Source organism: Heteronotia binoei, chromosome 8 (assembly GCF_032191835.1).
Source record: "Heteronotia binoei isolate CCM8104 ecotype False Entrance Well chromosome 8, APGP_CSIRO_Hbin_v1, whole genome shotgun sequence".
NCBI lineage: Eukaryota > Metazoa > Chordata > Lepidosauria > Squamata > Gekkonidae > Heteronotia > Heteronotia binoei.
Window position 1 is genome coordinate 129,394,662 of NC_083230.1, and position 141,440 is coordinate 129,536,101.

General features: G+C 49.4%; 5 protein-coding genes and 1 non-coding gene across 6 annotated transcripts in view; 2 read left to right on the forward strand and 4 right to left on the reverse strand.

Moving 5' to 3' along the window:
• Positions 1 to 25,892: 25,892 nt before the first annotated feature.
• LOC132575792 (chemerin-like receptor 1) lies at positions 25,893 to 26,942 on the reverse strand. Its single transcript, XM_060244481.1, has one exon. The coding sequence runs from the start codon at positions 26,940 to 26,942 to the stop codon at positions 25,893 to 25,895; it is 1,050 nt and encodes a 349-aa protein (XP_060100464.1).
• A 25,612-nt stretch (positions 26,943 to 52,554) lies between these two features.
• On the forward strand, positions 52,555 to 99,472 carry LOC132575793 (thymidine phosphorylase-like). Its single transcript, XM_060244482.1, has 9 exons — positions 52,555 to 52,711; positions 62,075 to 62,277; positions 65,257 to 65,355; positions 69,071 to 69,200; positions 81,010 to 81,128; positions 83,159 to 83,321; positions 88,707 to 88,937; positions 94,269 to 94,409; positions 99,245 to 99,472. Exons 1-9 carry the CDS (start codon positions 52,555 to 52,557, stop codon positions 99,466 to 99,468), a joined length of 1,467 nt encoding a protein of 488 aa, XP_060100465.1. The 3' UTR covers positions 99,469 to 99,472.
• A 3,987-nt stretch (positions 99,473 to 103,459) lies between these two features.
• Positions 103,460 to 113,181, reverse strand: LOC132575949 (C-type lectin-like). Its single transcript, XM_060244637.1, has 5 exons — positions 113,137 to 113,181; positions 110,892 to 111,142; positions 109,966 to 110,097; positions 105,928 to 106,048; positions 103,460 to 103,781 (listed from the first exon to the last, which is right to left on the reverse strand). The coding sequence occupies exons 2-5, from the start codon at positions 111,123 to 111,125 to the stop codon at positions 103,708 to 103,710; spliced, it is 561 nt and encodes a 186-aa protein (XP_060100620.1). The 5' UTR covers positions 111,126 to 111,142; positions 113,137 to 113,181; the 3' UTR covers positions 103,460 to 103,707.
• Positions 111,869 to 111,935, reverse strand: TRNAS-GCU (transfer RNA serine (anticodon GCU)). Its single transcript has one exon. It is a non-coding gene; the product is annotated as a tRNA-Ser (tRNA).
• Positions 113,182 to 124,726: 11,545 nt separating the features above from the next.
• On the forward strand, positions 124,727 to 132,683 carry LOC132576673 (C-type lectin-like). Its single transcript, XM_060246044.1, has 4 exons — positions 124,727 to 124,973; positions 125,767 to 125,898; positions 126,885 to 127,005; positions 132,362 to 132,683. The coding sequence occupies exons 1-4, from the start codon at positions 124,740 to 124,742 to the stop codon at positions 132,433 to 132,435; spliced, it is 561 nt and encodes a 186-aa protein (XP_060102027.1). The 5' UTR covers positions 124,727 to 124,739; the 3' UTR covers positions 132,436 to 132,683.
• Positions 132,684 to 139,133: 6,450 nt separating this feature from the next.
• The window catches only part of CIMAP1B (ciliary microtubule associated protein 1B), a 69,831-nt gene continuing 67,524 nt past the window's right edge, over positions 139,134 to 141,440 (reverse strand). The window contains exons 7-8 of the mRNA XM_060244638.1: positions 141,401 to 141,440; positions 139,134 to 139,231 (exon numbers count right to left, since the gene is read on the reverse strand). The exon at positions 141,401 to 141,440 is cut by the window's right edge and continues 101 nt beyond it. Of these exons, the coding sequence (XP_060100621.1) occupies positions 139,151 to 139,231; positions 141,401 to 141,440 (121 nt within the window). The 3' untranslated portion in view covers positions 139,134 to 139,150. The remainder of the gene's footprint in view (positions 139,232 to 141,400) is intronic.

The following is a 141,440-nucleotide window of genomic DNA, read 5'->3' on the forward strand; positions in this document are numbered from 1 at the left end:
GGAAACGTGAACTTCAGCCGGCTACAGGAACGCTGAAAAGTGAAACTGATCCCCACTCCACTGAAACGTATTGCAGCACAGAACAAAGTTGCAGGGAAAACGTGAAATGGATTTTCCATGAAGATCTCTGGGCCCTACCTATCTGGGCACAGACCTCTAAATGGAAAATCCGTTCCACGTTTTCCTTGCATCTTTGCTTCCTGCTGCAGCCAGCAAAGACAAGGCAGAAAGAGCAGGGAACTTTGTCAGTCTCCGCGCTTCAAAGCGTGAGGACAGGAGGGGTGGGGGGAGGAAAGAGCCCCGCAGGCCTGATTAAAGCCCTGGGCAGACTGGTTGTGGCTCGTGGGCTGGACATTTGACATCCCTGATTTGCACAGCGCAGACATTGTCTCCAGATTTTGATGCAATAATTCAGAGCAAAAGGCGTCAGCCATCAGAGACTGCTGCGTAAACAGGGTGGTCCAGTGGGGGTGGAGGAGATCCCTCTGCCGACTCTTGACGGGGTGCCACTAATACCGGCCCCTAAGGTCAAGCGCTTGGGTGTGCTCCTGGAGCCCTCTCTTACAATGGAGGCCCAGGTAGCAGCCACTACCAGATCCGCCTTTTTTCATCTTCGGAGGGTGCAGCAGTTGGCCCCTTTCCTGGAGCATGACGACTTAGCTCTATGCTACGGTCACCTCGAGAATAGATCACTGTAATGCTCTCCACATGGGGCTACCCTTGACACTGACTCGGAAGCTACAGCTAGTGCAGAACGCTGCGGCATAGCTGTTAATGGGGCTCCCTCGATGGGAGCACATTCGGCCAGTGCTGAGAGAGCTGCACTGGCTACCTACTGTGTTCCGAGTCCGTTCCAAGGTGTTGGTATTGACCTTTAAAGCCCTTTATGGTCAGGGGCCTGTCTATCTGCGGGACCGCCTTTCTCCACATGTTCCCCAGAGAGCACTGCGTTCAGGGACACAAAATCTACTGTCCATCCCTGGACCAAAAGAGGCTAGGTTGCATTCGACACGGGCTAGGGCCTTCTCGGTGGCAGCACCAAAAATGTGGAATGCTCTCCCAGAGCCCATAAGGGCCCTGCGGGATCTCTCTACTTTCCTCAGGGCCTGCAAACTGAACGGTTCCAAGAGGCCTTTACTATCTAACCGGGAGAAGATTGCCGCCCCACATCATAACAGAGCTACGATACTATGTGATCACTATCAGAAAAGAAGAACTCGCTTACAATGATGTGGCACAGCACCACCGAATGGTTTTAAATTGTAATTGTAGTTTACTGGTTTTTAAATTGTAAATATAAATGTTGTTAGCTGCCCTGAGTCCGCTCGCGGAGACGGCAGGATAGCAATTTAAAATAAATAAATAAAACTTGAGGGGAGGGGAGTGATGGTGCAAGGTGCCAGGTTCGATCCCCGGCATCTCCAACTCAAAAGGGGTCCAGGCAAATAGGCGTGAAAAACCTCAGCTTGAGACCCTGGAGAGCCATGAAGTGGGCTATAGCTCAGTGGTAGAGCATCTCCTTGGTAAGCAAAAGGTCCCAGGTTCAATCCCCGGCATCACCAACTAAAAAAGGGTCCAGGCAAGTAGGCGTGAAAATACTCAGCTTGAGACCCTGGAGAGCCATGAAGTGGGCTATAGCTCAGTGGTAGAGCCTCTGCTCGGTAAGCAGAAGGTCCCAGGTTCAATCCCCGGCATCTCCAACTCAAAAGGATCCAGGCAAGGAGGTGTGAAAAACTTCCACTGGAGAGCCATGAAGCAGGCTATAGCTCAGCGGTAGAGCCTCTGCTCGGTAAGCAGAAGGTCCCAGGTTCAATCCCCGGCATCACCAACTAAAAAAGGGTCCAGGCAAGTAGGCGTGAAAAACCTCAGCTTGAGACCCTGGAGAGCTGCTGCCAGTCTGAGTGGACAAGACTGACTTGGATGGACCAAGGGGGGGGGGGTCTGATTCAGTACAAGGCAGCTTCATACGTTCTGTTATTAGGGGAGGGATGGTGGCTCAGGGGTAGAGCATCTGCTTGGTAAGCAGAAGGTCCCAGGTTCAATCCCCAGCATCTCCAAGTCAAAAGGGTCCAGGCAAGTAGGCGTGAAAAACCTCAGCTCCAGACCCTGGAGAGCTGCTGCCAGTATGAGTAGACAAGACTGACTTGGATGGACCAAGGGGGGGGGTCTGATTCAGTACAAGGTAGCTTCATGGGGAGGGACGGTGGCTCAGTGGTAGAGCCTCTGCTTGGTAAGCAGAAGGTCCAAGGTTCTATCCCCGGCATCTCCAACTAAAAGGGTCCAGGCAAATAGTCATGAAAAACCTCAGCTTGAGACCCTGGAGAGCCATGAATGGGGCTGTGGCTCAGTGGTAGAGCATCTGCTTGGTAAGCAGAAGGTCCCAGGTTCAATCCCCGGCATCTCCAACTCAAAAGGGTCCAGGCAAGTAGGCATGAAAAACCTCAGCTTGAGACCCTGGAGAGCCGCTGCCAGTCTGAGTAGACAATACTGACTTTGATGGACTCAGGGGGGTCTGAGTCAGTAGAAGGCAGCTTCATAGGTTCATATATGTCCACTTCAAGCCCAGAGAGCGTAGCAAGGCCTCCTGCCGCACGGTCCGCTCTCTTAGCCACGAAAGCGTTCCTCACCAAGTGACTCTTGTTTGTTTCAGACGTCATGAAAACCAAGAGAAACGATGGCTTCCTGTTCGAACTGGGGGGCCAGCAGCGGAGGCTCAAAGAGGCCGTGATAAGTCTTGCTAGTGGACATCGTGAGTGCCCAAACAGCTAACCCTCCTTGTGCTCCCTTCCGACCCCTGGGACAGCCATCGGCGGGCAGGTGAGGTCTCGTCACCTCACAGGTAGCGCCCTAGACAGCCACCTACCCCTGGCCTACTCCCACGGCCTCGTCCCGTCTGCAAGGTGGCTTCGTGCGATCAGACAGGAAGGTGCCTCAGAAACCAGGCTGCTCTTTTTAACTCCCCTGAGGAGTCAAGCACTCATGTGCTCTGAGCAGTTCTTAAGAAAAAAAAAACCGGAGGTGGCTTGGGGCGGCTTGTTGGGATCACACTAGAGATGCAAAATTTCCGGAAATTTTGAAGCTCAGGAAAAAACCTGGAATTTTTCGGAAAAATTGAAAAAAAATAAATGCTACATTAGCACTTCTTTTTTCTTTTCCAGATTGAGAGTCATTCTGTTACTCTAGGAACATAAAATATGACTATGGACAATTTTACTTTTTACAGATAAATGAAAACTCTTACCTTTTTAAACACTTTCAGGTCCTTGCATTTTCTTCCTTTGAGGGCTAGTGCACCCCTCACGTGCAAACCGAAACCGAAACCTTTTCCTTCTCTTGTGACAATACCGCCTCCCAAAGGAAGAAACGCATCTTGTTCTTGCATTGGAGAGTTCCGTTTGTAACCTAGGACTTGCTCGCCCTCAGTGCACAGAAATCGGAAGGCACCGACGCCATCCATATTTTTTAGAAATGATTTGGACAATATCGGAACGCCTCGTCTTAAAATATTTTATTCATCACGTTCAAATAAAACGTTCCGTAATCCATTTCTTTTTTTTTTCCAATTGTTCCGCTGTGTTTACTCAAAAGCCTGAGGGAACACCCCTGCCTCAGAGGCCTTGCGGAATTGCGTAAGATCTTCCGACAGGTCGGGGCCAGGATCGAAAAAGTCCTGACCTTTATCAAGGACAGCTGGACCCAGGGCCCGCTCGCCCACTAGACAAGTTAGGCATCTGCCTAGGGCGCTGGGAGGGGGTGCACCGAATTGGGCTCCCCCCCCCGTACCCAAGACAAATGTCTAATCACCCCCCTGCCGCCACCGCAGTCACTGTTTGTCCACCTTCCACACCCCTGCCAGTCCAAGGGTGCGCTCAGAGGAGCACAGCTAGCCTCGGCCCTACCCTCTTCAAGGCGGGCATTTCAGCATTCTCTCTTAAGAGAGCGCTGGATGAACATATGAACATATGAAGCTGCCTTATACTGAATCAGACCCTGGGTCCATCAAAGTCAGTATTGTCTTCTCAGACTGGCAGCAGCTCTCCAGGGTCTCAAGCTGAGGTTTTTCACACCAATTTGCCTGGACCCTTTTTGGAGATGCCGGGGATTGAACCTGGGACCTTCTGCTTCCCAAGCAGATGCTCTACCACTGAGCCACAGTTCCTCCCCTGCTCTCCAGGGTCTCAAGCTGAGGTTTTTCACACCAATTTGCCTGGACCCTTTTTGGAAATGCCAGGGATTGAACCTGGGACCTTCTGCTTCCCAAGCAGATGCTCTGCCACTGAGCCACTGTCCCTCCCTTGACCGGCAGTGGCTCTCCAGGAGTCTCAAGCTGAGGTTTTTCACACCTATTTTACCTGGACCCTTTTGAGTTGGAGATGCCGGGGATCGAACCTGGGACCTTCTGCTTACCAAGGAGATGCTCTACCACTGAGCTATAGCCCACTTCATGGCTCTCCAGGGTCTCAAGCTGAGGTTTTTCACACCAATTTGCCTGGACCCTTTTTGGAAATGCCGGGGATTGAACCTGGGACCTTCTGCTTCCCAAGCAGGTGCTCTACCACTGAGCCACAGTTCCTCCCCTGCTCTCCAGGGTCTCAAGCTGAGGTTTTTCACACCTATTTGCCTGGACCCTTTTTTGGAGATGCCGGGGATTGAACCTGGGACCTTCTGCTTCCCAAGCAGATGCTCTACCACTGAGCCACCGTCCCTCCCCGATGAGGCTTCATTCCTCCTCACTTCCAGTTCCGGAAAGGAGGAAGAGCAGAGCTTCATCCAGCACTCTCTTAAGAGAGAATGCTGAAATGCCCATGTCGAAGCAGGCTGAGGCTAACAATGCTCCTCTGAGAGCACTGGGGGGAGGCCGTGGAGCGTGGTGCCATGTTGTGGCACTGCAGAAAAGAAGGGGAGGGGAGGGGGCAAGCGGGTGGTGGCCCATGGCCCGGGGTGTGTGTGCGTGGAGGTGCCTAGGGCCCCCACGGACTTGGGCAGGGAAGGGAGGAGGGGAGGTGGTGGGTAGCTGCCCGGCCTGGCGTGTGTGCACATGTGCATTTAGGGCCCCAAGGGGCTCGGGGCAGCGGGGAATGAGTCTGCCAGGGGTGCCACGTGCCCTAGGGCCAGCCCTGGCCGGACCTCTTTATCACCCTGGTACATCTCTGTCTGGGTGGGCGGTCCAGGATCCGCAGGAAAGGCAGTCTATCCCGTTGTCCTCTCTGCTTACAGGCATGACTTGCGCCCCCTGTCAGAGGAACTGGATGCAAATGGCAGATACCTGCTACCTGTTCTCCAATGAAAGGATGGCCTGGGAGAACTGCATCCACCACTGCAGTGCGCAGAACGCCAGCCTTTATATCGGGTACACGGAAGCAGAAATGGTAAAGGAGCTCAGGGTCTGGTCTTTGGTACGGCGGGAGCGTTTCGTGCGGAGTTAAATTTCACCCTAAACGAGATTAGCGGGGTTTTGTTTTGTTTTTGAAGTCTGATACTCTTTTGATATTTATTCGCAAAAGGGATTTCAAATTGTTTACAAAAGCAATATTCGATCGAGATTGGATTAGATTTCAGTTAGATTTATATCCCACCCTCCCCGCCGAAGGAAGCTCGCGGCGGCTGCCTCGTGGCGCAGAGTGGTAAAGCTACAGTCCTGCCATCCAAGCTCTCTGCTCACGAGCTGAGTTCGATCCTGGCGGAAGCTGGGTTCAGGTAGCCGGCTCAAGGTTGACTGAGCCTTCTATCCTTCTGTCATAATGCTCCTGTATAAATGGATGGCGCAGTCTCAATTGGAATACTGTGTACAATTCTGGTCACTGAACCTCAAAAAGGATATTATAGCATTGGAAAAAGTCCAGAAAAGGGCAACTAGAATGATTAAAGGTTTGGAACACTTCCCCTAGGAAGAAAGGTTAAAACGCTTGGGGCTCTTTAGCTTGGAGAAACGTCGATTGCGGGGTGACATGATAGAGGTTTACAAGATTATGCATGGGGTGGAGAAAGTAGAGAAAGAAGTACTTTTCTCCCTTTCTCACAGTACAAGAACTCATGGACATTCAATGAAATTGCTAAGCAGTCAGGTTAAAACAGATAAAAGGAAGTACCCAAAGGGTGATTAACATGTGGAACTCACTGTCACAAGAAGTGGTGGCGGCTACAAGCATGGCCAGCTTTAAGAGGGGATTGGATAAAAATATGGAGCAGAGGTCCATCAGTGGCTATTAGCCATAGTGTATATATATTTTGGGCACTGTGTGACACAGAGTGTTGGACTGGAGGGGCCATTGGCCTGATCCAACAGTGCTTCTCTTATGTTCTTATGTGACACAGAGTGTTGGACCGGATGGGCCATTGGCCTGATCCAAGATGGCTTCTCTTATGTGACACAGAGTGTTGGACTGGATGGGCCATTGGCCTGATCCAACATGGCTTCTCTTCTGTTCTTATGTGACACAGAGTGTTGGACCGGATGGGCCATTGGCCTGATCCAAGATGGCTTCTCTTATGTGACACAGAGTGTTGGACTGGATGGGCCATTGGCTTGATCCAACATGGCTTCTCTTATGTGACACAGAGTGTTGGACTGGAGGGGCCATTGGCCTGATCCAACAGGGCTTCTCTTATGTGACACAGAGTGTTGGACTGGATGGGCCAGTGGCCTGATCCAACAGGGCTTCTCTTATGTTCTTATGTGACACAGAGTGTTGGACTGGAGGGGTCATTGGCCTGATCCAACAGGGCTTCTCTTATGTTCTTATGTGACAGAGAGTGTTGGACTGGATGGGCCATTGGCCTGATCCAACTTGGCTTCTCTTAAGCTCTTCTGTGACACAGAGTGTTGGACTGGATGGGCCATTGGCCTGATCCAACATGGCTTCTCTTATGTTCTTATGTCACGACTCAGGGGGGTCTTACCAATTGCTGCCACCACTCTGGGTTAAGGGTCTCCCTTGAGAAGGCTCAGAGTCTCCTCCCAAGCCCTTCAGGCCTCCCTTAGCTTAGGCCAAATAATGGGCGTGAGGACCAGGCAGAGTGAACAACAACCCCAAAGGTTTATTTCAGTGCAATATAAATTAAGAAGGTGCATAATACAGTAAAAGGGTGAAGGGAAAATAAACAAATGCCCTAATGCATCTATTTCTGCAATCCCTAAACTAATACTAACACTCACCGCCCCCACCCCCCTTGGGTAAGGGCCTTACCCCTGCTTCCAGCTCTCCAGGCGACAGCCTGACTCCAGCTCTGCCTTCCAGGGAAAAAACACCCACTTCCTGGGCTTGGCCTTTATATTCTCTTCCCAGGCGCCACCCCTCTCTGGGCCTGTTTCCCTCCAAACCCCTTGCTACCCAATCAGAGGCAATCCTGGGAGATGTAGGCTTTGTCCAGTAACTCCTAAGCAGGCTTCCCTGGGGCCTGCAGGCCTCACTAGGCCCAGGATCATGACACATTCCAAGTTCGGTAAAATGAGTAGCCAGCTTGTGTAGGGGACTGGGGTAGGCAAGGGCAAACCACCCCGTAAAAAGTCTGCTGTGAAAACGTCGTGAAAGCAACGTCACCCCCAGAGTCGGAAACGACTGGTGCTTGCACAGGGGACTACCTAGGCTTCCCAATCCCCAGGTCCCAGAGGGGGATCCCCCGGTTTTACAGGCTTCCCCCCTCCCCCAGTCAGCTGGCCGGCAGGGGAAGCCCCGCCCCCACAGCTATCATGAACCTCCATGAACGATTCCCATAGGGAATGATGGGGAATTGATCCGTGGGTATCGGGGACTCTGGGGGGCTGTTTTTTGAGATAGGCACCAAATTTTCAGTATAGCATCTAGTGCCTCTCTGCAAAATACCCCCCCAAGTTTCAAAAAGATTGGACCAAGGGGTCCAATTCTATGAGCCCCAAAAGAAGGTGCCCATAGCCTTCATTATTTCCTATGGAAGGAAGGCATTTAAAAAGGTGTGCCGTCCCTTTAAATGTGATGGCCAGAACTCCCTTTGGAGTTCAATGATGCTTGTCACACCCTTGTTCCTGGCTCCACCCCCAAAGTCTCCTGGCTCCACCCCCAAAGTCCCCAGATATTTCATGAATTGGACTTGGCAACCCTAGGACTACCTTAGGGTTGAAAAGTCCAATTCAAGAAATATCTGGGGACTTTGGGGGTGGAGCCAGGAGACTTTGGGGGTGGAGCCAGGAACAAGAGTGTGACAAGCATAATTGAACTCCAAAGGGAGTTCTGGCCATCACATTGAAAGGGACCATACACCTTTTTAAATGCCTTTCTTCCATAGGAAATAATGAAGGATAGGGGCACCATCTTTTGGGGCTCATAGAATTGGACCCCCTGGTCCAATCGTTTTGAAACTTGGGGGATATTTTGAGGAGAGGCACTTGATGCTATACTAAAAATTTGGTGCCTCTACCTCAAAACATAGCCCCTCAGAGCCCCCAATACCCGTGGATCAATTCCCCATTATTCCCTATGGGAATAATAGAGTGCCCAGTAGACATTTCCCTCCCCTCCATGCTTTCTAAAGCAGGGGGAGGGCCTCCAAACCAGGGAATCCCCTGCCCCATCCCTCTCTCTCGCACACAAATATTTACTGGGTTTTGATCCTGCAGAACTTTACTTGATCTGAAAACGAAAGCAAAACAAAGGGAGGGGCTGTTCTCTGACGAAACTGTTACCGACCCTTCCCCGTGAAGCGCTTCCTGTTTCCTGCTCAGCCGTAAAGGCACATATTTTAAAAACGGACCTGCAGGAGCTCTAAAACTACATGGTGATTGTGGGGGGGGGGTGCTTCCCCCGCCAGCCAGCTGGGTGGGGGCGGGGAGAAGCCTGTGAAAATGGGAGATCCCCCGCTGGGACCTGGGGATTGGGAAGCCTAGACTACCTTTACCTTTTTACTGCAATTACAATACAGGAAATCACTTCTCTAAGACACAGGCCTCATGTTGGGTAGGAGTTCACATGAGCAGAGCTCTGAAACCTCTAAAATTGGATATAAATCCAATATTTTCATCTACCTCACAGGGTGTCTGTTGTGGGGGAGGAAGGGGAAGGAGATTGTGAGCCGCTCTGAGACTCTTCAGAGTGGAGGGTGGGATATAAATCCAATATCTTCATCTACCTCACAGGGTGTCTGTTGTGGGGGAGGAAGGGAAAGGAGATTGTGAGCCGCTCTGAGACTCTTCAGAGTGGAGGGTGGGATATAAATCCAATATTTTCATCTACCTCACAGGGTGTCTGTTGTGGGGGAGGAAGCGGAAGGAGATTGTGAGCCGCTCTGAGACTCTTCAGAGTGGAGGGTGGGATATAAATCCAATATTTTCATCTACCTCACAGGGTGTCTGTTGTGGAGGAGGAAGGTAGAGATTGTGAGCCGCTCTGAGACTCTTCAGAGTGGAGGGCAGGATATAAATCCAATATCTTCATCTACCTCACAGGGTGTCTGTTGTGGGGCTGGAAGGTAAAGGAGATTGTGAGCCGCTCTGAGACTCTTCGGAGTGGAGGGCGGGATATAAATCCAATATCTTCATCTACCTCACAGGGTGTCTGTTGTGGGGGAGGAAGGTAAAGGAGATTGTGAGCCGCTCTGAGACTCTTCAGAGTGGAGGGCGGGATATAATTCCAATATCTTCATCTACCTCACAGGGTGTCTGTTGTGAGGGAGGAAGGGAAAGGAGATTGTTAGCCGCTCTGGGACTCTTCAGAGTGGAGGGTGGGATATAAATCCAATATCTTCATCTACCTCACAGGGTGTCTGTTGTGGGGGGGGGGGGAGGTAAAGGAGATTGTGAGCCGCTCTGAGACTCTTCAGAGTGGAGGGCGGGATATAAATCCAATATCTTCATCTACCTCACAGGGTGTCTGTTGTGGGGCTGGAAGGTAAAGGAGATTGTGAGCCGCTCTGAGACTCTTCGGAGTGGAGGGCGGGATATAAATCCAATATCTTCATCTACCTCACAGGGTGTCTGTTGTGGGGGAGGAAGGTAAAGGAGATTGTGAGCCGCTCTGAGACTCTTCAGAGTGGAGGGCGGGATATAATTCCAATATCTTCATCTACCTCACAGGGTGTCTGTTGTGAGGGAGGAAGGGAAAGGAGATTGTTAGCCGCTCTGGGACTCTTCAGAGTGGAGGGTGGGATATAAATCCAATATCTTCATCTACCTCACAGGGTGTCTGTTGTGGGGGGGGGGAGGTAAAGGAGATTGTGAGCCGCTCTGAGACTCTTCAGAGTGGAGGGCGGGATATAAATCCAATATCTTCATCTACCTCACAGGGTGTCTGTTGTGGGGCTGGAAGGTAAAGGAGATTGTGAGCCGCTCTGAGACTCTTCGGAGTGGAGGGCGGGATATAAATCCAATATCTTCATCTACCTCACAGGGTGTCTGTTGTGGGGGAGGAAGGGGAAGGAGATTGTGAGCCGCTCTGAGATGTTAGCCAAAATGCCCTCAAAACGAGGTTGGGGAATTAGTTAGGTGGGCACCTGGCTCACTAGGAATCTTTTTACCAATATATACCAGGCTCAACCATCCAGAGGGTGATGCTCAATAAAAGGACTCTAATTTTAATAAAACCAATTGTAATTTATTATGAAAAATGTAGTTCTTTCATACAAGATAAAAAAACCCCCAATCACATATTCACACAGGCCTAAGAAAATACAGATAGATTGATAGGGGAACATATAAGGGTAGACAGACAGGGCGATACTACCTCTCGCAGTCTTCAAGGAAGGCTCCGGTGGCGACAGTTGAGGGAATGGGGGAGGACCCGAAACTGATCAGGAATCGGGGATGGATCTATGCAGCGGAAGGTGGGTTGCTGATAGAAGCACACCTGTGGGTAGCTAGTCCACAGGTTATAAGGCCTCACCTGAGCCCTTAGGGGATGGGAGGCAACAGGGAGGAGGAAGGGGAGGCTCTGCGATGACCATGAAGGCTGGACATTAGCAGAGCCAATGGTGAGTTCCTTGGTGGCTCCTAATTGGGTGCCAGCTTTGACCAATGAACTTCACCTTAGTCCTTTGAACCTGGAAATTTCCAAGTTGCAATATGGCCTAAGGCGGCTCCAAGGTATTAGACTGGGGTAAGAATGGGAATGGCTGGATACTTAAGGTTAAATGGGATTATCTGGGAAGGTGACAATAGGGAATCAAATACTAGCCTAGGTATCACCCGGGTTAGACAAAAGACTTGGTTGAGACAGGAGATGTTCTTCCTCTTTTCCCATCATCTTCTGGGCAGGGGCCTTTGTCTTGGGTTTCGTTAGACAAAAGGCTTGAGAGGTCTGGCAGGGTATGCTTGGATAAGCTTGATTGCCTTTGCAAAAGCTGAAGCAGATGCTGGAGATGGAATCAGGAAAGCAAGATGGATTCTGGTGGTGTTAGCCTTTGGTTCATGGAGACAGGCTGGAAACATGGCGGCCTGGCTTCTTCCAGTGCAGCAGCCAAGACTGGGCACACAAGGAGCAGAGTTCTGGCTAACACGCATCCAGAGGTGTAGAATGCAAAGCTGCCACATAAGCCTTAGAAGCTGTGGGCAAAGTCCACTTCTTAGAGCAGATGTGTGAGAGTCAAATCTCCAGGCACCCTAGCAACCATACTGGTGATCACGATGTCCATATGTATGAAAAGCAGGGGGCTTTCCTTATGGAGACTCTTCGGAGTGGAGGGCGGGATATAAATCCAATATCTTCATCTACCTCACAGGGTGTCTGTTGTGGGGGAGGAAGGGGAAGGAGATTGTGAGCCGCTCTGAGACTCTTCGGAGTGGAGGGCGGGATATTAATCCCATATCTTCTCCTTCTTCCCGGAGCCTCTGGCCATGTAAGAAAAATGCCAATGCCACCTTCATCACATGCCTTGCCCTTCTCCCCCCCTCCCCTGCCTCGGTCCAGATTTCCATCTTGCTGGAAACCCGCAAGCGGGTCATTGCCGAAAACAGGAGGCTGCTGCCCATGCGCTATTGGATCGGCTTGATGTACAACCATACGGCGGAGACCTGGCTTTGGGCGGACGGATCGCATCTGCACATCAGAATGTGAGTCTCTCCTCTCCTCTCTCCTGAGCTGCGGCCTGGCCCTGCAACGCCGCAATAGGAGGCCACGGGCTTAGGGGAGCAGATTCCAGCCGGACTCCTGTTTCCATCTGCGGGGTCCTCCGCACGCAGCTGACTGTTCTGCCGGAGTCGCTCTACAGCCAGAGCAGGTGCCAGTTTCGGGAGGCCCCAGACGTGGAGTTCGCGGGTCCCCCTCCCCTCCTCTGCCCTGCTCGTACCACCATCCCACCCCACCCATCCTCATTCCTACCACCTCTCCAATGTCCTGGCTTGGAGACCTTCCCCCCACCAAACTCCTAACCATCTGCACTGCTGACCATCCTTGGTGGCCCTGTGAAGTGCATGCAGCCGGAAGCAGGGCCAGGGCGTGGGAGTAGGCTGTGGGTAGGTGGTTGCCTAGGGCGCTACCCCGTCCGGGAGCCCCACAAGGCTTTACTCTGCTCTGGTCAGACCTCACCTGGAGTATTATGTTCCGTTTTGGGCATCACATTTTAAGAAGGATATAGACAAGCTGGAAGGGGTCCAAAGCAGGGCGACGAAGATGGGGAGAGGTCTGGAGACCAAGTCCTATAAGGAAAGGTTGAAAGAGCTGGGGATGTTTAGCCTGGAGAGGAGGCGGCTGAGAGGTGAGAGGATCACCGTCTTCAAGTACTTGAAAGGCTGTCCTATAGAGGATGGTGTGGAATTGTTTTCTGTAGCCCCAGAAGGTAGGACCAGAACCAATGGGTTGAAATTAAACCAGAAGACTTTATGGCTCAACATTAGGAAGAACTTCCTGACCGTTAGAGCGGTTACTCAGTACAACAGGCTTCCTCCTTGGGAGGTGGTGAGCTCTCCTTCCTTGGAGGTTTTTCAACAGATGCTAGGTGGGCATCTGACAGCAATGAGGATCCTGTGAATTTAGGGGGAGGGGTTTGTGAGTTTAGAGCGGTTCCTCAGTAGAACAGGCTTCCTCCTTGGGAGGTGGTGGGCTCTCCTTCCTTGGAGGTTTTTCAACAGAGGCTAGATGGCCATCTGACAGCAATGGAGATCCTGTGAATTTAGGGGGAGGGGTTTGTGAGTTTAGAGCGGTTCCTCAGTGGAACAGGCTTCCTCCTTGGGAGGTGGTGGGCTCTCCTTCCTTGGAGGTTTTTCAACAGAGGCTAGATGGCCATCTGACAGCAATGGAGATCCTGTGAATTTAGGGGGAGGGGTTTGTGAGTTTAGAGCGGTTCCTCAGTGGAACAGGCTTCCTCCTTGGGAGGTGGTGGGCTCTCCTTCCTTGGAGGTTTTTCAACAGATGCTAGGTGGCCATGATCTGACAGCAATGAAGATCTTGTGAATTTAGGGGGAGATGTTTGTGAGTTTCCTGCATTGTGCAGGGGGTTGGACTAGATGACCCTGGACGTCCCTTCCAACTCTATGATGCTAGGATTCTAAGGCACCCCCTTACTGCCCTACACTCTTCGGAGGCCTCCTTGGAAGCCTCTGAAGAGTGTGGCGTTTTAGTGGCGCCCCGCCGCTTTCGAGTTGAACGTGGCTGAGCAGCACCCTTACGGAAAGGCAACGCTTGGCCGCTTTCATCCCGAAAGCGGCCGGGTGCAGTTAAAATGCCTCTGGAAGAAGAAAGCCTCTGAAGAGCCAGGTCGCCCTGCACAATGACGCCACTTTGTGACGTCTTTGTGCTGTGCGCGCGCAACAACCAGAGTGTGTATGTGGGGTGAGGGGAAGGCGCGGCGCAGGAGTCTGCCTGGAGTGGCTGAACCCATACCCCGGGCCTGGCTGGGAGCACACATGGCAAAGCACCAGCCCTGTAACTAAGAGTCACTAGGCGAGGAGGCCGCAGGGAGCCGTTGGAGGGGGGCACGGGGTTGAAAGCAAGAAGCTGGAGAGTCTGGGGGCCACCCCTCTCCCTCCCCCCTCCAGTGCGATTTAAATTGCATGCCAGCTCCAATTCCCCTTCTATATTTCCCGGAACTCAGCCTGCAACGATCGACTTCCAGTTCCGAAGTTCGAAAGAACATAAGAGAAGCCCAGTTGGATCAGGCCAATGGCCCATCCAGTCCAACATTCTGTGTCACATAAGAACATAAGAGAAGCCCAGTTGAATCAGGCCAGTGGCCCCTCCATTTCAACACTCTGTGTCACATAAGAACAGAAGAGAAGCCATGTTGTATCAGGCCAGTGCCCCCTCCAGTCCAACACTCTGTGTCACATAAGAACAGAAGAGAAGCCCAGTTGGATCAGGCCAATGGCCCATCCATTTCAACACTCTGTCACATAAGAACAGAAGAGAAGCCATGTTGGATCAGTCCAATGGCCCATCCAGTCCAACACTCTGTGTCACATAAGAACATAAGAGAAGCCATGTTGGATCAGGCCAATGGCCCATCCAGTCCAACACTCTGTGTCACATAAGAACATAAGAGAAGCCATGTTGGATCAGGCCAATGGCCCATTCAGTTCACCATTCTGTGTCACATAAGAGAAGCCATGTTTGATCAGGCCAGTGGCCCATCCAGTTCAACACTCTGTGTCACATAAGAACATAAGAGAAGCCATGTTTGATCAGGCCAGTGTCCCATCCAGTTCAACACTCTGTGTCACATAAGAACATAAGAGAAGCCATGTTGGATCAGGCCAGTGGCCCATCCAGTCCAACAATATGTGTCACACAAGAACATAAGAGAAGCCATGTTGGATCTGGCCAATGGCCCATCCAGTCCAACACTCTGTGTCACAAAGGAGAAGCCATGTTGGATCAGGCCAGTGGCCCATCCAGTCCAACACTCTGTGTCACATAAGAACAGAAGAGAAACCATGCTGGATCAGGCCAGTGGGCCATACATTTCAACACTCTGTGTCACATAAGAACTGAGGAGAAGCCATGTTGGATCAGGCCAATGGCCCATCCAGTCCAACACTCTGTGTCACATAAGAACATAAGAGAAGCCATGTTGGATCAGGCCAATGGCCCATCCAGTCCAACATTCTGTGTCACATACGAGAAGCCATGTTGGATCAGTCCAGTGGCCCATCCAGTTCAACACTCTGTGTCACATAAGAACATAAGAGAAGCCATGTTGGATCAGGCCAGTGGCCCATCCAGTCCAACAATCTGTGTCACACAAGAACATAAGAGAAGCCATGTTGGATCTGGCCAATGACCCTTCCAGTCCAACACTCTGTGTCACATAAGAGAAGCCATGTTGGATCAGGCCAGCGGCCCATACAGTCCAACACTCTGTGTCACACAGTGGCCCCACAGTGGTATTTGTGAGTTTCCTGCGTTGTGCAGGGGGTTGGACTAGATGACCCTAGAGGTCCCTTCCAACTCTTCTGTGATTCGAACAGGCTTCCTCCTTGGGAGGCGGTGGGCTCTCCTTCCTTGGAGGTTTTCCAACAGAGGCTAGATGGCCATCTGACAGCGATTAATATCCTGTGAATTTAGGGGGAGGCGTTTGTGGGTTTCCTTCATTGTGCAGGGGGTTGGACCCTGGAGGTCCCTTCCAACTCTATGATTCTATGATTGGTCCTGAGAGCGCTTTACACATCCATATATGTTCTCATTCAGGTCCTTCCTCTCCTAGGTTGGCAACTGAAACATCTCACCCCAAAGATGACATTTGTGTCACGTTCTACTATGGTCGTCAGATCCTCAAGCCGTGCAACTTTCCGAATCATTGTCTGTGTAAGAGACCGACCCCTCCGCCCAGACATCTCCCTACGCCCAGTCATCCCTAGACAGACTTCATCCGAGACACCTTCTTCTTCCTTCCGGCTTCTTCCGTTCCCTCCCTTCTTTTTCTCTGTGACTCTTCTGACGCCTCAGGGAAACATCACTGAATTTTTCTGGGAAAAGAATGGAATAAAACCAACTTCTCACCCTATGCGGGTGCCTACTAGCGCGCTGTGCGCTTGTGTGTTTTGCGCATCTTTGTTTCGTTTGGCACGGCTGCGTGCCCTGCTACAGTTTAAGCCGTCGGCCTGGGTTCTGCCTACCCAGCGCACAGTTTGCGATGGGATTATCTATTCATGCATCTCAGAAGTCCAGGAAGTCGCCCTCCACGAGATCAATCCTGTTGATATCGTGTTTTGCGAGCAGAAAGCTGGCGCCCCCCGTGCGGATGTTCTCCGGTTGTCGATTGGTGGAGGTGGCCTGCCTGCTCCCTGCTATGAAGCCGTCCTGCTAATTTGGGCTAACTAGCCCTCAGCAATTGTGGCCGTCGCGGGACCGGTGGCAGCCTCCGGAAGACGGGGTGCCTGAGACAGCAAGGCGCAAGGGTAACGCGAAAGATAGACAGGATTAAAATGACCCTAAGCGGAATAAAGTTGTTGCTTCAGTTGTTTCTTGTGCTCTTCAGTTCTTGTGCCGATCCCACCCCCACCCCTCCATTAAGTCTACGCTTCACAGACATTGGCATTCCCTGGAAGTTCAGTGTTCCCTACGGTAGGTTGGAAGAAGTGGAGAAGTTTTGTTAAACCGATTGCCCTAAAAATAGGATTTGGGGGAATTTAGAGCGGAGGGCGATCTGCCTTTCAGCGAGATCTAAAACTTATTTATACAGAAGGCGTCTGCTTTGGAAGTTACCCAATAACGAGGCAATATGATATAATAATTGAACATATGAAGCTGCCTTATACTGAATCAGACCCTTGGTCCATCAAAGTCAGTATTGTCTTCTCAGACTGGCAGCGGCTCTCCAGGGTCTCAAGCTGAGGTTTTTCACACCTATTTGCCTGGACCCTTTTTTTGGAGATGCCGGGGATTGAACCTGGGACCTTCTGCTTCCCAAGCAGATGCTCTACCACTGAGCCACCATCCCTCCCCCAAATTAAGGGGTTTTATTATAGAATAAAGGCAAACATACAAGGGTATAAAGTCACACAACACATACACAGTCCTAATAAAGACAGGGTTGAAATAGACAGGGGCAAACACAAGGATTGAGAAACAGGGTAATAATTACCTATCGTAGTCTTCAAGGAAAGCTCCAATGGGGACGAAAAAGGAGATGGGGGATGGGCCCTCAACTGATCAGGTATCGGGGGGCGTCTCTAACAGCGGAGTATGCGGTACTGTCAGATGCCCACGTGTGGGATGTAGGGTCAGAGCTTATAAGGTCTTCCTTAAACCCTTAGGGGGTAGGAGGGCAAAAGGATTATGACGCTGGGTGAGATGGGGCATGATTCGGTGTCACATGGTGTATTACCTCAAGAAAAGGAGAGGCTCCAGAATGACAGTTAGGGCAGGGCATGGGCGTAGGTATGGGTGGAGGGGATTAAACAAGCTACCCAAACTTATCTAAAGGTGACAATAGAGGGCCAAACTGGTACCTAAGGTGACACCCGATTTATACAAAGAACTCTGGCTCTGGGTGAAGCTGGTCTCGCTCTTCTGGCTAGCACCGTCCATTGTCGAAAGTTCCGTTTGTCAAGGACTTGGGCGGTCTGGCAGGACCCACGCCTAAGCTGAGCTCGATTGCCTTATGCAGATGTAACAGCTGTTGAGTCCGTGAGCCTCTCGCTTCTCTGTCATGGAGTCTGGCACTGCAGGAAGATGGTCGCTGATGATGTTAGCCTACCAACATGGCTTTCATGGTCAAGGCTGGAAACCGCTTGCCCGGACAGTTCCTGGCGGCGCAACTTCTTCCACTGCAACGGCCGAGATGGTGCACGCACGGAGCAGCTGGAAACCCATCTGTACTTCATAGAATCATAGAGTTCGAAGGGACCTCTAGGGTCACTTCTGGCTAGCACTCTTCCAAAGATATAGAGTGCTGTTGTAACGCTGAGGCTGTCAGTATTCACATAAGTCTCTTATAAAATGGTAGATAAAACCCACGTTTCACAGCAGATGTGTGTGAGCTGATTCTCCCGGCACCCTGGCAACCAAACGGGTGATTACGATGTCCATATATAACTGAAATGAGGGATATCTTGCTCAGAGTTTGTAGGACACTTTGGTCTGTTCAGACATTTGGAGACAGAAAGAGAGGTCCCAGCTCCTGGCTGAACATTTTAAAAGCGGGAAATGTCTAGTTTGTTCCAAAACCACGGGATTTAAGGAACTTACCATCAATAACTTCACATGGAAATTAACCCAGTTTAGTTCTTTTGTCTGGAATTTGTGAATTAAGAATGCCTCTTTTTGTGAATTTGTGAATAAAGAATGCCTCTTTTTGTAACAATATTTTAGAGAACTCCGTGTTGAAACGGTGTGCAGAAGATCTCACCCCCCATTAAATTTATACTTCACCGACATTGGCATGTTATAACAAATTCCCTTGGACGTTCAGTGTTCTGTTGACTGTTGACTTTGAGAATACATGTTGAATTCAAAAATGGAAGAGGCTGTAATGGTTGTTTGCTGTTGTTGTTTTTAAGAGTTAGAATTTATTGTAGAAATTATAATTTGTGACGCAATGTTTGTTTTGCCAGATTACCATAATTGCTACAAAAAGAGGCATTCCTTATTCACAAATTCCAGACATTAACCCCAATGACTAAATATTTATATGTTTTACGATGTCCTTGCAATAAATATTACATTGGATCAAGTATGTGGGAGTTTCCGGGTTCAGTTCCTGGAGCACAGATCACATATAAAACTTCGATTGGCTTACGTTTTGCAGAGTTCAAGATACAGAATTACTGGGGTGCATTGTTTTTCAAACACCATTTCAATAGGGAGGAGTTCTCGAAACTGTTGTTACAAAAAGAGGCGTTCTTTATTCGCAGATATTAACACCAATGACTAAATTTGATTTAGGGGGGTTTGATTCCCCACTCCTCCACTTGCACCTGCTAGCATGGCCTTGGGTCAGCCATAGCTCTGGCAGAGGTTGTCCTTGAAAGGGCAGCTGCTGTGAGAGCCCTCTCCAGCCCCACCCATCTCACAGGGTGTCTGTTGTGGGGGAGGAAGGTAAAGGAGATTGTGAGCCGCTCTGAGACTCTTCGGAGTGGAGGGCGGGATATGAATCCAATATCTTCATCTACCTCACAGGGTGTCTGTTGTGGGGGAGAAGATAAAGGAGATTGTGAGCCGCTCTGAGACTCTTCGGAGTGGAGGGCGGGATATAAATCCAATATAAATATAAATATAAATCTACCTCACAGGGTGTCTGTTGTGGGAGAGGAAGGGAAAGGAGATTGTGAGCCGCTCTGAGACTCTTTGGAGTGGAGGGCGGGATATAAATCCAATATCTTCATCTACCTCACAGGGTGTCTGTTGTGGGGGGGGGAAGGGAAAGGAGATTGTGAGCCGCTCTTCTATCTTCTTCTTAAACGAGGCTTTGAATTTATCAGTGTTTATTTAAAATATTGTTGTACATAACAATTTTATTTATTTATTTTATTTATTTATTTACTTTCCATTTATATCCCGCCCATTCCAAACTAACTCAGGGCGGCTATATATAGTATAACTAATTGGTTTGTGTGGCTTTAAGCATGCATTTACACTGAAGGCAGATGTTTTGCATTTGCAAACAGGATTCTGCATTCAAAAAGGCATGCTGGATGACTGTAACAAGAGAACCTTGGGGAGCGTTTGAAACGTGACTAGACTGTCGTTTAAGAGCGTTAGCCTGAAGTGTTATATTTGTATGCTGTGTGAACTGTTCCAATAATTGAATCAGATGCAGGTAACTTATGTGCATGTTATATTTTGATTTGTGTTAGTTCCATTATTAAATGTGACCAGAAGAAGATTTCTCGAATAGAAACAGGCTTGTGAGCCCGGGATGTACGTTGTTTATTTATTTATTATAGAAGTAATAATATGTAACCTGGTATCTGTTTTCCCAGTTGCGGGGAGGAGATTCTGGTTTGGAGCCACACACACACCCCGGTCCGCTTCAGCATTATCAGAAAGCATGAGAGGAGGTTTTAATATCCACTGGTCGTTCTGTTATACCCTATGGAGACCAATTCCCCCATAAGGTATAATGGAGAATCGATCTGTGGATATCTGAGGCTCAGGGAGGGCGGGGGGCTGTTTTGTTTTTTGGTAGAGGCACAAAATTTTCAGCACAGCATCTGGTGCTTTTGCTAACGCCCCCCCCCCCAAGTTTCAAAAAGACTGGAGCAGGGGTTCCGAGTCTATGATCCCCCAAAAGAAGGTGCCCCTACCCTTCATTATTTCCAGTGGAGCAAAGGAGTTAAATCGTGTTTGTTGCAACCTTGCTCCTGGCTCCACCCCCAAAACCTCCTGGCTCCACCTCTAAACTCTCTGGGCCCCACCCCCAAAGTCCCCCAGATATTTCCTGTGTTTTAACAATTTATTGATAGCATATGGTTACAAAACTTAATTGTTTCTTAATTATTTCAGTACTAACCCATATAGCATTTCAATCCCCCCTCCCTCCGATGTTGACTTCCCCGAAGTTATACATTCAAGTTCAGTGCTAAAGGTACTACTAACTGATCAAAATTCAATATATATATTTTCTTTTTTTCTCATTAATGCTAAAAAATTGTCCAATGCCTTTTTACATTCCACTCTTTCTCCATATATCCTTTAAATTTCCTCCACTCCTTTTTGAATATCTCCAAATCATAGTCTCTTAGTCTTCTAGTTAGTTTGTCCATTTCACTCCACGATAAAACTTTCATAGCCAAGTCCCATTTCTCCGGTATTTTTTCTTGCTTCCAAAGCTGCGCATACAATGTCCTAGTCCCCCAGATATTTCCTGAGCTGGACCTGGCAGTCCTAAGGGGAACAGAAATCCCTATAATGTGTCACAGCATGGCTGGGCCAGGGCGAGATTCAGGTGTCGGCTTGGCAGGCGCAGAACTGGCAAAGTGAGAAGCATCATGCAGAAAGGTTTTCTGTGCAGAAGGTGCGTGCGTGTGTGTGTGTGTGTGTGTGTGTGTGTGTGGGGGAATCCATCTTCAGCCAGCCCCTCCTCAAGGCAACCCACCTGATGACACAGGTCCATGCCGCAGTGACCTCTAAGCTCGGCTGCGGGGCTGAGCTGGCAAGCAGTCGGGTTAGAACAGATAAAAGGAAGTCCTTCTTCACCCAAAGGGTGATTAACATGTGGAATTCACTGCCACAGGAGGTGGCGGCTACAAACATAGCCAGCTTCAAGAGGGGATTGGATAAACATATGGAGCAGAGGTCCATCAGTGGCTATTAGCCACAGCGTATTGTTGGAACTCTCCATCTGGGGCAAGTGATGCTCTGTATTCTTGGTGCTGGGGGGGGGGGCAAAGTGGGAGGGCTTCTAGCCCCATTTGTGAACCTCCTGATGGCACTTGAGGGTTTTTTTGGCCACTGAGTGTTGGACTGGATGGACCATTGGCCTGATCCAACATGGGTTCTCTTGTGTTCTTATGTGACCCAGAGTGTTGGACTGGAGGGGCCATTGGCCTGATCCAACAGGGCTCCTCTTCTGTTCTTATGTGACACAGAGTGTTGGTATGGATGGGCCACTGGCCTTATCCAACATGGCTTCTCTTATGTTCTTATGTGACACAGAGTGTTGGACTGGATGGGCCACTGGCCTGATCCAACATGGCTTCTCTTATGTTCTTATGTGACACAGAGTGTTGGACTGGATGGGCCATTGGCCTGATCCAACATGGCTTCTCTTATGTTCTTATGTGACCCAGAGTGTTGGACTGGATGGGCCATTGGCCTGATCCAACATGGCTTCTCTTATGTTCTTATGTGACCCAGAGTGTTGGACTGGATGGGCCATTGGCCTGATCCAACATGGCTTCTCTTATGTTCTTATGTGACACAGAGTGTTGGACTGGATGGGCCACTGGCCTGATCCAACATGGCTTCTCTTATGTTCTTATGTGACCCAGAGTGTTGGACTGGATGGGCCATTGGCCTGATCCAACATGGCTTCTCTTATGTTCTTATGTGACCCAGAGTGTTGGACTGGATGGGCCATTGGCCTGATCCAACATGGCTTCTCTTATGTTCTTATGTGACACAGAGTGTTGGACTGGATGGGCCACTGGCCTTATCCAACATGGCTTCTCTTATGTTCTTATGAGACACAGAGTGTTGGACTGGATGGGCCACTGGCCTGATCCAACATGGCTTCTCTTATGTTCTTATGTGACACAGAGTGTTGGACTGGATGGGCCATTGGCCTGATCCAACAGGGCTCCTCTTCTGTTCTTATGTGACACAGAGTGTTGGACTGGATGGGCCATTGGCCTGATCCAACATGGCTTCTCTTATGTTCTTAATCCTAGGAAGTCCCCTCTGTGTATCTGAAAACCTGCTGGGTTTCCAGGAGAAATCCAGGCCCCACCCAAAAGCTGGAAGCCCTGCCCACAAACTGCCCCTTTTCTTCCCGTCCCATCTCTCCTGCCTCTCATATCCCATGCAGTCTGCCCCCCCTTCTTTCCCCAGTTCTCACTTTCCAGGGCTTGTCAACTCCAGCAGAGCAACGGAGCCAAGCCTCTCTTCCTTCTATTGGCTGAGGCTTCTGCCTCTCCTGGTCCCCTAGGGAAGGAAGGAAAGAGCCAGAGCTCCCTTTGAAGCAAGCGCTTCCTCCCCCCACCCTTCATCCTCAAGAGAGGAGCCTCAGCCAATGGAGAAAATAGAGGCTTGGCTCTGTAGCTCTGCTGTGCGATTGAGCAAGCCTGGCAAAGCAATCTGTGATGCAGAAGGAAGCAAGAGAGAGGGAGAAGGAAGCAGACAACACCCCTGCCCTAGAGTCCCCCTTCCAAAGTAGCCATTTTCTCCAGGGAAACTGATCTCCTGTTGCCTGGGCATCCATTCCATGAACAGTTCTACCCCCATGGATTAGGCATCCGATTTGTACCCCCCACCCCCCTGCCCATCATTTCTATTCGTATCACTGATTTCATTACAACTCGCCTCGCATCCACAAATGTGCCGGGGGACGCCAAGGAGGCGACACCCACAAGAGGTGGGAAGTAAATACAGAACAGAGCAAGCGGGGCACAGCGGTCAGAGGGTCAGGCTAGGGTCCGGGGGAACCAGGTTCGAATTCCCATTCTCCCATGCAAGCTTGCTGGGTGACACACTAACATCAGACCTCCAGGGTCATCAAATTGAACACACACACACACACACCCCCGCGCAATGCAGGAAATTCACAAATACCTCCCCCCCCCAACAGTCCACGTGAACCCTGCTCTGTGCCCTGTTCTGTTCTGAACCTACTGTCAGACGTGTAAGTTGCTTGAACTAAAGCACAGATTAGAATAGCTTGACACGACTAACGCCATATTGTAGTCTAGCGTGACCTCTGCTTTACTAACCGTGAGAAATGTAACAAGCATCTTTCCCCAAAGCAATCTGTAACCACAAGGAGAGAAATCTCACACTTGGCCTAGAAACCATCTGTGGCCTTTGACGTTTTACATATCCAAGGTGACTGGGGAAGCTCCTTCCTGAGAAGGAGATAAGAAGGTATGGGAAGCACCGAATGTCCCTGGGAGTGTGAAAAGGCTGTATTGTTTCCCTCTTTTGGAATGTACAAAAGGCTGGCTTCAGCCTTGAAAGGCATCAAACGAAATCTGCCTCTCTGCTAGAATGTTTGTTCTCAAATAAATGGATTAATTTTGCAACATTATGATCCGTCTCTGTTTGAAGTTCCACGTCTTGACATCTACCTCACAGGGTTGCTGTAAGGATAAAATGGGGGGGAGAATGATTCAAGCCTTCCCGCGGTTGCCTCCGCAAGCACCGAGCATCGCTGCCCCAGACATTGTGTTCCCTCTATACCTTGGGGCTAAGAGCCACGGATGGACCTCTGCTCCAGATGTTGATCCAACCCCCTCTTGAAGGTGGCTTTGCTTGCAGCCGCCGCCCCCTCCTGGGGCAGTGAATTCCACGTGTTCATCCCCCCTTTGAGTGAAGGACTTCCTTTTATCCGTTCTAACCCGACTGCTCAGCGATTTCATGGAGTGCCCACGAGCTCTCGCATTGTGAGCAAGTGCTTCTTTCTCCACCTTCTCTATCCCCTGTGTAGCGTCTTGTGCTTAACAAAAGCACCGCGCGGCCATGCAGCAGAGGCGACCAGGGGAAGTCCCTTGGTCGCCCTGCGTAACGCGGGAAAAGACTCCGCCAATCAAGAGCAGTGGCGGGAAGTTTGACTGGCCAGGATTGGACTGGCCAGCTGGAGGGCTGTTCCGGGCCGAATGTATATAAAGCGGGTCCCGGCCCGCATTGCCCTGTTCTGTGATGTGCCTTCTAATAAAGTATGCTGCCTTCTGCACGTCTCGTCACTGAGTACATTACACCCTGCATAATCTTGCAAACCTCGATCGTGTCACCCCGCAGTCGACATCCCTCCAAGCTAAAGAGCCCCAAGTGCTTTAACCCAGGTGTCGAACTCATGTGTTATGAGGGCTGGATTTGACCTAAATGACACCTTGTTGGGCCATGTGTGTACCTATTTTAAGATTAGGGAGCAGAGATATAAACTTTTTTTAAAGGACACAGACAAACATGACTAAAGATTTTTTTTTTTAAACTTAAAACGTGCTTAAAACATTAGAAGAAGAAGATATTGGATTTATATCCCGCTCTCCACTCCGAAGAGTCTCAGAGTGGCTCACAATCTCCTTTACCTTCCTCCCCCACAACAGATTAGCACTTGTTGGTCTTAAAGTGCTTGCTTTGTATTTCTCCCATGGGATCCAAGGAAATGGGCAAAGGAAGCTCTGGCTCTTTCCTTCCTTCCCCAGGGGACCAGGAGGGGGAGGAGCCTCAGCCAATGGAGAAAACAGAGGCTTTGCTCCGTAGCTCTTGTGCGACTGAGGAAGCCTGGCAAAGCAAGCTGCAATGCAGAAGGAAGCAAAAGAGATGGAGAAGGAAGCAGACAAGAGCCAGTCGTTCAGGGGCCTGATAGGAGCCCTCCGGGGGCCTGATTTGGCCCCTGGGCCGCATGTTTGACACCCCTGCTTTAACCTTTCTTCATAGGGAAAGTGTTCCAGCCTTTAAATCTTTCTAGTTGCCCTTTTCTGGACTTTTGCCAATGCTAGGATATCTTTTTTTGAACTGTGGTGACCAGAATTGTACACAGTACTCCAAATGATTACCAGAATTGTACAGAGATCCCAGTAGGCAGCCGTGCTGGTTTGAAGCCATAGAACAAAGCCGTAGACAAGTGCACCTTTAAGACCGACTAAGTTTCATTCAGAATGCAAGCTTTCGTACGCTCTTAAGCAGACTTCATCAGACAAATGGGAATGGAAGCAGCAATTATTAATATAAGTGGGCAGTGTAGAATCCTGGGAATGTTTTTAGCAGATTAAAAGAATCACAAATAGGGCTGTGTTTGTTAGTGTTAGGACAAAACAGGGCTGAAAAAACACTGGAGGGTGATAAAAAGCAGACTGCTGTCGTAGGTGCGAAGTGCCATAAATCCAGGTAACATTCTGGCTTTGTTAGTTTAAACAGAGGGCATGGTTTCTAATGGCTAACTATAATGAATGTTATAATCTCTCGAGAAACCATGCCCTCTATTTAAACTAACAAAGCCAGAACGTTACCTGGATTTATGGCACTTCACACCTACGGCAGCAGTCTGCTTTTTTATCACCCTCCAGTGTTTTTTCAGCCCTGTTTTGTCCTAACACTAACAAACACAGATCACTATTTGTGATTCTTTTAATCTGCTAAAAACATTCCCACGATTCCACACCGCGCACTTATATTAAGAATTGCTGCTTCCATTCCCATTTGTCTGCTTAAGAGCATACGAAAGCTTACCTTCTGAATAAAACTTAGTTGGGTTTAAAGGTGCCACTTGTCTACAGAATTGTACACAGTACTCCAAATGAAGTAAATAAATAAATATTAATAAATGAGGTATGGAAGGATGCATTTAATGACCATGCTCTGAAAAGTGGAGCCTGGGAGGAAGACCAATGGCATTTATAAGTTCTGGGGACTCATCTCTGCTGCAGGTTTGGGCTGGGTTTCGGGGACGGTCCCATTGCTCTCCTCCCCAAAGACATTTTCAAAGGCAGAGAGGAGGGAAGGCCTCGGCCTCTCCTTGAAATTGTACCCCAAGGCTATATAAAGTATGGGATTGACACAGCTGCTGGCGAAAGCCAGACTGGTTGCCAAGGGAATACCCACAATGAGCACCGGCGACGTCTCTAAGTACTCGCTTTCAAAGAAAGAGAAGACGGCATAGGGGAGCCAACACAGATAAAATGTCACTATCATGGTTGTGATCATCTTGAAGGACTTGGCCCACCGCATCGCCACTCCCTGCCTCTGATGGGTTTTCGCAAGGGAAACGATCGTCATGACGATAGGGACGAGAAAGGCACAAACGTACTGGCTGATCAGGATGAGGTGTTGGTTGATCTTGGCCTGCCTGAGGTTTCTGCCATAATTTAAGAAGCAGACGATCACGTCTTCGTCGACGGGGGACCTGCTGGTGTGTCTGATGTGGATTCTTGCTGACGAGAACCCCAGGGCCAGAAGCCAGATCCCACCGGCCACGATCCAAGTGAGTCGAATCTTCCGGGGATGTTGAGCCCAGGTCGAGCTCTTCATGGAAGCCCAACGCTCTAAGCTGAGGACTGCCAGGAAGTAAGCGCTGGCATAGAGATTGAGGAAGACGATGGAGTCGTTGAGTTTGCAGATGGCTCTGCCGAATGGCCAGTTGAGCATCATGGCGTTGTGGGTGATTCTCAGCGGAAGGGAGCAGACGAAGAGGAAGTTGGAGGCGGTCAGGTTGAGGAGCCAGACGATGCGACTCGTCTTCTTCATAACGAAGCCGAGGATGAAAATGACCCAGCCGTTCCCTACAATGCCTAACACAAAGATAATGCTGAAGAGGGCTATGGTGGCATACGCTATCCTTCTCTTTAAGATTTCTTCCCAGAAGTCCTCTTTGGGATAATGGGAAATGGGGATTCTGGGATCAGCGTAGGCAACCCCAAGAGGTGTCGACTCCACCGCGTTCCTCATGTTGTTTGCTCTTTGGCTCGTTGCTGCAGTAAGAACACGAGAAGCTGGATTCTGATTCTACCACTGCTAACTGAAAGTAACTGCTAACTGAAGGAGCTGGGCGTGTAACTGCTAACTGAAAGAGAGGGGATCCCCGGCCCCTGGCTGAAGCTTGGTAGCGCTGGTGAGGTATAACGCAACGGAGTGGTCATTTTCTCCCGAGAAACTGATCTTTATCGCCTGGAGATTGCTTGTATTAGCAGGGTGTCTCCAGCCTCCGCCTGGAGGTTGGCAACACTAGCTGGCAGTTGCCGCACTGCAGGATACAGAATCAGAGAGTTGGACGGGACCTCCAGGGTCATCTAGTCCAACCCCCCTGCACAATGCAGGAAACTCACAAACCCCTCCCCCTAAATTCACAGGATCGTCATTGCTGTCAGATGGCCATAAGACAACATAAGAAAAGTCATGTTGGATCAGGCCAATGGCCCATCCAGTCCAACACTCTGTGTCACACAGTGGCCAATATATGTGTGTGTGTACATATACACACACACACATATACATACATACATGTGGGGTGACATGATAGAGGTTTACAAGATAATGCATGGGATGGAGAAAGTAGAGAAAGAGGTACTTTTCTCCCTTTCTCACAATACAAGAACTCGTGGGCATTCGATGAAATTGCTGAACAGACAGGTTAAAACAGATAAAAGGAAGTACTTTTTCACCCAAAAAGTGATTAACATGTGGAATTCACTGCCACAGGAGGTGGTGGCAGCCACAAGCATAGCCACCTTCAAGAGGGGTTTAGATAAAAATATGGAGCACAGGTCCATCAGTGGCTATTAGCCACAGTGTGTGTGTGTGTGTGTGTGTGTATATAAAAAATTTTGGGCCAGTTTGTGACACAGTGTTGGACTGGATGGGCCATTGGCCTGATCCAACATGGCTTCTCTTATGTTCTTATATACATACACACATATGTGTGTGTGTACATATATACATACTATGGCCAATAGCCACTGATGGACCTCTGCTCCATATTTTTTATCTAATCCCTTCTTAAAGCTGGCTATGCTTGTAGCCGCCACCACCTCCTGTGGCAGTGAATTCCACATGTTAATCACCCTTCGGGTGAAGAAGGACTTCCTTTTATCCGTTTTAACCTGTCTGCTCAGCAATTTCATTGAATGCCCACGAGTTCTTGTATTCTGAGAAAGGGAGAAAAGTACTTCTTTCTCTACTTTCTCCATCCCATGCATCATCTTGTAAACCTCTATCATGTCACCCCGCAGTCGTGTTTCTCAAAACTAAAGAGCCCCAAGCGTTTTAACCTTTCTTCATAGGGAAAGTGTTCCAAACCTTGAATCATTCTAGTTGCCCTTTTCTGGACTTTTTCCAGTGCTATAATATCCTTTTTAAGGTGCAGTGACCAGAATTGCACAAAGTACTCCAAATGAGACCGCACCATCGATTTATACAGGGGCATTATGATACTGGCAGATTTGTTTTCAATTCCCTTCCTAATAATTCCCAGAATGGTGTTGGTTTTTTTATTGCAATCGCACACTGTCTTGACATTTTAGCCTCTGTTGAAAAACCTGCAAGGAAGGAGAGCCCACCACCTTCCGAGGAGGAAGCCTGTTTCACTGAGGAACCGCTCTAAACTCACAAACCCCTCCCCCTAAATTCACAGGATCTTCATTGCTGTCAGATGGCCATCTAGCCTCTGTTGAAAAACCTCCAAGGAAGGAGAGCCCACCACCTCCCCAGGAGGAAGCCTGTTCCACTGAGGAACCACTCTAACAGCCAGGAAGTTCTTCCTAATGCCAATCCCCAGGTGGGGGCAGGGGATCCCCCAGTTTGGAGGCCCTCCCTCTGCGTCAGGGTCATCAGAAAGCTGGGGGGCGGGATCCATGGAGAGCGATTCCCATAGGGTATAATGGAGAATTGATCTGTGGACATCTGGGGCTTTGGGAGGGGCTGTATTTTTGAGGTAGAGGCATGAAAATGTCAGAATAGCATCTGGTGCCTCTCCTCAAAATGTCCCCCCAAGTTTTAAAAAGATTGGACCAGGGGGTCCAATTCTATGAGCCCCCCAAAAAGGTGCCCCTGACCTCCATTATTTCTTATGGAAGGAAGGCATTTTAAAGGAGCTTGTTGTTCAGTCGCACAGTTGAGTCGGACTCTTTGCGACCCCATGGACAAAGTCACGCCAGGCCCTCCTGTCTTCCATCATCCTCTGACGTCTGCTCAGATTCATGTTTGTTACATCAGGAACGCTGTCCAGCCATCTCCTCTTTTGCCGCCCCCTTCTTCTTCTGCTTTCTGTCTTTCCCAGCATCAGGGTCTTCTCCAGGGAGTGCTCCCTTCTCATTGGGTGGCCAAAGTATTTGAGCTTCAGCTTCAGCATCTGACCAGCCAGTGAACAGTCTGCGTTGGTTTCCCTTAGGACTGACTGATTGGATCTTCTTGCAGCCCAAGGGACTCTCAAGAGTCTTCTCCAGCACCACAGCTCGAAAGCATCTATTCTTCTGTGCTCGGCCTTCCTTATGGTGCAGCTCTCACAGCCGTACGTTACTACTGGGAATACCATCGCTTTATAGAGATTTTTGTTGGCAGGGTGATGTCTCTACTCTTTATTATACAGCCCAGGTTCGCACAGTTCCTTTCAATGTGATGGCCGGAATTCCCTTTGGAGTTCAATCGTGCGTGTCCCACCCTTGCTCTTGGCCCCACCCCCTAAGTTTCCTGGCTCCACCCCCAAAGCCCCCTGGCTCCACCCCCAGAGTCCCCAGATATTTCTTGAGCCGGACCTGGCAACCCTTCCCCCCTCCTCCCCGCATCTAAGAGACAGCAGCAGGGGCTGAGTAATCATTAATGGGGTCGATCAATGAGCAGCCGAAATCCCAGCGGAGCCAAGGGAGTGTGGAAGGGACCAGGGAACGGAAGCTGCGGAGAACAGAAGCAAGGTGGAGTCAGCAGAGCCGGCCGAAGAGTGCCTTGCACCCTTTACGTCAGTAACGCTGTCCAGCCATCTCCTCTTTTGCCGTCCCCTTCTTCTTTCGCCTTCTGTCTTTCCCAGCATCACCAGTGCCCTGGTGTTTTCAGGTAAGGCATTCCACGGAGCAGGAGCAATTACTGAAAACTCTCTGGCTCTGGTGGTAGATAGTCGAGCCTCTTTCGGCTCGGGGATCTTGAGATGTTGGGACCCCCAACGAAGTGCTCTCTGGGGCACGTATGGGGAGAGGCTAGGGTTGCCAATCCCCAGGTGGGGGCAGGGGATCCCCCGGTTTGGAGACCCTCCCCCGCTTCAGGGTCATCAGAAAGCGGGGGGAGGGGAGGGAAATGTCTGCTGGGAACTCTGTTATTCCCTATGGAGATTTATTCCCATAGAAAATAATGGAGAATTGATCCCCGGGTATCTGGGGCTCTGGGGGGGGGGCTGTTTTTTTGTGTAGAGGCACCAAATTTTCAGTATAGCATCTAGTGCCTCTCCCCAAAATGCCTCCCCAAGTTTCAAAAAGATTGGACCAGGGGGCCCAATTCTATGAGCCCCAAAAGAAGGTGCCCCTATCCTTCATTATTTCCTGTGGAAGGAAGGAATTGAAAAGGTGTGCCGTCCCTTTAAATGTGATGGCCGGAACTCCCTTGGAGTTCATTTATGCTTGTCACACCCTTGCTCCTGGCTCCGCCCCTAATGTCTCCTGGCTCCACCCCCAAAGTCACCAGATATTTCTTGAATTGGACTTGGCAACCCTAGGAGAGGCGGTCCCGAAGGTAGATGGGTCCCAGGCCATATAGGGCTTTAAATGTTATAACCAGCACCTTGAAGCGATGGGCAGCCAGTGCAATGTTTCCAGCAAAGGTTGAAAGCTGGGTCTCCCTCTTTTCCTCCGGCACGACTGCACTCCTAGGCGGAGGGAAATACCCCCCACATTTATCCCTGCTTCCCACTCTGCCTTGTCGAGTGGCTTCTTTTGCCCTCTTCAGACTCCAGCCCTCCATCACCTGCTACCCGACTCCGGCTTTTCTCTGTCCTGGCTGACCGATCAGCCCTTCAATTAGGGTTGCCAATCCCCAGGTGGGGGCAGGGGATCCCCTGGTTTGGAGGCCCTCCCCCTGCTTCAAGGTCATCAGAATGCTGGGGGGGGGGATGTCTGCTGGGCACTCCATTATTCCCTATGGAGACCGATTCCTATAGGGTATAATGGGGAATTGATCTGCAGGTATCTGGGGCTCTTGGGGAGCTGTTTTTTTTTTTTTTTTTAGCAAGAGGCCCCAGATTTGCAGCATAGCATCTGGTGCCTCTCCTCAAAACACCTTCAAAGTTTCAAAAATATTGGACCAGGGGGTCCAATTCTATGAGCCCCCAAATAAGGTGCCCCTATCCTCCATTATTTCCAAGGGAGAAAAGGTGTGCGGTCCCTTTAAGTGTGATGACCAGAACTCCCTTTGGAGTTCAATCGTGCTTGTCACACCCTTGCTACTGGCTTCACCCCCAAAGTCTCCTGGTTCCACCTTCAATGTCATCAGATATTTGTTGAATTGTACTTGGTAATCCTATGTTCAATCCATTGATTTTATTATTTATTGCATACAAAATTTGTATCCTACCTTTCTGTCCACAAAAGTGCCTTAGAATTTAAAGCCTACATGATACAATGACATATGAAAACCACTCATCATAGAATCAGAGAATCATAGAGCTGGAAGGGACATCCAGGGTCATCTAGTCCAACCTCCACCCCCCCCCCCCCACAATGCAAGAAAGCCACAAATACCTACCCCACAGGATCTTCATTGCTGTCAGATGGCCATCTAGCCTCTGTTGAAAAACCTCCGAGGAAGGAGAGCCCACCACCTCCCGAGGAAGCCTGTTGCACTGAGGAATCGCTCTAACGGTCAGGAAGTTCTTAAACTAAGAACTGCAGAGCAGTTTTTAAATTAAATCTTGGGGGAAAGCCGACAGGAGATGAAATGTCTCTGGTTCAGGAGGACTCATCTCAAAGAGATGAAGGGTTAGCTGTTACTTTTCTACCGGGTAATGGATCAGAGTTGTCCACTGAGATGGTGACAAACAGTATGGACTGTCTGCCAAAGTCTCAAGGGAGAAGGAAGGTTGCGGGCCTAACTTGCCTGGGAAATTATAGATGTTTTTATGCAAATGCTAGAAGTGTTCAAAGTAAAATTGGTGAGTTGGAATGTTAGTGTTGGGAGAAAACATAGACATTGTGGGAATTTCAGAAGCTTGGTGGAATGAGGAGAATCAGTGGGACACGGTGATTCCTGGATATAAGTTATATCGGAAGGATAGGGAGGGAAGGGTTGGAGGTGGGGTGGCTCTGTATGTCAGAGAGGGTATACAGTTCAGTAAGACTGAGGTCAGAGAATTAGACTCATAGAAATGCTTTGGGTCAAAATAGAGGGCCCTAAAGGAAATTTAACTATGGGAGTTTGTTATCGGCCACCAAATCAAAAGATAGAGGACAATTATAATATGATGGAAGGATTAAAGATAGTGGCTAGACATAAAAACTGTGTTGTAATAGGTGATTTTAACTACCCGCAGATTGATTGGGTCAATATGTGTTCAGGTCGAGAGAAAGAGATTGAGTTTCTTGATGCTCTCAATGACTGTACTATGGAGCAGATGGTCACAGAACCTACCAGGGGTGGGGCAATCCTGGATTTGGTCCCAAATAATGCCCAAGACTTGGTGAGAGATGTAAAAGTGATCGCACCACTTGGGAGCAGTGACCATAACGTTATTGATTTCACCATTTGTATAAATAGGGAGTTGTCCTAAAAGACCAGAACAACCATGTTTATCTTTAAAAGGGGCAAATTCTCTGAGATGAGGAGGCATGTGAAGAGGAAACTGAAAGGAAAGGTACATACAGTCAAAACCCTTGGGGAAGCTTGGAGGCTATTTAAAACTACAATCCTAGGAGCTCAGATAAAATATATACCACAAGTTAGGAAAGGTACAAACAGGTATAAGAAAAGGCCTGCATGATTAACAAACAAAGTAATGGAAGCTGTAAAAGGTAAGAAGGACTCCTTTAAGCGATGGAAAGCTCGTCAAAGTGAGATTAATAAAAAGGAACACAGGCTGTGGCAAATCAAATGCAAGACTGTGATCAGGCAGGCAAAAAGGGACTATGAGGAGCATATTGCAAAAAACATAAAAACTAACAATAAAAATTTCTTCAAATATATTAGAAGCAGGAAACCAGCCAGGGAGGCAGTGGGGCCCTTGGATGACCATGGGGTAAAAGGATTACTGAAGGAGGATGGGCAAATGGCTGAGAAGCTGAATGCATTTTTTGCCTCCGTCTTCACTGTGGAAGACGAGAAGTGTTTGCCTGCTCCAGAACCACTAATTTTGGAAGGGGTGTTTATCAACCTTTCCATCTGTTAATATAAACCAGGAAGGGGGGGGGGGAATCAATTCTTTGAACTATTAACCACCAAACCAGACCGAACACCTGTGGAGACTTTTTAACTGTGGAAAGAAATCATGTTCTTTATTATGCAAGAGAGCGGGGAATACAAGCATTTAAAAATTAACCTCGCCATTACTGTAGAAATTAGTGCTCAAATTGTCAAAGTTCCTAGCAATGCACAATCACGTTAGGGTTGCCAATCCCCAGGTGGGGGCAGGGGATCCCCCAGTTTGGAGACCCTCCCCCTGCTTCAGGGTCATCAGAAAGCGGGGAGGGGGGGAAGAGGGAGGGAAGTTTTAAAAGGATTGGAGTTTTAAAAGGATTGGACCAGGGGGTCCAATTCTATGAGCCCAAAAGAAGGTGCCCCTGCCCATTATTTCCAATGAAAGGAAGGCATTTAATAGGTTTGCTGTCTCTTTAAATGTGATGGCCTGAACTCCAAAAGGAGTTCAATTATGTTTGTCAGAACTTTGCTCCTGGTTCCACCCTCAAAGTCTCCTGGCTCCACCCCCAAAGTCCCTAGATATTTCTTGAATTAAACTTGGCAACTCAAAGTCACGTTCTTGTGAGCAGTAGTGCAAAATACAAACCAGGTTTCAGCTTTTTCTCTCACCGCTTTTAAGGATTATATAAAAAACTCAAATGATACACCCAGAAACAGCAATTAATCTTCTCAGACTTCCCTCCAGAACAAAATTGATTTGCTTATCACAGTAGTGCCTATTTACAGACATATATCAGCCTTTTTCTAAAGTTCTTCTAACACAATAAATGTGATTATTGTCTAGATAAGGGATAGTTTTTTGACAAAATATGAGATAAACGCATGCAGATGAGCCAACCAACACGAGTTATTCCTGATACAGCAAGATAAGAGGGCCAACCTCAGCCCTTTAACTCTTCTGTAGCTGTTTCAATTTAACTGTCCAAGGATAAAAGTAACTCTGAGCAAACAGAGTTCACTGACCACGGAGGAGTGCTTGAACTCTCGGTTATTACGCAAAATCAACAGGGGAAAAAATAGTGATGTCACAGCTATCGCTACAGTTGAGTGGGTTTGCAAGCGATGTTGGGCCTAAAACCTTGCAAAACTTTGAAGGTCATGACCAGTGGCTTGAATTGAACCTGGGACAAAATTGAAGCCGGGGTAGGTGGGCAGAGACTGGAGCAATATGGTTCCTGTGAGAAAGCCTCATTTTGGGCAGGAGCTCCAGAATCTCAGGGATGTCAAACATGCGGCCCGGAAGGGGAGGGGGGCAGACAGATTAGGCCCCCAGAGACATCCTATCAGGCCCGCAAGCAAATAAAAAGTAGGTTTGTAACTTACAGATAGACATTTGAACAGCATACTCAGGATTGCTACAGCACAGACATTGTCGCCAGTTTTCAATGCAATAATTCAGAACAAGAGATGTTAAATAAACATCAGAGACTGTTAAATAAACAACATATTTAGTAGAGAAAGATAGTCCGTAGATGATATCAAACCACATTGAACTGGAGAGCCCATATTCCATGAAAGGAAAGGTTCCAACTTGCGGAGAAAAAAAGAATTGGCTCGAGAGGTGTCAGAAACAAGTTTATTGTCTGTTATTTTGTCTAGCAAGAAATATTCCCAGAGCTTAAATAGCTGCTGATCTCACTGATCTCCTCTGCCATTTTATTCCTATTCCGCTCTCTCCTTAACCCCCTCCCCCCTTTTTTCTTTCTTTTCTTATTTTTTTTAAAGTTGAGTTTGTTTGTTTCTTTGTATTTTTATGAGTGCACCCAGCGCTATTTATATGGTCACCAAAATTGATAATATTCATTTTCCCCCAAGATTTTGGAAATGTGTTGTACTTTGTTCTTACATTTACCAATATCTGATATACGAAGAAAGTTATGTATATTTTGGTTTTTACTCTTTTAATAAAGTTTGATTTAATTTTTTTTAAAAATAAACAACGTATTTCAAAAGTGCTTAACATCTTATTTTTTTTTTTAAAAAAAATTAAGAACGTAAGAGAAGCCATGTTGGATCAGGCCAATGGCCCATCCAGTACAACACTCTGTGTCACATAAGAACAGAAGAGAAGCCATGTTGGATCAGGCCAATGGCCCATCCAGTCCAACACTCTGTGTCACATAAGAACATAAGAGAAGCCATGTTGGATCAGGCCAATGGCCCATCCAGTCCAACACTCTGTGTCACATAAGAACATAAGAGAAGCCATGTTGGATCAGGCCAGTGGCCCCTCCAGTCCAACACTCTGTGTCACATAAGAACATAAGAGAAGCCCTGTTGGATCAGGCCAATGGCCCATCCAGTCCAACACTCTGTGTCACATAAGAACAGAAGAGAAGCCATGTTGGATCAGGCCAATGGCCCATCCAGTCCAACACTCTGTGTCACATAAGAACAGAAGAGAAGCCATGTTGGATCAGATCAATGGCCCATCCAGTCCACCAAACTGTGTCACATAAGAACAGAAGAGAAGCCATCTTAGATCAGACCAATGGCCCATCCAGTCCAACACACCGTGTCCCATAAGAACAGAAGAGAAGCCATGTTGGATCAGGCCAATGGCCCATCCAGTCCAACACTCTGTGTCACACAGTGGCCAAAAAATTATGTGTGTGTGTGTGTGTATATATATATATATATATATATATATATATATATATATATATATATATATTTATGTATGTACACACTGTGGCTAATAGCCACTGATGGACCTCTGCTCTATATTTTTATCTAACCCCCTCTTGAAGCTGGCTATGCTTGCAGCTGCCACCACCTCCTGTGGCAGTGAATTCCACATGTGAATCACCCTTTGGGTGAAGAAGGACTTCCTTTTATCCGTTTTAACCTGACTGCTCAGCAATTTCATTGAATGCCCACGAGTTCTTGTATTGTGAGAAAGGGAGAAAAGTACTTCTTTCTGTACTTTCTCCATCCCGTGCATTATCTTGTAAACCTCTATCATGTCACCCCGCAGTTGACGTTTCTCCAAGCTAAAGAGCCCCAAGCGTTTTAACCTTTCTTCATAGGGAAACTGTTCCAATCCTTTAATCATTCTAGTTGCCCTTTTCTGGACTTTTTCCAATGCTATCATAACCTTTTTGAGGTGCGGCGACCAGAACTGCACACAGTATTCCAAATGAGACGGCACCATCGATTTATGCAGGGGCATTATGATACTGGCTGATTTGTTTTCAATTCCCTTCCTAATAATTCCCAGCATGGTGTTGGCCTTTTTTATTGTAATCACACACTGTCTTGACATTTTCAGTGAGTTATCTACCACGACCCCAAGATCTCTCTCTTGGTCTTTAATTCTGTGCGTGCCTGCTCCCTGGCATTACATTTCATGACACACGAACCAGCCTGACAAGGTCTCATTTATGTCAGATCTCATAACGAATGATTTCGACATCTCTGAAATTTTTATTGTGCTCTTTCTTTCTCCCCCACCCCCTCCCCAAGTCTGGTGTAGTGGTTAAGCCAGTTTGGTGTAGTGGTTAAGTGTGCAGACTCTTATCTGGGAGAACCGGGTTTGATTCCCCACTCCTCCACTTGCAACTGCCGGAATGCCCTTGGGTCAGCCATAGCTCTGGCAGAGGTTGTCCTTGAAAGGGCAGCTGCTGGGAGAGCCCTCTCCAGCCCCACCCACCTCACAGGGTGTCTGTTGTGGGGGAGGAAGGTAAAGGAGATTGTGAGCCGCTCTGAGACTCTTCAGAGTGGAGGGCGGGATATAAATCCAATATCTTCTTCTTCTTCTTCTCCAATTGCTTCTGGGCTCCATTGTTCAAACCTCTTCTGAGAGTTTTGCTGAACTCTAAGATCTGACAAACTTTCTAATATTTCCCCCACCACCACCACAAAAAATGCAGAAATAACCGAAAACGTACAAAGCAGAGAGATGGAAATCTTCCTCATGCCACTGTGGCCACATTGAAGAAATTATTTTAAAAAGTTTGATGGGAGTAAGGTTTTATTATGGTAATGGTAATTCAAGAAGCATATTAAGGTATATGCTGGGCTGATAGAATTTAATACACCTTCCGGTAATGTCAGGGGTGTGTGACAGATGCAAATGAGTTGTTGCTAATGAACTCCGGCACCTCTTCTTCTACTAAATGAGCCCGGCTTGTAACCCACTTCTGCCTACGCTCTGGCTGCAACATTCTGTACCCACTGAAACTTCTGTGCCAATACATCTGGGCACCTTTGCCTCCCCTTGCTATGTTCAGCAACCTGTGTTCTTCTCAAATATCACATTATAGTGATAGAACGGTTGCCCACCTCCAGGTGCTTAGTAAATTTTAAAAAAAAAAACCCGCTAAGTGACATCATAAATTTTAAACAACAAAACAGTGTAATGTAAAGATCAGTGGTGTTCTGACAAAGCTTCAGTACCTGGCAATCTTACAGACCTGTTCTGAACCTTGCTGGTCTCCTGTGAATGTATTGTAAAGTTTGGGTTCCAGTGATAAATAAGCCTCCAGACGGAAGAAAGACGGATGAAACGTCCTGAGATCTAGAACAGACGTCTTTGGAAGGGCTTCTTTTAGTTCCATGAACTAAATACTGGAAAATTGTCACTCCTTGGTGATTGGAAAGGCTGCTTTTGAACTGTCTTCCGGGAATGTCTTCTTGCTACATGCTCTTGTCTATTTGAAGTTTTACGTGCAAGCTCTGTTAGAACACCACTGACCTTTACATTACACTGTATTGTGGTTTAAAATTTATGGTGTCTCTTAGTGTGTTCTTTTTTTATTTACACAGCTGTAGTCTAAGATCCTATAGTTTTGCTAACCTCCAGGTGCTGCCTGAAGATCTCTCGCTATGACAAATGAGCTCCAGGTGACCGAAACCGGTTCACTGTAAGGTTTTGCTAGGGTATCACTCATGCATCTTCTCATGCATAGGCAGAAAAAAGTTTACTTGTAGTGAATCAGCAAAGCAAACGTTGTATCGCAGGCCTGCCCCGGTTGACAGGTCTGTAGTCTTGTCTAGACAAAAGCAGACCGAAACTTGCCCGCTTATAGATCTGCGGCTTGGCTGGCACATAATTTCCTGCTCAACCTGTTCCCGCTAGAGCCGTTTGAACTCAGTTCCCAAACTCTGACACTTTCCCTTCAGCCAAGATCATAGACGCACCTGGAGTTCAGCTTGTCTCCGTCTCCTTGGAGACCAGGTTAGATGTTCGGCAGTTACTTTCGCTTTTAGGCAAGATTACACACGGGACTCCGCTAACATTGTGCTATTGCTTTAGAACATTCAGAATGTAAAACAGGCTGTTAAAATATCGTGGTTAGTGCCGAGTGAAATTAGACCGATCATTGAATACGTGAATGCAAAGGGATGGTACATAACAGGCAATGATTAATAATGAAGCTGGTGAGGGGTCTGGAGACCAAGTCCTATGAGGAAAGGTTGAAGGAGCTGGGGATGTTTAGCCTGGAGAGGAGGCGGCTGAGAGGTGATAGGATCACCATCTTCAAGTCCTTGAAGGGCTGTCCTATAGAAGATGGGGTGGTATTATTTTCTGTGGCCCCGGAAGGCAGGACCAGAACCAATGGGTTGAAATTAAATCAAAAGCGTTTCTGGCTCAGCATTAGGAAGAACTTCCTGACCGTTAGAGCGGTTCCTCAGTGGAACAGGCTTCCTCCTTGGGAGGTGGTGGGCTCTCCTTCCTTGGAGGTTTTTCAACAGAAGCTAGGTGGCCATCTGACAGCAATGCGGATCCTGTGAATTTAGGGGGAGGCATTTGTGAATTCACTGCATTATGCAGGGGGTTGGACTAGATTACCCTGGAGGTCCCTTAAAACTCTATGATTCTAGGAGGTGGTGGGGTCTCCTTCCTTGGAGGCCTTTAAACAGAGGCTAGCTGGCCACCTGACAGCAATGAAGATCCTGTGGATTTAGGGGGAGGTATTTGTGAGTTCCCTCCATTGTGCAGAGGGTTGGACTAGGTGACCCTGGAGGTCCCTTCCAACTATGATTCGGTGATTCTACAATACTGTTGAGAAAACCAATATAGTTCAGGATGCAAATACAGTGAGATATGCCATTGTCAGGGTCTTGTACCTGACATTCACTTGAAGAAAATGGCCACTTTGGAATGGGGTATTCATGGCATTATACTCTATGGAAGCCCCTCTTCTCCCCTTCTTCTCCCATCTCTGATGAGCCTGTACTCTTCTTGGTTGGGGGGGGGGGCGAACTGAGGCAAAATAGGCATTAAACCTTTCTAATTTCTCTGGGTGTTTTTACACTGACAGTTTGTGACTCTCTATCACTGCACTGAAAACTCACTTTTTACATTAACTAACATTCTCACAACTGTTTTGCATCGTTGTTGCCCGAAGCACCTACATTTGTTTCGGTGAGATGGGTTCTGGTGCTGCTGCTGCAACGTTTTTGTCAAAACTAGTTTTGATCCGGTCATTTCTCTACAGGCGTTTCAAACTTGTATTGTAGAAGTTTTCATGCATTTTAAAAGACTCCTTCAAAAGCCACAAGACTCAGTAATTTGCATGAGAACTGACAGCACTTGAAATTTTTACATATCATTGCTTGCCTCATCTAGTCATTTAAATCTGTATTGTTTTTGCAGTGTTGACACGATTTCCAAGCAATCGTATACATTTAACTAAGCACTGGTATTTCGGCTGCCCTCTGATCAGAGGCAAAAGGAAAGGACCCCCGAGCAAGCACCAGTCGTTTCCGACTCTGGGGTGACGTTGCTTTCACAACAATTTCACGGCAGGCTTTTTACGGGGTGCTTTGCCATTGCCTTCCCCAGTCATCTACACTTCCCCCCCAGCAAGCTGGGTCCTCATTTTACCAACCTCGGAAGGATGGAAGGCTGAGCCAACCTCGAGCCGGCTACCTGAACCCAGCTTCCACTGGGATCGAACTCAGGTCGTGAACAGAGGGCTCAGACTGCAGTACTGCAGCTTTACCACTCTGCCTCACAGGGCTCTTTCTCTGATCAGAACCCCCCTCCCCCCCCCCCCAAAAAAAAAATTGAAACGCTTTCAGCAGAAAATATAGAAGTTTGGCTACACAAATGTAGTCCATAATATTTGTATTTTTTACATAATAAACAACATAAAAACAATAACACAAATGTTATAACAATGCAAAAAAAAACAATAAATGAAAAATATACATAAATGAACATTTTGGGGGATGAGAACTTTGATACGGTTCTTCTTCTAAGTTCATCTATGGGTTTCATTAAGACTTCTCTTCTATCACCCCTCTCCTTTATTGCTACTATTTCTGCATGTTCAACCAATCATACATGGGCTGCCAAAGCTCTACATTGATGTAGCTTTGTTGCAAACAATTTGGTTGAGAGAAAGTCCATTGCAGCTATTTCCAACACTTTTTGCACAAATTCTTCTTTCTTAGGCATTTGTGATGTCTTCCAGTACCTAGCATATATAATTCTTGCTGCCGTAGTTGCATGAACCAAAAATCTAGCTTGTGTCTTAGAAATGGGATTTCGACATCTGCTCAAAAGATAAAATTTGGATAGGTGGTTTATGCACAAATGTAAAAGGAAAATAATTGAAGCAGAAAGGTGGCAGGCGATTTGATCAAACGGAATGTAAAAACACCCTCTCTGTCCTCTGTCAAAGTGTCTCCATTTTCATCCAACCGTGAGCCCAACGCCTCTTTTCTCCTGCGTCTGCTCATCGCATACCTGAAGAAGGTTTCCTTGTCAAATCACAGGGCCAGAGTCACAAATCTTCCTCCTGCTGCAGAGGAAGAAACAGGCACCAACCTGCCCCGAGTAATTACGGCAACCGATGTACTGAAAATATATGCAAATATACCTCGATAATCTTCATACAATAGCCTTACAACCACGGGAGTTATGCTGCGTCAGCTGATCCAAAAGAGGATGCATGTTAGATCAATTGCACATCGCACAAAATCATTCCAAAGTAGAATCACTAGCAAAACATCACTTGACGGTCCTCAAAAATAGCTAAAAAGTACTTATAAAGTCTAAATTTCTACTGTGTTTCCACCAGAAGAGAAGAAGAGGAAGAAGACTACAGATTTATGCCCCACCCTTCTTACTGAATCGGAGACTCAGAGCGGCACACAATCTCCTATATCTTCTCGCCCCACAACAGACACCCTGTGAGGTGGGTGGGGCTGAGAGGGCTCCCCCAGAAACTCCCCTTTCAAGGATAGAGTCTCAGAGCAGCCCACAATCTCCTTTCTGAGTTTGTTTCCCCACTCCTCCACTTGCAGCTGCTGGAATAGCCTTGGGTTAGCCATGGCTCTCTAAACTGGGAGAACAGGGTTTGATTCCACACTCCTCCACTTGCAGCTACTGGAATGGCCTTGGGTCAGCCATAGCTCTCTTATCTGGGATAACCAGGTTTGATTCCCCACTCCTCCACTTGCACCTGCTGGAATGGCCTTGGGTCAGCCATAGCTCTCTTATCTGGGAGAACCGGGTTTGATTCCCCACTCCTCCACTTGCACCTGCTGGAATGGCCTTGGGTCAGCCAGAGCTCTCTTATCTTGAAGAACCAGGTTTGATCCCCCCTCCTCCACTTGCAGCTGCTAGAATGGCCTTGGGTCAGCCAGAGCTCTCTTATCTGGGAGAACAGGTTTGATTCCCTACTCCTCCACTTGCAGCTGCTGGAATGGCCTTGGGTCAGCCATAGCTCCCGCAGGTCTGTCCTTGAAAGGGTAGCTCTGTCAGAGCCCTCTCATTCCCACCCAACTCACAGGGTGACTGTTGTGGGGGAAGAAGACATAGGAGATTGTAAGCTGCTCTGAGTCTCTGATTCAGAGAGAAGGGCCTGGTATAAATCTGCAATAGATTTCTCAATTTGCTTCCTAATTGCTTAAAAGTGCACAATCTCAAACTACTTTCCCTCATTACTTATTTGGTTCTTGTCTGCGGAAGCCCTCTTGTTTTGCTCTGTATCAATCTGCCCTGAGTTGTTAAGCTAGAAAAACGTCTCCAGGGGCATCTGCTTGGACCTCTCGCTGCCGCCGTGTGGAACGCCAGAGTTGGTACTGGAACACCAGAGGTAACTCAGTTCAATTGTGCAAAGCGTGCCCAGACTCAGGGCAAAGGTGAGGAGAGGGCATGAGCCGGCATCCAGCCAGAAGAGAGGGCAGAGTCCTCTTGGGTTTGCCCTGAATTGGCTTTGCTCTGCTCAGACTAGGTGCATGCCAGGTGAGCAGAAACAGGTGGCTGGGACTAGTTTGGTCAGGTCCAGGTCAAGGAACTTTGGGGGTGGAGCCTGGAGACAGGTTGTGGCAAGCACAACTGAACTCCAAAGGGAGTTCTGGGCATCGCATTTAAAGGGACTGCACACCTTTAAAAAGACTGCTCAAATCCTTTGGCCACCCAATGAGAAGGGAGCACTCCCTGGAGAAGATCCTGATGATAGGAAAGGCAGAAGGCAAAAGAAGAAGGGGGCGGCAAAAGAGGAGATGGCTGGACAGCGTTACTGATGTAACGGACATGAATCTGAGCAGACTTCTTGGACTGCAAGAAGATCAAATCAGTCAGTCCTAAGGGAAATCCACCTTGACTGTTCCCTGGAAGGTCAGATGCTGAAGCTGCAGCTCAAATCCTTTGGCCACCCAATGAGAAGGGAGCACTCCCTGGAGAAGATCCTGATGGTAGGAAAGGCAGAAGGCAAAAGAAGAAGGGGGCGGCAAAAGAGGAGATGGCTGGACAGCGTTACTGATGTAACGAACATGAATCTGAGCAGACTTCTTGGACTACAAGAAGATCAAATCAGTCAGTCCTAAGGGAAATCCACCTTGACTGTTCCCTGGAAGGTCAGATGCTGAAGCTGCAGCTCAAATCCTTTGGCCACCCAATGAGAAGGGAGCACTCCCTGGAGAAGATCCTGATGATAGGAAAGACAGAAGGCCAAAGAAGAAGGGGACGGCAAAAGATGAGATGGCTGGACTGATGTAACAAACACGAATTTGAGCAGACTTCGGAGGTGATATGAGTACTTGAAGGGCTGTCATCTAGAGCAGGGGTGGCCAACAGTAGCTCTCCAGATGTTTTTTGCCTACAACTCCCATCAGCCCCAGCCATTGGCCATGGGAGTTGATGGGAGTTGTAGGAAAGAACATCTGGAGAGCTACCATTGGCCACCCATGATCTAGAGGATGGAATGGAATTGTTTTCTGTGGCCCCAGAAGGTCGGACCAGAACCAACAAGTTGAAATTAAATCAAAAGAGTTTCCAGCCCAACATGAGGAAGAAAGTCCTGATCGTTCCTCAGTGAAACAGGCTTCCTCCTTGGGAGGTGGTGGGCTCTCCTTCCTTGGAGGTTTTTCAACAGAGGCTAGGTGGCCATCTGACAGCAATGAAGATCCTGTGAATTTAGGGGGAGGAATTTGTGACTTTCCTGCATTGTGCAGGGAGTTTGGACTAGATGACCCTGGAGGTCCCTTCCAGTTCTATGATTCTGTGATTCTAATGCAGAACACAATCAGTTGCGGCGTCTGCACAACATCTGGCCACTGGCTTGACCCATGGCTTGTGAACTAGAACTGGGATTTTTTTGAAGAACAGGAGCAATAAAATCCTACCTAAGATCACAGTTAAAAGGAAGTACAATAGGACGTGTCCAACAACTCACTTCTGAAATAACAGCTTTCAGATTTGCGCTCTGTTGTGAGAACTCACCTTCTGTCGTGCTACATTCGAGCTTGTAAGCATTTCAGCTTTAAAAACCATGTAACGTCGTCCGAGCCTTGAAAACCCTTCATTTAGTTCCTTTTTTTAAATGCACAGGATAGGTGTACAATCTGGGTAACAAATGCACAGCGCAAAGTGTGTTCCCGTTGGGCCTTTATCATTGTAGAACTTTGATTTAACCTCTTTGAAATGCTTCTGTTTCTCCCCCTTATCAGTTCTCAAAGCGGCTTATAGCGTTAAGAGCCGCCTGAAATCTCATTTTGCAAAACAAAACAAATCAAATCAGGAGAGGCGAGCCCGCTGTTTTCCCCCACAACCTTAATTCCCCAATGGTTGGGAAAAGTTCCACTTAGATGGCCAAAATCCAGAGTGTGCAATTTCTAGCCTTGTGGGGGTGGAGCCGGGGGTGGGCGGGGCTTGGGGAGGGGCTGGACCTCTGCAGGGTATAATGCAATGCACTCCACCCTCTGAAACAGCCATTTCCTCCAGGGTGACTAATGCTGACTTGTCTCCATAGCAGTAGGTGAGGCCTGTAACATCTCTTCAGTCTCTTCTCCTGACGATGTTCTCCTCCAAAGGCCTCAGAGATCCAGGTAACTCCGCATGAGCTTCAGCAACACCTGGGTGGGATGTCAAGAATACCACTGACTGGACCTTTGGGGCAACAGTACACAAAGGGTCAACAGTGGCAGGGTATTTCTGAGCATGCGCAGAGTGCATCCCCCTTTGAGGAGGGCAAGGCTTCTGAACCTTAACTGGCTGTGGGGCTGTCCTGCGCTTTTGTTGTGGGAACAGCAGACGATTGCTAAAAATTGGAAACCCCCACATACCCCCACAATTGAAAGGTGGTACGATAAGTTATGGGATCAGTATGTAATGGGAAAGAGAATGGATAACCCTTCCTTCGATAATGATACTGATTTGGCTAGAGATTATGATTTGCTTTGGGCCCCGGTTTTGGAATTCTTTGGGAAATTTTATTTTTTGCCTCATAGAATGAATAATAGGCTATTTCTCAATTCTTAATGCCATAGCTATTATGTCTTAGCAGTAGTATGTGCGAAAAGGATCGAGGGGTCTTAGTGGATTATACGCTGAACATGAGTCAACAGTGTGATGCGGTGGCTAAAAAGGCAAATGCAATTTTGGGCTGTATCAACAGAAGTAGTGTCCAGATCACGTGATGTGATGGTATCGCTTTACTCTGCTCTGGTAAGACCTCATCTGGAGTATTGTGCTCAGTTTTGGGAACCACATTTTAAGAAGGATATAGACAAGCTGGAACGGGTCCAGAGGAGGGCGACGAAGATGGGGAGGGGTCTGGAGACCAAGTCCTATGAGGAAAGGTCCTATGAACAGGCTTCCTCAGAAGGTAGTGGGCTCTCCTTCCTTGGAGGTTTTTCAACAGAGGCTAGATGGCCCTCTGACAGCAAGGAAGATCCTGTGAATTTAGGGGGAGGGGTTTGTGAGTTTCCTGCATTGTGCAGGGGGTTGGACTAGATGACCCTGGAGGTCCCTTCCAACTCTATGATTCTATAAGTTAGAGCGGTTCTTCAGTAGAAAAGGCTTCCTCGGAAGGTGGTGGGCTCTCCTTCCTTGGAGGTTGTTCAACAGAGGCTAGATGGCCATCTGGCAGCAAGGAAGATCCTGTGAATTTAGGGGGAGGCGTTTGTGAGTTTCCTGCATTGTGCAGGGGGTTGGACTCGATGACCCTGGAGGTCCCTTCCAACTTTACGATTCTATGATACTAGCATATTATGCACGGTTCTTGTAAATTGTTTGTTATATGCATCCAATGGTCTAAATTGGATCCTCGCAGGTTAAATTCATATTTTTTATTATTTGTTTTCCCTGTGCTCCCTTTGTATTGGATTAGATTCAATAAAATAAAATTTATTTTAAAAAAACCCAAAAAGGAACAGCAGACAGGATTTGGGGGACCTCTGGCTTTAGTTACAAAAACTTAGAGGCCTCCTGCGTCCTTTAGGTTAGGAGAAACTGCAGCGACTGGACTGTGCTGCTGCAGAACGGCCCTAAATAGGGTTGCCAAGACCAATTAAAGAAAAATCTGGGGACTTTGGGGGCGGAGCCAGGAGACTTTGGGGTGGAGCCAGGAGACATTGGGGGTGGAGCCAGGAACAAGGATGTGACAAGCATAATTGAACTCCAAGGGAGTTCTGGCCATCACATTTAAAGGGCTAGCACGCCTTTTTAAATGCCTTTCTTCCATAGGAAATAATTAAGGATAGGGGCACCATCTTTTGGGGCTCATAGAATTGGACCCTCTGGTCCAATATTTTTGAAACTTGGGGGGTATTTTGGGGAGAGGCACTAGCTGCTATACTAAAAATCTGGTGCCTCTACCTCAAAAAATAGCCCCCCCAGAGCCCCCAATACCCATGGATCAATTCCGTATTATTCTCTATGGGAATCATTCTCCATAGGGAATAATAGAGTGCCTAGTAGACATTTCCCTCCCTCCCCACGCTTTCTAAAGGGGGGGGAGGGCCTCCATACCTGGGAATCCCCCCTCCCTGCCCCCTCCCTCTCTTACACACATATTCACACACACAAATACTTACCGTACTTGGTCTTCTTCCAGCAGAATTTGCTCGCTGTGAAAGCGAAAGCAAGGCTGCACAGGAAAAGAAAGGGAGGGGCCGTTCCTCTTTCCTGTTTCCTGTGCAGCCTTAAAGGGACACATTTTAAAAACGGATCCCAAGGTGTAAAACAACATGATGCCTACAGGTATGTTCTCTCTCCCCCCGCCCCCCAGATTTTTTAAGAGCGGGGGAGGAGGCTAAAAATTTGGGGGTCCCCCGCCAGGGCGGGATGGTTGGGAAGCCTAGCCCTGAAGCATGCTGCCGACGTCTGGATTGGGAATGTCCTGGGAATTTGGAGGGTGAGGGTGTGGAGGACGCGACTTGTGGAGGGGCGAGACCTCAGTGCCGCTGAGTCCATCCTCCAAAGCAGCCATTTCCTCCAGGGGAATGCATCTCTGTTGTCTGGAGATCCCAGGAGATTCCCAGGCGCTACCTGGAGACTGGGACTCCTCTCGTTGGCCCAGCCTGGGTTTCTCATACACCCCCAGGATTAAGAAGCCAATTTTCTGGCTCAAACATGAATGGAAGCAGCAGGAGATTTTTGAAGCAAGAACGCAGTTCTGGCTGGCTTGGCACCAGGGGGTGTGGCCTAGCATGCAAATTAGTTCCTGCTGGCTTTTTCTACAAAAAAGCCATGTGCATAACATTGGTGATGGCAGGGGTTGCGGCCTAATATGCAAATGAGTTCCTGATGGGATTTCCTACAAAAAAGCCCTGTGCAGAACAATGGTGATGGCAGGGGTGTGGCCTAACATGCAAATGAGTTCTTGATGGGCTTTTCCTATTAAAAAAAGCACTGAGTGGAAGAGGGCAAGCTCATCGGGATCAGCCGTAGACTATCTGGAACCCCAGGCAAGGTTAACTTCTGCCGCACCGCTCCCCCCCCCACCCCGCACTGATCACCAATTTTTAAAAAACGGGGGGGGGGATCAATAATTTCACGGCTGACCAGATATGAAAGCGGGTTTTACAGGTCCGATCTCTCTTCATTTTTCCTAGACCACGCTGGATGCCGAAGACTTTTGGGATAAATATTTCTGACAAACTAAAATTAGAATTTAAATTTTTTAAAAAAGGGTCCTTTTTTTGCAAAACCAGTAGCCCCGTGGTGCAGAGTGGTAAAGCCGCAGTACTGCAGTCTGAACTCTCTGCTCACGACGTGAGTTTGATCCCTGGTGGAAGCTGGGTTTTCAGGTAGCCGGCTCAAGGTTGACTCAGCCTTCCGTCCTTCCAAGGTCGGTAAAATGAATCTCCAGCTTGCTGGGGGGAAAGTGGAGAGGACTGGGGAAGGCAAGGGCAAACCACCCCATAAAAAAGTCTGCCTTGAAAACTTTGTGAAAGCAACGTCACCCCAGAGTCAGAAATGACTGGTGCTTGCACAGGGGGACCTTCCCTTCCCTTTCCTTTTTTTGCAAAAAGAGTGTAGGAACTCCCAGCAGAGAGGCAGGCAGGCTACCAGAATGAGTTGTGCACCATCCTTTCCTACAAGAGAGGAGAAAGTCAGACTGAATGGTGAGCTTCAAGAGGTGATTGGATAAGCATCTGGAGCAAAGGTCCATCCATAGCTCTTAGCCACAGCATATTGTTGGAACTGTCTGGGGCAGTGATGCTCTGTATTGTTGGTGCTTGGGAGGGGCTGTAGTGGGAGGGTTTCTAGCGTGGACTGGATGGGCCTTTGGCCTGATCCAGCATGGCTTCTCTTACGTTCTTATGTGACACAGTGTTGGACTCGAGGAGCCATTGGCCTGATCCAACATGGCTTCTCTTATGTTCTTATGTGACACAGGCCTTTGGCCTGATCCAACATGGCTTCTCTTACGTTCTTATGAGACACAGAGTGTTGGACTGGATGGGCCTTTGGCCTGATCCAACATGGCTTCTCTTACGTTCTTATGTGACACAGAGTGTTGGACTGGACGGGCCATTGGCTTGATCCAGCATGGCTTCTCTTACGTTCTTATGTGACACAGAGTGTTGGACTGGAGGGGCCATTGGCCTGATCCAACATGGCTTCTCTTATGTTTATATGTGACACAGAGTGTTGGATTAGATGGGCCATTGGCCTGATCCAGCATAGCTTCTTTGATGTTCTTATGTGACACAGAGTGTTGGACTGGATGGGCCATTGGCATGATCCAACATGGCTTCTCTTCTGTTCTTATGTGACACAGAGTGTTGGACTGGATGGGCCATTGGCCTGATCCAACATGGCTTCTCTTATGTTCTTATGTGACACAGAGAGTTGGACTGGAGGGGCTACTTGCCTGATCCAACATGGCTTCTCTTCTGTTCTTATGTGACACAGAGTGTTGGACTGGATGGGCCATTGGCCTGATCCAACATGGCTTCTCTTATGTTCTTATGTGACACAGAGAGTTGGACTGGAAGGGCCACTTGCCTGATCCAACATGGCTTCTCTTATGTTCTTATGTGACACAGAGTGTTGGACTGGAGGGGCCACTGGCCTGATCTAACATGGCTTCTCTTCTGTTCTTATGTGACACAGAGTGTTGGACTGGATGGGCCATTGGCCAGATCCAACATGGCTTCTCTTCTGTTCTTATGTGAAACAGAGTGTTGGACTGGATGGGCCATTGGCCTGATCCAACATGGCTTCTCTTACGTTCTTATGTGACACAGAGTGTTGGACTGGATGGGCCATTGGCCTGATCCAACATGGCTTCTCTTATGTTCTTATGTGACACAGAGAGTTGGACTGGAAGGGCCACTTGCCTGATCCAACATGGCTTCTCTTATGTTCTTATGTGACACAGAGTGTTGGACTGGAGGGGCCACTGGCCTGATCTAACATGGCTTCTCTTCTGTTCTTATGTGACACAGAGTGTTGGACTGGATGGGCCATTGGCCTGATCCAACATGGCTTCTCTTCTGTTCTTATGTGACACAGAGTGTTGGACTGGATGGGCCATTGGCCTGATCCAACATGGCTTCTCTTACGTTCTTATGTGACACAGAGTGTTGGACTGGACGGGCCATTGGCTTGATCCAGCATGGCTTCTCTTACGTTCTTATGTGACACAGAGTGTTGGACTGGATGGGCCGTTGGCCTGATCCAACATGGCTTCTCTGATGTTCTTATGTGACACAGAGTGTTGGACTGGATCGGCCATTGGCCTGATCCAACATGGCTTCTCTGATGTTCTTCTGTGACACAGAGTGTTGGACTGGATGGGCCACTGGCCTGATCCAACAGGGCTTCTCTTATGTTCTTATGTGACACAGAGTGTTGGACTGGATGGGCCACTGGCCTGATCCAACATGGCTTCTCGGATGTTCTTATGTGACACAGAGTGTTGGACTGGATCGGCCATTGGCCTGATCCAACATGGCTTCTCGGATGATCTTATGTGACACAGAGTGTTGGACTGGATAGGCCATTGGCCTGATCCAACATGGCTTCTCGGATGATCTTATGTGACACAGAGTGTTGGACTGGATCGGCCATTGGCCTGATCCAACATGGCTTCTCGGATGATCTTATGTGACACAGAGTGTTTGACTGGATTGGCCATTGGCCTGATCCAACATGGCTTCTCGGATGATCTTATGTGACACAGAGTATTGGACTGGATCGGCCATTGGCCTGATCCAACATGGCTTCTCGGATGATCTTATGTGACACAGAGTGTTGGACTGGATTGGCCATTGGCCTGATCCAACATGGCTTCTCTGATGTTCTTATGTGACACAGAGTGTTGGACTGGATTGGCCATTGGCCTGATCCAACATGGCTTCTCTGATGTTCTTATGTGACAGAGTGTTGGACTGGATGGGCCGTTGGCCTGATCCAACATGGCTTCTCTGATGTTCTTATATTCTTAAACTTGTGTTCTGGCCATTACAATGCTGAACTCAGAGCATCTTTCTTCCTTCCAAGGAGAGCATCCCCTGCTCTTATCAGTTCTAGCTGAAGCAGGTTATTCTCTAAAGGGAAAGTCTCTGGGCCTGAGAAGCAACTGCCCTTCAGTGCCTAGTTGTACCACACATTCCCTGGGCAGAAAGTTACTTATGAAGTGTTACAGACATAGCACAGTAGATTAGCAAGCCAGCAATCCCTCTAAGAAAGTAACAAAGCAAATCAGCATGATTACTGCGGGTTAATCCCCACGTGAGGGCAGGGGATCCCCCAGTTTGAAGGCCCCCTGGTTCAGGGTCATCAGAAAGTGTGTGTGAGGGGGGGAGGGAAATGTCTGCTTGGTGCTCCATTATTCCGTATAGAGACCAATTCTCATAGGTTATAATGGATCCGTGGGTATCTGGGGCTTGGAAGGGGTTTTTTTTTAAGTAGACGCACCTAATTTTCAGCATAGCATCTGGTGCCTCTCCTCAAAACACCCTCCAAGTTTCAAAAAGATTGGACTAGGGGTTCCGATTCTATGAGCCCCCCAAAGAAGATGGCCCTAGCCTTCTTTGTTTCCAAGAGAGAAGGCATTTAAAAGGTGTGAGGTCCCTTTCAATGTGATGGCCAGAACTCCCTTTGGAGTTCAATGATGCTTGTAACACCCTTGCTTCTGGCTCCACCCCAATGTCTCCTGGCTCCACCTCCAAAGTGTCCTGGCTCCACCCTCAATGTCTCCTGGCTCCACCCCCAAAGTGTCCTGGCTCCACCTCCAAAGTGTCCTGGCTCCACCTCCCAAAGTGTCCTGGCTCCATCCCCAAGGTCTCCTGGCTCCACCCCCCAAAATGTCCTGGCTCCACCCTCAATGTCTCCTGGCTCCACCCCCAAAGTGTCCTGGCTCCACCTCCAAAGTGTCCTGGCTCCACCTCCCAAAGTGTCCTGGCTCCATCACCAAGGTCTCCTGGCTCCACCCCCCAAAATGTCCTGGCTCCACCCTCAATGTCTCCTGGCTCCACCTCCAAAGTGTCCTGGCTCCACCTCCAAAGTGTCCTGGCTCCACCTCCCAAAGTGTCCTGGCTCCATCCCCAAGGTCTCCTGGCTCCACCCCCCAAAATGTCCTGGCTCCACCCTCAATGTCTCCTGGCTCCACCTCCAAAGTGTCCTGGCTCCACCCTCAATGTCTCCTGGCTCCACCTCCAAAGTGTCCTGGCTCCACCCTCAATGTCTCCTGGCTCCACCCCCAAAGTGTCCTGGCTCCACCTCCAAAGTGTCCTGGCTCCACCTCCCAAAGTGTCCTGGCTCCACCCCCAAGGTCTCCTGGCTCCACCCCCCAAAATGTCCTGGCTCCACCCTCAATGTCTCCTGGCTCCACCTCCAAAGTGTCCTGGCTCCACCTCCCAAAGTGTCCTGGCTCCATCCCCAAGGTCTCCTGGCTCCACCCCCCAAAATGTCCTGGCTCCACCCTCAATGTCTCCTGGCTCCACCTCCAAAGTGTCCTGGCTCCACCCTCAATGTCTCCTGGCTCCACCTCCAAAGTGTCCTGGCTCCACCCTCAATGTCTCCTGGCTCCATCCCCAAAGTGTCCTGGCTTCACCCCCAATGTCTCCTGGCTCCACCTCCAAAGTGTCCTGGCTCCACCCCCCAAAGTGTCCTGGCTCCACCCCCAATGTCTCCTGGCTCCACCTCCAAAGTGTCCTGGCTCCACCACCAAAGTGTCCTGGCTCCACCCCCAGTGTCTCCTGGCTCCACCCCCAGTGTCTCCTGGCTCCACCCCCAAAGTGTCCTGGCTCCACCCTCAATGTCTGCTGGCTCCACCCCCAGTCCCCAGCTATTTCTTGAACCAGACCTGACACAACCCTAGTATAATTCCATGGTGTGTGTCCTCCCAAACAACTGTCAGGTCTCTGTCGTCTGCCAATCAGTTGTGATTTGGGGAGAACTCCTTGACAGACAGGCCTTGGAAACAGAAGCTTCACAAAGCTGGTGCCCTGCAGCTCAACTCGCCCTTCCCTTGCAGAGATGGGACCTCCTCACACCCCGGCCCAAGATCCAGGCAGCAGCGTCAGCGTCCCAGAAATAATCCGTAAGAAACGGGATGGCGAGAAGCTTCAAGAGGAGGACATCCGGACCTTCATCCACGGCGTGACGAGAGGCACCCTGAAGGATGGGCAGATTGGTGAGGAGTGGGGGATGGGGGGAAGAGGGGCTGGAAGAAGGAGGGGAGAAACGGATGCCGGTCAGGGGCCATCAAATTAGGGTTCCCAATCCCCAGATGGGGGCAGGGATCCCCTGGTTTGGAGGCCCTTCCCCCACTTTAGGGTCAGAAAGCAGGGGGAGCACTCCATTATTCCCTATGGCAGGGATGGGGAACCTTTTTTCTGCCAAGGGCCATTTGGATATTTATAACATCATTTGCGGGCCATACAAAATTATCAGCTTAAAAAACAGTGCTCCGCCGAGGGAGAATGATTCGGGCTGGCAAAATTAATGCAAATAATTGTTTTTCTATTTGAAGTCATGTGGGGAGAGCCTAATTTGGCACCCACGCGACCCACCGCCCTAGGCAAATGCCTAGGTTTGGGGTTGTGGGTTTTTTTGTAGAAAAAGCCCAGCAAGAACTCATTAGCATATTAGACCACATCCTCTAATATCAACAGATTAGGTCACATAATCATTAGCATATTAGGCCACAGCCTCTGGGATAATCACGTGCAAATTGAACTGGGTAATGAAGGAAAATAAAGAAGGGAGTGGGAAGAAGTTAGAATAACAGGAAATAAAGAAATGGGGGGGGGGAAGAAATGGAAAGAAAGGAAAATAAAGGGGAGAAGAAAGGGAAATAAAGAAATGTGGGGAACAAAAGGGAAATAAAGAAGAAGATGATATTGGATTTATATCCCACCCTCCACTCTGAAGAGTCTCAGAGCGGCTCACAATCTCCTTTTCCATACCATACCAAACCTTTAATGGCATAATAGATTCAGATAAAAATACACAGAATATAAAAATTTAAACATTGGAGATAAAATCAAGATAAAACCAAGCTTACAGATGCATTCAAACATGGTCAGAATTAAATTTAAGGATGTCAGCCAGAAATTTTGCCACAGCCTCACTAACCACCCCCTCAGTATCACTCAATAAATAACAACAGGGTGGCAGAATAGACAAATCTGGAGAAAAAGAAAGCTTGCCAAATAAATCTTTACGGAGGTTATGGTATAAAGAACAATCAAGCAATATATGCTGGATTGAGTCAGGGGTATTTGCACCACAGGAGCAAAGTCTGTCGGCTAAAGGGACTCGCTGATATCTCCCTTGTAAAACTTTGGAGGGAAACGCGTTTAGTCTAGCCAACATAAATGCCCTGCGATGACTTGGAGTGGTTAGGTCTGATAGATAATTGGGCATTTTGCCACAAAAAGCATAAAGACCTAAGGAAGCTGGAGAGCAAATATAAGGGTCAGTTGGCTGTAATTTCGTATCCTCCGATTCCCATAGTCTCAGTTTAATACATCTGAAGATATATGACTCATCAGCGGTAGAAAAATCATCTACCTCTAACCCCAATTGATTGAGTTTAGACAGAAGCACTGCTGTCCAGGATGAAATATATGGGTCTCTTTTCATACAATCAAGAAGGCTGTTGGGATCTGTTCTAAAATGAATTTTGAGCCAGAATTTAAACACTGCAATCCAGGCTTTTGTCTCCACCAAAGACTGACCCACTTCAGAGCAGAGAGCAAAGTAGGACACACATTTTGGCAAACCAAGAATTTGTCTAAAGAATGAGGCTTGAATGCCCTCCACTTTCCTGGTAAAAGCTGAGATCCAAATAGGGATACCATAGAGGATTTGGGCAAGCGTTTTGGCTTTGAACACTTTAATAGCTGCTGGAACTAATTGGTTGCCCCTTGCAAAGAAAAACTGTTTAATTTGAGCAGCTGAACATTTAGCCAAGTTGACGGTGTTGTTATGATGTGAAACCCAGCTTAACTTGTGGTTAAAAGTGATCCCCAAGTATTTAAAATTTTTTGTTTGCTCGATTGTTGAATTGCCAATAAACCATCTCTGTGGGCCCCAGCAGTTTGAAAAGACAACTACTTTAGATTTGGTGTAATTGATAGTAAGTGAATTACAATTACAGTAGTCATAAAAGGCATTCAAATACCTTTGCAGGCCCACTCTTGTACAAGAGAGGATGGTAGTGTCATCGGCATAAAGTAATAAGGGGACTGCTCGGCCTGCAAGTTTAGGCGGATGACCGTTGACAGGGTTCAAAAATTAGATTAAAAAGATGCGGGGCCAGCACGCAACCTTGTTTAACCCCCTTTAACACTGGGATTTTACTAGTCAAGTCACCGCTAGAAGAAAATTTCACTTGGCAAAAGGTATTAGAATGAAGTTTCCTCAAGAGAAACAGCAGACGAGGGTCCATTCCCAGGTGACCTAGCTTGATCCATAGTTGGGCTCTATCTATTGAATCAAAAGCGCCCTTCAAATCGATGAAGGCAGCGTATAATTTTTTTGACCCGGTATGCATATATTTTTCAGCAAGGAAGGCCAGAGTGCAGCAGTGATCCATAGCAGATTTGCCTTTGGAGAAGCCAATCTGTTCAGGACCTATGATGTTGCCTAGGCGCATCCAGTCAGTTAATCGGAGTTCTAAATGTTTTGCATACAGTTTGCCCACTATAGATAATAAACTAATGGGGCAGAAATTTTCTGGTAACTCCAACCCCCCCTTTTTGTATATTGGAATTATTATAGAGTCAAGCCAAGGGTCAGGGATGGAGCCATACAGATCGATAAAAGAGAACAATTTTGCAAGGGGCAAGAGCCACCAATCGGCAAACTTTGTGAATACCTCAGCGGGAAGGCCATCAGGGCCAGGTGCTTTACCCGCTTTTAAATCCTTCAATAACTCACTGATTTCCTCTAGAGTTACTGGAGGCCAGATCGGCATATCAGTAACTGAGAGGTTTGCTAAGATAGGAGGGGATACACATGGAGCAGCAAAAATGTTAGAGAAGTAATCAACCCATGTTTGCTCAGAGATATTTGGGTCAGTAACAGAATTGTTTTTTAGATTGCCTGAAATGATTCTCGAGAAAGCCTTATTACCGTTAGATTTTATCGAGTGGTAAAGTTGGTCCCATTTACTCTGAAAGAAAACTTTCTTTTTAGATGTAGTAAGCTCCAGGTAGGCTGTCTTGTAAGCAATGTAGGCCTTAATTTTTGATTGGTCTTTGGATTGACAAGCCTCTTTAAAATGAGCTCTCAGTTCTTGTTTCCAAGCTAAACAATCTGTATCAAACCAGCTGGAGAAACTAGACCTAGACAAGATCACAGGTTTAGCTTTGGCACTACAATAATCAATTAATAATGAAAATCCAGAAAGGATTGAATCGTCTGAATTGGAATTTATGATTGAATCCCTTAATCTGCGTAGCACTTCAGAGCCAAAGAGGGAAGAAAACTCCCTTTCTAGGGCCGGGGACCACTTGATTTTTTTTAGAACATTCTCAGGGGCCTTCACGGATTGGGAAGGTGATACCATATTAACCTCCAGATCCAATCTTAGGGATAGAGTTAGGGGCAGGTGGTCACTTTCTGTGCGCGGATCGATGTAAAAGTTATCGATAGATGACAGAAGGTTGGGTGAACCCACACAAAAATCTATCACACTGCAACCCCTTGTGGAAAAAAAAGTAAAGTCAGTTGCAGCCGGAAATTTGGAGAGACCATTAAATATTATAACATTGTGCGCTATGCAGAATTCAATTAATCTAAGACCCGCCTTGTTGGTTAAAGTATCTTTAGAACAACGGGGTAAACATAATTGAAGTGGAAGGGATTCAACCGCTTCAAAGCCAAAATGAGAGATCCATTTCTGATTGTTACTGCCTATCCGAGCATTAAAATCACCAAAAATCATGAGCTGAGCAGTATGGAATTTCCTAGACAAAGACATCACATAGTCAGAAAATTTCTCCCAGACAGCATCAAACTCCAGCTCACCATTAGAAGGGGCTAAATAAACATTAATCATGATTAGGGTCAGTGCTGGGGAGGACAGCAATAAAGCCTGGGCAATTGGCGGGCAAGGATCCAAGAGGATCACCTTAAATGGTAAGCTGGATTTCACCAAAGCAGCCAGGCCTGCTTTACTGCGACCTTTAGAGCGAGATCTATAAGCGGGGAGATTAAAAACTTTAAAATCCGTCAGTCTAAAACAGTCTTCTGCCCATGTTTCCTGAAGGAAGACACAATCAAAGGATTTCAAAAAGTCCAAAAAATCTGAGTCATTCACTTTACTCTTCCACCCAGCCATGTTCCAGGAGATGATGTGGATCTTCCTTGTGGCTTCCCTAGCTGGTAGTCAATCAATAATGGATATCCTTTCTAACACCCTGGAATCATCAGTGAAAATACAACCGTTATGTTGGGGTGCCGTTGAGCCAGTTAGAGAGAGTTCCATAGACAGATCGATTAAGTCAGCTGATGGAGGAGAAGGGGACAGGGGGTTGCCAGCAGGATCCAGGTTGATTGAAGGAACTGATTTTCCCGGCTCTAAAGACCTTTGCAGCTGCAGCTTAGTACCTTCAAGTCTTACGAGTATCGCCTGTTGATCTTTTGCTGGAAGACTCCCGAATGACTGCAAAAGGTCATCTTCTAATGAAACATTAAGGGGACTATGCGTCACATCCATAGAGGGCTGCACTGATGACTCATTATGCAACTCGGGGTTTGCTTGGGACTGACCAGATCTGGATGCCTTAAGACACATCGCAGCCTTATATTTTGCCGCTGAAGATGATGCGTTCTTCAAGAGATGGGGATTACTTCGCGTACTGACCCCTGCGGACAGGTTAGGCAGCAGAGCATTAGTTTGAGAGTTAATAAAAGACCGTACGGGGAAAACCCCCTTTGACCATAAGTAATTCTTTCACCTCAAAATTAGTGAGGGAATGTTGGGGGATTGAAAGGTAAGCAGAATCCTCTGCATTTGAGACTGATCATTAAGAGATTCAATGGTAATCAAGTCAATTTTGTGATAGTTCAGATGAAGAAGTTCACAGAGATGGGATTTAGCTAAAAGTTTACTTCTCCAGCATGGGGTCTTTCTGCCATAAGGACAAACAGTGATGCATACCTTATTGGGCTGTAGAACCAATTGTTGCACGTTCCTTTTAAGGCCCATGCTGACCTTAGACTCCGTAAAGGAGCTCCGGGGATCAACCTCCTGAGTTGCAGACGGACGTCGCTTTAAAGGGGCTAGAGCTCCAATAGAGGTATCATCCAGCTGGGCTAAGTAGACTTTATCCATGGACACTGATAGTCTCTTTAGTTCCAAAGAAAGGTCAAGTATTTGGTCTTCTAAACCCTTTAACTTTTTAAAGATACAATCCACTGTGCTTGCAGTCAGGGTAATTGGGGCGAGCTCGTCAGAAGACATGGATCTTTCTTCATTATCATGCTGACTCTGCTGCACCTTTAAAGCCCCCACCCCAGACAGGAGTTGAGAGTCAACGCCATCTTCGTGGTCAGACTCATTAGTCAATTCATTAGTCGGTTCCTCCTTTTCAGCAGGCTCTACCTTGTCTTCTAGAGGGGAGAAACGATTCGATGTTTCAATAGCAAATGACGGCAGAGCAGATTCGGACTTATTGTTTAGGGTAAAAAAGTCCTCTATCCTGAACTGTTTGCAAAGTGGCAAAGAAGCAGATTCCTCCTCCACTTCTCTTGGCCGCTTGCCCCATGCCATTAAAAGGGTTCTATTGGGTGGCAATTAGCCCTGTCCTGATAAAAATGAATAAAAAAATACCAAACAACTAATGTCTTAAAACTTACAGATAAAAGCCGCAACATCTGCTAAGAATATCGTAAAATATCTTTAAAAGCCAAATTTGTCAGAGCCAACTCTGTAGCCGACTGCACTCTGCCTTGTTGCTTTGCAGGAGTTGACTTAATTTCAACCTTCAGTTCAGATTAAAAGATTCTAAAAAAACAAAACAAAAAATAAAACCCTGTCTTTGAGAGACAGGCTAAGACTATGTAAAACTTTATAAAACTTCAGCTGTAGGTCGTTAGCTGCAGCAGCTTCTGATTCAGAAAACGAAAGCAGAGGCTTATTGACTAATTAAACGGCCAGAGCTTGGGAAAGACAAAACAGAGGCACCAAATATTAAAAGTGAGGTGATAGGATAAGATTATTTAAAAACAATTCCTTCTATCAAGGCAAGATAAAAGTTAAAAGATTAAAACAACTTAGCGTTAGTAGGAGCGAAGAGACAAGTGGCTGCCTTCCTCCGAGTCTGCCCAAATCACACTACTCAATCTCCTTTTCCTTCCTCTCCCACAACAGACACCCTGTGAGGTGGGTGGGGCTGAGAGGGCTCTGGCAAAAGCTGCGCTTTCAAGGATAGAGTCTCAGAGCGGCTCACAATCTCCTTTATCTTCTTCCCCCACAACAGACACCCTGTGAGGTGGGTGGGGCTGAGAGAGCTCTCACAGCAGCTGCCCTTTCAAGGACAACCTCTGCCAGAGCACTGGCTGACCCAAGGCCATGCTAGCAGCTGCAAGTGGAGGAGTGGGGAATCAAACCCGGTTCTCCCAGATAAGAGAGCTCTGGCTGAACCAAGGCCATGCCAGCAGCTGCAAGTGGAGGAGTGGGGAATCAAACCCGGTTCTCCCAGATAAGAGAGCTCTGGCTGAACCAAGGCCATGCCAGCAGCTGCAAGTGGAGGAGTGGGGAATCAAACCCGGTTCTCCCAGATAAGAGAGCTCTGGCTGACCCAAGGCCATGCCAGCAGCTGCAAGTGGAGGAAGGGGGAATCAGACCTGGTTCTCCCAGATAAGAGAGCTCTGGCTGACCCAAGGCCATTCCAGCAGGTGCAAGTGGAGGAGTGGGGAATCAAACCCGGTTCTCCCAGATAAGAGAGTTCTGGCTGACCCAAGGCCATTCCAGCAGCTGCAAGTGGAGGAGTGGGGAATCAAACCCGGTTCTCTCAGATAAGAGAGCTCTGGCTGACCCAAGGCCATTCCAGCAGCTGCAAGTGGAGGAAGGGGGAATCAGACCTGGTTCTCCCAGATAAGAGAGCTCTGGCTGACCCAAGGCCATTCCGGCAGGTGCAAGTGGAGGAGGGGGGAATCAAACCCGGTTCTCCCAGATAAGAGTCCGCACATTTCACCACTACACCAAACTGGCTCTCCACGAAAAAGAAAGGAAAAGAAAGGGGAGAAGAAAGGGAAATAAAGAAATGTGGGGAACAAAAGGGAAATAAAGGGATGCCAGCTGGCCAGTGGATCCTAGAGAGGCTGCCATGTGGCTAGGCTCAGCGCAGTAATCCCTGAGGGCCAGACTAAGTAGTCTTGAGGGCTGTAAACAGCCCTCGGGATGGACGTTCCCCACCCCTGCCTGTCAAGACGTGGAACTTCAAATAAAGACGGATCATATTGTTGCAAAAATTAATCGCCACTGAGGATGTTCTCCGCAGCTGAGAACGAAATGTCTGGAAGGAAAACTTTCTCCAGTAGAACACGGCACTTGATCCCGAAAGATTCTACAAACCCTAATGATGTTACCAGCCGTGAAAACCTGAAATCTTTGATAAAAATTAATCCATTTATTCGAGAACAAACAGTCAAGCAGAGAGGCAGATTGAGTTTAATACTTTCTCAAGGCTGAAGCCAGCCTTTTCTACATTTCAAAAGCAGGAAACAATACAGCCCTTTTCACACCCCCGGAGACATTTAGGTCTTCCCATGGTCTTATCTCTTTCTCAGGGAAAGGGACCTTGGAGATGTTAACTTCAAAAGCCACAGATGGCTCCTTGGCTGGGTGTGAGATTCTCTCCTTGCGGTTACAGCAGGCTTGGGAAAAGGCACTTGCTACATTTCTCAGGGTTAGTAAAGCAGAGTTCACATCAGAGCACATCATGGCGTTAGTCATGTCAAGCATCTCTATTCTACAATTCAGTTTCAGCAAGTTACACGTCTGACACTGCCCTAAGGAGACCAATTCCCATAGGGTATAATGGGGAATTGATCCATGGGTATCTGGGACTCTGGGGAAGCTGTTTTCTGAGGTAGAGGCACCAAACTTCCAGCATAGCATCCAGTGCCTCTCCTCAAGTTTCAAAAAGATTGGAGTGAGCAGTGAAGTGGCCAAGTTTGCGGATGACACTAAATTGTTCAGGGTGGTGAGAACCAGAGAGGATTGTGAGGCACTCCAAAGGGATCTGTTGAGGCTGGGTGAGTGGGCGTCAACATGGCAGATGCGGTTCAATGTGGCCAAGTGCAAAGTAATGCACATTGGGGCCAAGAATCCCAGCTACAAATACAAATTGATGGGGCGTGAACTGGCAGAGACTGACCAAGAGAGAGATCTTGGGGTCGTGGTAGATAACTCACTGAAAATGTCAAGACAGTGTGCGATTGCAATAAAAAAGGCCAACGCCATGCTGGGAATTATTAGGAAGGGAATTGAAAACAAATCAGCCAGCATCATAATGCCCCTGTATAAATCGATGGTGCGGTCTCATTTGGAGTACTGTGTGCAGTTCTGGTCGCCGCACCTCAAAAAGGATATTATAGCATTGGAGAAAGTCCAGAAAAGGGCAACTAGAATGATTAAAGGGCTGGAACACTTTCCCTATGAAGAAAGGTTGAAACGCTTGGGACTCTTTAGCTTGGAGAAACGTCGACTGCGGGGTGACATGATAGATGTTTACAAGATAATGCATGGGATGGAGAAAGAAGAACTTTTCTCACTTTCTCACAATACAAGAACTCGTGGGCATTCGATGAAATTGCTGAGCAGCCAGGTTAAAACGGATAAAAGGAAGTACTTCTTCACCCAAAGGGTGATTAACATGTGGAATTCACTGCCACAGGAGGTGGTGGCGGCCACAAGCATAGCCAGCTTCAAGAGGGGTTTAGATAAAAATATGGAGCAGAGGTCCATCAGTGGCTATTAGCCACAGTGTGTGTGTACGTATAAAAAATTTTTGCCACTGTGTGACACAGAGTGTTGGACTGGATGGGCCATTGGCCTGATCTAACATGGCTTCTCTTATGTTCTTATGACCCCGCAAAAGGTGGCCCTATCTTTAATTATTTCCAATGGGGGTCCCCTGCCCCGCCTGGGGATTATGTGGTAACCAAACAGAGAAACACAGAACAACGGAGCAGAAGAAATACCTCCGCGAAGAACCAGCCTCAGAAAAGTACAAATTAAGAAACGTTTTATAAGTAAAACAAAAAACATCATTGTGAAGTGAACCTAATCACAATACGAGACACAAAAGCCACATCCACACCCAATTGACGTTGATTTGTCTTCTGTGAGACTTTGGGTGTGGATGTGCTATTTTGTGCTTTATTTATAAAACGTTTATTAGTTTGTACTTTTTTGAGGCTGGTTCTTCGTGGAGATATTTTGCTTTGCTTCTGCCCCGCCTGGGGATTGGCAACCCTAACAGTGGCGGGAAGGGACTTTTTCCTGCTTGAGTTAACCTCGCCCGTTCTCTTCCAGGGGCGATGCTCATGGCCATCCGACTGCAGGGGATGGATGCGGAAGAGACCCTAGCGCTAACCCAGGAGATGGCTGCATCAGGGCAAGTCTTGGAGTGGCCGGAGAAATGGAAGGGGCTCCTGGTGGACAAGCACTCCACAGGCGGGGTGGGCGACAAAGTCAGCCTGCCCCTCGCCCCGGCCTTAGCGGCCTGTGGCTGTAAGGTAAGAGCCACCCCCCCCCCCAAGGTGGCCAGTGTCTGGGCCGAATTCAGGAGGGCCAACACTGTTCCCCAGCCATGCCAACCCACCTGCGATGTGCTCGTTGAATCCTAATTCCTTAGCTGAACCCGAGTGAATCATAGAGTTGAAAGAGTTTCTGTTACAAAAAAAACCTCTGGTTAAGCTTGTGGACTTTTATCTGGGAGAACCGGGTTTGATTCCCCCCTCCTCCTAGGGTTGCCAAGTCCGATTAAAGAAAAATCTGGGGACTTTGGGGGCGGAGCCAGAAGACTTTGGGGGCGGAGCCAGGAGACATTGGGGGTGGAGCCAGGAACAAGGATGTGACAAGCATAATTGAACTCCAAGGGAGTTCTGGCCATCACATTTAAAGGGACAGCTCACCTTTTTAAATGCCTTTCTTCCATAGGAAATCATTAAGGATAGGGGCACCATCTTTTGGGGCTCATAGAATTGGACCCTCTGGTCCAATCGTTTTGAAACTTGGGGGGTATTTTGGGGAGAGGCACTAGATGCTATACTGAAAATTTGGTGCCTCTACCTCAAAAAATAGCTTCCCCAGAGCCCCCAATACCCACGGATCAATTCCCTATTATTCCCCATGGGAATTGTTCTCCATAGGGAATAATAGAGTGCCTAGTAGACACTTCCCCCCCACACACACACGCTTTCTAAAGGAAGGGGGAGGCCTCCATACCAGGGAATCCCCCCTCCCTGCCCCTCCCTCTCTCACACACACAAATACTTACTTGGTCTTCTTCCGGAGAACTCCGCCTGCTGTGAAAACGAAAGCAAAGAAAGGGAGGGGCCGTTCTCCGAAGCCCTTCCTGTTTCCTCCTTCCTGCCCAGCCTTAAAGGGGCAAACATTTTAAAAACTGCTCAGGAGCTCTACACCAACATGAACCCTACAGGTATGTTCTCCCCCCCCTCCCCACCCCCCCGCTTCCCGATTTCTGGAGACCGGGGGATGAAGCTGCGAACCCAGAAGTCTCCCGCCAAAGCAGGGGGTGTGGGGGGGGGGGTGGGAAGCCTACCTCCTCCACTTGTAGCTGCTGGAATGGCCTTGGGTCAGCCAGAGCTGGGAGAACCGGGTTTGATTCCCCAGTCCTGCACTTGCAGCTGCTGGAATGGCCTTGGGTCAGCCAGAGCTCTGTTATCTGGGAGAACCGGATTTGATTCCCCACTTCTCCACTCGCAGCTGCTGGAATGGCCTTGGATCAGCCAGAGCTCTCTTATCTGCGAACCCAGAAGTCTCCCGCCAAAGCGGGGGGGTTGGGAAGCCTACCTCCTCCACTTGTAGCTGCTGGAATGGCCTTGGGTCAGCCAGAGCTGGGAGAACCAGGTTTGATTCCCCAGTCCTGCACTTGCAGCTGCTGGAATGGCCTTGGGTCAGCCATAGCTCCCTTATCTGGGAGAACCGGGTTGGATTCCCCAGTCCTCCACTTGCAGCTGCTGGAATGGCCTTGGGTCAGCCATAGCTCTCTTATCTGGGAGAGCCGGGTTTGATTACCCACTCCTCTACTTGCAGCTGCTGGAATGGCCTTGGGTCAGCCATAGCTCTCTTATCTGGGAGAACCGGGTTGGATTCCCCAGTCCTCCACTTGCAGCTGCTGGAATGGCCTTGGGTCAGCCATAGCTCTCTTATCTGGGAGAACCAGGTTTGATTCCCTACTCCTCCACTTGCAGCTGCTGGAATGGCCTTGGGTCAACCATAGCTCTCTTATCTGGGAGAACCAGGTTTGATTGCCCAGTCCTCCACTTGCAGCTGTTGGAATGGCCTTGGGTCAGCCATAGCTCTCTTATCTGGGAGAACTGGATTGGATTTCCCACTCCTCCACTTGCAGCTGCTGGAATGGCCTTGGGTCAGTCAGAGCTCTCTTACCTGTGAGAACTGGGTTTGATTCCCCACTCCTCCATTTGCAGCTGCTGGTATGGCCTGGGGTCAGCCAGAGCTCTTGCAGAGTTATCCTTGAAAGGGTAGCTTCTGGGAGAGCTCTCTCAGCCCCACCCATCTCCCAGGTTCAGCTCTCAGTCCAGGATAGGGTTGCCCCTTTAGGCTCAAAAATCCCTAGATATTTGAGGCTGGGAACTGGAGAGGGTGGGGTTTGGGTAGCAGAGGACCCTCCGCAGCGTTTAATGCCTTAGAGTCCACCTTCCAAAGCTGCCATCTTTTCCAGGGGACAACACGGAAGGGGTCTGAGCGTTTTAGACTAAGCAGCTGAAAATCCACCATGTTCCAAAATATCATACAAGCACAGATTTTGTTCATAGTACAAATTAGCAACAAGTCTACAATTCTTCAATAAAGGGGCGTACGACAAAGAGCTTCTTCAATCTTCACAAGACACCCATTTCAGATGTTCCAAAACATTTCCATTAATATTTTCTTCAGTTTTCAGGCTGTTAAACAGAATCCGATTTCAGTTTCTTCCTATGCAGACACCAAGTCCATTGGTTTCAGGATGAATCCAGTGGGTTCTCAACGAAATTGTAGACTTCTTGCTAATTTGTATTGCGAATTAAAGGGGGGACAATGATTATGACGAAGTGTTTGTACAACTGGCATAGTGTTACAAAACCTGATGAGTATTGCTTATTGTTTTTTTGAGATAGAGGCACCAAATTTGCAGCATCGCATCCAATGCGTCTCCTCAAAACACCCTCCACGTTTCAAAAGGATTGGACCCGGGGGTCCAATTCTATGAGCCCCCAAAGAAGGTGCCCCTATCCTTCATGATTTCTAGTGGAGGGAAGACATTTAAAAAGTGTGCGGTCCCTTTAAATGTGATGGCTGGAACTCCCTTTGGAGTTCAATGATGCTTGCCACACCCTTGCTCCTGACTCCGCCCCCAATGTCTCCTGGCTCCACCCCATTGTCTCCTGGCTCCACCCCAGATATTTCTTGAATTGGACTTGGCCAGTCTACTCTTTCTTTCCCTCTCCTCCTCCTCCTCCTCTCTGCAGGTGCCCATGATCAGCGGCCGAGGCCTGGGCCACACCGGGGGCACCCTGGACAAGCTGGAGGCTGTGCCTGGCTTCACGGTCTCCCAGAGTCCTGAACAGGTGAGATGCTCCAAGGGGTGCGTTGCCAACTCTGGGCTGGGAAAGACCTGGGGATTCGGGGAGCGGAGCTTGGGGAGGGCAGGATTTTAGGCAGGGGAAAGACCTCAGCGGGGTACGATGCCATACTGTCCACCCTTGGGTCAGTCACAGTTCTCTTTCTCAGAGCTCTCTCAGCCCCACCTGCCTCACAGGGTATCTGTTGTGGGAAGAGGAAGTGAAAGAAGTCTGTGAACTGAAGGGCAGGGTATAAATCCAACCTCTTCTTTTGTAGAGCCAATTTGGCGTAGTGGTTAAGTGCATGGACTCTAATCTGGGAGAACTGGGTTGGATTCCCCCTCCTCCACTTACAGCTGCTGGAATGGCCTTGGGTCAGCCAGAGCTCTCTTATCTGGGAGAACCGGGTTTGATTCTGCACTCCTCCACTTGCAGCTGCTGGAATGGCCTTGGGTCAGCCAGAGCTCTCTTATCTGGGAGAACCGGATTTGATTCCCCCCTCCTCCACTTGCAGCTGCTGGAATGGCCTTGGGTCAGTCAGAGCTCTCTTATCTGGGAGAACCGGGTTTGATTCCCCGCTCCTCCACTTGCAGCTGCTGGAATGGCCTTGGGTCAGCCAGAGCTCTCTTATCTGGGAGAACCGGGTTTGATTCCCCCCTCCTCTACTTGCAGCTGCTGGAATGGCCTTGGGTCAGCCAGAGCTCTCTTATCTGGGAGAACCGGATTTGATTCCCCCCTCTTCCACTTGCAGCTGCTGGAATGCCCTTGGGTCAGCCAGAGCTCTCTTATCTGGGAGAACCGGGTTTCATTCCCCACTCCTCCACTTGCAGCTGCTGGAAAGGCCTTGGGTCATCCAAGCACTTGTAGGAGTTGTACTTGAAAGAGTAGCTTCTGGGAGAGCTCTCAGCCCCATCTACCTCACAGCGTGTCTGATATGGGGAGAGGAAGGGAAAGGAGATTGTGAGCTGCTCTGGGACTCTGAGTGAAGGGCGGGGTATAAATCCAACCTCTTCTTCTTTTGTAGAGCCAGTCTGGTGTAATGGTTAGGTGCGTGGACTCTTATCTGGGAGAACCGGGTTTGATTTCCCACTCATAAGAACATAAGAGAAGTCATGTTGGATCAGGCCAATGGTCCCTCCAGTCCAACACTCTGTGTCAGAAGGAACATAAGAGAAGCCATGTTGGATCAGGCCAATGGCCCCTCCAGTCCAACACTCCGTGTCACATAAGAGAAGCCCTGTTGGATCAGGCCAGTGGCCCCTCCAGTCCAACACCCTGTGTCACATAAGAACATAAGAGAAGCCATGTTGGATCAGGCCAATGGCCCATCCAGTCCAACGCTCTGTGTCACATAAGAACATAAGAGAAGCCATGTTGGATCAGGCCAATGGCCCATCCAGTCCAACGCTCTGTGTCACATAAGAACATAAGAGAAGCCATGTTGGATCAGGCCAGTGGCCCATCCAGGCCAACACTCTGTGTCACATAAGAACATAAGAGAAGCCATGTTGGATCAGGCCAATGGCCCATCCAGTTCAACACTCTGTGTCACACAGTGGCCAAAAAAAAAGGAGGTTCACATGTGGGGCTAGAAGCACCAAATAATACAGAGCATCCCTGCCCCAGACAGTTCCAACAATATGCTATGGCTAATAGCCACTGATGGACCTCTGCTCCATATTTTTATCCAAACCCCTCTTGAAGCTGGCTATGCTTGTGGCCGCCACCACCTCCTGTGGCAGTGAATTCCACATGTTAATCACCCTTTGGGTGAAGAAGTACTTCTTTTATCTGTTCTAACCCAACTGCTCAGCAATGTCATTGAATGCCCACGAGTTCTTGTATTGTGAGAAAGGAAGAACATAAGAGAAGCCATGTTGGATCAGGCTAATGGCCCATCCAGTCCAACACTCTGTGTCACACAGTGGCCAAAAAAATTATACACACACACACACACACATATATATACACCCTGTGGCTAATAGCCACTGAAGGACCTCTGCTCCATATTTTTATCTAACCCCCTCTTGAAGCTGGCTATGCTTGTAAAGGACTTCTTTCTCTACACATTTCAGTCTTCCACATGCACCTGCCTTGGGTCAGCCAGAGCTCTCTCAGAGCTGTTGCGCTCAAGAGCAGTTCTCGGGAGTGCTCTCTCAGCCCCACCTGCCTCACAGGGTGTCTGTTGCGGGAAAGGGAAGGGAAAGGAGATGGTAAGATGCTCTGAGATCCCAAGTGAAGGGTGGGGTATTTATTTATTTATTTTAATATATTTCCATTCCGCCCATTCCCCGTAGGGCTCGGTGGGGGAGTACAACGTATGACAAAACAATAAAATACAATAAAACCATTGCAGAAACAGACAACTCAATAGCACTCAGAAAATTTCCAATCATCACAATATTGCCCAGCCTGCCCATCTCACGCCATGATGAGATGTTATGCCATAAAGATGGCAGATATTCTTCCGTTTTATAGCGCAGGGGACAGTGCCGACAGGGGAGGCCAGCCAGATCAAGTAGAGACGCCCGCAGCCTCAGCTAAAAGCCTGGTGGAACAGCTCCGTTTTACAGGCCCTACGGAAGGCTACTAAGCCAGGTAGGGCCCGGATCTCTGTAGGGAGCTGATTCCACCAGGTCGGGGCCAGGACTGAAAAAGCCCTGGCCCTAGTTGAGGCAAGGAGGGAATATAAATCCAACCTCCTCTTCTTTTTCTCCACATGCAGCCAGCTGGGTGACCGCGGGCCAGTCACAAGTTCTCTCAGAGCTCTCTCACGGGGTGTCTATTTGTGGGGAGAAGAAGGGGAGGCGATTGTAAGCCCCTCTGGGACTCCGAGTGAAGGGCGGGGCATAAATCCAACCTCTTTTTCTCCTTCTGTGGCGGAACCGGCCCGATTCTGCCTTCAGACCCGGTCCCGTCAGCACCCTATTGAGTCGCCAACTCCTGGAGGGAGCTATTTCTCCTCCTGCCCCTTGGGCTCGCTGCCACCACCTGCTCAGTCCCGGGGTTCAGATTGAGAGGAACAGGACTCCCAATCCCCCTCTCCAGCTGTGAGGCCAGGCCTCAAGGTCCTCTGCCACCCTGCACTTGGGTTTCACAGAGACCTCAGCGCTTCTTTGGGGCACCCCTGGAGGATTGGCACCTTATCCAACTGCATGCCTTCCCCCTTCCCCGGGGCCCCCTTCTTAAAAACAGCGTGGTCTAAAGCGGTCTGGGGATCTAGGTGGTACAGAGATTGACTGCCAGCATTTAAACAGTAAAAATATATTTATTTAAAAAGAGAAAAAGATAGGAAAAGAAAACAAAACAAAAACAGTTGTGTTTAAAAGGTTAGCACAGCACAGCACACGCACAGCAAACAGCCTGACAAACAAAATGTGTTATAGACGCGTCCTGCTGGCCCTGATCTAAACTTGCCCTGTCTTGTGAATTACTTACTTAGTCTGCCTGCCTGGGGCCTCCCTGGCAGGAGCCTCCATTGCTCACCACATGCTCGCTCGAGCGCTGGCTTCCAACTGCCCTTCTCTTCCTGCTAACACACATGCCAAGAACAAAAGCACTTCCTGCCTCTCTAGGAGATTTTCCCCCTAGCGTTGTTGGTTTGGCTCTGGAAGGGAGGGGGGGAGTGAGGGGAAGGCTACAAAGCCTGCTGAGGGATTTACTGACCCCTGCCAAATGAAGCACCACCACTGACTAAAATGGCGTTTCTCCACACCTTCAGATGAGAGAGATCCTGGAAACGGTCGGCTGCTGCATCGTGGAGCAGAGCCGAGAGCTGGTTCCGGCAGACAAGGTGCTCTACGCGCTGAGAGACGTCACAGCCACTGTGGACAGCTTGCCGCTCATCACAGGTGAAGAATCCGATCCCGTCAGAGAGCGGCTGGTGGTGACCGGAAGCTCACAACACCCCTGCGGGGTTGGTTAGGCTGAGGGAGACTCAGGGGTTCGACTGGGCCGGGGCGGCTGCTGGTGGCGTCATCGCCAAGTTTGCCTCTCTCTGCCTCTCCCCCGCAGCTTTGTCAGGGGGCTTTAGAGAAGGGGCCTGCAGGCTGCAGGGGGGGGGGGCCCTTGGGCAGTGGAGTGGGTTCTCTGACTCTGAAATTTTGACTGCCTAGGGGCCTCCACAGGGTTTTATCTGGCACTGAAGTTTGAGGACTGGGCTGGGACCAATGTTTCCTCTAAGCCGAGTTAGTGAGCTAGCTCACAGCTTTTTAGCCTCCAACTCACACCTTGCTTCAGCTGGGTTCCTTGCTGTGAGTCTTTTGCCTTCTTTGTAGATCACAATAGTGGCTGGGTAAGCCCATGTAAACAATATCTTGTTCTGAAAGAGTTTATCTGCAAATGGCTTCATTTGTCTTTTTTCTTCCAGTGTTTCACTGCAAAAGTCTTGTCTCACATATACCCTTTTCCCTTTAAATTCCAGCGCCCTCTTCTTCTTCAAAGCCAAAAAGACTTGCTGCTGCACTTTTTCTCTTGTAAATTTGACTATCACTGGTCTCGGAGATCCTCCTGACCTTCTAGACCTAAGCCTATGGACTCTCTCGACCTGGTCAGCATTAATCATAACACCTGTTTGCTGTTCTGAGAGCCAATTTATTATCCCGTCTTCCAAGTGTCGTGAGTCAATGTCTTCTGAAATACCATGAATGATAAGGTTTGCCCTTCTTGCTCTGTCAGAGAGGCTTTTAATCTGCTCCTTTAAATAAACTATCTCCTTCCGATTTGTTGACGCTGCCTTATCAGCCTTGTTGGCCAGCTGCCTAATATCTTGCAGATCCTTGTTTATCTGGCTAACTTCATTATTAATTTTAGCAACAGTCTCCTCTATTTTGTTCTGAGACTGCATCATTAAAGCTTGAAACTGTGCTATCTGTTCGGAAAGCTGTTTCACTGTAGTGGCAGCCATTTTAACGGTGCTAATCACTGCCTCCGGTTCTTATCTGTTTTCCAAAATACTCCCTTTTTCTCAGTGCTAGCTGTCTTCTGAGCACGCCTTTAATTTCTTTGACTCTCTAGCTTCACTGCCAAATATTATGACCCCAATATTTACTTATCTTTCGGTCCTAATCTCTTTTCTTGTCCGGAGAGGGGCGAGCCGAGGCTGTTTCTCTTCAGAGCGTGCGCATTTCCACCCTTGCCTCCAACTCACACCTTTTTGTCTTAGTTCAGGAAAAATGGCTCCATAAGAACAGAAGAGAAGCCATGTTGGATCAGGCCAATGGCCCATCCAATCCAACACTCTGTGTCACATAAGAACATAAGAGAAGCCATGTTGGATCAGGCTAATGGCCCATCCAGTCCAGCACTCTGTGTCACATAAGAGAAGCCATGTTGGATCAGGCCAGTGGCCCATCCAGTCCAACACTCTGTGTCACATAAGAACATAAGAGAAGCCATGTTGGATCAGGCTAATGGCCCATCCAGTCCAGCACTCTGTGTCACATAAGAACATAAGAGAAGCCATGTTGGATCAGGCCAGTGGCCCCTCCAGTCCAACACTCTGTGTCACATAAGAACATAAGAGAAGCCATGTTGGATCAGGCCAGTGACCCCTCCAGTCCAACACTCTGTGTCACATAAGAACATAAGAGAAGCCATGTTGGATCAGGCCACTGGCCCATCCAGTCCAGCACTCTGTGTCACAGAAGAACATAAGAGAAGCCATGTTGGATCAGGCTAATGGCCCATCCAGTCCAGCACTCTGTGTCACATAAGAACATAAGAGAAGCCATGTTGGATCAGGCCAGTGGCCCATCCAGTCCAACACTCTGTGTCACATAAGAACATAAGAGAAGCCATGTTGGATCAGGCCAGTGACCCCTCCAGTCCAACACTCTGTGTCACATAAGAACATAAGAGAAGCCATGTTGGATCAGGGCAATGGCCCCTCCAGTCCAACACTCTGTGTCACATAAGAACATAAGAGAAGCCATGTTGGATCAGGCGAATGGCCCATCCAGTCCAACACTGTGTCACACAGAGGCCAAAAAACCCAGGCACCATCAGGAGGTCCATCAGTAGGTCCATCAGTGGGGCCAGGACTCTAGAAGTCCTCCCACTGTGCCCCCCCACCAAGCACCAAGAATACAGAGCATCACTTGCCCCAGACAGAGAATTCCATCTATACTCTGTGGCTAATAGCCACTGATGGACCTCTGCTCCAAATGTTTGTCCAATCCCCTCTTAAAGCTGTCTATGCTTGCAGCTGCCGCCACCTCCTGTGGCAGTGAATTCCACGTGTGAATCACCCTTTGGGTGAAGAAGGACTTCCTTTTATCCGTTCTAACCCGACTGCTCAGCAATTTCACTGAGTGCCCACAAGTTCTTGTATTGTGAGAAAGGGAGAAAAGTACTTCTTTCTCTACTTTCTCCATCCCATGCATTATCTTGTAAACCTCTATCATGTCACCCTGCAGTCGACGTTTCTCCAAGCTAAAGAGCCCCAAGCGTTTTAACCTTTCTTTATAGGGAAAGTGTTCCAAACCTTTAATCATTCTAGTTGCCCTTTTCTGCACTTTTTCCAAAGCTATATCTTTTTGTGGTGCGGTGACCAGAATTGTACACAGTTTTCCAAATGAGGACTTCAGAACAAACACATTTATGGAGCAGCTCCAAACTTCAATGCAAGGAGCTCACAAGATATAATTTTTGCTCACAAGACTCCACAGCTTAGGCTGAGACTACTCAGACCGACAGCGGCTCCTCAGGGTCTCAGGCTGAGGTCTTTCCCATCCCCTCCTGCCTGGTCCTTTCAACTGGAGATGCCGGGGATTGAACCTGGGACCTTCTGCACGCCAAGCAGAGACTCTAGCACTGAGCCACAGCCCCAGTTCATGGCTCTCCAGAGTCTGAGGTTGAGGTCTTTCCCATCCCCTCCTGCCTGGTCCTTCTTAACTGGAGATGTTGGGGATTGAATCTGGGACCTTCTGCATGCCAAGCAGATGCTCTGTCACTGAGCCACAGCCCAACTTCATGGCTCTCCAGGGTCTCAGGTGGAGGTCTTTCCCATCGCCTCCTGCCTGGTCCTTTCAACTGGAGATGCTGGGGATTGAACCTGGGACCTTCTGCCTGCCAAGCAGAGGCTCTGCCACTGAGCCACAGCCCCACTTCATGGCTCTCCAGGGTCTCAAGGCCGAGGTCTTTCCCATCCCCTCCTGATTGGTCCTTTCAACTGGAGATGTTGGGGATGGAACCTGGGACCTTCTGCCTGCCAAGCAGAGGCTGTGCCCCTGAGCCACAGCCCCACTTCATGGCTCCCCAGGGTCTCAGGCTGAGGTCTTTTCCATCACCTCCTGCCTGGTCCTTTCAACTGGAGATGTCGGGGATGGAACCTGGGACCTTCTGCATGCCAAGCAGAAGCTCTTCCACTGAGCCACAGCCCCACTTCATGGCTCCCCAGGGTCTCAGGCTGAGGTCTTTCCCATCACCTCATGCCTGGTTCTTTTTTAACTGGAGATGCTGCCAGGGATCGAACCTGGGACCTTCTGCATGCCAGGCAGATGCTCTTCCATTGAGCCACGCCCCATCCTTTTCACATGCAATCAGTATGCAGATCATTCCCAGTAGGCAGCCGTGTTGGTCTGAAGCCATAGAACAAAGCAGTAGACAAGTGCACCTTTAAGACCGACTAAGTTTCATTCAGAATGCAAGCTTTCGTATGCTCTTAAGCAGACTTCATCAGACAAAACGGGAATGGCAAGCAGCAGTTCTTAATGTACCTGGGCAGTGAGTTGGTACGTAGAATCATACGTACATAGAAGCAGACTGCTGTTGTATAACCTCTTGAGAAACCAGGCCCTCTATTTAAACTAACAAAGCCAGAATGTTACCTAGATTTATGGCACTTCGCACCTACAACAGCAGTCTGCTTTTTATCACCCTCCGGTGTTGCTTCAGCCCTGCTTTGTTCTAACACTAACAAACACAGACCCCTATTTGTGAGTCTTTTAATCATCTAAAAACATTCCCATGAATAGCTGCTTGCCCTTCCCATTTTGTCTGATGAAGTCTGCTTAAGAGCGCACGAAAGCTTACATTCTGAATAAAACTTAGATGGTCTTAAAAGTGAAACTTGTCTACTCCTTTGTTCTATGCAGCTCATTGTACAGGGAAAGGAAGAATGTGGGTTTTACTCAGTTTGTGGAGGAAACTACTCTGACTGGCTATTTTATGGTTGCCATCCTCCAGGCAGGGCTAAAGAATGAAAGAAAAGCTCCAGGGTGACAAAAGACTTAAGTCCTTAAATGTTTGAAGTATTTAGCATCTGTAATTAAGAACAATATATAAGGTTGCGAAGCCCACGTTAACAAGGAAAATTTACAAACAACAAAGTAATACAATATGCCGTATGACACGGTGCAGTAACTCAATGCGAATGCACGTTGGTCATAAGAAATAAATGTCAAGCTAGCCCAAAACTAGGTTGACTTGATATCTATTTGTTGGTCTAGCCTGAGAGCCAGTTTGGTGTAGTGGTGAAGTGTGCGGACTCTTATGTGGGAGAACCGGGTTTGATTCCCCCACTCCTCCACTTGCAGCTGCTGGAATGACCTTGGGTTAGCCATAGCTCTCGCAGAGCTATCCTTGAAAGGGCAGTTTCCCTGAGAGCTCTCTCAGCCCCACCCACCTCACAGGGTTCTTGTTGTGGGGGAGAAAGGGAAAGGGGATTGTAGGCTGCTCTGAGATTCTGTCCTTCAAAGGGCAGCTTCTGGGAGAGCCCTCTCAACCCCACCCACCTCACAGGGTTCTTGTTGTGGGGGAGGAAGGGAAAGGAGATTGTAGGCTGCTCTGAGACTCTGTCCTTGAAAGGGCAGCTGCTGGGAGAGCCCTCTCAGCCCCACCCACCTCACAGGGTTCTTGTTGTGGGGGAGGAAGGGAAAGGAGATTGTAGGCTGCTCTGAGACTCTGTCCTTGAAAGGGCAGCTGCTGGGAGAGCCCTCTCATCCCACCTCTAGGGTTGCCAAGCCCAATTCAAGAAATATCTGAGGACTTTGGGGGCGGAGCCAGGAGACTTTGGGGGTGGAGCCAGGAGACATTGGGGGTGGAGCCAGGAACAAGGGTGTGACAAGCATAATTGAACTCCAAGGGAGTTCTGGCCATCACATTTAAAGGGACAGCACACCTTTTCAAATGCCTTTCTTCCATAGGAAATAATGAAGGATAGGGGCACCATATTTTGGGGCTCATAGAATTGGACCCCCCCGGTCCAATCGTTTTGAAACTTGGCGGGTATTTTGGGGAGAGGCACTAGATGCTATATTAAAAATTTGGTGCCTCTACCTCAAAAAATAGCCCCCCCAGAGCCCCAATACCCGCTGATCAATTCCCCATTATTTCCTATGGGAAACGTTCTCCATAGGGAATAATAGAGAGCCCAGTAGACATTTCTCTCCCTCCCCACACTTTCTAAAGTGGGGGGAGGGCCTCCAAACCAGGGAATCCCCTGCCCCCAACCTCTCTCGCACACAAATATTTACTGGGTCTGGTTCCTGCAGAACTTTACTTCCTCTGAAAACGAAAATAAACAAAGGGAGGGGCCGTTCTAGGCTTCCCAAATCCCCCGCCTTGCCTGGTGACCCCCGCTTTGGAGCCTCCTCCTCCCCCCGCTGGCCAAAAATTCAGAAAGCGGGGGGAATGGCAGCCCTTCCCACCCAGCCCCGATCCCAGCAGCTTCTCCTCTCCCGTTCCCACCGATCCCCAATGCTTCTCCTCCTCCCTTCCCTTCTCACCTCGATTGCAGCAGCTTCTCTTTGCCCCTCCCCTTCCCACCCAGCTCCATTGCAGCAGCCGGAGCTTTCCCAGGCTGCTTTTTGCCCCGCCCCAAAGGACCATGTGCCTTTGCACCTCCGGAGGTGGTGAAAGGCTTCAACTTTCTGTGTCTGTTGTTAAAATAAGCTGGCTGGTGAGTAGAGAGGGCAATCCCCTACATCAGATTTGCAAGAAGGGGTATGTGTGTGGAGAGGGAAACGTCTTCATTATTCCCTATGGAAATCGTTTCTCAAAGGGTATAATGGGGAATTGATCTGGAGGTTTCAGGGGCTCTGGGGGAGCTATTTTTTTAGGTAGAGGCACCAAATTTTCAGTATAGTATCTAGTGCCTCTCCCCAAAGTACCCCCCAAGTTTCAAAACGATTGGACCAGGGGGTCCAATTCTATGAGCCCCCAAAGAAGGTGCCCCTATCCTTCATTATTTTCTATGGAAGGAAGACATTTTAAAAAGTGTGCTGTCCCTTTAAATGTGATGGCCAGAACTCCCTTGGAGTTCAGTTATGCTTCTCACACCCTTGTTCCTGGCTCCACCCCAATGTCTCCTGGCTCCACCCCCAAAGTCTCCTGGCTCCACCCCCAAAGTCCCCAGATATTTCTTGAATTGGACTTGGCTACCCTAGGCCGTTCCCTGAGGAAACTGTTACCGATCCTTTCCCATGAAGCCCTTCCTGTTTCCTGCTTCCTGCTCAGCCTTCAAGGCCCACATTTTAAAAACTGTTTGCAGGTGTCTAAACCAGCAGGAGCTCTAAATCTACAGAATGACTGTGGGGGCGGGGCTTCCCCCGCTGGCTGGGGGCGGGGAGAAGCCTGTCAAAACGGGGGATCCCCCGCTGGGACCTGTGGATTGGGAAGCCCCGCCCACCTCACAGGGTGTCTGTTGTGGGGGAGGAAGGGAAAGGAGTAGGGTGGCCAGACCGTCCCGGTCTCCCGGGACATTCCCGGATCTGGCCACCCAATCCCGGATCCCGGGCTGCCTATACCGGGACCATTAAAGGTCCCGGTTTAGGCAGCCCCGGAGCCGGTGGGCCGCGGGCGCCGGCGGGGAAGGCGGCGAGGGAGGGAGGGAGCGTCCCTGCGCCTGCGCAGGGCCCCTGCGCAGGCGCAGGGACGCTCCCTCCCTCCCTTGCCGCCTTCCCCGCCCGCGCGCGGGGCCCGGCGGCAGTGGTGGAGGCGTCTCCGTGGCCTCCGCTGGTCGCTGGAAGCCCTCCAGAGATTCTGGAGGGCCTCCAGCGACCAGCGGAGGCCGCGGAGAGGCCGCGGGGCACCCGGCGCTGGTCCCGGAAGGCCTTCCAGAGGCTCTGGAAGGCCTTCCGGGACCAGCGCCGGCCAGCGAAGGCTTCCCCGCGGCCTCCGCTGGTCCCTGGAGGCCCTCCAGAGTCTCTGGAGGGCCTCCAGGGACCAGCGGAGGCCGCGGGGAGGCCGCGGGGCACCCGGCGCTGGTCCCGGAAGGCCTTCCAGAGGCTCTGGAAGGCCTTCCGGGACCAGCGCCGGCCAGCGAAGGCTTCCCCGCGGCCTCCGCTGGTCCCTGGAGGCCCTCCAGAGTCTCTGGAGGGCCTCCAGGGACCAGCGGAGGCCGCGGGGCACCCGGCGCTGGTCCCGGAAGGCCTTCCAGAGGCTCTGGAAGGCCTTCCGGGACCAGCGCCGGCCAGCGAAGGCTTCCCCGCGGCCTCCGCTGGTCCCTGGAGGCCCTCCAGAGTCTCTGGAGGGCCTCCAGGGACCAGCGGAGGCCGCGGGGAAGCCGCGGGGCACCCGGCGCTGGTCCCGGAAGGCCTTCCAGAGCCTCTGGAAGGCCTTCGGGGACCAGCGCCGGCCAGCGAAGGCTTCCCCGCGGCCTCCGCTGGTCCCTGGAGGCCCTCCAGAGTCTCTGGAGGGCCTCCAGGGACCAGCGGAGGCCGCGGGGAGGCCGCGGGGCACCCGGCGCTGGTCCCGGAAGGCCTTCCAGAGGCTCTGGAAGGCCTTCCGGGACCAGCGCTGGCCAGCGAAGGCTTCCCCGCGGCCTCCGCTGGTCCCTGGAGGCCCTCCAGAGTCTCTGGAGGGCCTCCAGGGACCAGCGGAGGCCGCGGGGAGGCCGCGGGGCACCCGGCGCTGGTCCCGGAAGGCCTTCCAGAGGCTCTGGAAGGCCTTCCGGGACCAGCGCCGGCCAGCGAAGGCTTCCCCGCGGCCTCCGCTGGTCCCTGGAGGCCCTCCAGAGTCTCTGGAGGGCCTCCAGGGACCAGCGGAGGCCGCGGGGGAGCCGCGGGGCACCCGGCGCTGGTCCCGGAAGGCCTTCCAGAGGCTCTGGAAGGCCTTCCGGGACCAGCGCCAGCCAGCGAAGGCTTCCCCGCGGCCTCCGCTGGTCCCTGGAGGCCCTCCAGAGTCTCTGGAGGGCCTCCAGGGACCAGCGGAGGCCGCGGGGAAGCCGCGGGGCACCCGGCGCTGGTCCCTGGAGGCCTCCAGAGGCCAGCGCCGGCAGCTCCCTCCCAACCTCGCCGCGAGGCCGCCGCCGGAGGACTCCCCGCCGCCGCCGCCGCTGGACTCCGCCGCCCTGAAATAAGGTAAGGGGGCCGAAAGCGGGGGGGGGGGGCGGGGGGCGGCCTTCCTTTCTTCCCTCCCTCCTCCCTCCCTCCCTTCCTTTCTTCCTTCCTTCCTTCCTTCCTTCCTTCCTTCCTTCCTTCCTTCCCTCACTCCCTTCCCTTCCTTCCCTCCCTCCCTCCTCCCTTCCTTCCTTCCTTCCTTCCCTCCCTCCCTCCCCCTTCCTTCCTTCCTTCCCTCCCTCCCCCCTTCCTTCCTTCCTTCCCTCCCTCCCTCCTCCCTTCCTTCCTTCCTTCCTTCCCTCCCTCCCTCCCCCCTTCCTTCCTTCCTTCCCTCCCTCCCTCCCCTTCCTTCCTTCCTTCCTTCCTTCCTTCCCTCCTTCCCTCCTTCCTTCCTTCCCTCCCTTCCTTCCTCCCTCCCTTCCCTCCCTTCCTTCCTTCCCTCCCTCCCTTCTTCCTTTCTTCCCTTCTTCCCTCCCTCCCTTTCTCCCTTCCTTCCTTCCTTCCCTCCCTCCCTCCTTATGTTCTTATGTGACAGGGCTTCTCTTATGTTGTTATGTGACGCAGAGTGTTGGACTGGATGGGCCACTGGCCTGATCCAACAGGGCTTCTCTTATGTTGTTATGTGACGCAGAGTGTTGGACTGGATGGGCCACTGGCCTGATCCAACAGGGCTTCTCTTATGTTGTTATGTGACGCAGAGTGTTGGACTGGATGGGCCACTGGCCTGATCCAACAGGGCTTCTCTTATGTTGTTATGTGACGCAGAGTGTTGGACTGGATGGGCCACTGGCCTGATCCAACAGGGCTTCTCTTATGTTGTTATGTGACGCAGAGTGTTGGACTGGATGGGCCACTGGCCTGATCCAACAGGGCTTCTCTTATGTTGTTATGTGACGCAGAGTGTTGGACTGGATGGGCCACTGGCCTGATCCAACAGGGCTTCTCTTATGTTGTTATGTGACGCAGAGTGTTGGACTGGATGGGCCACTGGCCTGATCCAACAGGGCTTCTCTTATGTTGTTATGTGACGCAGAGTGTTGGACTGGATGGGCCACTGGCCTGATCCAACAGGGCTTCTCTTATGTTGTTATGTGACGCAGAGTGTTGGACTGGATGGGCCACTGGCCTGATCCAACAGGGCTTCTCTCATGTTCTTATGTGACACAGAGTGTTGGACTGGATGGGCCACTGGCCTGATCCAACAGGGCTTCTCTTATGTTCTTATGTGACACAGAGTGTTGGACTGGATGGGCCACTGGCCTGATCCAACAGGGCTTCTCTTATGTTCTTATGTGACGCAGAGTGTTGGACTGGATGGGCCACTGGCCTGATCCAACAGGGCTTCTCTTATGTGACAATACTGACTTTGGTGGACCCAAGCACTGATTCAGTGTAAGGGAGCTTTGTGTTTGTGTCTTCTAGTGCAATTTTGTTCTCAGATCCTGTATTTACTTCATCAGTATATGGGATAAGGCACTTTCTCAACTGTGCTGCATAATGCAGCCTATTTATTTTGTCCTGTTGGCTCTGTTGGCTCTATCTGCGCCACCTTCATCACTTTCGGGGTGTGGATCCCCCAGTGGAGTGGTCTCCCGACTCCCTCCGCCGGCTGTTTCTGATAGCCCTGCGCCCCCTCTTTCATTTGATATGTGTCCCGTGCGGGTGCCACCCTCCCGCCGGGAGATGCCGCAAAATGAGCCCCCTTGAGGCTTATGGCGGCAGGGCTCGGGGGAAGCGAGCTAGACTGCTGTTCTTTTGAGGGGTTATAGAGTGTTTCGAGCCCGTCCCTGTGGCATCGGTCCCATCATTGTGGGGCCCAGGGGGCCGGCGCAGCGGCACGCTGAAGCAGCCTGTCGGTCACTTCCAGGTTCCTGTCCTGCATCTTGACCGGTGTTATTAGTGACAGGCTGCTTCGGCGTGCCGCTGCGCCGGCCCCCTGTGTCCCACAACGATGGGACCGATGCCACAGGGACGGGCTCGAAACACTCTATAACCCCTCAAAAGAACAGCAGTCTAGCTCGCTTCCCCCGAGCCCTGCCGCCATAAGCCTCAAGGGGGCTCATTTTGCAGCATCTCCCGGCGGGAGGGTGGCACCCGCACGGGACACATATCAAATGAAAGAGGGGGCGCAGGGCTATCAGAAACAGCCGGCGGAGGGAGTCGGGAGACCACCCCACTGGGGGATCCACACCCCGAAAGTGATGAAGGTGGCGCAGATAGAGCCAACAGAGCCAACAGGACAAAATAAATAGGCTGCATTATGCAGCACAGTTGAGAAAGTGCCTTATCCCATATACTGATGAAGTATATACAGGATTTGAGAACAAAATTGTTTCCGTTGGTGATATTTGGGGGATTTTTGGGGACGTCACAGGAAGTGCTGTGAAGTCACTTCCTGTTTCCGGCAGGTGACGCGGGGGAAATGATGTCACAGGAAGTGATGCCACTTCCTGTTTCCGGTGGTGGCATGACATCACCGGAAGTGACGTCACCCCCCCCCCCCCCAGTGTCCCTGGCTGGCCTTCAGACATTATGGTCACCCTAGAAAGGAGATTATAGGCCACTCTGAGACTCTGTCCTTGAAAGGGCAGCTTCTGGGAGTGCTCTCTCAGCCCCACCTACCTCACAGGGTGTCTGTTGTGGGGGAGGAAGGGAAAGAAGATTGTAGGCCGCTCCGAGACTCTGTTCTTGAAAGGGCAGCTTCTGGGAGAGCCCTCTCAGCCCCACCCACCTCACAGGGTGTCTGTTGTGGGGGGAGAAGATAGGAGATTGTAAGCCGCTCTGAGTCTCTGATTCAGAGAGAAGGGCGGGGTATAAATCTTCAATCGTCTTCTTCTTCTTGACATCTATTTGTTAGGAGCAACTTGCATTTTCCTTGAGTTACTGCACTGAGTCACACTGCATATTGTATTAGTTTGTTATCTGTAAATTTTCCTTCTTAAAGTAGGCTTTATAACTTTGTACATTGTTCTTAATTGCAAACGTTAAACATGTTGAAGTTTTGTTAAGTGCTGAAGTCTTTTCTCACCCTGGGACTTTTCTTTTCTTCTTTAGCCATATTATCAGCCCAGGTTTCCTTTGCTTGTTGATCCTCCAGGCAGGTTCTGGAGAACACTGAACAGATTACAGGTCAATTCCCCTGGAGAAATTAACTGGTTTTCAGAGTGGACTCTTTGGCTTTAAATACCTTGGCCGGTGTGTGTGTGTGTCTATCCTGTCCCAGCTCCCCAAGGCTTCACCCTCAAATCTCCAGGAACTTCTCAAATTGGTGTTGGCAACCCCATCTGGGATGGGCTTGGGATTTGAAACCAGGGAGGGGCAAGCATAAAGCCGTCCTCGCAAGGCTGCATTGACCCACTCATCGTCTTCCTTCTCACAGGCTCCATCCTGAGCAAAAAGGCTGCAGAGAACATCTCCGCCCTGGTGCTGGATGTGAAGTTTGGTAGTGGGGCCCTCTACCCCACCCTGGAGAGCGCTCAGCAGCTGGCACAGAGCCTGGTGAGTCTCCCGCAGGAGGGCAGCAGCCTCCTGCCAGTTTGGTGCAGGGGTGAAGTGTGCAGACTCTTATCTGGGAGAACTGGGTTTGCTTCCCCACTCCTCCACTTGCAGCTGCTGGAATGGCCTTGGGTCAGCCAGAGCTCTCTTATCTGGGAGAACCGGGTTTGATTCCCCACTCCTCCACTTGCAGCTGCTGGAATGGCCTTGGGTCAGCCAGAGCTCTCTTATCTGGGAGAACCAGGTTTGATTCCCCACTCCTCCACTTGCAGCTGCTGGAATGGCCTTGGGTCAGCCAGAGCTCTCTTATCTGGGAGAACCGGGTTTGATTCCCCACTCCTCCACTTGCAGCTGCTGGAATGGCCTTGGGTCAGCCAGAGCTCTCTTATCTGGGAGAACCGGGTTTGATTCCCCCCTCCTCCACTTGCAGCTGCTGGAATGGCCTTGGGTCAGCCAGAGGTCTCTTATCTGGGAGAACCGGGTTTGATTCCCCCCTCCTCCACTTGCAGCTGCTGGAATGGCCTTGGGTCAGCCAGAGGTCTCTTATCTGGAAGAACTGGGTTTGATTCCCTACTCCTCCACTTGCAGCTGATGGAATGGCCTTGGGTCAGCCATAGCTCTCCTATCTGGAAGAACTGGGTTTGATTCCCCACTCCTCCACTTGCAGCTGCTGGAATGGCCTTGGGTCAGCCATATCTCTCTAATCTGGGAGAACCGGGTTTGATTCCCCACTTCTCCACTTGCAGCTGCTGGAATGGCCTTGGGTCAGCCAGAGCTCTCTTATCTGGGAGAACCGGGTTTGATTCCCCACTCCTCCACTTGCACCTGCTGGAATGGCCTTGGGTCAGCCTGAGCTCTCTCAGGAGTTGTCCTTGAAAGGGCAGCTTCTGTCAGAGCTCTCTGAGCCCCACCTACCTCACAGGGTGTCTGTTGTGGGGGTGGAAGGCAAAGGAGATTGTGACCGCTCTCAGACTCTGAGATTCAGAGTATATGACAGGATATAAATCCAATATGTTCTTCTTGAGAGCCAGTTTGGTGCCAGTGGTTAAGTTTCTGGACTCTTATCTGAGATAACTGGGTTTGATTCCCTACTTCTCCACTTGCACCCTGCTGGAATGGCCTTGTATCAGCCATAGCTCTCACAAGAATTGTCCTCACAAGAATTGTCCTTGACTTTTCTCCATTTCTCACAATACGAGAACTTGTGGACATTCAATGAAATTGCTGAGTAGTCGGGTTAGAACGGATAAAGGAAGTCCTTCTTCACTCAAAGGGTGATGAACGCGTGGAATTCACTGCCACAGGAGATGGTGGCGGCTACAAGCATAGACAGCTTCAAGTGGGGATTGGATGAGCATATGGAGCAGAGGTCCCTCAGTGGCTATTAGCCACAGTGTATTGTTGGAACTTTCTTTCTGGGGCAGTGATGCTCTGTACGCTTGGTGCTTGGGAGGGGCACAATGGGAGGGCTTCTAGTGTCCTGGCCCCACTGATGACCTCCTCATGGCACCTGGGCCTTTTGGCCACTGTGTTGGACTGGATGGGCCACTGGCCTGATCCACCATGGCTTCTCTTATGTGACACAGAGTGTTGGAGTGGATGGGCCATTGGCCTGATCCAACATGGCTTCTCTTATGTTCTCATGTCTGGGGCAGTAACTCTCTGTATTCTTGGTGCTTGGAGGGGGCACAGTGGGACGACTTTTAGTTTCCTGGCCCCACTGATGGACCTCCTGTTGCTACCTGGGTCTTTTGGCCACTGTGTGACACAGAGTGTTGGAGTGGATGGGCCATTGGCCTGATCCAACATGGCTTCTCTTATGTTCTCATGTTTGGGGCAGTGATGCTCTGTATTCTTGGTGCTGAGAGGGGCATAGTGGGAGGGGTTCTAGTGTCCTGGCCCCACGGGTGGACCTCCTGATGGCACCTGGGTCTTTTGGCCACTGTGTGACACAAAGTGTTGGACTGGATGGCCATTGGCCTGATCCAACATGGCTTCTCTTATGTTCTTATTTCACTCTCTCTCTCTCCCAGGTGTCAGTAGGAACAGAGCTGGGGATCAGCTCCGTAGCCGTTCTCACAAGGATGGACGAGCCAGTGGGGCGTCGAGTGGGTCACTCCCTGGAGGTGCTGGAAGCCTTGGAGTGCCTGGAAGGAGGAGGCCCCAGAGATCTCCGTGAGCTGGTCACCACCCTCGGTGCGCATGAGTGATCACCTTAACGGCATTGTGAGCCATGTGCAGCTATAAGTATATGAGCTCATCTGTGTATGTTTGAGAGAGAGAAGTTGGGTGCAAAAGGACGATAGGAGGTGTCCGGGCTTTTTTGGTAGAAAAGGCCCAGCAGGAACTCATTTGCATATTAGGCCATGCCCCCTGACACCAAGCCAGTCGGAACTACATTCCTGTGCGCTCCTGCTCTAAAAAAGCTCTGGAAGGTATGATGGTCCTACAAGCATTCTGACTTCCAGGGTTTTCTCAAGTACCGTAGTTTAGATCGGGGTTCCTGAACTGGTGCCCAAGTCCACTGAGGCATACACCAACACCTTTTCTTGGTGCCCACCCACTGAAATGTAACACACTGAAAATGTCAAGACAGTGTGCGATGGCAATAAAAAAGGCCAACGGCATGCTGGGAATTATTAGGAAGGGAATTGAAAACAAATCAGCCAGTATCATAATGCCCCTGTATAAATCGATGGTGCGGTCTCATTTGGAGTACTGTGTGCAGTTCTGGTCGCCGCACCTCAAAAAGGATATTATAGCATTGGAGAAAGTCCAGAAAAGGGCAACTAGAATGATTAAAGGGCTGGAACACTTCCCCTGTGAAGAAAGGTTAAAACGCTTGGGGCTCTTTAGCTTGGAGAAACGTCGACTGCGGGGTGACATGATAGAGGTTTACAAGATAATGCATGGGATGGAGAAAGAAGTACTTTTCTCACTTTCTCACAATGCAAGAACTCGTGGGCATTCGATGAAATTGCTGAGCAGTCGGTTTAGAACAGATAAAAGGAAGTCCTTCTTCACCCAAAGGGTGATTAACATGTGGAATTCACTGCCACAGGAGGTGGTGGCGGCTACAAGCATAGCCAGCTTCAAGAGGGGATTGGATAAGTATATGGAGCAGAGGTCCATCAGTGGCTATTAGCCACAGCTTATCGTTGGGACGCTCTGTCTGGGGCAGTGAGGCTCTGTATTCTGGGTGCTTGGGGGGGCACAGTGGGAGGGCTTCTGGTGTCCTGGCCCCACTGATGGACCTCCTGATGGCACCTGGGTTTTTTTGGCCACTGTGTGACACAGAATGTTGGGCTGGATGGGCCATTGGCCTGATCCAAGATGGCTTCTCTCTCTTATGGCGGAAACAGTCTCATGCATTTTCAGTAGGATGACCATCATACTGGGATATCGAGTCAAACTTTGTAACACTGAAAACACTGAACTTCTCCACAGGGCTTTTTTTGTAGCAGGAACTCCTTTGCATATTAGGCCACATCTCCCTGATGCAGCCAATCCTCCAAGAGCTTCCAGGGCTCTAGGTAAAGGGTCTACTGTAAGCTCCGATGATTGGCTACATCAGGCATAGACAGCTTCAAGAGGGGATTGGATAAACATCTGGAGCAGAGGTCCATCAGGGGCTATTATTAACCCCTTTAATTCAACAAACTAAAGCTAAAATTCACGTACAAAACCTGCACCATGAGGATTTAAATGGAAAGTGCTTACTGGACACAATTGTGCAGCAGTGATAGGGTAATTCAGGGGTGGCCAAACGGTGGCTCAAACTGTGTGCATTTAAAGTTAAAGTTGCTTTCACACATATTGCGTGGCTCTCAAAGCACCCAACATCTAATTGGCTGGCTTGGAGAAGACATTTGTGTCTTTAAATCAGAGGTCCATCAGTGGCTATTTAAAGACATTTGTGTCTTTAAATAGCCACTGATGGACCTCTGCTCCATATGTTTATCTAAACCCCTCTTGAAGGTGGCTATGCTTGTGGCCACCGCCACCTCCTGTGGCAGTGAATTCCACATGTTAATCACCCTTTGGGTGAAGAAGTACTTCCTTTTATCTGTTTTAACCTGTCTGCTCAGCAATTTCATCGAATGCCCACGAGTTCTTGCATTGTGAGAAAGGGAGAAAAGTACTTCTTTCTCTACTTTCTCCATCCCATGCATTATCTTGTAAACCTCTATCATGTCACCCCGCAGTCGACGTTTCTCCAAGCTAAAGAGTCCCAAGCGTTTCAACCTTTCTTCATAGGGAAAGTGTTCCAGCCCTTTAATCATTCTAGTTGCCCTTTTCTGGACTTTCTCCAATGCTATAATATCCTTTTTGAGGTGTGGCGACCAGAACGGCACACAGTACTAATCTGCACACACTTGCACCTACTGGCATGGCCTTGGGTCAGCCATAGCTCGTGGCAGAGGTTGTCCTTGAAAGGGCAGCTGCTGTGAGAGCCCTCTCCAGCCCCACCCACCTCACAGGGTGTCTGTTGTGGGGGAGGAAGGTAAAGGAGATCGTGAGCCGCTCTGAGACTCTTCAGAGTGGAGGGCGGGATATAAATCCAATATCTTCTTCTTCTTCTCCAAGCTCAGCCAACTGGGAGTTGGAGAATGCATTTAAAGTTAAAGTTGCTTTCTTTCCATCTCTCCCTCCCTCCCAATCTATTTGCGTTCCTTCTCTCCCTCTTCCTTCCTTCCTTTCTTGTGGTTCTCAAACATCTGACTTTTATTCTATGTGGCTCTTTCATTAAGCAAGTGCAGCCACCCCTGGGGTAATTCAATATATATATATATCAGAGGTGGCCAACGGTAGCTCTCCAGATGTTTTTTTGCCTACAACTCCCATCAGCCCCAGCCATTGGCCATGCTGGCTGGGGCTGATGGGAGTTGTAGGCAAAAAAAATCTGGAGAGCTACCGTTGGCTACCCCTGATATATATTTTAAACCCTTGGATGCCATGTCACAAGTGATATTCCACCCCAATTTTTTAAAAGTCTGTTTTTTTTAAAAAAATGGCAGCTTCACAATCAATACAGTGGAGGAAAAAGAATAGCTCATAAGGCGGGTGCAGAATCCAAAATAAAGGTTAAAGGCTTACTCCTCTGAAAAACTGCAGTAAGATGTGTGTGAATTAAGGGGCCCATATAAGGAATTCTCATTATTGGATGCTGCAGATCCCCTTACTTAAAAATATTCATGTTATTTTATTTTAATTTATTTTATTTTATTCGGTCTTTAGCCCCGCCCTTCCCGTAGAACAGGCTCAGGGCTGGTTACGTCATAAAAACAGTCAACAATGAAAACAAAATGGGAGTCAATTGCACCTTGAAGACCAACTTAGTTTTATTCAGAATGTCAGCTTCTGTGCGCTCTAAGCACACTTCTTCAGACGAGGAATCTGGTACAGTAAGCCGATAGTGTATCAGAATAATGCTTTTGTGTTGACATACTCAAACAAGGGATATCGGCTGTTTATCTCATTACATATACCAAACCCATCTTCACTATATTTTAATGTATTTTTTCCTAATGGCAAACTAGAATGATGTATATATTTATGTTACATTTTAAAAGATACATAAGAACATAAGAGAAGCCATGTTGGATCAGGCCAGTGGCCCATCCAGTCCAACACTCTGTGTCACATAAGAACATAAGAGAAGCCATGTTGGATCAGGCAATGGCCCATCCAGTCCAACACTCTGTGTCACACAGTGGCCAAAAAATTTATATATATATACACACACACATATATACACATTGTGGTTAATAGCCACTGATGGACCTCTGCTCCATATTTTTATCTAACCCCCTCTTGAAGCTGGCTATGCTTGTGGCCGCCACCACCTCCTGTGGCAGTGAATTCCACATGTTAATCACCCTTTGGGTGAAGAAGGACTTCCTTTATCCGTTTTAACCCGATTGCTCCGCAATTTCATCAAATGCCTATGAGTTCTTGTATTGTGAGAAAGGGAGAAAAGGACTTCTTCTCTACTTTCTCCTTCCCATGCATAATCTTGTAAACCCTATCATGTCACCCCACAGTCGATGTTTCTCCAAGCTAAAGAGCCCCAAGCGTTTTAACCTTTCTAAATTAAATTAGTTGGACAGGAAAATCTTCTGGGAAAGGAATGCCTTCTTTTTGACCCAGGTTTATTAGCAATAGAATAATTAACAGGCCTTCTCACATTCTGACATGTTACTGTTTTATGGTTTCCCACGATAATGCAACCCGGATCAAAGGTTTTCCAAATTTGTTAATTTTACTATTCTGCTATTAGTTTTTAACTTTGTACCACTTGGCATTCCGAACCCCACCAGCTATATGTGGTAGACTTGCCAATCCCCAGGTGGGGGCAGGGGATCCCCCGTTGGAGCCCTGAGGCCTCCCCGCTTCAGGGTCATCAGAAAGCGGGGGGAGGGGAGGGAAATGTCTGCTAGGAACTCATGATTCCCTATGGAGACTTATTCTGCTGCAATTCCGCAGGGCCTGTAATGCAGAGTTCTTTCGCCAGGTTTTCAGCTGAGGCAGCGGACGTCACTTGTTACCAGCCTCCCCTCCCCCTCATTCCATCTAGGGTTGCCAATCCCCAGGTGGGGCGGGGGATCCCCCGGTTTGGAGACCCTCCCCCCACTTCAGGGTCGTCAGAAAGCGGGGGGAGGGGAGGGAAATGTCTGCTGGGAATTCTATTATTCCCTATGGAGATTTATTCCCATAGAAAATCATGGAGAATTGATCCGCAGGTATCTGGGACTCTGGGGTGGGGGCTGTTTTTGAGATAGAGGCACCAAATTTTCAGTATAATATCTAGTGCCTCTCCCCAAAGTATCCCCCAAGTTTCAAAAAGATTAGACCAGGGGGTCCAAATCTATGAGCCCCCAAAGAAGGTGCCCCTATCCTTCATTATTTCCTATGGAAGGAAGGAATTGAAAAGGTGTGCCGTCCCTTTCAATGTGATGCCCAGAACTCCCTTTGGAGTTCAATTATGCTTGTCACAGCCTTGATCTTGGCTCCACACCCAGTGTCTGCTGGCTCCACCCCCAATGTCTCCTGGCTCCACCCCAATGTCTCCTGACTCCACCCCCAATGCCTCCTGCTCCACCCCACCCCCTCCCCACCCACTTATTGGATCTGTCAATTTACTTCCAAGCAGGTCTTTGGTCCTTACTGTTGAGTAGGCTACCACTAGTCATTTTCCCTTCCTTATCCTTCCTGATTTGAGACTTCCTTCTTTCTAAAGCTGAACTGTTACTTCCCTTAGAATTACTCCTTTGTTGACTCCCTTCTCCCAACTAGGATGATGTATGGTATGACAGTTCTCTCAGAGGCATGGCTTATTTTGAAACCCATTGCATTTGTGGAGGTTGGGTGCTAGCTCATTTAATGTCTCCTGGCTCCACCCCCAATGACCCCTGACTCCACCCCCCCAAGCCCCAGATATTTCTTGAACTGGACTTGGCAACCCTAAATAGCTCACAGCTGTAATGCCAGGACTGGAATTTTTGCTCATAAGACTCTGCAGCTTACAGGGAACATTGCACCCCCCCCAACCGCTCATTCTTCCCCCCTCCTTCCTTTCAGGGGGCACCTTGCTGTGGCAGTGCAGCAGAGTGGCCTCAGTGCCCGAGGGGGCTGCCCGCATTGCCCAGGCCCTGGACGATGGCTCAGCGCTGCGCACCTTCCAGGCCATGCTGCAGGCCCAAGGAGTGGAGGCCACCGTGGCCCAGGCCCTGTGCACGGGCTCGGAGGACGAACGCTTCCAGGTGCTGGGCTGGGCCGGGACCCAGGAGGAACTACTGGCTCCGAAGGAGGGTAAGGAGGATTGCAGGGGAGGCAGACTGTGGAAGCGGCACTGATAAGAACCCTAGAATCATAGAGCTGGAAGGGACCTCCAGGGTCATCGAGTCCAACCCTTTGCCCAAGGCAGGAAACTCACAGACGCCTCCCCCTAAATTCACAGGATCCTCATTAATCTCAGATGGCCACCTAGCCTCTGTTGAAAAACCTCCAAGGAAGGAGAGCCCACCACCTCCCCAGGAGAAAGCCTATTCCTCTGAGGAACCGCTCTAAACTCACAAACACCTCCCCTTAAATTCACAGGATCCTCATTGCTGTCAGATAGCCATCTAGCCTCTGTTGAAAAACCTCCAAGGAAGGAGAGCCCACCACCTCCCGAGGAAGCCTGTTCCACTGAGGAACCCCTCTAAACTCACAAACCCCTCCCCCCAAATTCACAGGATCCTCATTGCTGTCAGATGGCCATCTAGCCTCTGTTGAAAAACCTCCAAGGAAGGAGAGCCCACCACCACCCGAGGAAGCCTGTTCCACTGAGGAACCCCTCTAAACTCACAAACCCCTCCCCCCAAATTCACAGGAACTTCATTGCTGTCAGATGGCCATCCAGCCTCTGTTGAAAAACCTCCAAGGAAGGAGAGCCCACCACCTCCCTAGGAGGAAGCCTGTTCCACTGAGGAACCCCTCTAAACTCACAAACCCCTCCCCCCAAATTCACAGGATCCTCATTGCTGTCAGATGGCCATCCAGCCTCTGTTGAAAAACCTCCAAGGAAGGAGAGCCCACCACCTCCCCAGGAGGAAGCCTGCTCCACTGAGGAACGGCTCTAAACTCACAAACCCCTCCCCCTAAATTCACAGGATCCTCATTGCTGTCAGACGGCCATCCAGCCCCTGTTTAAAAACCTCCAAGGAAGGAGAGCCCACCACCTCCCCAGGAGGAAGCCTGTTCCTCTGAGGAACCACTCTAAACTCACAAACCCCTCCCCCTAAATTCACAGGATCTTCATTGCTCTCAGACGGCCATCCAGCCTCTGTTTAAAAACCTCCAAGGAAGGAGAGCCCACCACCCCCCCAGGAGGAAGCCTGTTACACTGAGGAACCACTCTAAACTCACAAACCCCTCCCCCTAAATTCACAGGATCTCCATTGCTCTCAGAGGGCCCTCTAGCCTCTGTTGAAAAACCTCCAAGGAAGGAGAGCCCACCACCTCCCCAGGAGGAAGCCTGTTCCACTGAGGAACCACTCTAAACTCACAAACCCCTCCCCCTAAATTCACAGGATCTTCATTGCTGTCAGATGGCCATCTAGCCTCTGTTGAAAATCCTACAAGGAAGGAGAGCCCACCACCTTGCGAGGAGGAATCCTGTTCCACTGAGGAAGCGCTCTAAACTCACAAACCCCTCCCCCTAAATTCACAGGATCCTCATTGCTGTCAGATGGCCCTCTAGCCTCTGTTTAAAACCCTCCAAGGAAGGAGAGCCCACCAGCTCCCAAGGAGGAAGCCTGTTGCACTGAGGAACCACTCTAACGGTCAGGACGTTCTTTCTAATGTTGAGCCAAAAACTCTTTTATATTTAATTTCAACCCATTGGTTCTGGTCGTACCTTCTGGGGCCACAGAAAACAGAAAAATTGTCTTCCACAAAACTGGTCCCTGATGCCAAAAAGGTTGGCGTGTGCTGATTTAGTCCAACCCCCTGCACAGTGCAGGAAATAACTCCTCTGCCCCCCCCCCACACACCCAGTGACCCCTGGTCCATACCCAGTGACACAGAGTGTTGGACTAGATGGGCCACTGCCCCGATCCAACATGGCTTCTCTTATGTTCTTATGTGACACAGAGTGTTCGACTGGAGGGGCCATTGGCCTGATCCAACATAGCTTCTCTTCTGTTCTTATGTGACACAGAGTGTTGAACTGGATGGGCCATTGGCCTGATCTAACATGGCTTCTCTTGTGTTTTTATGTGACACAGAGTGTTCGACTGGAGGGGCCATTGGCCTGATCCAACATGGCTTCTCTTCTGTTCTTATGTGACACAGAGTGTTGGACTGGATGGGCCACTGGCCTGATCTAACATGGCTTCTCTCATGTTCTTATGACACAGAGTGTTGGACTGGAGGGGCCATTGGCCTGGTCCAACAGGGCTTCTCTTATGTTCTTATGACAGAGTGTTGGACTGGAGGGGCCATTGGCCTGGTCCAACAGGGCTTCTCTTCTGTTCTTATGTGACACAGAGTGTTAGAACATAAGAACATAAGAGAAGCCTTGTTGGATCAGGCCAACGGCCCATCAAGTCCAACACTCTGTGTCACACAGTGGCAAAAAATTTTATATACACACATACACTGTGGCTAATAGCCACTGATGGACCTGTGCTCCATATGTTTATCTAAACCCTTCTTGAAGGTGGCTATGCTTGTGGCCGCCACCACCTCCTGTGGCAGTGAATTCCACATGTTAATCACCCTTTGGGTGAAGAAGTACTTCCTTTTATCCGTTTTAACCTGGCTGCTCAGCAATTTCATCGAATGCCCACGAGTTCTTGTATTGTGAGAAAGGGAGAAAAGTACTTCTTTCTCTACTTTCTCCATCCCATGCATTATCTTGTAAACCTCTATCATGTCACCCCGCAGTCGACGTTTCTCCAAGCTAAAGAGTCCCAAGCGTTTCAACCTTTCTTCATAGGGAATGTGCTCCAGCCCTTTAATCATTCTAGTTGCCCTTCTCTGGATTTTCTCCAATGCTATAATATCCTTTTTGAAGTGCGGCGACCAGAACTGCACACAGTACTCCAAATGAGACCGCAGCATCGATTTATACAGGGGCATTATGATACTGGCTGATTTGTTTTCAATTCCCTTCCTAATAATTCCCAGCATGGCGTTGGCCTTTTTTATTGCAAACGCACACTGTCTTGACATTTTCAGTGAGTTATCTACCACGACCCCAAGATCTCTCTCTTGGTCAGTCTCTGCCAGTTCACACCCCATCAACTTGTATTTGTAGCTGGGATTCTTGCCCCCAATGTGCATTACTTTGCACTTGGCCACATTGAACCGCATCTGCCACGTTGACGCCCACTCACCCAGCCTCAACAGATCCCTTTGGAGTTCCTCACAATCCTCTCTGGTTCTCACCACCCTGAACAATTTAGTGTCATCCGCAAACTTGGCCACTTCACTGCTCACCCCCAACTCTAAATCATTTATGAACAAGTTAAAGAGCATGGGACCCAGTACCGAGCCCTGAGGCACCCCACTGCTTACCATCCTCCACTGCGAAGACTGCCCATTTATACTCACTCTCTGCTTCCTATTACTCAGCCAGTTTTTGATCCACAAGAGGACCTGTCCTTTTACTCCATGACTCTCAAGCTTTCTAAGGAGCCTTTGATGAGGAACTTTATCAAAAGCTTTCTGGAAGTCAAGGTAAACAACATCTATCGGGTCTCCTTTGTCCACATGTTTGTTCACCCCCTCAAAGAAATGTAACAGGTTAGTGAGGCAAGATCTTCCCTTGCAAAACCCATGCTGAGTCTTCCTCAATAACCCGTGTTCATCAATGTGCCTACTCATTCTGTCCTTGATAATGGTTTCTACCAATTTTCCCGGTATTGAAATCAGACTGACTGGCCTGTAATTTCCCGGGTCTCCTCTGGAACCTTTTTTAAAGATGGGGGTGACATTTGCTACCTTCCAGTCCTCAGGAATGGAGGCAGATTTCAATGAAAGATTACAGATTTTTGTTAGAAGATCCACAAGTTCAACTTTGAGTTCTTTCAGAACTCTCGGATGTATGCCATCCGGACCCGGTGACTTATTAGTTTTTAATTTGTCTATCAGTTGTAGGACCTCCTCTTTTGTCACCTCAATCTGACTCAGGTCTTTCAATACCCCTTCCAAAATTAGTGGTTCTGGGGCGGGCAAAAAGTTCTCATCTTCCACAGTGAAGACGGAGGCAAAAAATTCATTTAGCTTCTCAGCCATTTCCCTATCCTCCTTCAGTAATCCTTTTACCCCATGGTCATCCAAGGGCCCCACTGCCTCCCTGGCTGGTTTCCTACTTCTAATATATTTGAAGAAAGTTTTATTGTTGGTCTTTATGTTTTTTGCAATATGCTCCTCATAGTCCCTTTTTGCCTGCCTGATCACAGTCTTGCATTTGATTTGCCACAGCCTGTGTTCCCTTTTACTAATCTCACTTGGACTGGTTTTCCACTGCTTAAAGGAGTCCTTCTTACCTTTTACAGCTTCCATTACTTTGTTTGTTAACCACGCAGGCCTTTTCTTATGCCTGTTTGTGCCTTTCCTAACTTGTGGTATGTATTTTATCTGAGCTTCTAGGATTGTAGTTTTAAATAGCATCCAAGCTTCCCCAAGGGTTTTGACCGTATGTACCTTTCCTTTCAGTTTCCTCCTCACATGCCTCCTCATCTCAGTGTATTTACCCCTTTTAAAGTTAAACGTGGTTGTGGCGGTCTTTTTGGACAACTCCCTATTTATACAAACGGTGAAATCAATAACATTATGGTCACTGCTCCCAAGTGGCGCAATCACTTTTACATCTCTCACCAAGTCTTGGGCATTACTTAGGACCAAATCCAGGATCGCCCCACCCCTGGTAGGTTCTGAGACCATCTGCTCCATAGCACAGTCATTGAGAGCATCAAGAAACTCAATCTCTTTCTCTCGACCAGAACACATATTGACCCAATCAATCTGCGGGTAGTTAAAATCACCTATTACGACACAGTTTTTACGTTTAGCTGCTATCTTTAAGCCTTCCATCATATTATAATCGTCCTCTCTCTTTTGATTTGGTGGGCGATAACAAACTCCTATAGTTAAATTTCCTTTTGGGCCCTCTATTTCAACCCAAAGCATTTCTAAAAGTGAATCTAATTCTCTGATCTCAGTCTTACTGGACCGTATATCCTCTCTGACATACAGAGCCACCCCACCTCCAACCCTTCCCTCCCTATCCTTCCGATATAGCTTATATCCAGGAATCACCGTGTTGTACTGGAGGGGCCATTGGCCTGATCCAACATGGCTTCTCTTATGTTCTTATGTGACACAGAGTGTTGGACTGGATGGGCCATTGGCCTGATCCAACAGGGCTTCTCTTATGTTCTTATGGCAAAACCCTCCAGGATTCTTGGAGGGCAGTTGCAATTTGGAGAGATCTCCAGCCCCACCTGGTGGTTGGTAGTGGAAGCCCTAGCCCTGGGGACGTGCTGAGCAGGGGCCACTTGGCTGAGGCCCTGCCAAAAGCTGGAGCAAACTCTGCTTCTAGCTCCCCCTGTTGACATTTTCTTAACTCTTATTCCTTCCTTCTTTCCCCAGGAACCATCCGGCAGATTCTAGCCCTGCCTATCGCTCAGGTGCTCCACGGTCTGGGAGCCGGACGCTCCCGGGAGGGCCAAGCCATCAATCACATGGTGGGAGCTGAGTTGCTCATCTCCGTGGGGCAGCCCCTGAGGAAAGGTAACCACCAGAGGGGCTGCGATTCCCTGTTCGCTATGTTACATTTCTGTCCTGTCCTTCCCCAAGGGGCTTAGGTAGGGTTGCCAAGTCCAATTCAAGAAATATCTGGGGACTTTGGGGGTGGAGCCAGGAGACTTTGGGGCTGGAGCCAGGGGACATTGAGGGTGGAGCCAGGAGCAAGGGTGTGACAAGCATAATTGAACTCCAAAGGGAGTTCTGGCCATCACACTTATAGGGACTGTACACCTTTTAAATGCCTTCCCTCCAATGGAAATAATGAAGGAGTGTTTGACTGGATGGGCTACTGGCCTGATCCAACATGGCTTCGCTTATGTTCTTATGTGACACAGAGTGTTGGACTGGATGGGCCACTGGCCTGATCCAACAGGGCTTCTCTTATGTTCTTATGTGACACAGAGTGTTGGACTGGATGGGCCACTGGCCTGATCCAACATGGCTTCTCTTCTGTTCTTATGTGACACAGAGTGTTGGACTGGAGGGGCCATTGGCCTGATCCAACATGGCTTCTCTTGTGTTCTTATGTGACACAGAGTGTTGGACTGGAGGGGCCACTGGCCTGATCCAACATGGCTTCTCTTCTGTTCTTATGTGACACAGAGTGTTGGACTGGAGGGGCCACTGGCCTGATCCAACATGGCTTCTCTTCTGTTCTTATGTGACACAGAGTGTTGGACTGGATGGGCCACTGGCCTGATCCAACATGGCTTCTCTTGTGTTCTTATGTGACACAGAGTGTTGGACTGGAGGGGCCATTGGCCTGATCCAACAGGGCTTCTCTTATGTTCTTATGTGACACAGAGTGTTGGACTGGATGGGCCACTGGCCTGATCCAACATGGCTTCTCTGATGTTCTTATATGACACAGAGTGTTGGACTGGATGGGCCACTGGCCTGATCCAACAGGGCTTCTCTTATGTTCTTATGTGACACAGAGTGTTGGACTGGATGGGCCATTGGCCTGATCCAACATGGCTTCTCTTATGTTCTTATGTGACACAGAGTGTTGGACTGGAGGGGCCATTGGCCTGATCCAACAGGGCTTCTCTTATGTTCTTCTGTGACACAGAGTGTTGTACTGGATGGGCCATTGGCATGATCCAACATGGCTTCTCTTATGTTCTTATGAACCCCCTGGTCCACCCTTTTTGAAACCTCGAGGGTATTTTGGGGAGAGGCACAGGATGCTGTGCTAAAATTATGCCTCTATCTCATAAAACAGCCCCCACAAAGCCCCAGATACCCGCAGATCAATTCTCCATTATTTTCTATGAGCATAAGTCTCCATAGGGAATCATTGAGTGGCCAGAAGACATTTCCCTTTCCTCCCCCCACTTTCTGATGACCCTGAAGTGGGGGGAGGGCCTTCAAACCGGGGGATCCCTTGCCCCCACCTGGGGATTGGCAACCCTAGGCTCAGGTGGGTCACATCAAAGATAACTAAAAGAAGATAGAACTATAATTTGGTACTTGCTTTTAGCAGCTAGGACATTGTATGCGCAGTTGTGGAAGCAAGAAAAAATACCAGAGAAATGGGACTGGATTACAAAAATTATGACATGGAGTGAAATGGACAAATTAACAAGAACTTTAAGAGACTATGATCTAGAAGTTTTTAAGACGGAATGGAAAAAATTTAGAAGATATGTAGAAAAAGAGTGAACATAAGAACAGAAGAGAAGCCATGTTGGATCAGGCCAATGGCCCATCCAGTCCAACACTCTGTGTCACATAAGAACAGAAGAGAAGTCATGTTGGATCAGGCCAATGGCCCATCCAGTCCAACACTCTGTGTCACATAAGAACATAGTGTCACACAGTGGCAAAAAATTTTATATATACACACAGACTGTGGCTAATAGCCACTGATGGACCTCTGCTCCATATTTTTTATCTAAACCCCTCTTGAAGGTGGCTATGCTTGTGGCCACCACCACCTCCTGTGGCAGTGAATTCCACATGTTAATCACCCTTTGGGGAAGATAAAAGGTTATTGGACAATTGTTGATAATGATTAAGTTTTAGAGGAAAGGAGAATGTTATTTTTTTCGTTTTCTTGTTTATTAGTTAAGGATACCTTTAAATATTAGTAAATTGTGTTAATAACACCGGCGGGGGTCAAGTAATGGGGGGAGGGGTGGATAGAAGGTAATATATGGGATAGATAAAAAAAAGGAAGTTATTCATGTTACAAAAATTGAGATTGATACCATACGTTATCAAATAAAATTGTTTTAAACAGGAAAGATAAACACATAATCGGTTGTTAAACAACGAATTAAACCATAAAACCAAGCAAAGCAAATCAATCTGCTAATTCAAAGTCCAACAATTCAGAATCCAGATGGCGACCGTTTTGGAAGGCCTGATCCCTGGCTGAGCAATAAATTTATTTATTTATTTATTTATATTAAGATTTATACCCCGCCCTTCTCACCTAAGTGTCTCAGGGCGGCTTACAACATGATAATTCAACAACTTCAGCTTAAAACATTTAAAAATACAATCAAACCATAAATTAATAAAGACAAGATAAAATAAGATAAAATAGAGCCGGCGGCCTATAAATACATTTTGTTCCATCCAAGATGTTTCCATTGTCAGTTGATGTCATGAATGTCATAAATGTCAGTTGTCAGTTGATGTCATAAATGAGATGACAGTAATCATAAATGGTCATTACTCCAGAGTGGGCCAGGATGGGACAGGGGGGCGAGATCGGTGTTCAGTGATGTCCACCGCCTCAACTAAAGGCCTGGCAGAATAGGCCCTGCAGAATTGCTGCAAGCTCCGCAAGGCCTGGATCTCTAGTGGGAGCTTGTTCCACCAGGCAGGGGCCAATACAGAAAAAGCCCTGTCCCTGGCTGAGGCTAAGTGGACATCCTTTGGGCCAGGGACAACTGGAAGACGTTGCTCAGTAGAACGTGCGGTTCTCGAGGAGGGGGGGGGAGTATATGGGGAGAGGCGGTTCCTAAGATATTCTGGTTTCAGGCTGTTAAGGGCTTTAAAGGTTAACAACACCGTCACCTTGAATCGGCTGCTTGGAGAATGCATTTAAAGTTGCTGTTTTCTTTCCGCCTCTCCATTCCCCTTCCTTCCTTCCTTCCTTCCTTCCTTCCTTCCTTCCTTCCTTCCTTCCTTCCTTCCTTCCTTCCTTCCTTCCTTCCTTCCTTCCTTCCTTCCTTCCTTCCTTCCTTCCTTCCTTCCTCCCTCCCTCCTTCCCTCCCTCCCCTGTCCTTCCTTCCTTCCTTCCTTCCTTCCTTCCTTCCTTCCTTCCTTCCTTCCTTCCTTCCTTCCTTCCTTCCTTCCTTCCTTCCTTCCTTCCTCCCCCCCTCCCCTGACCTTCCTTCCTTGCAACTCTCAAACATCTGATGTTTATTCTATGTGACTCTTACATTAAGCAAATTTGGCCACCCCTGGTCTAGGGAGAAGCCAGACAGGGATAACAAGATGGAGTCTGTGCAGTGCTCTTCCTGTACTCATAGAACCATAGAGTTGGAAGGGACCTCCAGGGTCATCTAGTCCAACACCCTGCACAATGCAGGAAACCCACAAATACCTACCCCAGATTTACAGGATCTTCACTGCTGTCAAATGGCCATCTAGCCTTTGTTTAAAAACCTCCAAGGAAGGAGAGCCCACCACCTCCCGGGGAAGCCTGTTCCACTGAGGAATCGCTCTAACAGTCAGGAAGTTCTTCCTTCCTGATGGGGTGTGAACTGGCAGAGACTGACCAAGAGAGAGATCTTGGGGTCCTGGTAGATAACTCACTGAAAATGTCAAGACAGTGTGCGTTTGCAAAAAAAAAGGCCAACGCCATGCTGGGAATTATTAGGAAAGGAATTGAAAACAAATCAGCCAGTATCATAATGCCCCTGTATAAATTGATGGTGCGGTCTCATTTGGAGTACTGTGTGCAATTCTGGTCACCGCACCTCAAAAAGGATATTATAGCATTGGAGAAAGTCCGGAAAAGGGCAACTAGAATGATTAAAGGGCTGGAGCACTTTCCCTATGAAGAAAGGTTGAAACGCTTGGGACTCTTTAGCTTGGAGAAACGTCGACTGCGGGGTGACATGATAGAGGTTTACAAGATAATGCATGGGATGGAGAAAGTAGAGAAAGAAGTACTTTTCACCCTTTCTTACAATACAAGAACTCGTGGGCATTCGATGAAATTGCTGAGCAGACAGGTTAAAATGGATAAAAGGAGGTACTTCTTCACCCAAAGGGTGATTAACATGTGGAATTCACTGCCACAGGAGGTGGTGGTGGCCACAAGTATAGCCACCTTCAAGAGGGGTTTAGATAAAAATATGGAGCACAGGTCCATCAGTGGCTATTAGCCACAGTGTGTGTGTATATATAAATTTTTTTGCCACTGTGTGACACAGAGTGTTGGACTGGATGGGCCGTTGGCCTGATCCAACATGGCTTCTCTTATGTTCTTATGTGACATAGAGTGTTGGACTGGATGGGCCATTGGCCTGATCCAACACGGCTTCTCTTATGTTCTTATGTTGTAGCTCTCAAACATCTGACACTCATGTCTTGTGGCTCTCAAACATCTGATGTTTATTCTATGTGGCTCTTGCATTAAGCAAGTTTGGCCACTCCAGTCTAGGGAGAAACCAGGCAGGAATAACGACAAGATGGAGTCTGTGCGGTGCTCTTCCTGTACTCCTCTGCCCCTTGATATGAGATCTCATTATCAGGATAACATGTTGCTGCCTTGGTGGAAGAAAAGCAGGGTTTGGGGGGAACTGGAGAATACGAAGTGAATTCTAGCGGAATGATTTTTCTCCCCTCCCCGGCAGGGTCTCCGTGGCTCCGGATACATCATGAAAGCCCCAAACTGGGAGACGAGGACCGAAGTGCCCTGCAAGCAGCACTGATTCTGGAAGACCCTTTTGCTCCCCACTTGAGGGTGGCAAAGACCATCTTTCCTCAGGCGCCTCCGAAAGAGACTGGGTCGATGGGGAAACGGGGGGGACACGAACAGAAGCAGAACTTGGGGGGCGCCCAACCCCCGTCCAGCTGAATCTAAACTGGTGGGTCCCGGCGGCCATCTTCCCTGACAGGCCTCTAGTGCTGGACCAGGCAGGACTCGCAGGGTGGCCGACTCCAGGTTAGGGAATTCTTGGAGACTTTGGGGCTGGAGCCTGAGGAGGGCGCAGCTGGGGTCTCAGCAGGGTCTATAGAGCCCACCCTCCAAAGCATTTTCTCTGGGGGAACTGGTCTCCGTTGCCTGGAGATAAGTAGCAATTCTGGGAGATCTACAGGCTCCACCGGGAGGATAAGAGATACAATAAGGGAGGTCACTCAGAGATACTAACAATGAAAGCCTAAGATTCATGTGACCCTAATTACCATGAAGATGTACATAGGTTTATTACAAATAGTACAGGTAAATGTAACAAAATTCAAAGCCGCTTTGGTGTAGTGGCTAAGTGAGTGGACCGTTATCTGGGAGAATTGGGTTTGATTCCCCCCTCCTCCACTTGCAGCTGCTGGAATGGCCTTGGGTCAGCCAGAGCTCTCTTATCTGGAAGAACCGAGTTTGATTCCCCACTCCTCCACATTCACCTGCTGGAATGGCCTTGGGTCAGCCATAGCTCTCTTATCTGGGAGAACGAGTTTGATTCTCCACTCCTCCACTTGCACCTGCTGGAATGGCCTTGAGTCAGCCACAGCTCTGGCAGGAGTTGTCCTTGAAAGGGCAGCTGCTTTGAGAGCCCTCTCAGCCCCAACCACCTCACAGGGTGTCTGTTGTGGGGGAGGAAGGGAAAGGAGATTGAAAACCACTCTGAGACTCTGTCCTTGAAAGGGCAGCTGCTGTGAGAGCCCTCTCAGCCCCACCTACCTCACAGGGTGTCTGTTGTGGGGGAGGAAGGGAAAGGAGATTGAAAACCACTCTGAGACTCTGTCCTTGAAAGGGCAGCTGCTGTGAGAGCCCTCTCAGCCCCACCTACCTCACAGGGTGTCTGTTGTGGGGGAGGAAGGGAAAGGAGACTGTAGGCCGCTCTGAGACTGAGACTGATACTGAGTGGAGGGCAGAATAGAAATCCAATGTCTTCTTCGATCACGGCAATGAAGAAATCATAGAAACTCAGTTTGTAGTCATCTAACAAAGTTCGAGTCGAAGTAGCACGGGCCTTGAGCCATCTGAACATTAGCCTGCGGGAAAAGAAAGTGTGGAGATGTTTTGTCCTTCATAAGCTTATGTATTAAGACTGTGTCCTCATTTACATTGTGAAACTGTCTGATAAAGGAAGTCTCTGAAACAGGAAGTGGAATACCGCACACATTATATCTTCATGGGGTTGATGAAATTGGGACTTTTATTGCACGTACTGCTTCGATTTGAACTTTATTACACTCCTATGAACTGAGTTTCGATGATACGTCCGTTGTCGTGATGGATTTTGTAACATTTACCTGTCCTGTTTGTAATAAACGCATGTGCATTTTCCTGGCAATTTGGGTCACAGGAGTTGCTAGTCCACCCGAAGGTTAGCAACCCTAGCTGGATTTTTAAAACTCAAACCCCACAATGAATGCGAATGAGCAATTTCTCACACCTGGCTTTTGCACTGCAGAGAGGAAGATTCTGTGCTTCAGTCAGTGCCATGAAGTGCAATCACCCCCTCCCCCACCCTTAGACTCACACGTCTTAAATATCGGGGAGAAATACACATTTCTCGGGAAAAGCGAATTCCCCCAAGTTGCATTGCTGAAGTGAACCAGGAAAGGCAAAGGAAGGTTGACTCTTCCCCACTAGTTGGACACTTCTAGATGAACTCCCCCTGGCTCTGAGGTCTGCTGCTGAACATCTTCTCATAGTCCCTGGTCCTAAGAACGCCTGGTTGGCTACAACGAGGGGCAGGGCCTTTTCGGTCCAGGCCCCTACCTGGTGGAATGAGCTCCCACTGGAGAACCGGGACTTATCCAGGTTTTGCAAGGCCTGTAAGACGGAGCTCTTCCTCCAGGCTTTTAATTGATCCAGCAGGCGTCATAAGAACATAAGAGAAGCCATGTTGGATCAGGCCATTGGCCCATCCAGTCCAACACTCTGTGTCACATAAGAACATAAGAGAAGCCCTGTTGGATCAGGCCATTGGCCCCTCCAGTCCAACATTCTGTGTCAAAGAAGAACATACAAGAAGCCCTGTTGGATCAGGCCAATGGCCCATCCAGTCCAACACTTTGTGTCACATAAGAACATAAGAGAAGCCATTTTGGATCAGGCCAATGGCCCATCCAGTCCAACACTCTGTGTCACATAAGAACATAAGAGAAGCCATTTTGGATCAGGCCAATGGCCCATCCAGTCCAACACTCTATGTCACATAAGAACATAAGAGAAGCCATGTTGGATCAGGCCAGTGGCCCATCCAGTCCAACACTCTGTGTCACATAAGAACATAAGAGAAGCCATGTTGGATCAGGCCAATGGCTCGTCCAGTCCAACACTCTGTGTCACAGAAGAACATAAGAGAAGCCATGTTGGATCAGGCCAATGGCTCATCGAGTCCAACACTGTGTGTCACATAAGAACATAAGAGAAGCCATGTTGGATCAGGCCAGTGGCCCATCCAGTCCAACACTCTCTGTCACATAAGAGCATAAGAGAAGCCATGTTGGATCAGGCCAGTGGCCCATCCAGTCCAACACTGTGTGTCACAGAAGAACATAAGAGAAGCCATGTTGGATCAGGCCAATGGCTCATCCAGTCCAACACTCTGTATCACAGAAGAACATAAGAGAAGCCATGTTGGATCAGGCCAACGGCCCATCCAGTCCAACACTCTGTGTCACAGAAGAACATAAGTGAAGCCATTTTGGATCAGGCCAGTGGCCCCTCCAGTACAACACTCTGTGTCACACAGTGCCCAAAACCTAGGGGCCTTCAGAAGGTCCACCAGCAGGGCCAGAACTCCAGAAGCCCTCCCACTGTGCCCTCCCCCAGGGCATCACTGCCTCAGACATAAGAACAGAAGAGAAGCCATCTTGGATCAGGCCAAAGGCCCATCCAGTCCAACACTCTGTGTCACACAGTAGCCAAAACCCAGGTGCCATCAGGAGGTCCGTCAGTGGGGCCAGGACACTAGAATCCTTCACACTGTCTAGTCTCATTAGCTAGGATGGAAGGAAGATTCCAGAGAGGAGCAGTCTACCCATCAAAGGGAAGGCACCAGTGCCGTGGAAAGGAAGGATCTATCTGTCTGACTCTCTAAAGGAGGGGTGGCCAAACTGGAATGGGTACAGAGGAGGAGAAGAAGATCGTATTGGATTTATATCCCGCCCTATACTTTGAATCTCAGAGTCTCAGAGCAGTCACAATCTCCTTTACCTTCCTCCTCCCCCACAACAGACACCCTGTGAGGTGGGTGGGGCTGAGAGAGCTCTCCCAGCAGCTGCCCTTTCAAGGACAACCTCTGCCAGAGCTATGGCTAACCCAAGGCCATTCCCACCCTATACCCTGAATCTCAGTCTCAGAGCGGTCACAATCTCCTCTACCTTCCCACCCCTCACAACAGATACCCTGTGAGGTGGGTGGGGCTGAGAGAGCTCTCCCTGAAACTGCCCTTTCAAGTACAGCTCTGCAAGGCCATTCCAGAAGCTGCAAGTGGAGGAGTGGGGAATCATAGAATCATAAAGTTGGAAGGGACCTGCAGGGTCATCTAGTCCAACCCCCTGCTCCATGCCGGAAACTCACAAACCCCTCCCCCTAAATTCACCGGATCAGCGTTGCTGTGAGATGCCCCTCTAGCCTCTGTTGAAAAACCTCCAAGGAAGGAGAGCCACCACCTCCTGAGGAAGCCTGTTCCACTGAGGAACTGCTCTAACTGTCAGGAAGTTCTTCCTCATGTTGAGTCGAAAACACTTTTGATTAAACTTGGTTCTCCGAGATAAGAATCCACGCACTTTAGCACAACACCAAACTCAGCCCCCTGGACTGTTCTCTTTTTCAGCCTCTGTATTAGTCTGAAGCGGGTTGCAAGAAAGACGTGTGTTGCATCCAGCCCCTCGTGTGAGGACAGCAGTTTATTTCCTTGCCACCATGAGGTCACAAAAGGAACAAATTGGGAACATTCAGAGAAGGGATTTAATGTTGACCAGGCAGTAGCAGTAATAAGTACGGAGTTATAGGAGTAATATTGAGCGAGTCATAGGAGATACACGTGCAGAGGGCAGCATTGGGCAGATATGGAATGGGGTGCCCGTCTGGATAATCACCGGAGCACCCCAAAAGCTGATCGCCCCCTTCAGAAACACTTCAATGGTTTGCAGGAGTTTCACAAATGTAGCCAGTTCTGGTACTACAATCCACATCGTTCCACTTGTAGAATTCTGTAAGGCAGAAAGAAAGAGAGGCCCGTCAGGAAGGCACAATTTGGTTATTCTCCGTAGCAGCAGCTCATCAGCTGGGGGACAGACTTTCCCCTTGGCACCCTCCGGAGATCAGGCTGCAAGACGCCACGTTTCACAGGGTTGGAATCTGAATGGTCCAGAGCAGGGGTGGCCAGTATGTGGCTCTTTCATACATATTGGGTGTTTTTACACCGACAGTTTGTCACTCTCTATCACCGCATTGGAAACTCAACTTTTAGATTACCTAACGTTCTCACAACTGTTTTGCATCGTTGCTGCCCGAAGCACCTACATTTGTTTCGGTGCGATGGGTTCTGGCAATGCTGCTACAAGGTTTTTCTCGAAACTGGTTTTGATCCGGTCCTTTCTCTACAGGCGTTTCAAACTTGTATTGTAGAAGTTTTCATGCATTTTAAAAGACTCCTCCAAAAGCCACCACAAGGCGCAGGAATTTGCGTGAGAACTGACAGCACTGGAAATTTTTACATCTCATTGCTTGCCCCAACTTGTAATTTAAATGTGTGTTGTTTTTGCAGTGTTGACGTGATTTCCAAGCACTCGTATACATTTAACTAAGCACTGGTATTCCGGCTGCCCTCTGATCAGAGAGACCCCCCCCCCAATTGAAATGCTTTCAGCAGGAAATATAGAACTTTTGCTACACAAAATGCGCAGAGTAAATTCACAAATGTAAAAGGAAAATAATTAAAGCGGAACTGTGGCACATGATTTGAAGACTCTAAAACTCTGGATCAAAGTGAATGGAAATACACCCATTGTGTGGCTCTGAGAGCCAGTTTGGTTTAGTGGTTAAGTGTACGGACTCTTATCTGGGAGAACCGGGTTTGATTCCCCACTCCTCCGCTTGCAGCTGCTGGAATGGCCTTGGGTCACCCATAGCTCTCTTATCTGGGAGAACCGGGTTTGATTCCCCACTCCTCCACTTGCAGCCGCTGAAATGGCCTTGGGTCAGCCAGAGCTCTCTTATCTGGGAGAACCGGGTTTGATTCCCCACTCCTCCACTTGCAGCCGCTGAAATGGCCTTGGGTCAGCCAGAGCTCTCTTATCTGGGAGAACCGGGTTTGATTCCCCACTCCTCCACTTGCAGCTGCTGGAATGGCCTTGGGTCAGCCAGAGCTCTCTTATCTGGGAGAACCGGGTTTGATTCCTCACTCCTCCGCTTGCAGCTGCTGGAATGGCCTTGGGTCAGCCAGAGCTCTCTTATCTGGGAGATCCGGGTTTGATTCCTCACTCCTCCGCTTGCAGCTGCTGGAATGGCCTTGGGTCAGCCAGAGCTCTCTTATCTGGGAGATCTGGGTTTGATTCCTCACTCCTCCGCTTGCAGCTCCTGGAATGGCCTTGGGTCAGCCAGAGCTCTCTTATCTGGGAGATCCGGGTTTGATTCCCCACTCCTCCACTTGCAGCTGCTGAAACAGCCTCAGGTCAGCCATAGCTCTCATACGAGTTGTCCTTGAAAGGGCAGCTGCTGCAAGAACTCTCTCAACCCCACCTACCTGTCTGTTGTGTCTGTTGTGTGTATGTGGGGCGGGGGTGGTGGGGAGGTAAAGGAGATTCTTCTTCTCTCAAAGTCCCGCTGCCCCGTCAGCTGGCTTGGAGAAGACACTTGTCTCTTTAAATCACTTTTCTAAGCCATGCCAGGCAGAGCCTTGGAGAATGCATTTAAAGTTTGTTGCTTTCTTTCCACCTCTTCCTGCCTTCTCCCTATATTTGCTTTCCTTCCTCCCCCCCTCCCTCCCTTCCTCCTTTCCGTACTTCCTCCCTCGCTGTCTGGGGCACATGATGCTTTTTATTCTTGATTCCTGGGAGCAGCAACAGTGGGAGGGCTTCTAGTGACCTGGCCCCACTGATGGACCGCCTAAGGGCACCTGGGCTTTTTTGGCCACTGTGTGACACAGAATGTTGGACTGGATGGGCCATTGCTCTGACCCAACTTAGCTTCTCTTATGTGACACAGAGTGTTGGACTGGATGGGCCACTGGCCTGATCCAACATGGCTTCTCTTCTGTTCTTATGTCAAACCCGGTTCTCCCAGATAAAAGTCTGGACATGTAACCATGCCCGGCACAGCCTGAGATTCTGATTCCTGTGTCTTGAAGGAACTTACTTGAGGAACGCATCAGCTGCCCACACACTGGATGGACGACACAGAGATCGGGTTGCCCAGCACCCCAATGGGCGTAATCTGGATTGTAGGGTGTTCCATCCGTCCAGGTCCAAGAGTCACACTAGGGGAGAGAAAGAGATGGCACTCAGAGTCAAGCATGTAGCTACGGGAGGGAGGGGGGGAGAGCTGTGGAGGCCCTGCCCCCGACCTTCCTTCCCTGCTCCCCCACCACCACAGCGGGGTGAAAGCTGAGAGGATAGGGGACCATTCCCTCCCTCCCCCCTTGATTGAAATCCTAGAAGCATATCGTTGGAAGGGACCTCCAGGGTCATCTAGTCCAACCCCCTGCATAATGCAGGAAACTCACAAACCCCTCCCCCTAAATTCACAGGATCTTCATCGCTGTCAGATGGCCACCTAGCCTCTGTTGAAAAACCTCCAAGGAAGGAGAGCCCACCATCTCCCCAGGAGGAAGCCTGTTCCACTGAGGAACGGCTCTAACCGTCAGGAAGTTCCTTGGAATGGCACAGGAGGGATACCCAGGACCCCTCGAGTGGTGGCGGTGGCAGTAATGGGAAGGTCAGCACTCTGAGTCAGGCTCCCTGAAGTCACAGGGGAGGGGCGCCACTAAGAATTTTAAAGAGAGGGGGTTGTCGTTATCAAGGGCATTACTGGTAGCAACACAGTAACCCCGGCATGTCTTTTTAAAAAGATGCTATAGAACATTGATTTTTTGCAGTAGTGTTATACCGATAATTTAAACAGCTTCTCTGAATCCCCAGATCTATCTATCTATCTATCTATCTATCTATCTATCTATCTATCTATCTATCTATCTATCTATCTATCTATCTATCTATCTATCTATCTATCTATCTATCTATCTATCTATCTATCTATCTATCTATCTATCTATCTATCTATCTCTCTGTCTATCTCTCTGTCTATCTATCATCCTTCCTTCCTTCCTTCCTTCCTTCCTTCCTTCCTTCCTTCCTTCCTTCCTTCCTTCCTTCCTTCCTTTCTTTCTTTCTTTCTTTCTTTCTTTCTTTCTTTCTTTCTTTCTTTCTTTCTTTCTTTCTTTCTTTCTTTCTTTCTTTCTTTCTTTCTTTCTTTCTTTCTTTCATAAATCTCTAGCTCCTTCCCTCCTGGCGATACCAGGGGAAAAGGCAGATCTCTGAGGGAGAGGGCTAGGGACTTCCTTTTTAAAAATTAAAGCTGGGAATTCAGAGAACCTGCTTAAATGTGCCACTGAAACTCTTCAAAGATATACTGATATTTTAGAACAGTTTTTAATTTAAAGAACCCTAAATCAGTCATCTTGGAGGAGGAAAGGGAGCGGAACCAAGACAACGGTCCAATCACTGAAAACTGGGCAGTAGGTAGAGGGGACCCAGAAAGCCAACAGAGACAGGATGCACTAAGAAAAAGCCAACGGAAAACCCCCATTGCATCCATCACCCACTCCACTCTCCTTTCACACACTGGCAGAGCGAGATGGGCAAGAAGAGGGGAATCCAGTGTGACTGCCCGCTCCGGTGTACACAGTGTGGTGGAGGCATGCATGGGGCTGGCTTCACAGCCTGTGTGCCAAAGCTGACTCCATAATGGTGAAGCCATGTGCAACGTTCATGCTGATGAATCCTCAAAAAACACACCACAACGTGGAGTCTGTCAGCCACAGTCAGGCTGAAGGAGGATGAGTTTCATTCATCGCCCTGATAGGCAAAGCAGGAGAGATGGGGTGCCAGTTTCTGTGTGTGTGTGTGTTTGGGTGTGTGTGTGTGTGCTGTGATGCTTGTGTCCCCTCCAATATGTGTGGACTACCTGCAAAGGGCCATGGCCAACTGCACACCATTGTGTTGGCATCCATTTCAAGAGCTCGGAGTTCTGCCTCCCCAAAGCTTAGGCTTGCCAATCCCCAGGTCCCGGGGGGGAAGGGGTTCTCTTGCTTTCCCAGGCTCCTTCCTGCCCCCAATCAGCAGGCCAGCAGGGGGAAGCCCCGCCCTCACAGCCATCATGTGACTTTCCCCCCTCCGGAGGCTTCAGACTCTACTTGGAAAGCCTTCCTCTTGGGATGGTGCGTCTGCGTCTTTAAGGTTGAAGGGGACGGGAGAGAGGCAGAACAACCTGGCTGTGAAAGGAGCCCAGACCCTCCCTCCGTTGGTTGCACAATCCTTGCAGAAGTCATTTGTATAGTGTGAAGGTAACCTTCAACCTTTGGTTGCCCTGCGTTGCTGGAAAAACTTGAACGTTCAGCAACTCATGAGTAGATGTGTCAATCCCCAGGTGGGGGCAGGGAAGCCCTGGTTTGGAGGCCCTCCGGAGCTTCAGGGTCATCAGAAATAGGGGGGGGGGGGAGGGAAATGTCTGCTGGACCATAGGGTATAATGGAGAATTAATCCTGGGGTATCTGGGGCTCTGGAGGGGCGGTTGTTTGAGATAGAGGCACCAAATTTTCAAAGCGGCATCAGATGAGTCTCCTCAAAATGCTCTCCAAATTTCAAAACAATTGGACCAGGGGGTCCAATTTCATGAGCCCTAAAAGAAGGCGCCCTTATCCTTCATTATTTCTAACGTAGGGAAGGCATTAAAAAGGTATGTGGTCCCCTTAAATGTGTTGGCGAGAACTTCCTTTGGATTTCAATTATACTTGTCACAACTTTGCTTATGACTCCACCCCCAATGTCTCCTGGCTCCACCCCCAAAGTCCCCAGATATTTCTTGAATTGGAATTGGCAACCCTACCAAAACTGTATGTCCCTTCATAGAATCATAGAGCTGGAAGGGACCTCCAGGGTCATCTATTCCAACCCCCTGCATAATGCAGGAAACTCACAAACACCTCCCCCTAAATTCACAGGATCTTCATCGCTGTCAGATGGCCACCTAGCCTCTGTTGAAAAACCTCCAAGGAAGGAGAGCCCACCACCTCCCAAGGAGGAAGCCTGTTCCACTGAGGAACCACTCTAAACTCACAAACCCCTCCCCCTAAATTCACAGGATCTTCATTGCTGTCAGATGGCCATCTAGCCTCTGTTGAAAAACCTCCAAGGAAGGAGAGCCCACCACCTCCCGAGGAAGCCTGTTCCACTGAGGAACCGCTCTAAACTCACAAACCCCTCCCCCTACATTCACAGGATCCTCATTGCTGTCAGATGACCACCTAGCCTCTGTTGAAAAACCTCCAAGGAAGGAGAACCCACCACCTCCTGAGGAGGAAGCCTGTTCCACTGAGGAACTGCTGTAACGGTCAGGAAGTTCTTCCTAATGTTGAGCTGGAAACTCTTTTGATTTAATTTCAACCCATTGGTTCTGGTCCTACCTTCTGGGGCCACTGAAAACAATTCCACAACGTCCTCTATCTGACAGCCCTTCAAGTCCTTGAGGATGGTGATCATGTCACCTCTCAGCCGCCTCCTCTCCAGGCTAAACATGCCCAGCTCCTTCAACCTTTCCTCATAGGACTTGGTTTCCAGACCCGTCACAATCTTCATCGCCCTCCTCTGGACCCGTTCCAGCTTGTCTAGATCCTTCTTAAAATGTGGTGCCCAAAACTGAACACCATACTCCAGGTGAGGTCTTACCAGAGCAGAGTAAAGCGATACCATCACATCACATGATCTGGACACTAGACTTCTATTGATACAGCCCAAAATTGCATTTGCCTTTTTAGCCACCGCATCACACTGTTGACTCATGTTCAGCAAATGATCCACTAAGACCCCAAGATCCTTTTCGCACAGACTACTGCTAAGACAAGTCTCCCCCATCCTATAGCCATGCATTGGATTTTTCCTACCTAAATGCAGAACTTTACATTTATCCCTGTTAAAATTCATTTTATTTGTTTTAGCCCTGTTTTCCAGCCTGTCAAGGTCATCCTTTTCTGGACACTCTGCCTGACTTTTTCATGTCCGCTGCTATGTTGGGGGCAGCTGGGTTTGACCCGGGGGGGGTGCAAAGCTCAAGTGACATGACGAAGGAGCAAATCTGGGGTAGGGATTGGTGCCAGTGTGGTGATCTGGTTGAACTCACCCCCTCCAGATTACGCAAGCCAACCCAAACGTCATTTTCAGCCTCCTCGACCAGATCAGCAAGGAAGACGGAGTCATGGTGACTGGAGATGGAGGTGAGGTGGGCGTCCCGACCATAACTATGGCATTCGTCCTGCAGGAAGGGGAAGAGAAGGCAGTTGGGGGAGGAAGGAGAAGACTGTAGATTTGTACCCCACCCTACAATCTGAATCTTAGAGCAGCTCACAGTCTACTTTATCTTCCTCCCCCACAACAACAGATACCCTGTGAGGCGGGTGGAGCTGAGAGAGTTCTCACAAAAGCTGCCCTTTCAAGGACAACTCCTGTAAGAGCTCTGGCTGACTCGAGGCCATTCCAGCAGATTCAACTGGAGGAGGGGGGAATCAAACCTGGTTCTCCCAGATAAGAGTCCGCGCACTTATACCTCACCCTTCTCTCTGAGTTTTAGAGTGGCTCACAATCTCCTTTATCTCCTTCCCCCACAACAGACACCCTGTAAGGTGGGTGGGGCTGAGAGAGCTCTGACAGAAACTGCCCTTTCAAGGACAGCTCTGCGAAAGCGATGGCGACCCAAGGCCATTCCAGCAGCTGCAAGTGGAGGAGTGCGGAATGAAACCCGATTCTCCCAGAGAAGAGTCCGCGCACTTTGCCGCTACTGGCTCTTTGGAGAGGCTCACTGACAGACTTTGAAAAGAAGCGGAATAAGAAGGAGCCAACCGATCCCGAGGGAGAGCCGAGCATGACATTGGCGCTCTCCTTCTCCTGGGATCTCGTGCCAGCTGTCCTCTCCCCATGATGTCCTGGCCCTGAGGCCTTCTGGGTAAAGAGAACTTCCCTCCTTCCTGCCTGACTCTCCCACCCTTTGGGCAAGAAGAGGAGCAGGCGGGTGTGTGCTTGTTGTCAGAAAGAACGGGTCCTGAGCCTCACCTCTGCTTCGCTGAACGTCTTGGGGGTGTCGAAGTACCGGTAGCAGTAGAAGCCGCGGCTCTTCCACTTCTTGTTGCACAGTTTGTCCTGAAGGAGCATATATTCCACATGCAAGTAGCTGAAGTCTTCCGGTTCTGCAGCAGTCAGGTTTTTCTCTCCTGCCTCTACCGGGTCGCCAGACGCCAGGAAGAGAAGCTGGCAGAAGAGGAGGCTGAAAAGGGTTCCGGGTCCCATCTTGGGTCTTCTCCTTTCTGCGAAGACAGCAGACAAACGAGGGTTACCAGGTCTGACTCAGGAAACATCTGGGGACTTTGGGGGTGGAGCCAGGAGACTTTGGGGGTGGAGCCAGGAAGAAGGTTGTGACAAGCGTGATCGAAATCGGAAGGGAGTTCTGGCCATCACCAGGGCGATCTTGTAGCAGGAACTCCTTTGCATATTAGGTCACACCCCTCTGATGTAACCACTCCTCCAAGAGCTTACAGGGACTACTGTAAACTTTTGGAGGATTGGTGGCATCAGGGGGTGTGGCCTAATATGCAAAGGAGTTCCTGCTACAGAAAAATCTCTGGCCATCACATTCCTTTTAAATGCCTTCCTCCCCTTGGAAATCATGAAGGATCGGGGCACCTTCTTTGGGGGCTCATAGAACTGTATGCCCTGGTCCAATCCTTTTGAAACTTGGAAGGGATTTTGAGGAGAGGCACCAGATGCTATTCTGAAAACTTGGGGCCTCTTCCTCAAAAAACAGTCACCCAGAGTTCCAGGCACCGACGGATCGATTCTCCATTGTACCCTATGGAGGCTGGCCTGCATAGGGTATAATGGAGTGCTCAGTGGACATATATGAACATATGAAGCTGCCTTATACTTAATCAGACCCTTGGTCCATCAAAGTCAGTATTGTCTTCTCAGACTGGCAGCGGCTCTCCAGGGTCTCAAGCTGAGGTTTTCCACACCTCTTTGCCTGGACCCTTTTTTGGAGATGCCAGGGATTGAACCTGGGACCTTCTGCTTAGCAAGCAGATGCTCTACCACTGAGCCACCGTCCCTTCACCCCTCCCCCCTTTCTGATAATCCTGAAGAGGGGGAAGGGCCTGCAAACCAGAGGATCTCCTGCCTCCACCTGGGACTGTGTAACTAAAAGGGATCACAGTAAATGGGATAGGCAATAGAAGTTAAACTACTACCGGGATGGTAAACAAGGAATATAGTAACCATTAAAAAACTTTCATATATCTTAATGCTCAACATTTTAAATTTTACAAACTTCATGTCATAATAAAAATCCAATTTAAATATCCATTCATATATTTCATATTGTAAATTAGGCACACTTTATGTTGTAAAAGAGATCCAATATTAACATTTCCATATTGCAAAAAAAAAGGTCTATGAGCACCCGGATATAGGCCCATTTCATCAATAGACTTCCTCGGGAGTAATGCCTTTCTATGTTTTTCCAGGAGTAACGGCCGCTAGTACTGACCAGTGCTCCTGATTCTCCTTGTCACACCTTTACTCTCAGTCACTCCAAGACACTTAAGTGGGTACATTTTTCATACAGGAGCTAGAACCAGTACAAACTGATACATTCAACCAGATGCTAAAACCTTCTGGAGTTTGCTGAATATATTAGGCAAGCTGTTCTTTAGATGGTCATTGGCTCTTATTAATTAATATGTTTTTATTTTTAATGTTGAGCAGGCCCTTCTTTTTGCAGCAATCTTAGCTCAAAACACTTAAGCGTATGGTTGCAAACATACCAGTACTGTGCCTATCCGGAATCCAATACCTCGTAGAATTTACTGGCCAGTAACTTCTAAGAGGTATTGAATTCAGGATAGGCACAGTAGTTGTTTAACTTCTATTGCCTGTTCCACCTGGGGATTGGCAACCGTAAAATTACAAACGGAACTTAAAGAAACCATCTTGGTTTGTCAGGACCCTGCAGACGATCCCTCTTGGTTCTGGACTGCCGAAAACAAGGAGAGCCACCCTATATTCCCCAGTCCTTTTTGAAAGAGGAGACTGAATGAGTCCCCCAGACAATGAAAGGAATCCCACAGGAAGTAACCTCTAGGCATCTCTTCTCTGCCCCAGTTAAAAAGAACCCCAGACTCTCCCGTCGGCTCATCCCCCCCCTCCCCCCCCCCAGTTCCAGCTCTACCAGAAATGGGATTCCTCTGCTCCTCCAAGAGCCTGACCTTTCCAGATGGAGAAGGGAAGGGAAAGGTCAAGGCCTCACCTCTGTGTCCAGCTGCAAGGCTTGGAACCTCTGTCCGGCTGAGAGCAAGCTGAGAAGGCTGCGGAGGCCGCCTGGAATTTATACACCCTGCGGTTGGGAGGACCTCTGGGGGGAAGTGCAAGCAGGACACACCACCGGGTGCCAAATCCAGTGACTGAATTCCCAGGAAGAGAGATAAGGAAGGGCTGGGCCCTGCTGACCCTGAACTCCCCCCCCCACTGCAGGGAAGGGAGGGGGGAGGGATGCTGTGGTCATCGGAGCCAGATACGGAGGTGGCAGGTCAGGAGGCCTTGGCCGGGTGCCAGCCCACCCCTCTCTCCGGTCTGCTGAGATTGGATCTTCACCCCTTTGGAGCTGGAGCCACCCCTCAACGTGCCCTGGGAGTCCCTTGGTCAGAACCTCTCCTGGCCATCTCAGAGATCACATAATACAGCTGCTGACACCTGGTCCAGGTGGGAGTTCCCCCATCCAGGAGGTTCCCAACCCACTGGGGGGGGGAACTTCCCCCTACATTGCCGACACAATAATGTCACGCGGAAGTGACGTCATCACGCCTGCAACATCACGCAGCAGCCATTCTAGGGGGATTCTATGGTTTTCCCGGCCGCTCTAGCTATTTGGGAGGGACAACTCTATGGTACAATGGAGTTTTTTGGGAGGGAAAACTCTATGCAACCCCACCGCATAATAAAGCAAATTAAATGTGTGTGTCAAGTTCTGCACAGTTCTCATCCACCACCAACTCCCAGGGTTGAGCAGAGGGGATGTATTGCGGACAATAGGCAGGTACGGTGAGCGAGATTGCTGTTGCTGAAACCGAAGTTCAAGGCCTCGGGGCTTACAGACAGGGGTCATTTTGTAGAACAAGAGGTGGCGGAGCTCATTAGCATAACTCATCAGCATATGCTGCCCCCCCCACCAGCCAAAAACAACTTGACTCAAGAAAAGAGAGCCCCGCACGAGCGAGGCCTGCTTGGGCTGGGTTGAGATCCAGCCAGCCGAAGCAGGCCTCACTCGCCTGGGGCTCTCCTGGGCCGCCCCTCCCAGCAATCCACCCACCGCCCAAAATCACATCAGAAGTGGAGAAGGGGTGGTGCGGGCTTCTCTAGGGGTTAATGAGGGCTGCTGGAGGTGTGGCAAAGCCTCTGGTGGCTGGCTGGCTGGCTGGCTGCCCGCTCCCCTAATCCAGGGATTGTTATGCAGCTGCAGCTACTATTCAATAGACAAGGTAGTTAGGTGGGGAGGAAGAGGGTGAACCCTCAGAAAGGTTCAGGAGCTGTGTTCTTGTGAGCTCCTGCTGAATTGAAAGTCTGACAATCCCTTTGGGGGCTCAAGTCACCCCCTCAACGTACTCTGGGAATTCCTTGGCTTCCTCTTGCTGAAACGGAGGTTCAAGGCCTCAGTGTTTCCTGAGATAGCTTTAGGCCCACCCGTTATGCGTTCAAAAAGCTAAGCGCCACAATCTACCCATTGCAGACCCCCTCTCTTTCACTCATGGACATCCCATGTAGCAGCTCTGAGAAAAAGCGAAAGGATAAGATAACACAGGGGGAGCATTGGGCGTTCATTCCAGGGCTATTTTTGTAGAAAAAGCCGAGTAGGAACTCATTTGTATATTAGGCCACACCCCCTGACATCAAGCCAGCTGGAACTGCATTCCTGCTCAGAAAAAACCTTGGTTCTTTCCCAGGGCAGAAGCGGTTTAATCTGAAGGTACAGACAAAACAGGCAAAAGTAGGCACTAGCCAAATGATAATACGTGAATACGTCCCCAAGATCCCTTTTGCACATACTACTGCTAAGACAAGTCTCCCCCATCCTATCACCATGCATTGTATTTTGCCTACCTAATCCTTCGTTCTCCCATGGAAGCGTGACAGGTTAACCTTGGCAAGTTACGGATTCTCATCCTGAAATACCCATCTGACAAGATTTTAGTGAGGATAAAATGGAAGAGCCAAAATTATTTCAAACCACTGGTTGAGTCCCCATGGGGCAGAAAAGTAAGGCATACATGAAGTCAGTAACAAATCAAGCAGAAAGATATTAAGCAAAATAAAAAGAGGAGGGAAAGGTAAGAAACAAAAAATACAAGCCCTGAGGAATAAATATTCTCCAGATGGGAAGAAACGTCTGAGAAAACAAATGCCAGTTAAAGAGGAAAAGGTGGAGGTGGTAAAATAAGCCCACGGAAGAGATTTCTGGAGGGAAAGATTCTGCAGGGGGGGGGGAAGGGGGATTTCTAAATTGACCTCCAAACATATTGCTGTTTCTGAAGCTGGAAAGAACACCCAGGGCCTCAAACCTCAAACTAAGAGAGGTGTGGTCCAATGGGGGGGGTATAAATCTAATATCATCATCTTCTTCTTCTTCTTCTTCTTCTTCTAGATCCCAAATTATTAAGTTTTACAAATAATGTTAATATTCACTAGTGAGAAACTGAGTTGTGGCCAAATTCCTTCTCAGGGAAAGGGAAGGATGGGAAACTGCCCTTCAGAGCAGTGCAAGATGTTGGCTTTTCCACAGAACCGCTCAAAAGGTGAGTTTGCAAAACTGCCCTTCTGAGCTGCGCCAAGAGTGGGTGCAGAGATATTGGCTTTGGCAAGCGGCAGCCTTTTCGACAGAACTGTCCGTTTGCACAACTCCTCATATGCATCCATATTCATGAAGGTGGGGATGTTGTTCACATCCGTGATTTCCACGCTCTGTGAGTCTCCGGGCAGGGAATGACCCCAGCAGACTTCTGAAAAGTTCGGGGAAGCAAGTATAGGGCTTGTGAAGTGGATCAGACAGGAGCTGGGTCAGACAGAACTGTACCAGACCTGGAGACCATGCCCTGTGAGGAAAAGCTGAGGGACTTGGAAATCTTCAGTCTGGAGAAGAGGAGGTAGACGGAGATGGCTCTTTTGAAGAATCTGAGATGGGGGTGGGTACAGACTGGGAAATCCCAGTTCGGCCCATGAACTGAACTGGCACAGTGAGGATCCATCCAGTCCAGCCTCCTGTCTCACACAGTGGCCACCCAGTTCCTCTGGAGGACTAATGACAGAGCAGAGAAGCCGAGGCCTTCATAAAAACCTCAGAAGAGCCCTGCTGGATCAGACCAGTGAGGGTCCATCCAGTCCAGCCTCATGTCTCACACAGTGGCCAACCAGTTCCTCTGGAGGGCCAGCAATAGGACACAGAGGCCAAAGCCTTCCTAAGAACATCTGAAGAGCCTGGATGAATCAGACCAGTGAGGCTCCATCTAGTCCAGCCTCCTGTCTCACACAGTGGCCAGTTAGTTCCTCTGGAGGGCCAACAACAGGGCAGAGAGGCCGAGGCCTTCTTGTAAGAACATTATAAAATCCCTGCTGGAATAGACTAGTGAGGGTCCATCCAGTCCAGCCTCCTGTCTCACACAGTGGCCAACCAGTTCCTCTGGAGGACCAGTGATAGAGCAGAGAGGCCACGGCCTTCCTAAGAACATCAGAAGATCCCTGATGGATCAGACCAGTGAGGCTCCATCTAGTCCAGCCTCCTGTCTCAAAGAGTGGCCAGTTAGTTCCTCTGGAGGGCCAACAACAGGGCAGAGAGACTGAGGCCTTCCTAAGAACATCAGAAGAGCCCTGCTGGATCAGACCAGTGAGGGTCCATCTAGTCCGGCCTCCTGTCTCACACAGTGGCTAACCAGTTCCTCTGGAGGGCCAACAACAGGGAAAAGAGGCCGAGGCCTTCCTAAGAACATCAGAAGAGCCCTGCTGGATCAGACCAGGGAGGGTCCATCTAGTCCAGCATCCTGTCTCAAAGAGTGGCCAGTTAGTTCCTCTGGAGGGCCAACAACAGGGCAAAGAGGCCGAGGCCTTCCCTTGATGTTGCCTTGTGGCTCTGGGATTGAGAAGTTTAGTGTTTCTGAATGTGGAGGTTCCCCTCAGCCACCCTAGCTAGTAGCCACCGACAGATCTTCATAGGGACCTCTCCTGAACATCCCAGATGACCACAGTATAAACTAGATTAAATCTGAGACCCTTTTTATAGGAAAGGAGAGGCTTGTCTAAGCAGAAGTATGTGCAAAAAAGGATCTAGGGGTCTTAGTGGATCATACGCTGAACATGAGTCAACAGTGTGATGCAGTGGCTAAAAAGGCAAATGCAATTTTGGGCTGTATCAACAAAAGTCTAGTGTCCAGATCACATAAAGTGATGGTATCGCTTTACTGTGCTCTGGTACGACCTCACCTGTTCAGTTTTGGGCACCACATTTTAAGAAGGATATAAAGAAGCTGGAACGGGCCCAGAGGAGGGCAATGAAGATGGTGAGGGGTCTGGAGACCAAGTCCTATGAGGAAAGGTTGAAGGAGCTGGGCATGTTTAGCCTGGAGAGGAGGCGGCTGAGAGGTGATAGGATCACCATCTTTAAGTCCTTGAAGGGCTGTCATATAGAGGATAGGGTGGAAGTGTTTTCTGTGGCCCCGGAAGGTAGGACCAAAACCAATGGGTTGAAATGAAATCAGAAGAGTTTTTAAAGAAATATTAGGAAGAACTTCCTGAGGGTTAGAGGGGTTCCTCAGTGGAACAGGCTTCCTCGGGAGGTGGTGGGTTCTCCTTCCTTGGAGGTTTTTCAACAGAGGCTGGATGGCCATCTGACAGCAATGTAGATCCTGCGAATTTAGGGGAGGAGTATTTGTGAGTTTCCTGCATTGTGCAAGAGATTGGAGTAGATGACCCTGGAGGTCACTTCCAACTCTATGATTCTATGTTAGATCAGACCAATGGCCCATCCAGTCCAACACTCGGTGTCACATGGTGGCAAAAAATCAAAACAAAGAAACCAGGTGCCATCAGGAGGTCCATCAGTGGGGCCCTGACACTAGAAGTCCTCTCAATGTTCCCCCCACCCCCCACAAGCACCAAGAAAACAGAGCATCACTTGCCACAGACAGAGAGTTCCAACAATACGCTGTGGCTCATAGCCACTGATGGACCTCTGCTCCAGATGTTTATCCAGCATATGCTCCAGATGTTTATTCTATTATGGCCCCTTCCCTAGGACTCTCTGTAACCCGACACATTTTAAGAAGCCTCATCCTAGCTCTCCCACATCTATGGAGTAGGTGGCCTGAATATCATGGAATTCCTGTGTAACCAGGGGTTGTGCAAATGGGTCATTTGTTCAGTTCAGCAGAAAACGCTCTCACTTGCCAAAGCCAATATCTCTGCCCCCGGTCTTAGCACGACTCAGAAGGGCAGTTTTGCAAACACAGCAAAACTGACCGGTTCTGCAGAAAAGCCAATATATCTATCTGGGCATGACTCACTGAGAAAGATCTTTCCTGCATCTCGCTTTCTCTTCCTATGAATATTAGTATTATTTGTCAAGCACAATTATTTGGGATCTATAACCAGTCCAGCAGATTGCTGTGCACACACCAATTGCCTGAGATGTAGGGCGGTTTCTCCGTAGGACCACACGTCCCTTAGATAGAGGTTTGAAGTCCCCGGCTGTTTTTTCCAGCTATAGAAACAGTAATAGGTATGGGGATCAATTTGGAAATGCCCCCTCCTCCACTGCATAAGCTCTCCAGAAATCTTCTCCGTGGGCTGATTTTATTACCACTACTGTTTCCCCTCTAACTGACATTGATTTCCCCAATATTCCTTCCCTTATGGAGAATATTTATTCCTCAGAACTTGTTCCTAACCATCACCACCACCACCAATCATCGTCATCATCTTCTGTGCTCTTCCAAGTCCCATTTGAAGACAGAGAAGCTGATGTAGTGTTTGTGTGGCACCGATTACCAGCAACAATTATATAATTACATTATACAAAGACATGTTGCCCCAGAAGGCAGGACCAGAACCAGTGGGTAGAAATTGAATCATAAGAGTTTCCGGCTCAACATGAGAAAGAACTTGCTGACCGTTAGAGTGGTTCCTCAGTGGAACAGGCTTCCTCCTGGGGAGGTGCTGGGCTCTCCTTTCTTGGAGGTTTTTAAACAGAGGCTAGATGGCCATCTGACAGCAATGAGGAGCCTGTGAATTTAGGGGGAGGGGTTTGTAAGTTTAGAGCGGTTCCTCAGTGGAACAGGCTTCCTCCTGGGGAGGTGGTGGGCTCTCCTTTCTTGGAGGTTTTTAAACAGAGGCTAGATGGCCATCTGACAGCAATGAGGAGCCTGTGAATTTAGGGGGAGGGGTTTGTAAGTTTAGAGCGGTTCCTCAGTGGAACAGGCTTCCTCCTGGGGAGGTGGTGGGCTCTCCTTCCTTGGAGGTTTTTCAGCAGAGGCTAGATGACCATCTGACAGCAATGAGGATCCTGTGAATTTAGGGGGAGTGTTTGTGAGTTTCCTGCATTGTGCAGGGGGTTGGACAAGATGACCCTGGAGGTCCCAACTCTAGGATTCTTATCGGTGCTGCTTCCACAGTCTCCTCTCCCGGATAAGAGAACTCTGGTTGACCCAAGGCCATTCTAGCAGCTGCAAGTGGAGGAGTGCAGAATCAAACCCGGTTCTCCCAGATAAGAGAGCTCTGGCTGACCCAAGGCCATTCCAGCAGCTGCAAGTGGAAGAGTGGGGAATCAAACCTGGTTCTCCCAGATAAGAGAGCTATGGCTAACCCAAGGCCTTTCCAGCAGCTGCAAGTGGAAGAGTAGGGAATCACACCCGGTTCTCCCAGATAAGAGAGCTATGGCCGACCCAAGGCCATTCTAGCAGCTGCAAGTGGAGGAGGGGGGAATCAAACCCGGTTCTCCCAGATAAGAGAGCTATGGCCGACCCAAGGCCATTCCAGCAGCTGCAAGTGGAGGAGTGGGGAATCAAACCTGGTTCTCCCAGATAAGAGAGCTCTGGCTGACCCAAGGCCATTCCAGCAGCTGCAAGTGGAGGAGTGGGGAATCAAACCCGGTTCTCCCAGATAAGAGAGCTCTGGCTGACCCAAGGCCATTTCAGCAGCTGCAAGTGGAGTAGGGGGGAATCAAACCCGGTTCTCCCAGATAAGAGAGCTATGGCTGACCCAAGGCCATTCCAGCAGCTGCAAGTGGAGGAGGGGGGAATCAAACCCGGTTCTCCCAGATAAGAGAGCTATGGCTGACCCAAGGCCATTCCAGCAGCTGCAAGTGGAGGAGGGGGGAATCAAACCCGGTTCTCCCAGATAAGAGAGCGATGGCTGACCCAAGGCCATTCCAGCAGCTGCAGGAATCAAACCTGGTTCTCCCAGATTACTGTCCGCACACTTTGCCACTGCACCAAACTGGCTTGGTGGCGTTATCCCCTGCTGTGGTCCCTCGACAAAACCTGCCGTCCCCGAGCTCCACCCCCCAAACCTCCAGGGATTCCCCACCCTGGAGTTGGCAACCTTGATTTATCCCCCAGACAGGCTGAGGGTCTGTGCAGCCAGGGCCCGGCCTCCCCTCCCAGCAGCCCATTCCTTTCTCCTCTTCCCCTGCAGTATGCCCAGCAACGTGGCGTGACCTTCGGCATCCGCCACTCGGACTACGTGGCTCCTCTCATCGTGGATGTGGCAGAGTGAAGCAGCTGAGTCAGCAGAGACCAGCGAGACGAGAAATGTGGATTCAGGAATACTTAGCTTTTCTCCGCACTTTGTGTAGTTCTGTGTCAGCGCCAGTAGGGGGGGCTGAAGGGCTTCTCAGAACTGGGGTTGCCAAGTCCAATTCAAGAAATATCTGGGGACTTTGGGGGTGGAGCCAGGAGAGACACTGGGGGTGGAGCCAGGAGAGAGGTTGTGACAAGCATAATTGAACTCCAATGGGAGTTCTGGCCATCCAATTCAAAGCACCCTCTTGAAATGCTTTCTCTCTATTGGAAATAATGGATAGGGGTACCTTCTTTGGGGCCTCATAGATTAGGACCCCCTGGTCTAATCCTTTTGAAACTTAGAGGGTGTTTTGAGGAGAGGCATTGGATGCTATGCTGAAAATATGGTGCCTCTATCTCAAATAACAGCCCCCCCAGATAGCCGTCGATCAATTCTCCATTATACCCTATAGGAATCAGTCTCCATAGGAAATGGTGCCGTGTCCAGCAGACATTTCCCTCCCCCCACTTTCTGATGACCCTGAAGCGGGGGGAGGGCCTCCAAACTGGGGGATCTCCTGCCCCCACCTGAGGATTGTGAAACCACAGAGCTCACGGGTATGAGTAAGGTATATAACTTAGAACACTCTGTGAGAGCTTTAACTAAGCATATATGGAAAACAATATTTTAAACCACAATAAGAACATAAGAGAAGCCATGTTGGACCAGGCCAATGGCCCCTCCAGTCCAACACTCTGTGTCACATAAGGATATAAGAGAAGCCATGTTGTATCAGGCCAATGGCCCCTCCAGTCAAACACTCTGTGTCATATAAGGATATAAGTGAAGCCATGTTGTATCAGGCCAATGGCCCCTCCAGTCGAACACTCTGTGTCACATAAGGATATAAGAGAAGCCATGTTGGATCAGGCCAATGGCCCCTCCAGTCCAACACTCTGTGTCACATAAGGACAAAAGAGAAGCCATGTTGTATCAGGCCAATGTCCCCTCCAGTCCAACACTCTGTGTCACATAAGGACATAAGAGAAGCCATGTTGGATCATGCCTATGGCCCCTCCAGTCGAACACTCTGTGTCACATAAGGAAATAAGAGAAGCCATGTTGGATCAGGGCAATGGCCCCTCCAGTCTAACATTCTGTGTCACATAAGGATATAAGAGAAGCCATGTTGGATCAGGGCAATGGCCCCTCCAGTCCAACACTCTGTGTCACATAAGGATATGTGACTCCTGGAGGGAGCTATTTCTCCTCCTGCCACTTGGGCTCGCTGCCACCACCTGCTCAGTCTAGGGGTTCAGATTGAGAGGAACAGGACTCCCAATCCCCCTCTCCAGCTATGAGGCCAGGCCTCAAGGCCCTCTGCCACCCAGTACTTGGGTATCACAGAGACCACAGCACTTCTTCGGGGAACCCCTGGAGGATTGGCACCTTATCCAACTGCATGCCTTCCCCGGGGCCCCCTTCTTAAAGCAGCGTGGTCTAAGGCGGTTGGGGATCTATGTGGTACAGAGTTTGACTGCCAGCATTCAAAACATTAAAAATATTTAATTAAAAGAGAAAAAGAAAAGAAGAACAAAACAAAAACAGTTGCATGTAAAAGGTTAGCACAGCACAGCACCCGCACAGCAAACAGAATGACAAAGAAAAGGTGGTTATAAACGCATCCTACTGTCCCTGGTCTAAACTTGCCCTGTCTTGTGGACGACTTACTTGGTCTGACTACCTGGGGGCCTTTTCCTCTTGAATAGGCCTCTTCCACAGGCAGGAGCCCCCACCCTGGCAACCTCTTCCTTTGAGGGCCAGCTGAGAACTGCTTCTCTTCCTGCCTAACTCACATACCAAGAACAAAAGAATTTCCTGCCGCTCTAGGAGGCTTTCCCCCTAGAGTTGTTGGTTTGGCTCTGGAAGGGAGGGGGGGAATGAAAGGAGGGTTAGGCCCCAAAGCCTGCTTAGCAGTTTCATGTTCCCTCCCAACTAAGATGGCGTTTCTCCACAGGCCCCTTTACTCCAACACTCGGTGTCACATAAGGACATAAGAGAAGCCATGTTGGATCAGGCCAATGGCCCATCCAGTTCACCACTCTATGTCACACAGTGGCCAAAAAACCACCCCCCCAAGTGCCATCAGGAGGTTCACAAGTGGGGCTAGAAGCCCTTCCACTTTGCCCCCCCCCCTCCCAAGCACCAAGAAGACAGAGCATCACTGCACCAGACAATTCCAACAATATGCTGTGGCTAATAGCCACTGATGGACCTCTGCTCCACAATATTTTTGCACATATTGATCTGGAATTATTTTATAGTCCATTTTACAACATGCAATGTTTTTCTCCATTTGTAGGACTTCCTGTAGTCCCATGCACCAATGCAGGTGTGATTGCAATTCCCAAACTGGGTGCGGCGGCAACTGGACTGCTGCTTCCGTCTAGTTTCAGAGAATCCTTCTTCAGGCAGCTCACCAAGAGAAGAATCCTTCTTCAGGCCCTTTCAAGAGACGCTAAGGGCAAATAGAAGCGTGGAACCATGCTTGTTCCTTGGAGATAAGCAGAGCAGTGCCCAATTGAAATTGTATCCCTTGGTGAGCTGCCTGAAGAAGGATTCGCTCTGAAACTGGACGGAAGCACCAGTCTGGGAACTGCAATCACACCTGCACTGGACTTCAGCAAGGCTTACAAACAAAGAAAAAACTGGCCAGTAAATTCTAAGAGGTATTGAATTCCGGATAGGCACAGTATCGGCATGTTTGCAACCACACACTTAAGTGTTTTGAGCTAAAATTGCTGCAAAAAGAAGGGCCTGCTCAACATTAAAAATAAAAATATATTAATTAAGTAAATACGAGCAAATGGCCATCTAAAGAACAGCTTGCCTAATATATTCAGCAAACTCCAGAAGGTTTTAGCATCTGGTTGAATGTATCAGTTTGTACTGGTTCTAGCTCCTGTATGAAAAATGTACCCACTTAAGTGTCTTGGAGTGACTGAGAGTAAAGGTGTGACAAGGAGAATCAGGAGCACTGGTCAGTACTAGTGGCTGCTACTCCTGAAAAAACATAGAAAGGCATTACTCCCGAGGAAGACTATTGATGAAATGGGCCTATATCTGGGTGCTCGTAGACTTTTTTTTGCAATGTGGAAATGTTAATATTGGACCTCTTTTACAACATGAAGTGTGCCTAATTTACAATATGAAATATATGAATGGATATTTAAATTGGATTTTTATTATGACATGAAGTTTGTAAAATTTAAAATGTTGAGCATTAAGATATATGAAAGTTTTTAATGGTTACTATATTCCTTGTTTACCATCCCAGTAGTTTTTTAACTTCTATAGCCTATCCCATTTACTGTGATCCCTTTTAGTTACACAGTCCCAGGTGGAGGCAGGAGATCCTCTGGTTTGCAGGCCCTTCCCCCTCTTCAGGATTATCAGAAAGGGGGGGGGGAATGTCCACTGGGCACTCCATTATACCCTATGCAGGCCAGCCTCCATAGGGTACAACAGAGAATCGATCTGTGGGTGTCTGGAAGTCTGGGGGGCTGTTTTTTTGAGGAAGAGGCCCCAAGTTTTCAGAATAGCATCTGGTGCCTCTCCTCAAACTCCCTTCCAAGTTTCAAAAGGATTGGACCAGGGGGTCCAATTCCATGAGACCCCAAAGAAGGTGCCCTGATCCTTCATGATTTCCAAGGGGAGGAAGGCATTTAAAAGGAATGTGATGGCCAGAGCTTTTTCTGTAGCAGGAACTCCTTTGCATATTAGGCCACGCCCCCTGATGCAACCAGTCCTCCAAAAGTTTACAGTAGGCTCTGTACTAAGAGCCCTGTAAGCTCTTGCAGGATTGGCTACATCAGTGGGGTGTGGCCTAATATGCAAAGGAGTTCCTGCTACAAGATCGCCCTGGTGATGGCCAGAACTCCCTTTCGATTTCGATCACGCTTGTCACAACCTTCTTCCTGGCTCCACCCCCAAAGTCTCCTGGCTCCACCCCCAAAGTCCCCAGATGTTTCCTGAGTCAGACCTGGTAACCCTCGTTTGTCTGCTGTCTTCGCAGAAAGGAGAAGACCCAAGATGGGACCCGGAACCCTTTTCAGCCTCCTCTTCTGCCAGCTTCTCTTCCTGGCCTCTGGCGACCCGGTAGAGGCAGGAGAGAAAAACCTGACTGCTGCAGAACCGGAAGACTTCAGCTACTTGCATGTGGAATATATGCTCCTTCAGGACAAACTGTGCAACCAGAAATGGAAGAGCCGCGGCTTCTACTGCTACCGGTACTTCGACACCCCCAAGACGTTCAGCGAGGCAGAGGTGAGGCTCAGGACCCGTTCTTTCTGACAACAAGCACACACCCGCCTGCTCCTCTTCTTGCCCAAGGGGGGAGAGACAGGCAGGAAGGAGGGAAGTCCTCTTTATCCAGAAGGCCTCAGGGCCAGGACATCATGGGCAGAGGACAGCTGGCACGAGATCCCAGGAGGAGGAGAGCGCCAATGTCACGCTCGGCTCTCCCTCGGGATCGGTTGGCTCCTCCTTACTCCACTTCTTTTCAAAGTCTGTCAGTGAGCCTCTCCAAAGAGCCAGTTTGGTGCAGCGGCAAAGTGCGCGGACTCTTCTCTGGGAGAATCGGGTTTGATTCCCCACTCCTCCACTTGCAGCTGCTGGAATGGCCTTGGGTCGCCATCGCTTTCGCAGAGCTGTCCTTGAAAGGGCAGTTTCTGTCAGAGCTCTCTCAGGCCCACCCACCTCACAGGGTGTCTGTTGTCGGGGAAGGAGATAAAGGAGATTGTGAGCCACTCTAAGACATAGAGAGAAGGGTGAGGTATAAGTGCGCGGACTCTTATCTGGGAGAACCAGGTGTGATTCCCCCCTCCTCCAGATGCACCTGCTGGAATGGCCTTGAGTCAGCCAGAGCTCTCGCAGCTTTTGTGAGAACTCTCTCAGCCCCACCTTCCTCACAGGGTGTCTGTTGTTGTGGGGGAGGAAGATAAAGTAGGTTGTGAGCTGCTTTGAGACTCTGAGATTCAGATTGTAGGGTAGGGTATAAATCTAGTCTTCTCCTTCTTCTCCTTCCTCCCACTACTGCCTTCTTTTGCCCTTTCTGCAGGACGAATGCCATAGTTATGGTCGGGACGCCCACCTCACCTCCATCTCCAGTCACCATGACTCCGTCTTCCTTGCTGATCTGGTCGAGGAGGCTGAAAGCGACGTTTGGGTTGGCTTGCGTAATCTGGAGGGGGTGAGTTCAGCCAGATCATCACACTGGCACCAATCCCTACCCCAGATTTGCTCCTTCGTCACGTCGCTTGAGCTTTGCCCCCCCCCCGCCCCCGGGTCAAACGTAGCTGCCGCCAACACAGCAGCGGACATGAAAGAGTCAGGCAGAGAGTCCAGAAAAGGATGACCTTGACAGGCTGGAAAATGGGGCTAAAACCAATAAAATGAATTTTAGCAGGGATAAATGTAAAGTTCTGCATTTAGGTAGGAAAAATCCAATGCATGGTTATAGGATGGGGGAGACTTGTCTTAGCAGTAGTATGTGCGAAAAGGATCGCAGGGTCGTATAGAGGATGGGGTGTAATTGTGTTCTGTGGCCTCAGAAAGTAGGACCAGAACCAACGGGTTGAAATTAAATCAAAAGAGTTTCTGGCTCAACATCAGGAAGAACTTCCTGACCGTTAGAGTGATTCCTCAGTGGAACAGGCGTCCTCCTCGGGAGGTGGTGGGCTCTCCTTTCTTGGAGGTTCTTCAACAGAGGCTGGAGGGCCACCTGACAGCAATGAGGATCCTGTGAATTTAGGGGGAGGGGTTTGTGAGTTTAGAGTGGTTCCTCAGTGGAACAGGCTTCCTCGGGAGGTGGTGGGCTCTCCTTCCTTGGAGGTTTTTCAACAGAGGCTAAATGGTCCTCTGACACCAATGCAGATCCTATGCATTTAGGGGGAGGGGTTTGTGAGTTTCCTGAATTGTGCAGCGGGTTTGACTAGATGTCCCTGGAGGCCCCTTCCAACTCTATGATTCTAGGATTTCAATCAAGGGGGGAGGGAGGGAATGGTCCCGTATCCTCTCAGCTTTCACTCCTGCTGCGCTGGTGGCGGAGGAGGGAAAGAAGGTCAGGGGCACCTGAGTTGGGGCACCCGATGGAGTCAGGGGGCAGGGCCCCCACAGCTTCCCCCACCCCCACAGCTACAGGCTTGACTCTGAGTGCCATCTCTTTCTCTCCCCTAGTGTAACTCTTGGACCTGGACTGACGGAACACCCTACAATCCAGAGTACACCCCTTGGGGTGCCGGGCAACCCGATCTCTGTGTCGTCCATCCAGTGTGTGTGCAGCTGATGCGTTCCTCAAGTAAGTTCCTTCAAGACACAGAAATCAGGATCTCAGGCTGTGCCGGGCATGGTTAAATGTGTGGACTCTTATCCGGGAGAACCGGGTTTGATTCCCCACTCCTCCACTTGGAGCTGCTAGAATGGCCTTGGGTTAGCCAGAGCTCTCTTACCTGGGAGAACCAGGTTTGATTCTCCACTTGCAGCTGCTGGAATGGCCTTGGGTCAGCCAGAGCTCTTGCGGGAGTTGTCCTTGAAAGGGCAGATGCTGTGGGAGCTCTCTCAGCCCCATCCATCTCATAAGGTGACTGTTGTGTGGGAAGAAGATAAAGGAGATTGTGAGCCGCTCGGAGACTAGTTCAGAGAGAAGGGCGGGGTATAAATCTGCAGTCTTCTTCTTCTTCTTCTTCTTCTGAGTCTCCTTAGAGCCTGGTTTCAGGCCCTTGAGAGAGGAGTGTCCCTCAGGTCTCTGCCCCAAGGAAATGACAGCCAGACATTAGGGAGAAGGGAGGTAAGAAAGCGAGGGGAGGAGTCAGATTAGAAAGTGGCCTTCATTTCTTTCCCTGTGGTCCTCTAAGGCAGGGGTGTCAAACTCATTTGTTGTGAGGGCCGAATCTGACATAAATGAGACCGTCGTAGGCCGGCCCGTGTGTGTCGTAACATGTAAGGCCAGGTAGTAGAGAGAGAATTTTTTATAAAGGGCACAGACAAACACAAAGATTTTTCAAAACATGCTTAAAACATTAGCACTCATTTGTCTTAAAGGTGCTTTCTTTGTATCTCTCCCATGGGATCCTGGGAACTGGGCAAAGGCAGTTCTGGCTCCTTCCTTCCTTCCCCAGGGGACCAGGAGGGGGAGGAGCCTCAGCCAATAGAACGAAGAGGGGCTTGGCTCAGTAGGTCTGCTGTGCGATTGAGAGAACCTGGCAAAGTAAGCTCTTCCTCCCCGCCTTCCTCCCCGAGGGAGGAGCCTCAGCCAATAAAAGGAAGGGAGGCTTGACTCAGTTGCTCTGCTGTGCAATTGAGAGAGCCTGGCAAAGCAAGCTCTCCCTCCTCGCCTTCCCCCCGAGGGAAGAGCCTCAGCCAATAGAAGGAAGGTAGGCTTGGCTCAGTTGCTCTGCCGTGTGATTGAGAGAGCCTAGCAAAGCAAGCTCACCCTCCACGTCTTCCTTCCCAAGGGAGGAGCCTCAGCCGCAGAGCCGGCACGTGGAAATCGGTGAGGTAGGCGGCAGCCTTGGTGCCACCTTGCCTGCAGGGCGCCCTATCTCATTGCTCCGCTGCTCTCAGCTTCTACAGTCACAGACCCCGGAAGCTGAGAGTGGCGGAACTGTGCCCCAGTTTGTGCTCTCCTCTGAGCCTGCCGTTGCTCTGAAGCTGCCACCCCTCCAAAGGGAGATAGCGTCAGAGTGAGGCAGGCAGTCCTGACCATGGCCCCTTCCCCCACCCGACAGCCAGGGGGAGGAAGGGCGGAGGAAGGGGGAGGTGCAGCGTCACTCAGACCCCCCCCCCCCCATTAGGGCGGACGCAACCGTGCAGGAAACCTGGGGCAGCAAAAACCCCAGCGTCGCCCCTGCTCAGCCAATGGAGAAAACAGAGTTTTGGCTGTCCAACTATAGAATGATCTTCAGAGCTTCTTCACAAGGCTCTGCTATAGATCAGGGGTGGCCAAATATGCTTAACACAAGAGCAGCCATGATGGATCAGGAGAGTGGCCCATCCAGTCCAACATTCTGCGTCACATAAGAGAAGCCATGTTGGATCAGGCCAGTGGCCCATCCAGTTCAACACTCTGTGTCACATAAGAACATAAGAGAAGCCATGTTGGGTCAGGCCAATGGCCCATCCAGTCCAACACTCTGTGTCACTTAAGAATGTAAGAGAAGCTTGGGTTAATGTGAAAAAAAAGAAAAAATTAAGAAATAGATAAGCTTTGTAACCATATGCTACCAATAAATTGTTTAAAACAGAAGAATGTAAGAGAAGCCATGTTGGATCAGGCCAGTGGCCCCTCCAGTCCAGCACTCTTTGTCACAGAAGAACATAAGAGAAGCCATGTTGGATCAGGCCAGTGGCCCATCCAGTCCAACACTCTGTGTCACATAAGAACATAAGAGAAGCCATGTTGGATCAGGCCAGTGGCCCATCCAGTCCAGCACTCTGTGTCACAGAAGAACATAAGAGAAGCCATGTTGGATCAGGCCAGTGGCCCATCCAGTCCAACACTCTTCGTCACATAAGAACATAAGAGAAGCCATGTTGGATCAGGCCAGTGGCCCATCCAGTCCAGCACTCTGTGTCACAGAAGAACATAAGAGAAGCCATGTTGGATCAGGCCAGTGGCCCATCCAGTCCAACACTCTTCGTCACATAAGAACATAAGAGAAGCCATGTTGGATCAGGCCAATGGCCCCTCCAGTCCAGCACTCTTTGTCACATAAGAACATAAGAGCAGCCATGTTGGATCAGGCCAGTGGCCCATCCAGTCCAACACTCTGTGTCACATAAGAACATACGAGAAGCCATGTTGGATCAGGCCAGTGGCCCCTCCTATCCAGCACTCTTTGTCACATAAGAACATAAGAGAAGCCATGTTGGGTCAGGCCAATGGCCCATCCAGTCCAACACTCTGTGTCACTTAAGAATGTAAGAGAAGCCATGTTGGATCAGGCCAGTGGCCCCTCCAGTCCAGCACTCTTTGTCACAGAAGAACATAAGAGAAGCCATGTTGGATCAGGCCAGTGGCCCATCCAGTCCAACACTCTGTGTCACATAAGAACATAAGAGAAGCCATGTTGGATCAGGCCAGTGGCCCATCCAGTTCAACACTCTGTGTCACATAAGAACATAAGAGAAGCCATGTTGGATCAGGCCAATGGCCCCTCCAGTCCAACACTCTGTGTCACATAAGAATGTAAGAGAAGCCATGTTGGATCAGGCCAGTGGCCCATCCAGTCCAGCACTCTGTGTCACAGAAGAACATAAGAGAAGCCATGTTGGATCAGGCCAGTGGCCCATCCAGTCCAACACTCTTCGTCACATAAGAACATAAGAGAAGCCATGTTGGATCAGGCCAATGGCCCCTCCAGTCCAGCACTCTTTGTCACATAAGAACATAAGAGCAGCCATGTTGGATCAGGCCAGTGGCCCATCCAGTCCAACACTCTGTGTCACATAAGAACATACGAGAAGCCATGTTGGATCAGGCCAGTGGCCCCTCCTATCCAGCACTCTTTGTCACATAAGAACATAAGAGAAGCCATGTTGGGTCAGGCCAATGGCCCATCCAGTCCAACACTCTGTGTCACTTAAGAATGTAAGAGAAGCCATGTTGGATCAGGCCAGTGGCCCCTCCAGTCCAGCACTCTTTGTCACAGAAGAACATAAGAGAAGCCATGTTGGATCAGGCCAGTGGCCCATCCAGTCCAACACTCTGTGTCACATAAGAACATAAGAGAAGCCATGTTGGATCAGGCCAGTGGCCCATCCAGTTCAACACTCTGTGTCACATAAGAACATAAGAGAAGCCATGTTGGATCAGGCCAATGGCCCCTCCAGTCCAACACTCTGTGTCACATAAGAATGTAAGAGAAGCCATGTTGGATCAGGCCAGTGGCCCATCCAGTCCAGCACTCTGTGTCACAGAAGAACATAAGAGAAGCCATGTTGGATCAGGCCAGTGGCCCATCCAGTCCAACACTCTTCGTCACATAAGAACATAAGAGAAGCCATGTTGGATCAGGCCAATGGCCCCTCCAGTCCAGCACTCTTTGTCACATAAGAACATAAGAGTAGCCATGTTGGATCAGGCCAGTGGCCCATCCAGTCCAACACTCTGTGTCACATAAGAACATACGAGAAGCCATGTTGGATCAGGCCAGTGGCCCCTCCTATCCAGCACTCTTTGTCACATAAGAACATAAGAGAAGCCATGTTGGATCAGGCCAAAGGCCCCTCCAGTCCAACACTCTGTGTCACATAAGAACATAAGAGAAGCCCTGTTGGATCAGGTCAGTGGCCCACCCAGTCCAACACTTTGTGTCACACAGTGGCCAAAAAAACCCAGGTGCCATTAGGAGGTCCACCAGTGGGGCCAGGACTCTAGAAGCCCTCCTGCTCCTCCCCCCCCCCCCCGAAGCACCAAGTATAAAAAGCATCATGTGCGCCAGACAGGGAGGGAGGGAGGAAGGAAGGGAGGGAGGGGGAGGGGGGAAGAAAGGAAAGCAAATAAAGGGAGGAGGCAGGAAGAGGTGGAAAGAAAGCAACTTTAACTTTAAATGCATTCTCCAAGCCTCTGGCTGGCTTGGCTTATAAAAGTGATTTAAAGAGACAAGTGTCTTCTCCAAGCCAGCTGATGGGGCAGCGGGACTTTGAGAACAGAAGAATGTCCTTTACTTTCCCCCCCCCCCCACACACACAACAGACAGGTAGGTGGGGTTGAGAGAGCTCTTGCAGCAGCTGCTGTTTCAAGGACAACTCCTATGAGAGCTATGGCTGACCCAAGGCCATTCCATTAGGTGCAAGTGGAGGAGTGGGGAATCAAACCCGGTTCTCCCAGATAAGAGTCCGCCCACTTAATCACTACCCCAAACTTGCTGTCAGAGCCACACAATGGGTGTTTTTACATTCAGCTTGAGCCAGAGTTTTAGAGTCTTCAAATCGCCTGCCACCATTCTGCTTTAATTATTTTCCTTTTACATTTGTGAATTTACTCTGCTGAAAACATTTCAATTTGGTGGGGGGGGGGTCTCTCTGATCAGAGGGCAGCCGGAATACCAGTGCTTAGTTAAATGTATACGACTGCTTGGAAATCCTGTCAACACTGCAAAAACAATACACATTTAAATTACAAGTTGAGGCAAGCAATGAGATGTAAAAATTTCAAGTGCTGTCAGTTCTCACGCAAATTACTGCGCCTTGTGGTGGCTTTTGGAGGAGTCTTTTAAAACGCATGAAAACTTCTACAATACAAGTTTGAAACGCCTGTAGAGAAATGACCGGATCAAAACCCGTTTCGAGGAAAACCTTGTAGCAGCATTGCCAGAACCCATCGCACCGAAACAAATGTAGGTGCTTCGGGCAGCAACGATGCTAAACAGTTGTGAGAACGTTAGGTAATCTAAAAGTTGAGTTTCCAATGCGGTGATAGAGAGTGACAAACTGTCGGTGTAAAAACACGCAACATGTATGAAAGAGCCACAGACTGGCCACCCCTGCTCTGGACCATTCAGATTCCAACCCTGTGAAACGTGGCGTCTTGCAGCCTGATCTCCGGAGGGTGCCAAGGGGAAAGTCTGTCCCCCAGCTGATGAGCTGCTGCTACGGAGAATAACCGGATTGTGCCTTGGACTGACGGGCCTCTCTTTCTTTCTGCCTTACAGAATTCTACAAGTGGAACGATGTGGATTGTAGTACCAGAACTGGCTACATTTGTGAAACTCCTGCAAAACATTGACGTGTGTCTGAAGGGGGCGATCAGCTTTTGGGGTGCTCCGGTGATTATCCAGACGGGCACCCCATTCCATATCTGCCCAATGCTGCCCTCTGCACGTGTATCTCCTATGACTCGCTCAATATTACTCCTATAACTCATTCAATATTACTGCTACTGCCTGGTCAACATTAAATCCCTTCTCTGAATGTTCCCAATTTGTTCCTTTTGTGATCTCACGGTGGCAAGGAAATAAACTGCTGTGCTCACACGAGGGGCTGGATGCAACACGTGTCTTTATTGCAACCCGCTTCAGACTAATGCAGAGGCTGAAAAAGAGAACAGTCCAGGGAGCTGAGTTTGGTGTAGTGTTAAAGTGCGTGGATTCTTATCTGGGAGAACCAGGTTTGATCAAAAGTGTTTCTAGCTCAACATGAGGAAGAACTTCCTGACCCTTAGAGTGGTTTCTCGTGGAACAGGCTTCCTCCTCAGGAGGTGGTGGGTTCTCCTTCCTTGGAGGTTTTTCAACAGAGGCTAGATGGCCACCTGACAGCAATTAAGATCCTGTGAATTTAGGGGGAGGGGTTTGTGAGTTTAGAGCGGTTCCTCAGTGGAACAGGCTTCCTCCTGGGGAGGTGGTGGGCTCTCCTTTCTTGGAGGTTTTTCCACAGAGGCCAGATGGCCATCTGACAGCAACGCTGATCCAGTGAATTTAGGGAGAGGTGTTTGTAAGCTTTTTGCATTGTGCAGGGGGTTGGACTAGATGACCCTGGAGGTGCCTTCCAACTCTATGATTCTATGATTCCCCACTCCTCCACTTGCAGCTGCTGGAATGGCCTTGAGTCAGCTATAGCTCTCGCAGAGCTGTCCTTGAAAGGGCAGCTTCTGGGAGAGCTCTCTCAGCCCCACCTACCTCACAGGGTATGTGTTGTGGGGGGTGGGAAGGAAAAGGAGATTGTGACTGCTCTGAGACTGAGATTCAGGGTATAGGGTGGGATATAAATCCAATATCTTCTTCAACATCTTGTTCTTCCTCAAACCCATATTCAGGTTCCGGTTTAACTCTTTATTCTGCATTTTATTACATCCTTTCCCCTTTAACATTTCCCCCTTAATAATCTGCTTAATGAGCGGAGCCCCGTGGCGGAGAGTGGTAAAGCTGCAGTCCTGCAGTCTGAGCTCCCTGCTCATGACCTGAGTTCGATCCCGGCAGAAGGTGGTTTCAGGTAGCCGGCTCAGGTTGACTCAGCCTTCCATCCTTCCGAGGTCCGTCAAACGCGTCCCCATCTTGCTGGGAGGAAAGCGTAGAGGACTGGGGAAGGCAATGGCAAACCACCCCGTCAAAAGTCTGCCATGAAAACGTTGTGAAAGCAACGTCACCCCAGAGTCGGAAACGACTGGTGCTTGCACAGGGGACTACCTTAGTAATCACCCAAACATAGTCTTCTAAACAACCAAGAGGTCTTCTTGCTCTCTCTCGATAGAGCTGTGCTTTTGCTGCCTCATCATCCCTGGGTCTGGGAAGGTCCATTTCTTCAGAATCCTCCATAATCTGTGACCTGGAAGGGGCCATCGAAGTACGGGGGACGTCTGCCTCTGAAATGCATCCTCACGCTCTCTCGCATTGGGAAAGGGAAGATCATGAACTGCCCTGGTTCTTCTTCCAAGCCTCGGAAATACAGACCTCAGGAATGCAAATCATCATGGCTGAGCTGAAGGCTCTTAAGAAATTAGCTGGTCTCGGGTCAGCCATAGCTCTTGTAGGAGTTGTCATTGAAAGAGCAGCTTCTGGGGGACCTCTCTCAGCCCCATCTACCTCACAGGGGGGAGGTAAAGGAGATTGTGAGCCGCTCTGAGACTTTGAAACTTGGAGGTGAGGGCGGAATATAAATCCAATGTCGTCTCCCCTTCCTCACAATCAAGACAATGCCCCCTTCCTCGCCTACGCTTTCCCCACCAGCTGCCTTTATTCCCTGCCTTTCTCTCTGAATCTCCTATACCTTTTCCCTCCACAACAGACACCCTGTGAGGTGGGTGGGGCTGAGAGAGTTCTTACAGCAGCTGCCCTTTCAAGGACAACTCTGTGAGAGCTATGGCTGACCCAAGGCCATTCCAGCAGCTGCAAGTGGAGGAGGGGGGAATCAAACCCGGTTCTCCCAGATAAGAGAGCTCTGGCTGATCCAAGGCCATTCCAGCAGCTGCAAGTGGAGGAGTGGGGAATCAAATCTGGTTCTCCTAGATAAGAGAGCTCTGGCTAACCCAAGGCCATTCCAGCAGCTGTAAGTCGAGGAGTGGGGAATCAAACCCCGTTTGGTGTAGTGGTTAAGAGCCAGTTTGGTGTAGTGGTTAAGTGTGTGGACTCTTATCTGGGAGAGCCAGGTTTGATTCCCCACTCGTTCACTTGCAGCTGCTGGAATGGCCTTGGGTGAGCCATAGCTATCTCAGGAGTTGTCCTTGAAAGGGCAGCTTCTGGGAGAGCCCTCTCAGCCCCATCCTCCTCACAGGGTGTCTGTTGTGGCATGGCAAGATAAAAGATATTGTGACCACTCTGAGTATATGGTGGGATATAAATCCAATATCATCATCGTCTTCTTCTTCCCAGATAAGTGTCTGCACTTAACCACTACACCAAACTGCCTCTCGCTTCTCTCCTGAGCTCCCCCCTTCCCCAAACTCGGCCGAGCCCAGGGTCCACCCCCAAATCTCCAGGGATTCCCCGGCCCAGAGTTGGCAACCTCTAGAAACCATGTTCTCGCAAGCTACTGCTAATATATCATGCAGGTCTTCAAAATCTGACAACAGAGGTAGGTGCGAATTCTGGCAGCCTTTCTGTGTACAGAATCAGCAGTGAGTTCAAGCAGACGCCTGGAAAGGCAGTTCCAGATAAGGGGTGGTCGGTGATTACCTTCCCCTCTTTGACGTGAGCCAGCTCACCAGCTGATTTCCGATAAGACGGGGATGGTTGCCAACTTTCTTTCTGACCTCGGCTCCTGAACCTTTAATAGCCTTGCAATGAGGACTGTTTACAGCGGCTCCCTTGGAGGGAGGGGGAAGTGACACCGCTGGGTTGCACATAGGGTTGCCAATCGCCAGGTGGGGTAGGGAGAAAAAGCACATTAGGTGTATGAATGGCCTCAAGCTTTTATATATATATATATATATATATATATATAATTAGGGTTTGTAGAATCTTTCGGACTCAGGTGCCGTGTTCTACTGGAGAAAGTTTTTCTTCCAGACGTTTCGTTCTCAGCTACGGAGAACAGCCTCAGTGGTGTTGCAGCCGGAGCAGGCGCTCAGACCTTCTTGGCTGCTGTGCATTGAGAGGGGCCAGGGCTGCTGGAGAGCTGCTATTTCTAGAAGAAGAAGATGATATTGGATTTATATCCCGCCCTCTACTCCGAAGAGTCTCAGAGCGGCTCACAATCTCCTTTACCTTCCTCCCCCACAACAGACACCCTGTGAGGTGGGTGGGGCTGGAGAGGGCTCTCACAGCAGCTGCCCTTTCAAGGACAACTTCTGCCAGAGCTATGGCTGACCCAAGGCCATTCCAGCAGGTGCAAGTGGAGGAGTGGGGAATCAAACCCGGTTCTCCCAGATAAGAGTCCGCACACTTAACCACTACACCAAACTGGCTATTTCTAGGCTGGAGGGGGTGTGGTGAGAGGCCTAGAAATAGCCAGGATGTTCTCCGCTGAGGATGTTCTCCGCAGCTGAGAACGAAACGTCTGGAAGAAGAAAAACTTTGTCCAGTAGAACATGGCACTTGAGCCCGAAAGATTCTACAAACCCTAATGATGATGCCAGCCGTGAAAACCTGAAATCTTTGAGATATATATTTTGTTATATCTTCAATCGAGTCAAGTTGAACAAAACTATAAATCAACTCCAATTTATTATTTGAGGCAGCAAGCCCTAGAAAAGTGCGGATTCAAAGATAACCGTATGCAATTTATCCACAAAAAATAGTTCTTCCTCCTTAGCCGCATATATAATTTCTTGGCAGCAAAAGTAATCATTAGTGCGGCAGGATGAATCGAGTGAACTTCCTGCTTCGCTCCAACGCTTTATCCCAGGAACAGCTTACTTCATTCAAAAAATGCATTCATCAGTTCTACATTGCTTCACTCTCAAACCTCAATACAAACGATGCAAAACGCCCTCCAAGTTTCAAGAAGGTTGGACCAAAGAAGGTGCCTGTATCCTTCATCATTTCCAACGGAGGGAAGGCATTCAAAAGGTGTGCGGTCCCTTACATTGGATGGGCAGAACTCCCTTTGGAGTTCAATTGAAACCACTTTGTTCCTGGCTCCACCCCCAAAGTCTCCTGGCTCCACCCCAATGTCTCCTGGCTCCACCCCCAAAGTCTTCTGGGATCACCATCTTCAAGTACTTGAAGGGCTGGAATATAGAGGATGGTGTGGGATTATTTTCTGTGGCCCCAGAAGGTAGGACCAGAACCAATGGGTTGAGATTAAATCAAAAGAGTTTCCGGCTTAACATGAGGAAGAACTTCCTGGCCGTTACAGCGGTTCCTCAGTGGAACAGGCTTCCTCCTCGGTAGGTGGTGGGCTCTCCTTGGAGGTTTTTCAACAGAGGCTAGATGGCCATCTGGCAGCGATGAGGATCCTGTGAATTTAGGGGGAGGTGTTTGTGAGTTTAGAGGGGTTCCTCAGTGGAACAGGCTTCCTCGGGAGGTGGTGGGCTCTCCTTCCTTGGAGGTTTTTCAACAGAGGCTAGGTGGCCCTCTGACAGCAATGAGGATCCTGTGAATTTAGGGGGAGGGGTTTGTGAGTTTAGAGGGGTTCCTCAGTGGAACAGGCTTCCTCGGGAGGTGGTGGGCTCTCCTTCCTTGGAGGTTTTTCAACAGAGGCTAGGTGGCCCTCTGACAGCAATGAGGATCCTGTGAATTTAGGGGGAGGGGTTTGTGAGTTTAGAGGGGTTCCTCAGTGGAACAGGCTTCCTCCTGGGGAGGTGGTGGGCTCTCTTTCCTTGGAGGTTTTTCAACAGAGGCTAGGTGGCCATCTGACAGCAATGAAGATCCTGTGAATTTAGGGGGAGGTGTTTGTGAGTTTCCTGCATTGTGCAGTGGGTTGGACTAGATGACCCTGGACATCCCTTCCAACTCTAGGATTCTTCAGGCAAACCAACAGCAATGCAGAGAAGCCATGCGTGACCTTGGAAGACTGGGGCAGCCACAGCGCCAGAATAGTCAGGGAAAACCAGCCACTAGCCAAGGAGATGGAAATTCCGCAAATGGGCTGTTAGAGGACTAAGTTTTAGCGCCCTCCTTTTTTTACCAATAAAAGAACGGCTTATGCAAAAATGATGCCTCATTTATAGGGGAGCAGATGCCTGACGTGTGTCCCCCGCCACACACACAACCCCCTACTTTGGGGTGTGAGATGATTGTTCTTCAGTCAGATATTCGCTCTGCAGCCCCATAATTCCACCCACAGCAGGGGCCATTTCATAGAAAAAGAGGTGCTGGAGCTCATTAGCACAGCCCATTTGCATAATCCATTTGCATAGGCCACACATACCCTTGACATCACTGGAAGGTGTACTCAATTATAACAGCCCAGCATCTACCTTCAAATGCTTCTTGAATTCGAATTGCCATAATCATGCTTTATTGCCATCATACTTTTTAAACTGCTTTCTGCTTTGTGGCCACAATGGCAGGAGGAAGATTTCCACCTGTCCTGCTTTCTACGCTACGGTTATTTACCCATTTCTTTTTGCGGGGAAAAATATTAGAAAGTTTGTCAAATTGTCGAGTTCAGCGAAATGCTCCCGGGGGGGTTGAACGAGGGAGCCCAGAAGGAAGCATTTTTGCGGCCTGGGAGGGTACGAAAGAAAGAGCCCAATAAAATTTAGAGCTTCCGGAGCTCCACTCTTGTGAGCTACTGCCCCAAAGGAGGCCCGACTCCCAGCCTATGGACTGATCCAACATGGCTTCTCTGATGTTCTTATGTGACACAGAGTGTTGGACTGGAGGGGGCCACTGGCCTGATCCAACAAGGCTTCTCTTATGTTCTTATTGTGGTTTAAAATGTTGTTTTCCATATATGCATTAGTTAAAGCTCTCACGGAGTGTTCTAAGTTATATACCTAACTCATACCGTGAGCTCTCTGGTTTCACATCCTCAGGTGGGGGCAGGAGATCCCCCAGTTTGGAGGCCCTTCTCCTGCTTCAGGGTCATCAGAATGTGGGGGGAGGGAATGTCTGCTGGACACGGCACCATTTCCTATGGAGACTGATTCCCATAGGGTATAATGGAGAATTGATCTGCGGCTATCTGGGGGGGGGGCTGTTATTTGAGATAGAGGCACCATATTTTCAGCATAGCATCCAGTGCCTCTCCTCAAAACACCCTCCAAGTTTCAAAAGGATTAGACCAGGGGGTCCTATTCTGTGAGCCCCCAAAGAAGGTACCCCTATCCATTATTTCCAATAGAGAGAAGGCATTTCAAGAGGGTGCTCTGAAGTGGATGGCCAGAACTCCCATTGGAGTTCAATTACGCTTGTCACAACCTGCTCCACCCCCAGTGTCTCTCCTGGCTCCACCCCCAAAGTCCCAGATATTTCTTGAATTGGACTTGGCAACCCCAGTTCTGAGAAGCCCTTCAGCCCCCCCTACTGGCGCTGACACAGAACTACACAAAGTGCGGAGAAAAGCTAAGTATTCCTGAATCCACATTTCTCGTCTCGCTGGTCTCTGCCGACTCGGCCGCTTCACTCCGCCACATCCACGATGAGAGGAGCCACGTAGTCCGAGTGGCGGATGCCGAAGGTCACGCCACGTTGCTGGGCATACTGCAGGGGAAGAGGAGAAAGGACAGGGCTGCTGAGAGGGGAGGCCGGACGCTGGCTGCACAGACCCTCAGCCTGTCTGGGGGATAAATCAAGGTTGCCAACTCCAGGGTGGGGAGGTTTGGGGGGTGGAGCTCGGGGACGGCAGGTTTTGTCGAGGGACCACAGCAGGGGATAACACCACCAAGCCAGTTTGGTGCAGTGGCAAAGTTCGCGGACTGCTATCTGGGAGAACCGGGTTTGATTCCCCACTCCTCCCCTTGCAGCTGCTGGAATGGCCTTGTGTCAGCCAGAGCTCTCTTATCTGGGAGAACCGGGTTTGATTCCCCTCTCCTCCACTTGCAGCTGCTGGAATGGCCTTGGGTCAGCCAGAGCTCTCTTATCTGGGAGAACCGGGTTTGATTCCCCACTCCTCCCCTTGCAGCTGCTGGAATGGCCTTGGGTCAGCCAGAGCTCTCTTATCTGGAGAACCGGGTTTGATTCCCCCCTCCTCCCCTTGCAGCTGCTGGAATGGCCTTGGGTCAGCCAGAGCTCTCTTATCTGGGAGAACCGGGTTTGATTCCCCACTCCTCCCCTTGCAGCTGCTGGAATGGCCTTGGGTCAGCCAGAGCTCTCTTATCTGGGAGAACCGGGTTTGATTCCCCACTGCTCTCCTTGCAGCTGCTGGAATGGCCTTGGGTCAGCCGGAGCTCTCTTATCTGGGAGAACCGGGTTTGATTCCCACTCCTCCCCTTGCAGCTGCTGGAATTGCCTTCGGTTAGCCGTAGCTCTCGCGGGAGTTGTCCTTGAAAGGGCAGTTTCTGTGAGAGCTCTCTCAGCCCCACCTCACCTCACAGGGTGATATTTGAGAGCCAGTTTAGTGTATTGGTTAAGTGTGTGGACTCTTATCTGGGAGAACCGGGTTTGATGCCCCGCTCCTCCACTTGCAGCTGCTAGAATGGCCTTGAGTCAGCCATAGCTCTCTTATCTGAGAGAACTAGGTTTGATTCCCCACTCCTCCCCTTGTAGTTGCTGGAATGTTCTTGAGTCAGCCAGAGCTCTCGCAGAGTTGTCCTTGAAAGGGCAGCTTCTGTCAGAGCTCTCTCAGCCCCACCCACCTCACAGGATGATATTTAAGAGCCAGTTTGGTGTAGTATCCAAATCTGGAAGAACCAGGTTTGATTCCCCGCTCCTCCACTTGGGCGGGGTATGAGAGCCAGTTTGGTGTAGTAACCAAATCTGGGAGAACCAGGTTTGATTCCCCGCTCCTCCACTTGCACCTGTTGGAATGGCCTTAGGTCAGCCATAGCTCTCGCAGTTGTCCTTGAAAGGGCAGCTTCTGTCAGAGCTCTCTCAGCCCCACACACCTCAGAGGGTGTCAGTTTTGAGGGAGGAAGGGAAAGGAGATTGTGAACCGCTCTGAATTCGGAGTGAAGGGTGGGGTATAAATACAGTAACTTCTTCTAAAGAGAGCCAGTTGGGTGTAGTGATTAAATGCACAGACTCTTATCTGGAAAACCCTGTTTGATTCCCCACTCCTCCACTTGCAGCTGCTGGAATGGCCTTGGGTCAGTAGGTGATGTTCCTGACCAACATTTTAGTTGCTGTTTTATGTTTTTGTATGTTTCATAGCACTGTTTTAAATTTGTTTTAAACGTGTGCTTCATTTTAATGGTTTTTAAGGGTTGCTGGCTGCCATGAAGAAGAAGATATTGGATTTATATCCTGCCCTCCACTCCGAATCTCAGAGTCTCAGAGCAGCTCACAATCTTTACCTTCCTCCCCAACAGACACCCTGAGAGATGGGTGGGGCTGAGAGAGCACTGACAGAAGCTGCCATTTCAAGGACAACTCCTCCAAGAGCTATCGCTGACCCAAGGCCATCCCAGCAGGTGCATGTGGAGGAGTGGGGAATCAAACCTGGTTGTCCCAAATAAGTGTCCACACACTTAACCACTGCAACAAACTGGCTCTCTTGTGAGGGCAGAAAGGTGAGAGGCAAACTTTTATAGATAATCTGTAAATAAAATAAAAGAAGGGAGGAAGCACTTCATGAAATGGACTGGAATCACCCTGGTTCTGGCCCTGGGGAGGAAGACACCCCATTACACCCCACCCACACCTAGGAGGCACTTTCCTCCTGCATATTGGGGCCCTCAAACGCCCACAGCACCCCCTTGGCCCTGGCCTCACCTTCTCCGGGCTGTACGCTCCTGGGCCTGGTTTTATGGTG

Bases quoted from the DNA above. Each gene is read 5' to 3' on its own strand.
- LOC132575792 (XM_060244481.1), bottom strand. From the start codon at position 26,942: ATGAGGAACGCGGTGGAGTCGACACCTCTTGGGGTTGCCTACGCTGAT.
- LOC132575793 (XM_060244482.1), top strand. From the start codon at position 52,555: ATGGGACCTCCTCACACCCCGGCCCAAGATCCAGGCAGCAGCGTCAGC. The intron at 88,938-94,268 runs GTAAGGAGGATT...TTCTTTCCCCAG, and splicing joins ACTACTGGCTCCGAAGGAGG to GAACCATCCGGCAGATTCTA. The intron at 94,410-99,244 runs GTAACCACCAGA...CCTCCCCGGCAG, and splicing joins GGGGCAGCCCCTGAGGAAAG to GGTCTCCGTGGCTCCGGATA.
- LOC132575949 (XM_060244637.1), bottom strand. From the start codon at position 111,125: ATGGGACCCGGAACCCTTTTCAGCCTCCTCTTCTGCCAGCTTCTCTTC. The intron at 110,098-110,891 runs GTGAGGCTCAGG...CCCTTCCTGCAG, and splicing joins AGACGTTCAGCGAAGCAGAG to GACGAATGCCATAGTTATGG. The intron at 103,782-105,927 runs GTAAGTTCCTTC...TCTGCCTTACAG, and splicing joins GCAGCTGATGCGTTCCTCAA to AATTCTACAAGTGGAACGAT.
- LOC132576673 (XM_060246044.1), top strand. From the start codon at position 124,740: ATGGGACCCGGAACCCTTTTCAGCCTCCTCTTCTGCCAGCTTCTCTTC. The intron at 124,974-125,766 runs GTGAGGCTCAGG...CCCTTTCTGCAG, and splicing joins AGACGTTCAGCGAGGCAGAG to GACGAATGCCATAGTTATGG. The intron at 125,899-126,884 runs GTGAGTTCAGCC...TCTCTCCCCTAG, and splicing joins GCTTGCGTAATCTGGAGGGG to TGTAACTCTTGGACCTGGAC.